General features: G+C 43.3%; 1 protein-coding gene across 1 annotated transcript; it reads left to right on the top strand.

The window, feature by feature from the left end:
* Positions 1-19,561: 19,561 nt before the first annotated feature.
* RCAN1 (regulator of calcineurin 1) lies at positions 19,562-72,544 on the top strand. Its single transcript, XM_084843678.1, has 4 exons — positions 19,562-19,980; positions 61,219-61,392; positions 65,419-65,578; positions 70,201-72,544. Exons 1-4 carry the CDS (start codon positions 19,714-19,716, stop codon positions 70,371-70,373), a joined length of 774 nt encoding a protein of 257 aa, XP_084699804.1. The 5' UTR covers positions 19,562-19,713; the 3' UTR covers positions 70,374-72,544.
* Positions 72,545-109,626: the final 37,082 nt, after the last annotated feature.

The raw sequence follows: 109,626 nt of genomic DNA, 5'->3' as shown, positions 1-109,626 counted from the left end.
CTGCTTACCTGGGAGTAAGCTTCATTGAACTCAGTGTGACTTATTTCTGAGTAGGTATGTATAGGATTGTATGGTTAGATACATGTTTCATCGCTATCACCAACCATAAGCAGAGGAACTTGGGTTCTGACATGCAAAAGAGTCCCATGCTTTGGCCTTTAATCACCACAACATCTCACCTTATGAACATGACAGACTATCCAAATACTTGGGCTGTACTTTGGGCAGTAAAGACTGTACTTAACCTTTGATGTGTTGATTTACAGCAGTTTGTGTTTAAGGGTTTACTGCCCCCACCCCACCCCACCCCACAGACAGACCAGAGAACTGAAATAAAGTTCACCTCTCAGAATATGAAGGTTTATCCAGTTTACAATGTGAGATACAATGAGGAACACAAACTCTGCAGTCAAGGCAAATGAATCATATATAAAAAGGGGGGGATTGTGCAGCTTCCCAGAGATTTAGTATATATCACTAAATCAGGTCATCCACTGTAGCTCTGGGATGTCAGACATGTTCTTAGAATGGGGACACACTTATTTCTACTCATCTTCCACAGTTTCTTATTGACCACACTTAATACTCCCTCTAGCTTTTCCCATCACTCTCCTCCCTCTCCTTTGCAAAACAAAGTAGAGTCCAGTGGCACCTTAAAGACTAACAGATTGAGGCTGTTCTTAGCCGAGAATAAGCTCTATTGAACTAAATGGGAGTTACTTCTAAGTATAATGCAAAGGAACATAGGAAGCCGCCTTATACTGAGTCAGACTGTTGGTCCATCTAGCCCAGTACTGTCGACACTGACTGGCAGTGGCTTTCCAGGGTTTCAGGCAGGAGGTTTTCCAGCCCCACCTAGAGATGCCAAGGATTGAACCTGAGACCTTCTGCATGCAAAGCGGGGGCTCTACCACTGAGCTATGCCACCACCACGCCTTCCCCCTCTGCCCCAGGATTGCACTGTTATTATGGCATAAGCGTTTGTGTCTATAGTTTGTTACATGGTGCAACAACTTCCACTGGATAGCAGCTGTTGCAGCTGCAGGAGTGCTGCTCTCCAGCTTTCCCTTCACGGGACCAAGCCAGAATGGCATCGCTGAGCAACTTGACATGGCAGAACAAAACCGAATTGTGCTGGCACAGTAATCATCCCACTCAATCCTTGCTGCTTTTCTATTAACAGTGACCTGTAAAACCAGGTTGTAAGGTATTTATGTGACTTTCATTGTTCTGTTATCCGAGTACCTCACAATAGGGTTGTCAATAACACTGATGAGGAACATGAAAGGCTGCAACCTTGAGTCCAGTGCCTTACCTGTGGCTCCAGTGATGTTAATGCAGGTGCTTAAATGCAAGTAATTCATGAGTGATCTAAATTAGCTGACATCACACACAACTTTGTTTAAAAAAAAAGTCTGCTCCTTACCTATATTTTTATGAAGACTGCAACTAACAAAGAAATAGGCACCAAAAGAGAGAGGGAATTTCAAGGACAAACACACACACAATCTTACATAGATTAGCAGTATTTGCTTATGAAAGTTCAGGAGTTTTTTTTATGAAACTAGATTAGCTTTACAAATACTTCTTAGAGTCAGGCAAAGTGATATTTGAAAGGAGTTTAAAAATTACCTTTGAACCAAAGGAAGGAATGTAGGACATTGATACAGACAACAGTTTTACAGAGAGGTCAGTTAATGACTTTTCACAGAGGTTATTTTGGTTTCATAATATATTAACAGGGTACAATCCAGCCAAAGTTAAGCTCATTTAAGACCCAGTTATTTAAAGAAGAGTTAAGCATGTGGATAACTATCTCCTATGGAAACTAGTGGGACTTCGAAGTGCTTAATGTTTGCTGGATGAGCCCAGATCTTTTGTAAATAATGTGATGTCCAGGTGTAATGATGCTGTAAAGAACAATATTGTTTAGGAACCTGGAATGTCAGATCAATGAATCAAGGTAAGCTGGAGGTGGTCAAACATGAGATGGCAAGATTGAACATCGACATCTTGGGAATCAGTGAACTAAAATGGACAGGCATGGGCGAATTTAATTCAGGTGACCATCATATCTACTATTGTGGGCAAGAATCCCTTAGAAGAAATGGAGTAGCACTCATAGTCAACAAAAGGGTGGGAAAAGCAGTACTGGGGTACAATCTGAAAAATGATAGAATGATCTCAGTACGAATCCAAGGCAAACCATTCAACATCACAGTAATTCAAGTCTATGCCCCAACCACTGAGGCTGAAGAAGCTGAGGTTGATCGGTTCTATGAAGACCTACAACACCTTCTAGAACTAACACCAAAAAAAGATGTCCTCTTCATCATAGGGGATTGGAATGCTAAAGTAGGAAGTCAAGAAATCACCGGGATAACAGGCAGGCATGGCCTTGGTGTACAAAATGAAGCAGGACAAAAGCTAATAGAGTTTTGCCAAGAGAACATGCTGATCATAGCAAACACTCTTTTCCAACAGCACAAGAGGCGACTCTACACATGGACGTCACCAGATGGTCAATATCGAAATCAGATTGATTATGTCCTTTGCAGCCAAAGATGGAGAAGCTCCATACAGTCAGTAAAAACAAGACCTGGAGCTGACTGTGGCTCAGATCATGAGCTGCTTCTTGCAAAATTTCGGCTTAAATTGAAGAACGTCGGGAAAACCACTAAACCGTTCAGGTATGACCTCAGTCATATCCCTTCTGAATATACAGTGGAGGTGAGGAATAGATTTCAGGGATTAGACCTGATAGACAGAGTGCCTGAGGAACTATGGATGGAGGTCCGTAACATTGTTCAGGAGGCAGCAACGAAATCCGTCCCAAAGAAAAAGAAATGCAAGAAAGCCAAGTGGCTGTCTGATGAGGCTTTACAAGTAGCTCACAAAAGAAGGGAAGCGAAAAGCAAGGGAGAAAGGGGAAGATATACCCAACTGAATGCAGAGTTCCAGAGAATAGCAAGGAGAGACAAGAAGGCCTTCTTAAATGAACAATGCAAAGAAATCGAGGAAAACAACAGAATGGGAAAGACTAGAGATCTCTTCAAGAAAATTGGAGATCTCAAGGGAACGTTTTGTGCAAAGACGGGCATGATAAAGGACAAAGAAGGCAGGGACCTCACAGAAGCAGATGAGATTAAGAAGAGGTGGAAAGAATACACAGAAGAACTATACAGGAAAGATCTGAATGTCCCCGATAGCCATGATAGTGCGGTCACTGAACTTGAGCCGGACATCCTCGAGAGTGAAGTCAAGTGGGCCTTAGGAAGCATTAGTAACAACAAAGCTAGCGGAGATGACAGTATTCCAGCCGAGCTATTTAAAATCCTAAAAGATGATGCTGTTAAAGTGCTGCATTCAATATGCCAACAAATCTGGAACACTCAACAGTGGCCACAAGACTGGAAAAGGTCAGTTTACATTCCAATTCCAAAGAAGGGCAACGCCAAAGAGTGTTCAAACTACCGCACCATTGCGCTCATTTCACATGCCAGCAAGGTGATGCTCAAAATCCTACAAGCTAGGCTTCAGCAGTATGCGAACCGAGAACTACCAGAAGTACAAGCTGGGTTTAGAAGAGGCAGAGGAACTAGAGATCAAATCGCCAACATTCGCTGCATCATGGAGAAAGCAAGAGAATTCCAGAAAAACGTCTATTTCTGCTTCATTGACTACGCTAAAGCCTTTGATTGTGTGGATCACAACAAACTGTGGCAAATTCTGAAAGTGATGGGAATACCAGACCACCTTACCCGTCTCCTGAGAAACCTGTATGAGGGTCAAGAAGCAACAGTAAGAACCAGACATGGAACAACCGATTGGTTCAAAATTGGGAAAGGAGTACGACAAGGCTGCATATTGTCACCCTGCTTATTTAACTTATATGCAGAGTACATCATGAGAAATGCCGGGTTGGATGAATCACAGGTCGGAATTAAGATTGCCGGGAGAATTATCAACAACCTCCGATATGCAGACGATACCACCCTAATGGCAGAAAGCGAAGAGGATCTAAAGAGCCTCTTGTTGAGGGTGAAAGAGGAGAGTGCAAAAGCTGGTTTGAAACTCAACATTAAAAAAACTAAGATCATGTCATCTGGCCCTATCACTTCCTGGCATATAGAAGGGGAAGAAATGGAAGCAGTGACAGATTTTACTTTCTTGGGCTCCAAGATCACCGCAGACGGTGACTGTAGCCATGAAATTAAAAGACGCTTGCTCCTTGGGAGGAAAGCTATGGCAAACCTAGACAGCATAGTAAGAAGCAGAGACATCACCTTGCTGACAAAGGTCCGTCTAATCAAAGCTATGGTTTTCCCAGTAGTAATGTATGGCTGTGAGAGCTGGACTATAAGGAAGGCTGAGCGCCGAAGAATTGATGCCTTCGAACTGTGGTGCTGGAGAAGACTCTTACGAGTCCCCTGGACTGCAAGGAGGTCAAATCAGTCCATCCTAAAGGAAATCAACCCTGAGTGCTCATTGGAAGGACAGATAATGAAGCTGAAGCTCCAATATTTTGGCCACCTAATGCGAAGAGAAAACTCCCTGGAAAAGACCCTGATGCTGGGAAAGACTGAAGGCAAAAGGAGAAGGGGACGGCAGAGGATGAGATGGCTAGATAGCATCACGGATGCAATGAATATGAACTTGAGCACGCTCCGGGAGAGAGCGCAGGACAGGAAGGCCTGGCGTGCTATGGTCCATGGGGTCACGAAGAGTCGGACACGACTGAACGACTGAACAACAACAACAACAATGTGGATCTAAGATCTTGTATAGAAGACATTTCATTTTTTGAGATCTGTCTGTTGCAAGAGATACGCATCTCTTCTCTCCGGATTAAGCTACTGTTACTGGGAACTCGGCACTCATATAGCAGTATGAAAATTAGGGGTGAAATGCAATTCTTCTAGCACCACTATTGCTATTGATGTGTTCAAGGGGAAGCCTGTAGCTTAGTGACAGAGCACATGTTTGACATGCAGGTCACAAGACTGGATCCCGCACAGTTCCTGAAGGACATCAGGTGAGGATTCATTCAGCCCTGTGTGCCACCCCCGCCACCCCAGATCTGACCAAAAGATAGAACTACAGGGAAACCAGTCAAACCAACAAAGAAGCATTTGATCAACAATAGGGCACAGCAGATCATGTAGTGTATCCTTATCCATATAAAAATGTTCAAGTCAGACTTACTCACTGGCCTGAGTCACATGAGGTTTCCACTGTGACAGGAGCATACTTAAAGGGTAAAGGCAAATACTGTGGGACAAGGCTGATCCTAGACATTTGCCTGAGGCAAAGGACGAGATGGCGTCCCCTTCCATGTCACATACAGAAGCCAACTGTACTGGCAGTTGAACTTTACTTCTACACTGGCAACAGGACAGGGCCCTCTAGCGCACCTGAGGGCAGCAGGCCAGCTTAGAAGGTGTAGATCAGTCTATCCCCCAAGAGAGTGGAATGGTTGGGAGGCTCAGCAAGAATGGCTGGGGATGATTCCTGCTGCCCCCCCCCCCAGCATCTGCCACCTGAGGTGGTTGCCTTACTCTGCCTAAAGATAGGGTTACTCTGCCTAAAGATAGGTGTAAAGATACAGCCCTGCTGTAAGACTTGCATGTATAAAAGTATTAGGACTGTTGCCTAAAATTTTAGTATTCTTTGATCAAAGAGGGCCATATTAATTGGTTTTGCTACCATTTCCTCTTCTTAGAGCACAACTAGCAAAATGAGAACAGGAAAAGAGTTCTAGGTTTAAAAAAAAACACAGCAAAAGGTCTTATGACACTTTAAAGTCTAATAAATTCATTGTGGCTTATGTTTTAATGGACCACTATAACAGATGAATGAAGCATTACAAATGCACGCGCGCACAGACACACACTAACAACGGGGTGAAAAGGCCACGAAATGCCTTTAGCTTTGCATCTTTGTGCAAAGCTAAAATGTATACAAGGGAAGCACAGTAACCATTCACAAAGCAGTAACTGGTGATAACACTATCTTCTTATCTTTGCTATGCTAATTTAACACCTGTAGTGGGACAACAACAAAAATTTGCTTCTGATTGAGCCCTAAACAAAATCAAACCTGCTGATCAATTCTGGTTGAGCTATTTCATGTTAAAGTATGCCTTTGAAGTTTTTTTGTTGAAGAATGTTGACTTTCAGGTCAATAGCAGAGTGTCCTAGGAGACTGAAATGTTTTCCCCCAGGCCTCCAAATGTTGTGCTTTTTTAACATCAGATTTTAGTCCATTCTTTTGCATAGAATCCTTTTATCTGTGTAAACAGCAAAACTATAAGTATTAGCTTAGCCTAACAAAGCTAGGAAGATTGTATTATCTCCAGTTGCTGTTTCTGTGAATGTCATTATGCTTATCTTACATAAAGTTTAGCTATGCATAAAATATCACAGATTGTATGTCTTGAATTTGAGGCCTTAATGAAGTGAGCTCTAACAATAAATCTGTTAGGGCACAATCCTATGCCCTAAAAAAAGGTCCTACAACTTCCAGCATGGCTGGCTGGGGAGTGCTAGGAGTCGTAGGACTTTTTTCTCTCTAAACATGCCTAAGATTGTGCCCTTACCCTTTCAGGTACCACAAAGTTCTTTGGAGTTTTTCCTGCAAAAGACTAACACAGCTTTCCTTCTGTAAGTTAAGAAAATAGCATAAATAGTCACAGTAAAAATATTTAGAAAGCTTGGAACTTAGGGAAGACATACTACCTTTTCTTCTGAGGTACAAATTATATGAATTACAGTAAATGCTATGAAAGAGTGACTTTGAACTATATTACTATGAGCTGTTTATATATATTTCCTTGGTCATGAGGGTGTTAGGTGGGAAAAGCAACACTGTCATACTATTCATGGGCAATCATTATGTAGTGTTTACTATGGGTTTGATCCAGTCCACTGCCATGCTATGGCCACAAATGAATGAACAGGGCATAATAGAGTGCATACAGGTAAGATGCAGACATCACACCAGACAGTTACAGGGAATGGGTGCCTGTGACCCTCTGTTCAGTTATGGAACATGAGTTTGGAGATTGCATTCCTTGAGTGACCTGAATAGGGCTTGACAGGGGATATTGGAGGCATGCACAGGGCTCCCACTTTGTATAATTGCCTGGCATACTGATTTTACCTGGACAGTGAGGAAGAAGGAAAACTGGGCTGTTATACCCTCTGGGCATGGAGGACTGGATCAAGCTTTATGTGCAAACCTTCATAGAATCATAGAATAGTCGGATTGGAAGGGGCCTATAAGACCATCGAGTCCAACCCCCTGCTCAATGCAGGAATCCAAGTCAAAGCATCCCTAACAGATGGCTGTCTAGCTTCATCTTGAATGCCTCCAGTGTGGGAGAGCCCACTACCTCCCCAGGTAATTGGTTCCATTGTCATATTGCTCTAACAGTCAGGACGTTTTTCCTATGTTCAGCCGGAATCTGGCATCCTGTAACTTGAGCCCATTATTCCGTGTCCTGCACTCTGGGATGATAGAGAAGAGATCCTGGCCTTCCTCTCTGTGACAACCTTTCAAGTACTTGAAGAGTGCTATCCTATCTCCCCTCAGTCTTCTCAGGGCTAAACATGTCCAGTTCTTTCAGTCTGTCTTCATAGGGCTTTGTTTCCAGTCCCCTGATCATCTTCGTTGCCCTCCTCTGAACCCTCTCCAGCTTCTCTGCATCCTTCTTAAAGTGTGGTGCCCAGAACTAGACACAGTACTCCAAATGAGGCCTAACCAGTGCTGAGTAGAGGGGAACTAACATTTCACGTGATTTGGAAGCTCTGCTTCTATTAATGCAGCCCAAAAGAGCATTTGCCTTTTTTGCAGCCACATCACATTGTTGGCTCATATTCAGCTTGTGATTGACAACAATTCCAAGATCCTTCTCGCTTGTAGTATTGTTGAGCCAAGTATTCCCCATCTTGTAACTGTGCATTTGGGGTTTTTTTCCCCTAGGTTCAGAACTTGGCATTTATCCCTATTAAATTTCATTCTGTTGTTTTCAGCCCAGCACTCCAGCCTATCAAGATCACTTTGAATTTTGTTTTTGTCTTCCAGAGTATTATCTATTCCACCCACTTTTGTGTCATCTGCAAATGTGATCAGCATTCCCTCCACCTCCTCCTCCAAGTCATTAATAGAAATGTTGAAGAGCACTGGGCCCAGGACTGAGCCCTGTGGTAGTCCGCTTGTTACCTCTCCCCAGTTTGAGAAGATCCCATTGATAAGCACTCTTTGAGTCCGATTCTGCAGTGAACTGTGGATCCACCTGATAGTTGTTTCATCTAGCCCACTTTTAGCTAGTTTGCTACTCAAGATATCATAGGGCACTTCGTCAAAAGTTTTGCTGAAGTTGAGGTATATGATGTCCACAGCATTCCCACAGTCCACAAGGGAGGTGACCTGATCCAAAAATGAGATCAGATTCGTCTGGCAGGATTTGTTCTTGACAAATCCATGTTGGCTTTGAGTCATCACTGCATTGTTTTCAAGGTGCTTACAAACTGATTACTTTATAATCTGCTCCAGAATTTTCCCAGGGATTGATGTCTGACTGACTGGTCTGTATTTCCCAGGTTCCTCCTTTATGCAAATAGGGACAACCTTAGCCCTCCTCCAGTCATCTAGCACTTATTTATTTGTATTTATTTATTTAAAATATTTGTATCCCGCCCTATATCATTAAGATCTCAGGGCAGCATACAGATAAAATCAATTTAAACAGTATAAAACAATAAATAATTTAAACAGCTAAAAACATATTAAACCATTAAACAAATTAATACCAATTAAAATCTAAAACAATAAAATAGTTAAAACAGTGTGCTATTTTAGGGAATGCATTTTTGCCCTCAAAGGCCTTGGTAAAAAGCCATGTTTTTACTTGGCGCTGAAATGAGAGCAATGTCTGTGCCAGTCGGGCCTCTAAGGGGAGGGCATTCCACAACCGGGGTGCTACAGCAGAAAAAGCTCTCTCCTACGTCCCACCATAATATATGTCTTGCACTGGTGGGACGTAGAGGAGGGCCCCTCCAACAAATCTCAGTCCTCAGGCAGGCATATATAGGGAGAGGCGCTCCCTCAAATATTGAGGTCCCAAGCCACTTAGGGCTTTAAATGTCATCACCAAAATCTTGAATTCCAACCAGAAATGTATTGGCAGCCTGTGAAATTCCTTTAAAACTGGTGTTATATGATTTCAATGAGGTGTTCCAGTCAGCAGTCTAGCTGCTGCATTTTACACTAGCTGCAACTTCCAAGTCGTCTTCAAGGGCAGCCCCATGTAAAGTGCATTGCAGTAGTCTAATCGGGAAGTTACCAGCGCATGTACTACTGTGGCTAGGTTATCCCTGTCCAGAAAAGGCCAAAGCTGGTGGATCAGCTGAAGCTGGCCCCAAGCACTCTGGGCAATGGAGTCTACCTGGGGCTCCAGTGACAGAGACAGATCTAGGAGTACTCCCAAGCTACGCACCTGCTCCTTCAGGGGGAGTGCAACCCTGTCCAGAACAGGTCACTTACCCAATTCCTGGACTCGGGAACCACCAATGCACAGAGCTTCCATCTTGTCAGGATTTAGCTTCTGTTTCTTGGCTCTCATCCAGCCCATTATAGCCTCCAGGCACTGGTCCAGCATCTTCATTGCCTCAGCTGACTCCGACGACAAGGAGAAATAGAGCTGAGTATCATCAGCGTACTGGTGACACCCCACCCCAAAACTCCTAATGACCTCACCCAACGGCTTGATATAGATGTTGAACAGCATGGGGGATAGAATAGAACCCTGTGGCACCCCACAGCTTAATAGGCATGGGGTAGAACTGGAATCCCCCAATACCACTCTCTGGAATCGGCCCTGCAGGTAGGAGCGGAACCACTGTAGCACAGTGCCCCCAATTCCTATCCCACAGAGCTGATCCATTAAGCTGCTGAGAGATCCAGGAAGATCAACAGGGTAGCTCTGCCCCCATCTTTCACCCTGAGTAGGTCATCAGTCAGAGCAGCCAGGGCCATTTCAGTGCCGTATCCAATGGGTCCAGATAATCAGTTTCCTCCAAGAACGCCTGAAGCTGCCCAGCCACCACGCGCTCAAGCACCTTGCCCCCAAAGGGGATATTAGCAATGGGATGATAGTTCTCACACCTCTGGGTCCAGGTAGGGCCTCTTCAGGAGAGGGTGCATCACAGCCTCTTTCAAGGCAGCAGGAACCACCCCCTGACAGTGAAGCATTTACCACCCGCTGGACCCACCCAATCAATCTACCCCTGCTAGATCATGTTAGCCAAGTTGGGCAAGGGTCAAGCTTACATGTGGTGGGACAGACTGATTCAAGCGTCTTGTCCACATTATCAGGCTGCAACAACTGAAACTGATCCCAGAAAACACAAACAGACAGAGCACTGGACACCTCATCAGACTCTGCGATAACTGTGGCATCAAGTTCTGAGCGAATATGAGCAACTTTCTCCTCAAAGTGTCTAGCAAATTTATTACAGAAGGTGACCAAGGATTCCAATCCCAATTTCTCTGAGCCTGAGCAAGATCCCAGCAAGCTCTTTACCACTTGGAACAATTCTGCTGGGCAACATTTTGAGGATGAAATAATAGATGTGAAATAAGATTTTTTTTACCGTCCTCACTGCCTCACAATAGGCACAACAAAGAGTCTTTGCTAATCGTCGATCATACTCGCTCCAAGACCTGCGCCACTTGCACTCTAGCCATTGTCCGGCCTGTTTCATTGCCCGTAGATCTTCTGTAAACCAAGGTGAATTTCAGGCTCCGCAGCACCATAGTGGCGCTTGGGAGCGATTGTATCGATGGCCCTTCCCATCTCACCATTCCATGGTGAGACCAAATCGCCAGCCCTCTCAGTCAGAGAATCCCCCACAGCATTCAGGAATCCATCGGATTCCATAAGTCTCCGGGGTGGACCATCTTCATTGGCTACTGCCAATCCAAACTTCACAAGGAAATGATCTGCCCATGACAACGGGGTTGTTGAACCCCCCTCCCCCAAACCAGATCATCCCCCATCTGCCCAACAGCAAAAACCGGGTCCAGGATATGTTCTGCCACATGTGTCGGGCCAGTGACGTACTGAGACAGCCCCATGGTTGTCATGGTTGCCATGAAGCCCCAAGCAGACCCTGTCAGGATAGCCTCGGTGTGGATGTTAAAGTCCCCCAGAACCACTGTCCTAGGGTTCTCCAGCACCATCTCTGAGGCCAGCTCAGCCAGCTGAGGCAGGGAGACTGCTGGGCAGCAGGGTGGGCTGTACACCAGCAGCATACCTGTTCTGTCTCTTTGGCCCAGCACAAGGTACAGCCCCTGAAAGCTGGTGCTAGGATGGATGGGTTTCCTCGTGAGGGAGATGGAATTCTTATGGATGTTGGCAACTCCTCCCCCCAACCCTCCAGTCAGGGTTGGTACTGCACTGAGTGCCAAGGTGGACAAAGCTGAGACAGATCCACCCCACCCAGTTCATCCACCCAGGTCTCAGTCATGAAAGGGTCAGCCCTTTCATCCACAATCAAGTCATAGTGATTGTTTTATTATGGACTGACCTGGCATTCAAAAGCAGCACCAATAGATCAGAGGGTGGGCTGATAGGGCAACCTAGATTTTGAGGTATGGGGGAAGGACTGAAAGATGGGACAGATTTCAAATATCTGTCCCGCCTTTCCATTACCTGACATATCCAACCCCCAACGCCACCCGTCCTCCATGATTGCTCAAAGATAATAGGCAGCAGTTCTGAGAGTTCTTCTGCCAGTTCCTTTATTACTCTAGGATGCAAATCATCTGGCCCTGGAGATTTGAACTCATTCAAAGTAATGAGGTGTTCCTTGACCATATGCCTATCGATCTTAAGCTGCAGTCCTGCCCTATCAGCCTGTACTTCGCCTTTGCCAGGGGGGTCAGAGACCCTCCTTCGGGAGAAGACTGAGCCAAAGTAGGAATTGAGTACTTCTGCCTTTTTTGTCATCTGTTATCATTTTGCCATCATCATTGAATAGTTGAACCAACATTTCTTTCCTCTGCCTTTTACTATGCATGTAGCTGAAGAAAGCTTTTTTGTTGCTTTTAGCATCCCTTGCTAACCTCAGCTCATTCCCAGCTTTAGCCATCCCGACACCATCCCGGCAATTCTGTGCTACCTGCCGGTACTCTTCCTTTGTTGCTTGGCTTTCCTTCCACTTCCTATATGTGTCCTTACATTTTTAGACTCTTTTAATGGTGCATTCCACCACATTGTTTAATTACTGGTCCAGTCTGGCCAAACAACTGGAGCTAGAATCTCCCTTATGAAAAAGCAGGTAGCAAGGCAAAAAAAGGGTGCCATCTGTGTATAATGTTCTCAGCTCCTGCTCAGTAAACTGATTAGGGGCAATCAACTCCATTCCCAGCTGCTTAAATTCATCCTGCCGAGAAGGAGTTTGCTTCATAAGATGGAAGAAAGCTATATGTATAAGCAGAAAGTGGAGGCAGGCTGGTGGAGAAGCATGAATGAAAATTAGCAGGTGCCACAACATTTCAAGCTCATTAGGTATTCTCTGCTTTTAACGTTATGCTCATTTAAACAGCTTTATGTTTACCAGCACAGTTGTAAAGCTTTCCATACCTAAGCAGAGGAAGCTGTCTCCTTCTGGTGAAAGGCTCTGAGAATACTCAACCAAGCTGCAGTGTTGTTTATTTGTTAAACGTGTACAAAATGGTGCTCAAAGTGGCTAACAGCAAAGTAAAAACAACAAAGAGTCTTGTGGCACCTCAAAGACTAACAAATGTATTTATTCTGGCATAATCTTTCATGGACACTGTGCACTTAATCAGATGAATGTCCACAAAAGCTTATGCCAGTATAAATGAATCTGTTAGTCTTTAAGATGCCACAAGACTCTTTGGCCATTTCCACACGAGGCGTTCATTGTGCGCTCGTGATTGGCCACTCATGGAAGTTTGCGATGCTGTTACATGATGTTGTCAACCTCCTGGATGTCTCCCATCCCTTACCCAGTAATCGTGCAACCCACCCGCCCCTGGAAATAAGCTGGAAGTAAAAAAAAAAAAACAGTTTTAAGCAGCCACTAGATGGTGCTGTTCCATTACAAATAATGAGAACCTATCCTATGATCCCTGGGAAATGGCATTTTCACTTCTGCCTTGTGAAAATAGCATACCCTCATCGCACTGAGTGAACAGAAGTAAAATGCCCCTGTACGGATGCAGAATTTCCTTTCATGTTGAGACTTCCTTTGTTGTTTATGCTTAGGACAGTCTTCCATAACCTGGTGCCCAGGCCCATAGCCATCCAAAAAGTTGCGGGTGGGCGGGAGTAAGTGGGAAGTTATCTGGGTTACAGGCCTTTTAAAGACAAAATTATGAACTGTTTGTTTGTAAAAACATTTAAGGGGCAGAGAATGTTGCAGTCCAGCACATCTGGAGGGCACCAGGCTGGAGAAGGCTGAAATATGACATGGGCAGAGGGAAAAAGGAAGTGAGACAAGCAGTGAGAATTATGGTTCAAAAAACAGGGAAAGAGGTGAAAAGTTCAGCAGGATATTGCAAGAGTAAGAAGATCAGGTGAAGAATGGTATGCAGGACATTGGGTGGGAGGTTTGATAACCCTCTCACTCAGTCTTTTATCTATCCTAAACAGTTATTTAGATGGGATTTTCCCCCATGTAACACAGTTAAGGTACTGGTCTGTGAGCAAAAACACAAAGGTTTCACTTGTGAGTTCCTCCGAGTCTTTGGTATGGGGAATCAAATACAAGCAAAGTGAATGAAACGTAGCGCAGATGCATTTATCCTATTGTATGTTGTTGCCTAAATACATTGTGTAGAAATAATGCTACTGAAATCAGTGTCATATTTTCATATAATTGCCCTGATACAGGAAATGTCATTTGCACATTGGAAGACTGGAATGGTATGCTATGCAAAATCCTGCTGCAAACCATTTCCATTTGTTTGTAGCCTTCACTATCAACCGCTAGGTGGTAGTGTTTGATCATCAATTTGAGATGCGAAGAAGAAGAAACGGTATAAAAAACAAAGGCAGCAGTGTTGTCCTAAGGTCCACCCCAGTTAACTCACAGGCCTAACAATGGGGACTTGACAGGCAGTCTTCTTTCTGGTTGGGTTAGACTTCCCACTTACTCTCCCACCCCCCGCACCCCGATCCCATTGCCAGTGCGGTAGAAAGATTCGACAGTCAGTCCAGCCAGCTTCTGTATAAGCAATGGGAACAGGACGCCATCTTGTCCTCTTGCCATCAGACAATGAGGAAGAGACCATGGGAGCTTGCACATCGCAAGGAAGAAGTAGAGGACACTTGCAAAAAACAAAACCAGGACATCCATTTTTTATGAAGAGTCGCTGCAGGGGTCAGGGATTGTTGTGTGGAGGGGAACAACATATATGTAATCCGGTTGTAGTTTTCATGCAACCAACGGTGTGCAGTGCTTAATCTTTAAAAAGGGAAGCCTGAGGCTTTAATCTGTGTGGGATATCACTATTAAGTATGTGGGGGGGGGGGAGGCTATAATTGCTCAGTGGTAAGAGAGAAGCATTCTGTATATGCTCAGAGCCACTCTTTATTTCACTGTTATTTTTGCTAACATTCATGAAATGTTATTCTAAATTTGCATAGCACATGCAAATTTGTGTCAGGGGCCTATGCCCCGGGTCTTTGAAGTACCTAGCCATGCCACAGTACTTCAGCAAACTTTGAGGTTCCCCTAAGTCTGCTGATGCCTTTCTCTTGTACATGGGTGCTGCTGTTTTGGCTACATAATGACAGATACTACCTCTGTGAAGTACTGAAATAGCGTGTAAGATTATGCCTTGCCGTACGATATTCAGCCTAGCACAACACAGTTCTGCAAATCCTTGTTTACTGACTTATTTTGCATGTCACTATATTGTATATGTATAACTTGCAGAGATCATATGCATTAAGATCAATAGAGAGCTGGGCCTCTAGAGTTACCGAAAACTGTAGACTGATTAATTAGAATTAGATTCATTCAATATATGACATGAAATATAGGCTGGGATACAAATGGCTGTTTAGGATTAGGAGTTTACACTTGGCGGATTTTTTAAAAATTAAATTGAACACTTAGCGCTCCCGCATGTTAGGCGAGAAACTTGTTTTGAAGCTCCTGTCAGTTTCAAAAGCAGTTTGGTATTTGGGCATGGGTGAGGCCTTAAAACTTCCTTGGGCTCGCAGAACTAGCCTCACAGTTATTTGATCTTGGCCATTATTTAATCTATTATGAATACAGGTACATGACATAATTCCTTTCTTCCCTGTCCTTCAGGACTAGAATGTTTAAAAAGAGTGGTTTTCCATGGCTGCAAAAGGCAGCGTGAGTAATACAACTTTGAGGGGATACTACTCCATTCCTCATCTTGTTGAAACATGGAATATGAGCATTCATCAAACTTTTCACTTTTTGCCTTTTATTTAAATTATCAGGAACAGAGGCAGTAACTGAATAAAAGGTGTGGTGCTATTACTTTTGCCATAAACACTGCAGATTCTTTAATACAATAACTTCTGAATACTACAGTCAGGAAGGGGTTTTTTGGCGGGGGGGAGATGTCTTCACAATACATTTCTGTGGTACAAGTTGTTAAACTAATGCCAAATCTGAGAGACAGAAAGACATAGCTCGCAAGTCAGTACTTTGAAAGCATTTTTAAAGAGGTAATGTGGCTTTGATTTTGAGATTTTTAAACTGTCTTGTATTTTTATATGCATAAGTACACAGAACATTTTGATCGATATGCATATGGTCAAGGAACACCTAATTACTTTGAATGAGTTCAAATCTCCAGGGCCAGATGAACTGCATCCTAGAGTAATAAAGGAACTGGCAGAAGAACTCTCAGAACCACTGTCTATTCTCTTTGAGAAATCATGGAGGACGGGGGAAATGCCAGATGACTGGAAGAGGGCTAACGTTGTCCCTATCTTCAAAAAGGGTAAAAAGGAGGAACCTGGGAACTACAGACCAGTCAGTCTGACATCAATCCCTGGGAAAATTCTGGAGCACATGATAAAGCAATCCATCTGGAAGCACCTTGACAAGAATGCCGTGATTACTCGAAGCCAACATGGATTTGTCAAAAACAAGTCCTGCCAGACAAATCTGATCTCATTTTTTGATCAAGTAACCTCCCTTGTAGACCGTGAGAATGCTGTAGACATCATATACCTCGACTTCAGCAAAGCTTTCGACAAAGTGCCCCATGATCTCCTGATTAGCAAACTAGCTCAAAGTGGGCTAGATGAAACAACAATCCGGTGGATCCACAGTTGGCTACGGAATCGGACTCAAAGAGTGCTTATCAATGGGATCTTCTCAAACTGGGGAGAGGTAACGAGTGGGGTACCGCAGGGCTCAGTCCTGGGCCCAGTGCTCTTCAACATTTTTATTAATGACTTGGAGGAGGAGGTGGAGGGAATGCTGATCACATTTGCAGATGACACAAAATTGGGCAGGATAGCTAATACTTTGGAAGACAGAAACAAAATTCAAAGTGATCTGGATAGACTGGAGCGCTGGGCAGAAAACAACAGAATGACATTTAATAGGGATAAATGCCAAGTTCTGCACCTAGGAAAAAGAAACCAAATGCACAGTTACAAGATGGGGGATACATGGGTCAACCACACTACAAGCGAGAAGGATCTTGGAATTGTTGTCGATCACAAGCTGAATATGAGCCAACAATGTGATGTGGCTGCAAAAAAGACAAATGCTCTTTTGGGCTGCATTAATAGAAGCATAGCTTCCAAATCCCGGGAAGTACTAGTTCCCCTCTACTCAGCACTGGTTAGGCCTCATCTGAGTACTGTGTCCAGTTCTGGGCACCACACTTTAAGAAGGATGCAGACAAACTGGATAGGGTTCAGAGGAGGGCAACAAAGATGATCAGAGGACTGGAAACAAAGCCCTATGAAGAGAGACTGAAAGAACTGGGCATGTTTAGCCTTGAGAAGAGAAGACTGAGGGGAGATATGATAGCACTCTTCAAGTACTTGAAAAGTTGTCACAGAGAGGAAGGCCAGGATCTCTTCTCTATCATCCCAGAGTGCAGGACACGGAATAATGGGCTAAAGTTACAGGAAGCCAGATTCTGGCTGAACATCAGGAAAAACTTCCTGACTGTAAGAGCAATACGACAATGGAACCAATTACCTGGGGAGGTGGTAGGCTCTCCCACACTGGAGGCCTTCAAGACGAGGCTGGACAGCCATTTGTCAGGGATGCTCTGACTTGGATTCCTGCATTGAGCAGGGGGTTGGACTCGATGGCCTTGTGGGCCCCTTCCAACCCTACTATTCTATGATTCTATGATCTATGTTTTTTGATGTGTAGAATGAGGCTTGAGCAGGGATTCTCAGTTACCTTGCAGGATTGTTGTGAAAATAAAACAAGAACCTCATGTACACCACACCACAATGACACAGATAGAATCAACTTGGATTCATTCTTTCATTCTGTCTGTATGCCAGAAACCATAATAACAATGTATAACCATATTTGTGCAAAAGCACAGAAGTCAGGCATCCATGATTTGTCTTGACCAGCCATCACACACATCTCTACGCATTCCTCCCTTTTGGAAAGGGGTCATATCGGTGACCTACGGCACAATATTATGTATGTTCATAAATCTCAACCTGTTCACTGGGACTTTCCCCCAGGTAAGTGTATACAGAATTGCAGCCTTAGTTTGGGAGGGCATACAGTACAATTGTTCCTGTTTACCAGAGACAGTCCCTGGCAAGTGGTAAAACACTACTCTTCTTTGATGAGGGGTGGGATGTTGTGTTAGGTCTTTATAACTTGTCTGAATGGGGAACAGATGCATCTAGGGTACGTTCATGTAAATTGGGGTGCACAACCTTTTCATCCCCATGGGCTGCATTGGGTGTCTGCCAGCATGCCAGAGGCTGCACACATGCACACACTGAGACACACATATACTTCACACTCTCCCACACTCATTCACATTCCCCCCCCTACACAGACACTCCCCCCCGACACACACTCCCCCCCCCCACGCTTTCCCTTGCTAGCACAAGCAAGGGAAACCTTTTCTTTATCTCCGATCTCTCTTGAGACCAGAGATGAGGGAAATCCCAGGCTTTCCCTAGCTAGTGCTAATGAGGGAAACTGGGCAACGTGTATGGATCACAGTGGAAGCAGCTGAGGACCACATGGAGGCCATGAGTTTTGCACACTGATGTAATGCACACACATATAGACATAAGAACATAAGAAGAGCTGTGCTGCCTCAGGTCAAAGGCCCAGCTAGTCCAGAATTCTGTTCACACAGTGGCCAAACAGCTACTTGTAGGAAGCCTGCAAGAAAGATATTAATACAACAGCACCCTCTTGCTCATGATCCCCAGCAACTGGTATGCAGAAGCATACTGCTCTGATACCGGAGGTGATATACAGTCATTATGACTAGTACCCATTGATAGCCTTAAGGGCACAATCCTATGCAGAGTTAGACAGAAAAAAGTCCCACAATGCCCAGCATGCTGGCTGGGGAATGCTGGGAGCTTTAGGAGTTTTTCCCATCTAAACCTGCATAGGGTTGTACTTTTACCCTCTGTGGATTTGTCTAATCCCCTTTTAAAGCCGTCATCACCGTCTGCCTCCCTCTCATATATTTGCCTACTCAGAGAGTAAATGTTACGGAACGTGCTTGGGGTTTCACCTACTCTAAAAGCTATCACTGTTGTGAGATATGCGGTGCTGTCTGTACTGGTTTACTTGGAATTAAGTCCCCCTGTGTTCATCGGGGGTTGAGTCCAGAGGAGTGTGTGTGATGAATGCAGCCTAAACATTCTATTCATCCCCATTACATTTTTTAAAAGGTAAAGTGTTATTGTAGGTTTAATATACAGCAGCCAGAGAACGAGGAGGATGGGGGCGCTTGCTCAGCAGTCATCCTTGCAGCGAGAACAGGGTTAGGGTATTACAAGAACCCAAGCGTCCCTGTCATCCGCCAGATATTTTTGAGGGTCTGTCTTGGCCAAATCTGGTTTGGAACCAGATCCATGACTTATGCGGATCCCCCAAAACCCAGCAGAGAATACAAATGCGGCCTACAGAGGTTGGCATCTCAGATATTGTTCTGACCCCTTGACAATATGAGCCTTTAAAAACGTTCCCCCCCTTTCCCTTGCGCCTCTTACTGAAAGCCCGAGAAACCCTTAATTGCTACTTTTCAAGCACAGGCACTGCGTAACGGGAACAATCCAGATCCTTAACAAAAGCGGACGGGCGTTCTGGGCTCATCCCGGGGCACGTTGCGGTGAGCGCCGCGGCGAGACGGGGCGCCAAGCGCGGGCGGCGGGCAGGGAGAGATCGTGCGGGCGCTGCCCGGAACCAAGATGGCTGCCGTGGAGCCGAGATACTTCAAGACGGGCCACCTGTTGAAGAGGGAGCGGAGGCGCCTGATTGGTTCGCGCCCGGCCCTCAGCCGTCACCCGTCGAGCCTCAGGGCCGAGGGGAAAGAGTTAACGCTGGAGCGCCGCTGACCGCTGCTGGCCCGGGCCGCCGCCTCGCTCAGCGCGGCCTCAGCCGGGCCGGAGCCAGGGCCGGCCGGGCGGGCGGGCCTTGTCCCCACCCCCGGCTCCTCCCTCAGCTCGGCATGGAGGACCGGGGGGGCGGCTGGAGGGAGCCGGGGCGGTCGTGCGAAGAAGAGGGCGAAGGCGAGGCGGCGGCGGCGGCCGTTGTCGGCCCGAAGCCCGAAGCCGGCAAGGAGGCTGAGCCGGAGCAAGGGACGGGGGCCCCTCCGGAGTTCGAGTCGGAGTGGAGCTTCGTCGACATGGAGACGGTGTCGCTGCACGACCTGCCCACCGGGCTCATCGCCTGCAACCTGCCCCTGGCCGTCTTCTTCGCCGACGGCCCGTGCAGGGTGGGTGAGCTGACGGGGCCGGCGGCCCGCGGGACGGAGCGGGGAGAGGCTGCCTGCTTCTCTGCCCGGGCGGGGGCGGTGGGCGGCCGGCCCGCTCGGGGGCGGCCGTGCGTCGGCGGGGAGAGCGAGCAGGGCGGCGGATCAGCCGGCGCCGAGACAGCGGGCAAGACGGAGCGCGGCCCCGGGGAAGCCAGGCCCCGCCCGCGCCCCTCAGCCATCCGCGGCCGCGCGTAGCGAGGGCTCCGCAGGAGGCAAACATGGCTAACGGTTGGCGAGCAAGGCGGCCGCTGCCGCTGCCGTCACAGTCGCCCGCCGGGAATCCTGTGGACTAGCGGCGTCGCGTTGTGAAACTAAGGGGCAGCGGCCGCGGTGTTCCTTGCGGCCACGGGTATTCTGTGAGGCGCGCGCCCCTTTTTAAAGCAATGTTTTAGTTACTTGAATACTTCTATGTAGCGTCAAAAGTACGCCGGATACCTTATTTGCACTTCTTTAAAGGCCGAGACAACAGGCTTGCTACCGGTAGAATGTGTCCGGGTGGCAACGGTCTTGGCTGGTTGTTGCGCCCTGCTCTGAGAGAAAGAAGACTTTCCTCCCGTTCCTGGGATACGTCTGTGCTCTTTGAGGGAAGACAGCTGGGCAGGATTGTGGGCCTACCTTGGCCCCATAATCATCCCTCTCCGCCAAATGGGCTGGATGGGGTCCAGAGGGGGCTGAAAATCCATCCCTCTTTGTAATATAGGATATCTTTCCCCAACCTGGCCCCCCCTCCCCCAAGGTTTTGGACTTCAGCTCTCATCAGCTCCAAACAGCATGGCCAGTGGTCAAGGCTGCTGTGAGCTGAAGTCCAAAACTTCTGGAGGGCACCAGATTGGGGAAGGCTACTCTAGGGACTGCATGGGCTGCCTTAAGTACCAGAGGTACTGTTTAGGGCTGGGCCACCAAAATGCATGTTTCTGTGTAGGCATACCCTAGCTGTAAGTTGTACTGATGCAGAGATAGCAAATTTTGCCAGGAATTGTATGGGACAGCTCTGAGCCATTCAATGTGTACTCTGCACAAAAGCACCACCACCACTTCAGAGATTTTAATGTAAACAAGTAGAGACCTGCCACAAAATGCTTTTGGGTATTTCTAGCCTGAGCACTGTAGCACTATGGAGCTCCTGTTTGGGGGCTAACCAGCAAGGCTGGAACAGTGTGTTGACATGCTATTGCACAACTGAGCTATCTATAACTGCAACCCCAAGCAGGAATACTATATTGTGCCGGTGTTACAAGGCTCCTGTTCTCAGTTCAGACCAGTCCCGCACATAAGCACTTTAGTGACACTGCTAAGCAGTGCTCTTGTGTGGGGCTAGCTCTTTTCCCCTTCCCAGGAAACATCTGCTGTTAGTGAGGGAAGGTAGCTGGGCAAGATTGTATGCCCAGTTGCCATGGCACCATGAGGGCACCATGCATGTGCAGCCCTTGGTCTACCTCAGAGATGGGGAATGCGTGGCCCTCCAGATGTTGTTGGACTGCAGCTCCCATCATCCTTCACCATTGGTTATGGTGGCAAGGGCTGATGGGAGCTGCAGTCCAACAACATATGGAGGACCACGTGTTCTCCATCCCTGATCTACCACTTCTTAGCATTCCTCCTTTGGGGGGGGGGTGATTTTTTTTTTGCATACCTGAGCATGCAGATGCTTCTCCCTTTTTCCTGCTCTGTTGGTCAGTATGGGACCAGCCACTTTGCTATTTATTTATGTATTTATTTTGTAGCAGCCATATCGGGGGTCAGACTAAGTAGCCTCATGCAGTCTCATGCTTCATGTTCTTGCTGAGCTCTTTCTCCCTTGAATATATTGTTGTAAGCTGACAAGACACAGGAATTCCTTATCTTGTCAAAGGTCATACAATTGTATATCTTGTTCTCTGCTGTTCTCTTCTGTTCTCTCCTTATCATGGCTATCCTATAACCCAGTTCTTGTATTATAAACAATGGTGCTAAGAGAAGAAATGTTGAGGACTGCAACCCCACGCGGGAGGGGGAGGAGGAGCCGTTTATATGTGTCACAATGTCTATAAAACCAATGTGCTGATGTATTTTGGGGCTTCTGGCTCTTTGGAAATGATTCCAGCCTTAAGCCCGTGCGTTAAATAAAGAATCTCTTTTTCCTTCACTCCGTGGTCTCTCTGACTCTGGGTTCTGCAACATAAATGGTGCCGTGACTCGGATGTGGCAGGCTCTGAGCCAGACAGGTGGCAGTTGCCTGCTCTTAATCGCCGCACCGGGAAGACGAGCTCGGTGCATGCCTCCCTTTCTTGGCGCCACCAACCTTTTTGTCGAGTGAATGGGAGAAAGCCTGCACCGGGATCGCCCAAACGGTAGCGAGCAGCAAGAGAACCTTGGGAAGCGGAGGAAGGAACTTGAGCCCTGCCTGTATCGCAGCTGCAATTGAGTTGAAACCCACATTGGAAGCCTTCAGGAGAAAGGCAAGTATATGGGAAAAAGAGGGCCCCGCCTTTAGGGAGAAAGGCCACTGGGCAGAAAAAAAGAGGGGCCCGCCTTATGAAGAAGGTCAGTGTTGGTGGTATACGTATACAAAAGAACCTACTCCTTGCGAGTAGAAGGGGGGCCTGATCACACCCCCGAGTGGGCGCCAGTACCCAGCACGCCAGTACTCAGTAGGAAGCTGGGGAAGCCACTTTCCGCTCTGGTGAAAAGTGGGTAGCAGGGACATATGGATGCAGTGGAGAGAATGATGATTGTGTGAGTGGCTACTGCGGTTTCTGAAGCATACCGTTGACCGTCTGGGTGCCCAGGCCAGTAGCAAAGTGCGTGGTGTGTAAAATCCTCTTGTGTCGGCCAGTGAGACCCCTTACTCACTGACCAATTCCCATTCCCTAATTGTGTCTGTCTTCAATTTAGGAGGGAGGCTATGGGTGGTGGGGGAAGCAAACCTTGCACCCCCTTGAAATGTATGTCAAACAAAGAAGGAAATAGGTTTTTTTTAAAAAAAGATTCAAAATAGAGAGAGAAAACAGCAAAAAGCGCAAGGTCGAGCTGAGAGGAAAAAAAAAAACAAGATCTGAGGCTGTTAATTAGAGAAATGTTGCAGGACAGTCTGGCTTTTAACAAAGCGTGGGAGCGTGAGAGTGTAAGGCCGAAGAAGTAGCTGTTAGCCTAGCGCGCCGAGAGAGGGGGGGCAGGAAAATTGCCTACAACGTTCTGAGTTGTGCAACATCATCACCTTGCCTAATTGAGATGAAATCCCTAAGAAATGGAAACTGAAAATGAAGACCCAGAAGATGAAGGCAAAATAGAAAATAAAGGTGAAGAATCAGCCCCCAGAGCACAGGCTAGACCCCTCTTCGAGTGAAAAGTGTGCCATAAGACTGTCCCAAAGCAGAATGAAGCGGAAAGACCATGTTGAAGATCTCTGTCAAGGTAACCGTGTTTAGCTTTGAACTGTGTTAAAATTGCATAGAGCCTGTAGCTACTGACCATCGGCTATATGATTTCTGAAGAGCGTAACCATTAAGCTTTTGCCGTGGGATTCCCTGCAATGAAGAAATCTCACTGATTTGAGTGTCCAGTGTTACACTGCCTAAATGTGTGTGCTGAAGAGACCGAGAAACCAGACAGCATGTTCCTGGCCAAGCCAAAATCACGCTACTACCATGCTCCTGAAAGCTGCAATAAACTGTGTAAGCTGGGAGACCCAACCTGATTGAGAAGAAAAGAAGATATTGGAGCAACTGTCTTAAAAAACAATGAGATCTGTGTAGCTGGCTGGCTGACGCTGTCAGTGATGTTACAACTTTAAATTAAGACTGTTTTCCTTAAGTTAAAGTTGTAACATCACTGACAGCGTCAGCCAGCCAGCTACACAGATCTCATTGTTTTTTAAGACAGTTGCTCCAATATCTTCTTTTCTTCTCAATCAGGTTGGGTCTCCCAGCTTACACAGTTTATTGCAGCTTTCAGGAGCATGGTAGTAGCGCAATTTTGGCTTGGCCAGGAACATGCTGTCTGGTTTCTCGGTCTCTTCAGCACACACATTTAGGCAGTGTAACACTGGACACTCAAATCTGTGAGATTTCTTCATTGCAGGGAAAGCAGCTAGAATTAAACCCTGTATACATTAGACACGAGTCAAGAGAGCGAGAGGGGGAAAGTAGACTGTAAACAGAAATCCTGAAATTTTTAAAGGATTTTCAGGATTTCTGTTTACAGTCTACTTTCCCCCTCTCGCTCTCTTGACTCGTGTCTAATGTATCCAGGGTTTAATTCTAGCTGCTTTCATAGCTGCGGGGGTGGAAAGTATGACAGTTTTCAGTCTTCTCCATCTGGGAGTCAAAGGGTTATTTTTCCCTCTTTAACTCATACTTTAACTCTTGGTTGGAAAGGATGAACTTCTGTGATGGGAATGGCTTATTTTCTAAGACAAAGCGACGCTGGGCTTGAAGAACTTTGTTCAGTGTTTGGACTTCTTGTTTAAGGCTAACGTTTGCTTGCTTTTGATGCTGCTCCAGTGTCAGTTATGAAGTCAATGTCACGGCCCCTCTCAAGCTGTCTCTCTTTTCGCCCATTCTGGCCCCTTTGGTTTTCTCTTTTGTGTATTTGATTTATTTTATTTGGGCATTCATGCCACTAATGTCTATCTTGTCCACACTGGGCACACTGGTTCTTTTTTAAGAATCTTCTGCCTCTGCCGGGTCTTCTTCTTTTTTTCTTTCGTTTACGTCTTCTTGGGCCTCTGGGTCGAGGGGGGTATACTGGCAATAGGCATTTGAAAGACGCTCCAAGCACGCTGTGGGGCCTCGGTGGCACCTTGCAGCACTTTAGACACTTTGGTCATATTAATTGACTTCTTCATACCTGCTTTTTAACAGCAGGGTTTGATACTGGGTGAGGCGCTCTAGCCCCACTTGTGTTTTGGGATTCCAGCGGGGGGGGGGGGTTACTTACAAGGAGACTTTATTGGGTAACTTACAGCACACAGGTGTACTTAATGGTTGGATCAGACAGCTTCTCTGAACCACGAGCTATTGGGCTAAATGGGTTTTTATACCATACATGTTACCCATGAGGCAGCACAACACTAGCAAGCATTTTCAGCATAGGCTAGAAGTGTTTGGTTCTCAGGCACAGCTTCCTGTAAACAGCTTCTCTTCCCAAAGTGCTTGATAACACTTTTATTTATTAGTATGGGAAGACAAATTTTTTTCTCTTTCTTTTGCTTTCTTTTTCTTTGCTGATCTGCCTGTATTGCAGATCATGTTTCAAACTTTTTACATAAAACTTTCTGCTCCATGCACCAGCCTTGTCTCTTTATTTGTCTTTTTTAAGTTAAGCTCACTTACTTAAACCTTTCTGCCTTACACTAGTCCCAATGACACACATTTGGGATAGGCTCTTCTTCTCCTTCTAGTTACATTTTCTTCATCTTAAAGAACTATTACATTATTGTGGCTACTTTACCCCAGGTAATAAGCTCCAGGCACAATCAGCTGCTTTTAATTTACCCTGGGGGCAAGTATGGCCACGCTTCTTTTTTACAAATGTTTTTTCTTTGCCTCTTGCCTTTTCTTTCTTTTTTTTTTCTCTCTTCTCTATCTGTCTACTACTTTCTCTATTCCTTCTTTTTTACTTGTTTTTGTCTTTCTTTCCTTGTCATCTATTGGGAACCACACTTAGTATTATTTGGAGTTGCAACTAACACTAATCTGCAAATATCACATATACTTTATGATATCTAAGAAATCATAAAATATATACAACAAACTTTTTATGCAATTTAACACAATGAATGGAAAGCACTTCTTGCATGGTAAGGCATGATGGAGCAGATCCAGCAATTATACTGCTCTTCTGGCTGAAAGCTCAGGGCCCATTAAAATCAAGGGACGGGCATACCCACACACGCAAAGAATTCTAGGTCACCATTTTTGCATCGGCAACTCTATGCTGCATGAGTTCTGGCAGAAGGAAATCTAAAAGTCATAGATCAAACTCAGCCTGCTGTACACTGAGCTGACTACAAACATAGACACATGGTCCACAGCGATGAGAGTTCAAGTTTATCCAAAGCTTCACAGCACTGTCCATGGCAAGTCTTTGACAATTTAAAATTTAGTTCATGTGCAGAGTGTCTCTAAAAAGCCCAGATGATGATGGAGGCAACCAGAGAAGGCTCTGGGCAAAGAAGATGCAATGTTTCCAGCAAAAGCTCTCCACTTTTGCATCAGTTTAAAAAGGGAAAGTGTGGCCCTACACCCCTTCTGACAGACAAGGGCCTATAACTTTTTAGCAAGGCCTCTGTCTAAACAGAGCGGCACAGCTCAGCTCTCTAGCCATGATGCTTTAACTTGGGCAACTCCTGTAAATTTTATTTTACTTCTGTCAGGTTCTTTCACAGACATTTTAAAAACTTACTCTTTTTTTTCTCTCTTCTAACCTGGTACACGAAAGCACTGAAACACTGAGTGCCGAAACTCAGGACGCTGGGGGGTGATGGGCATCGCCGTATACTTGCATTTTTCAGGCAGCCGTTAATCTTCGGGGAGGCGGTGGGGTGATTTGCAGGACTTCAAAGGCAAGCTTCTCAGTTTGTTTGTATTTGTAAATCCCAAGCTTAAAACAGGACAGGATGAGGTACAGGGCAACAAATAACTCTTTGCTTTGGCAGGGGCAACAAATAACTCAGGTCAGCTTTCTTCGCTGGGGTCTCAAACAGGAAAACTTTTTTTTTATAAATTTTTTTTCTAAAATTTATATCCTGCACTTTCAGTGCCAGTACTAAAGGTGATTATTGCAGGGCGTGATTATTGATTCCAATTATTTCTCATGATCCAGTAGTCTATTTACAATGCAGTTCTAGGTGTGATTACTCAGATGTAGGCTGTATTGATTTCACTGGGTCTTATCCCCAGTAGGTTTGTATAGTAGCCTTGGAAAGTATGATCACTATCTCCTGTGTGACCTACATTTCAATGTTTCCAAATAGATCGAAGGCACTGCCTGATGAAACGGCAAGTTGTCTTGCCACATTTGAAACACACAGATTGATTCTAACATCTTTAGGATCCAAGGAAACAAATTGTTATAACTATGACCAGCCCTAGCTGTGACATGTACAGTGAAGGTGCTATACAAATATTAATAACAACAAATATTGGGGTGAGGAGAGAGGAATGTAAAGCACCTACAGTCAGAAGCTTCCCAAAAAAACAGGAATCATGTGGCTGCGCTTCATCTATTCTCTCCCCACCCCCAATTAAAGAAAACTATTCTAGAATATCTACATCTTTGAGATGCAGTAGGAGGAAATATACTATTTCTGGCCATAAGATTTGTATCTGAGTTCTAGATTTATAGTTCTTTTAAACACAGTTAATAGTTCCCATAACTACAGGCCTCTTTGACAACTTTTTAGGCTTCTTAAATACAATTCAGAAATTCAGACTTATATTTTCAAGATACATTCTGTGCTATATCTTTTTTACTCCTTAGCAATGCTGTCTCTCCTGTGGCAAAGCTAAACTCTGAGGGAACGTGCCATCTGCTTAGTCTCTTCCTGTCACTGTCTCTCAGAATCAGTTTAAGAAGTGATGTTACCATGTCTGTGTCCCCCTGACAGAAACCTGGTGAAGCCAAAAGTAATGGCATATGTATACAATTTTAGCACAATTTTATGCATGCCTACTCAGAAGTAAGTCCCACTGAGTTCAGAGGGGCTTCCAGGTAAGTATTTTAGGATTGCAGCTAAACTGAACAATCCTAATTGTCGCATCCACTGGCTACAAGAGGCTGGGATGGGGTGGTGGTGCCTTTCTGCTGGGTGTGGGGACAGACATCTGTCTCAGAAGCCCCATTAACATCAGTGGAATGCTCTGTGGGCATAGATCTGTCACTGGCAGTTCTTCCACTGGTGATAGTGCCCCAAAATGGGGCATTTTGGCTGCAGGTTAGAGACAGCCTTGGATCCATGGGATCCAAAGCACTTTGTTTCCCAGGATTGGACCCCTGATCTAACCAAGCCTGGAACCATAGAAATCACTAGGGGAGTTTAAAAAAAAATAAAGAACTGCTTGGAGAAAAAGAAGAAAAAAACCTTGTCCTTCTGGCCAATGCGAGCTGACAGGGTGTTAGAAGCAGCAAAGTCTGCCACTTTTCTCCCCACCCCAGTTAGAATGGATTTCTCAGTTGGGAATCCCAGCTTTATATAAGCTCAAGAATTCAGAAAGACCATGAAATATCAATTTGCATATGTAATAGAGTATTTCTCTTGAGTATAGTGGATAAGAGTGTGAGCTGGGAAATCTTCAATTCAAATCTGACCTCAGCCAAACTCACTAGGCTGCCTTGGAAAAACCCACTGTCATATATAGGGATGCTGCTGCTCTACTTTTAAGGTACTATGGTAAAGATTACTGAGATAATGACTGGAATCCAAGGGTCAGTTGGGATCACAAAAAAGATTCGCTGTTGCGCAGAGGGAATTAGTTTTAATTTCAACAGCTGAACCCCATGCCTGCTTTTCAAACTGTTTGCCATGTAGCCCAGCAGGCTGCTATTTTGAGAATTGGTCTAAAATCCCTGTGAGCTCACAGAACTACTTTCATGATGCTTTGCTCCTTAACTAATGCATGGAAAGTACATGGAACCCTTTAAATGTGCTCTATGTGATATTCTTAGCAATCATATTATGTCCAAGATTTTGATAAGAAATCATGCCTGGAACAGCCACAAGGTGGTGACTTGGTACCATCCTTTCTCTGAAACAGACAGATCACCTTAGAACACAAGTTTTTGCCAAGCTTGAATGTCTTCGTAATTTGCCTATCAGATGTACTTGCGTAGCAAGAATAAATTGTACATCTGACTAGCCCCTCCTTGCAATTAACTCTACAAAAGTTTCTAGCCCTCAAAAATAATTACGAGTTATCTTGCTATGCATGCATATGTTAGACATATGTGGCTCTTTGGCCTGAAAGGAGGAAAAAGGGATACATTTTCTTTAGTTTTCAAAAATTCTGTTTATTAACCTGGAAATTATTATTACTTGTTCCTGACAAGTGGCTGTTTACAGGCCTAGACTAAGCTGCAAAGAGTTGTAAGAAATTATTTAGCAAATTAAAATATAGTATACTTAATATACAAAGGTTTGTATCCAGTTGAGTCCCTTTGCCGACAGAAGGCTCTTTGATCCAACAGAGGCTTCCATCAGCAGAACAAGGAGGGAAGCAGTTTTCACTGATTTCCCCTTCACCCTGCAGTTCCTTGCATCTCCCCTCACCCCCATTTGTACCAGAAGGTTGGGAGACCATTCAAAACAGCATGGGAGGTGGTGCAGGGAGGGGAGGGGGAATCAGCAAAAATTGCCTCTCTTCCTGTTCTATTGATTGAAGCCCCTTCTGTCACTGGAGGGACACCATTGGATACAACCCAGATTCCAGAGGGAATGCTGTATTAATCTGTTGCGGGGAGCATAGAAGTTGTCTTGTGGCATCTTAAAAGACTAAGGGACATATTGTGGCATATGATAAAACCCACTTCATTATATTGGATCCGATATGTGGCTGTAATTTGTGGAAGCACATGCCACAATAAACAAGTCTTGTAAGGTTCTTTAAGACTCGTCATTTTTAATGTGCAAAATGCTTTTGCTATCAGCAGAACTCTCTGTAGTAATATCATTTTACAAATGAAAAACTGATGTGATAAGAGCCCTTATGAATTCATGATCAAACAGGGATTTAAATCCACTGAGTATACGTAAAACATTTTATTCATCAAACTGCCACAGTGCTCAGTTTCAGCAGATATTTCAAAGATATCTGCTGAAATGACTTATCTTCATAATTTGTTTTGTGATCGTTAATATAATCAAAATCACTGCTAGGTATGTTTCAGAGTATAATATTGTTGCCACCTTTGTTTGGGACATGTGTCGCTATACGTGTCTGCAAATGACTTCTCCGTGTTCAGGGAATAAGCCCTTCCGGAAAACAAATGTGTCAGGAGAATTCAGATCACATACATTAGGGCACAGATGGAGAACCTCTGCCCTCTCAGGATATGCATTCCCCCGGGGTAACCTGTGGGTGGGTGGGCGGGTGGGTGGCTGAATACAAGCAGCAGGGAGGGCTGCAGCCAGAAGTGGGAGGGACCAGAGCCACCTCAGTCACACTCAAATATACACCCTGCTCTTTCTCTCATGCCCCCTCCTTTCTCTCCCCCCTCCCCAACTGCCATCCTTACCCCCTCTCCTCCATGCAGCAACTAGGCTTAGGAAAAAAATGCGTAGGTCCTTTTGTGTAAGCTCAGACTAGCCTTCTTAACTTCAAGAAATGTAGAAATGATTAACATTTTAGGAAAGTTGATATTCTGAGATTATATTTACATTATTAGATCAGATCAGTCTGTTTCCCGCCTCCCAGATGAGCAGAGCAGAGGAAGCTGCTCCAGCTGGTCTAGGGTCTACTGTAGCGAGCAAGCTCCCAGAGAGTGAGCTATCAGAGCGAGTGAACAGGGGGAGCAAACAGGAGTTGGCCAGGAGAGTTGCAGTGGAAGAGGAGACAAAGGCAAACAGTGGGCGGGTGAGTAGAGGACCAGGCACAGACCACTCTAGAACAATCAGAAAGCTAGACACAAAAATGGAATAGAGGCTATGGAAGGAAAAGACTCTCCAGTGGTGGTGACCTGCAACGTTTGGGCCATGTTTGTTTTTTTGCCTGAGAACAACATGGCCTACACGTGCAACAAGTGCAAGTTGATCACGCTGTTGGAAGAAAAAGTAAGAGCAGCGAGTGTTGGTCCTGCAGGGAATAAGAGAACATGAAGAGTTCTTGGAGAGAACGGTGGAACTACAGTAGGGATGTTTGAGAATTCCGCCACGGACTCCAGGGAGGCCAGATTCTTTAGAATCCGGCCCCCCGGAGTCCGTGGTGGAACGGCCACCACCCACTGAAATCCCCCCCGGAACGGACCTAACTGGCGGCGGATGCAGATGTGGCGGGGGCTCCGGCCCATCTTCCGGCCGCTGCTGGCTGCTGCGGCCGCAAATGGCGGCCATCGTAGCAGCCGCCATTTGCTTGCCTGCCTTTCGCCTTGACAGGCTACATAAATACTTACGTAGCCTATCATGGCCTAATGCAAGGACGCAAATGGAGGTCACTATGACGGCCGCCATTTGTGGCCGCAGCAGCCCGGCAGCAGCCGGAAGTCCGGCCCCAGCTGGCAGCTCCACGGCCTTGTTGCAGAGCAGAGCCAGCTGGGGAGGATTCCGGGGGGAGGGACGGAAGATCCCCTGGACTGGAAGAAGGTAAGGGATTCATACATCCCTAAACTATAGCAGCAAAGTGAAGAATAGAAGCTAGAAGAGCAACAGCAAGCTGAGGCAGAAGAGGGAAATGCTGAGGTGAATGAAGTAGAGCATACTCCTTGGAAAAGGGTGACAGGAGCAGAAGAACTAGAAGCCACTCTGCACCAGTGGAAGCAGTGGATCTATGGAACCGTTTCCAGGTACTTGAGGATGAGACTAGAGGACAGCCTGCAGAGGAAGAATTACAGGGGAACCTGCATGAGAGCAAGCAAGAGGCTGAAGGTCAGTCAAGCAGAGGTGATGAAACCAAGGCCTACAACAACAAGAAGAGAAGAGTAGTAGTGGTGGGAGACTCCTTGCTGCGTCTGATCGAAACACAAGTATGTCGCAAAGACCCATGGACTCGCCAGGGCTGTATCCCAGGAGGACGGATTAGAGATGTGACTGAACGGTTGCCTGCACTCATAAAGCCCACTGACAGGTATCCCTTTCTTCTCATCGATGTGGATATGATACCACCAAATGATACCACCAAGTGGATCACATCAGACTTTGAAGCTTTGGGAAGGAAACTCAAGAACTTTGGGGCCCAGATAGTTTTCTCATCCATCCTTCCAGTAGTTAGAAGAGGGATAGAAAGGGAAAGAAAAATTCTCCAGGTGAATGACTGGCTACAAAGGTAGTGCCAGCATGAGAGATTTGGATTCTGGGACCATGGGCTATACTTCTTGGAAGATAGACTCTTGGCAAGGTACAGGTTGCACCTCACAAAGGATGGGAAGAATGTGTTTGGCCACAGCATGAAGAACTTCATCAGGAGGGCTTTAAACTGAATCCTGTGGGGGAGGGAGATGGAAAGTTGGGGGTAACAATGGACGAAGGCTCATGTACCACAACGGAGAGAACAGCTGTAATAGCGCCCAATAATAGTCTTCAGAAACATGTAGAAAGAAAGCCAGACTATAAAGCACATGGTCTTCCATGTCTATACACTAATGCCCAGAGTATAGGAAACAAACAGAACGAACTTGAATTCTTAATACAGGAAGGAAATTATGACTTGATAGGTGTAACTGAAACTTGGTGGGATGACTCCCATGACTGGAATACAGCAGTTGAAGGATATAACTTGTTCAAAAAGAACAGGAGGAACAGAAAGGGAGGTGCAGTTGCACTGTATGTTAAAATTATATATCTCTACACAGAAATACAGGAGGATGAGCTTGGTAGCCCCATCAAGAGGATCTGAGTTAAAATAAATGGAGCAAAGAATAAAAGGAACATGGTGGTTGGAGTTACTACCAGCCACCCAATCAAGGAGAAGACAAGGATGAAACTTTTGAAAAGCAAGTAGCCAGTGTTTCAAGGAAGCATGGTGTAGTAGTAATGGGGGACTTCAATTTCCCCGATATTTGTTGGGAGACAAATTCTGCAAAACATGGCCCCTCCAGGAGATTCCTGACTTGTGTTGCTGATAATTTCCTCCTACAGAAAGTAGAGGAAGGAACTAGAGGATCGGCTATCTTTGACTTGATCCTAACCAACAGAGATGACTTAGTGGATAAAGTAGCAGTTACAGGAACTCTGGGGGAAAGTGACCATGTTATACTTGAGTTCATGGTTCTAAAGGAAGCAAAAGCCGAGTGTAGCCAAACACGTACCCTGGATTTTAGGAAAGCCAATTTTAATAAACTCAGAACAATGATGAGTAAGGTCCCATGGCAAGCGACTCTAACGAGAAAAGGAGTTCAAGATGGGTGGGAGTTCTTAAAAAAGGAAATTCTCAAGGCACAATTACAAACAATTCCAATATGAAAAAAAGGAGGAAGACAACAGAAGAAGCCAATGTGGCTTCGCAAAAAGCTTAGAGATGACCTGAAAACAAAAAAGGACACATATAGGAAGTGAAAGGAAGACCAAGCTACAAAGGAAGAGTACCGGCAGGTAGCACAGAATTGCAGGGATGGCGTCGGGAAGGCTAAAGCTGAGAACCAGCTGAGGTTAGCGAGGGATGCTAAAAGCAACAAAAAGGCTTTCTTCAGGTACGTGCATAGTAAAAGATAGAGGAAAGAAATGGTGGTTCAACTATTAAAAAAGGATGGCAAAATGATAACAGGTGACAAGGGAAAGTGCTCAATTCCTACTTTGGCTCAGTCTTCTCCCAAAAGAGGGTCTATGACCCCCCTGGCAAAGGCAATGTACAGGCTGAATGGGCAGGATTGCAGATTGAGATCGATAGGCATATGGTCATGGAACACCTAATTTCTTTGAGTGAGTTCAAATCTCCAGGGCCAGATGAACTGCATCCCAGAGTAATAAAGGAACTGACAGAAGAACTCTCAGAACCACTGTCTATTCTTTTTGAGAAATCATGGAGGATGGGTGAAGTGCCAGATGATTGGAAGAGGGCTAATGTTGTCCCTGCCTTCAAAAAGGGTAAAAAGGAGGAACCTGGGAACTACAGACCAATCAGTCTGACATCAATCCCTGGGAAAATTCTGGAGCAGATGATAAAGCAATCCATCTGTAAGCACCTTGAAAACAATGCGGTGATGACTCAAAACCAACATGGATTTGTCAAAAACAAGTCCTGCCAGACAAATCTGATCTCATTTTTTGATCAAGTAACCTCCCTTGTAGACCATGGGAATGCTGTAGACATCATATACTTCGACTTCAGCAAAGCTTTCAACAAAGTGCCCCATGATATCCTGATGAGCAAACTAGCTCAAAGTGGGCTAGATGAAACAACAATCCGGTGGATCCACAGTTGGCTACAGAATCGGACTCAAAGAGTGCTTATCAATGGGACCTTCTCAAACTGGGGAGAGGTAACGAGTGGGGTACCGCAGGGCTCAGTCCTGGGCCCAGTGCTCTTCAACATTTTTATGAATGACTTGGAGGAGGAGGTGCAGGGAATGCTGATCACATTTGCAGATGACACAAAATTGGGCAGGATAGCTAATACTTTGGAAGACAGAAACAAAATTCAAAGGGATCTGGATAGACTGGAGCGCTGGGCAGAAAACAGAATGACATTTAATAGGGACAAATGCCAAGTTCTGCACCTAGGAAAAAGAAACCAAATGCACAGTTACAAGATGGGGGACATGTGGCTCAACAACACTACAAGCGAGAAGGATCTTGGAATTGTTGTCGATCACAAGCTGAATACGAGCTAACAATGTGATGTGGCTGCAAAAAAGGCAAATGCTCTTTTGGGCTGCATTAATAGAAGCATAGCTTCCAAATCCCGAGAAGTACTAGTTCCCCTCTACTCAGCACTGGGTAGGCCTCATCTTGAGTATTGTGTCTAGTTCTGGGCACCACACTTTAAGAAAGATGCAGAGAAGCTGGAGAGGGTTCAGAGGAGGGCAACAAAGATGATCAGGGGACTGGAAACAAAGCCCTGTGAAGAGAGACTGAAAGAACTGGGCATGTTTAGCCTTGAGAAGAGAAGACTGAGGGGAGATAGGATAGCACTCTTCAAGTACTTGAAAGGTTGTCATAGAGAGGAAGGCCAGGATCTCTTCTCTATCATCCCAGAGTGCAGGACACGGAATAATGGGCTCAAGTTACAGGAAGCCAGATTCCAGCTGAACATCAGGAAAAACGTCCTGACTGTTAGAGCAATACGACAATGGAACCAATTGCCTAGGGAGGTAGTGGGCTCTCCCACACTGGAGGCATTCAAGATGAAGCTGGACAGCCATCTGTCAGGGATGTTTTGACTTAGATTCCTGCTTTGAGCAAGGGGTTGGACTTGATGGCCTTATGGGTCCCTTCCAACCTTACTATTCTATGATTCTGTCTTCCTTTTGATATGTAAAAAAAAAAAATGGGTGTGCAAATAAGTTTTTTGCCACCTTTCACCTCCCTACTAAATTATCTGTACCTTGGCAGTAGTAATACAGATCTATTTGAAAATTGTGAATGTCAGTTAAGAGAGAGCTTTCCATTCTTTTGGTTTCTATTAGTATCCATATTTTTTCTTACACTGTTGCTTTGGGGAGCAATAAAAGTGTTTCCTTGCCTATATGTTTGCAAGTGTTTGTTAAGCTACACTTGTAAATATGTCAAAAATATTTTTTAAAAACTCTGTCTGCTCTGCTTGTTTCTTCTGAGTAGGTCTCCCAATTAAAGGCGTATTTGAAGATACAACTTCTGCCAAGTGTCTGGGGAAAAATGTTTTCAGATTAAAATTAACAGCAGCTTGAGAGCACTGTAGAGAAGTAACAAGAGGAATGCATCAAAGTTTGTGATTCTTAAGTCAAATGCTTCATGAACAAGACCTCCCATAACTCCTTAATGTGTCCACCCAGAGATAGACCCGACCTCCAGCTGTTTTCATGTTCCTTGACCCTCTTAGTCATGTGAGGGGGAAAAGGGATAGATGATAGGAGATCTGAGGAAACTGACCCATGATGAATCATTAACATATCTTGGATTTTTTTTCTTTGCTTAAGGAAACCAATTATTTATAGCTTTGCATTTTGCATGATTCTAAGTTTCCATTTGATGCTTTAAGAAGATTATTCCACTTAATCCTTTGTTGCTGTGTACTTAGCCAGCTAGTTTGTAGCAGCCCTTCCTTGAGCTATCATATGACAACTAATGTTAAAGGTCATTGTGCATTTAGTTGTCTATTGGGAGGCTCTAATCTCAGGGGAGAAACTCCTTTAATAGCGCTTGTAGTATCAGACTTTTTTTTTTAACTGACAGTGCTTTGTGTGAAAGAATGAAGCTATAACCAGTTTTTCCAGTCTGGATTGGCAAATAGGACAGAAAATTTTAGGCCTCCAACAAGGGTCTTAAAAGTTCACAGATACAAATAATGTACTGAAAAATTATTGTAAGCACATTAAACTGTTTATATGGCTAAACTTTCACATTCACTTCCAGCTGCTAATGAAATAGTTCAAATATTGTACTTCAAATATTGTACTCTAGTACTTCTTGCACGGCCAGCCTGTACTTTAGGAAGGAAACAATATGATGTCCCCTCTCATTTCTTTCAAAGCCCTCCTCAAAACCCACCTTTTCCACAGCATGTTTGACACAACCCTGTAGTTTCCTTGCCTTTCTCAAGCCTAAGCACGTATAACTGAAACAACCACATATTCTTCTCTGTTTACATTTATTTATTTATTTATCAATCAATCAATCAATCACCCATCTGGCTGGTCACCCAGCCACTTTGGGCAATGTACAACAAGAACAATTTAAAACAATAAAATACTTCATTAAAAACATCACATTTCTAAAAATACCCTAACCCACCCCAAATGCCTGCCTGAACAACCATGTTTTCAGGCTCATTGGAAGGACAGATACTGAAGCTGAAGCTCAATTATTTTGGCCACCTAATGCAAAGAGAAAAGTCACTGGAAAAGACCCTGATGCTGGGAAAGATTGAAGGCAAAAGGAGAAGGGGACAGCAGAGGATGAGATGGCTAGATAGCATCACCGATGCAATGACTATAAACTTGAGCACACTCCGGGAGAGAGCGGAGGTCAGGAAGGCCTGGCATGCTATGGTCCATGGGGTCACGAAGAGTCGGACACGACTTAACGACTGAACAACAACAACAAATGGCAGAGTTCCCTGGGGAGGGAGTTCCACAGAGTGGGGGCCACCACAGAGAAGGCCCTCTCCCTCGTCCTCACCAGCCTAGCTGTCCCGGCTGATGGGACAGAGAGAAGGTCATCCGAGGCTGATCTTGTTGAATGGCCTGTCTGGTGTTGCTGGAGGTGCTCCTTAAGATAGGCTGGGCTGGAACCATATAGAGTTTTTAAGGTCAGAAGCAACACCTTGAATTTGGCCCGGAAAACAACTGGTAACCAGTGCAATCCCTTCAGCTTTGGAGTGATGTGATCTCGCCGGCAGCTGCCTTTAATCAGGCAGGCTGCCGCGTTCTGTACCAGCTGCAGCTTCCGAACCATGTTCAAGGTAATGCCACGTAGAGCGCATTACAGTAGTCTAGACGAGAGGCAACCGGGGCATGTACTACCGATGGGAACAGATGGTCGGGAAGGTAGGGGCACAGCCACCATATCAGATGGAGTTGGTACAGCGTTGTCCGGCTCACAGCTGACACCTGAGCCTCCATGGACAGCTGGGAGTCTAAAATTGCCTTGCCTTGACTTCCACTCTCCTTCCTCTGTTTTCCCTGTGTTGAAGTTTAGATTGTAAACTCCTCAGGGTGAGTACCTGTTCTCTTATATTCTGCTAAATGCTGTTCAATAATTAATACATTTTTTAAAATGCATCACTTCAAGTCAGTCACACCTCCAAATTACAGGACAGAAACTGACCTAGTTAATATGTAATGCTAAGACAAGATTTATTGTTACGTGAATGGGCAGGAATGTGCCTGCGCAAAGCACCAGGCTCAAGCACTCCCCCCTCCCCTCCCATGAGGCCAGGAGGGGAATAAACAAGAACTTTTGTTTATTCCTATAGTGAACTTGTTTCACTATAGCAGATTCCTGGCTTGTTATGCTGGAATTTTGGTTTAAAAGAAACTCTGATCAGTTGCTAAACAAACCTTGGGCCCTGGATTTTTTTTCTGGTTGGTTTTAACAAACTAGAGTTTCTTTTAAACCACAATTCCTGGCTCGCATGTAATGACAAACCAGGAATCTGCAAAAGCGAAACCAAATTCTGATTTATTCCTCCTGGTCATGTGGGAAGAAGAGAGGGGAATGGGAGGAGCATGCTGGTGTCATTCTTGTTTGTGCATGAAGTGGTAAATAAATTATGGTTTAGTATTACATGTGCACTGGCCCGTGCCTTTGATAATAGTTCCTGCTCAGTTCTCTACCTATCTTTGAGTTGACTGGAAAGGTTGCACTGTTTCCTTCTGTCTGGCCCTTTATGAAGTGGGTATTGTAGTTAATACAACTTTATTTACAAGTATCCATCAGTATTTACTTTAGAAATAAATATTATTCTAGTGTATAAACAAGATTAGGAGCTATAACAGAGGTAGAAGACAACTTCATGGCCTGGGAACAGCGTTGCTGTGGAAGGGCCACTTTGAGCACAAGATACACTGGATAATAATTGGTGCCAATTCTGGAAGTAATAATGCACGTTTCAACATTTGATCTCAATGTTGTAATTAAGAAATGATTGTTAATAGAGGTAGATGTTTGCCTTTCTCTCAAATACCTACCTGTTGCATAACTACTGGAAAAGGGAAGATAAGTGTTTCCAAAGCTAATAAATTAGATGGGCAGCCTTACTCAAATCATTTACTAATGATTCAGTTAACACATGTTGAAGCAGACTGTAGCATATGTATGTAGGTGATCCTGTGTTTCGTGAAACTAAACTATATAATGTCTTCTGGAAATCTAGTTTTTCTGCAGTGCAGCACATTTCAGTCTAAATGTTCCTTTCATAATAAGGAGTTCTGATGTTTTTAGTTGTCTGTAGTAATGTTTTGGAAGTTAGAAGCAGAAACTAGGGATTGTTTTTAAGAAAAACATTTTAATCTTGGAAATTACTTACTCTTTAGGTCCTTGCCCTATCTGGAGAGGATGGACGTTGCCTCAATTATTCATGCACTAGTGATATTCAGGCTGGACTACTGTAATGCACTGTACAGAGGGCTGCCTTTGAAGATAGTTCAGAAGCTTCAGCTGATGCAGAAAGCAGGCACCGAGTGTTAGTGGAGGCAAGCCGATTCAATCATATAACACCTATCCTGCACCAGCTGTGCTTGTTACCAGTGTGTTTCCAAGCCCAATTTAAACTGCTATTTTTGACCTTCAAAGCCATACATGTTTTGGGACGAAATTACTTGACCAAATTGCCTTCACCCATATCAGCTTCCCCGCACTTTAAGATCAGCAAGAGAGCCCCTTCACATTTGCCTAACAGTGAGAGCAGTTAGGTGGACATCCACATGAGAGAGGGGCCTTTCCACATGACTCCTCACCTCTGGAATAAGTTGGCATTGGGAGTCTGCTAGGCCCCATCACTGCAGGCTTTTAAGAAGGCCCTGAAAACATACTGTTTTACTCTGGCCTTCCCCAGATACGTTTGCTGTTGCTGCTGCTTTTATTGCATTCTTACTGTTTTTATTGCGTTTTTATCATTTTTAATACAACATTAATTTTCATTATGTGTTTCATTGTTGCACACCACCTTGGGAGGGCTGGCCTGAAAGGCAGCCAAGAAATACTTTAAATAAATAAAATATTAGATAAGTTCACTTATGCCCAAATATTCTGATGCTAGCAAATTATATTAAAATGTAGATCAGCAGTCACAAAAATATTTCACATACTGTGGTATCTCTTTTTGTTTACTAGTTTTCATTTCTAATTAAAAGAGGGCTATAGTAGAATTTATAGTGTATAACTTTAGTTTTCAGGAAACCACCATTTGTGTTAGGAATATTCCTAGCAATGTGAAGTAAATTTTCTATTAGGTTATTGAAGGAATGACATGAAAGAACAGTTTAAACAAGGAATATTGCTTTGGATGCAGAGCTGAACCAGGGAGAATGAAGAAAAAAGTAATTAAGCCATATAGAATGCAACTTACTACATTCATACATATTCTTACATTGGAAAAATGGGAGAAATTATCAATTCAGATTAAAACTCTGAAGTTTTGTGTGCTCCTAGGACTGCCAGTTACTTGAAAGCAGCCTTCCGAAACCTGGTGCCTGTAGATGTGTTGGACTGCAACTCTCATAATTCCAAGAATTATGCTAGTTGGGAATTATGGGAGCTGCAGCCTACCACATCTAAAAGGCACCAGATTAGAGACGCCTGCTTTAAACTATGGAAATGGTACTTTAAAGACTATTACCCAGTCCACCTTAGTTATGCTGTACATCATCTGTGGAATAAGTGAGTATAGTACAAGTTTACCACCTGACAATGCTGAGCTAGAGACTTTTACATTATCAGTAGCTGGACCTGTAAGAGCTATGTAGGAAACATTCAGGAAGCTGTGTAGGTGCCACCAGTAGTGTTAACACAGTTAAACATACATCGTTTTGAAGAGGGGCTAATATTCCTGCTAAGGCTTAAGAGCTTAATAAACATCTGGCAACTTAACATACTTGCTCTATCATGGTTACCATGTTGGATCATGCTGGCATCCTAGTTTACTTTCAGTCATTCTGGTTTGGACAAAAGATGGTTCAAATCCATACCGAGAGGACCTGGTTTGCAGAGAAAGGAACATTGTGATTTCAGGAAGCTTGTCCACCTTACCGAGATACTACCTTTATGTGTTCTTGTCAGATGTTTGTTTTTATAAGGAAAATTTTAATCAAGTGGTATTTATTTATTTATTTTTACCCCGCTCTTCAGCCAAAAAAGGCTCCCAGAGTGGCTTACAAAGGCTAATATTAAGACAGCCCCTGCCCTCAGGTTTACAATCTAATCTGGTAGACAAGGAAAACTCTTGTAGGTATGATGGGACTAGAAAATTACCCTGACATTGGCTTGGGTCCATACTGCAGTTGGTAGGCTAAATACAAAGCTCAATTGTTAAGTGTGTTTGTGCATGCGCACGTGTGTGTGTGTGTTTGTATGGAAAGATACAGTGTACATGCTGTTTAAGATGTACAGTCAATGCTAACATCTGGTCAACGTATAAGGAGTTTATGCTGGAATATAAATACCATCCATGTTTTAAAGTAAGTCACTGTATATGTGTTTTGGTGGTGTGTTTTTAAAACATTTGTTTAGATGTGTTTGGGGATTAGGGAATAAAATGGGGGAGAAGAGACAATGAAGCACTGTATACTAGATAGGTAAGAAAATAAAAATATAGTTTTAAAATGCATAGACTTTGACATACTATAAGGTAACTTTTCTCAGTAAATCAATGTTTCATCTCAATGCTGGTTGAAAGAGCGATATAAAAATGTAAATATAAATGGGGGGATTTATTTTAGTGAATATCTGTCTTTCTAGAAATGTGAGATGTTGAAACGTTGCATTCATAAATCAGTGAAGAATTGCAACTCTCGGTCACACTGAGCTTCAAGTGCGCATGAACCTGCAGGTTCACATCCAAAGGACAAAGGTGTCAGGTTGCTTCCTGGGTTTCTTTCCTCTCAGTGAGAGGATTCTACCAAGCAGACTTGTGGAAAAGGGATGGAACAATCCATCTGTCTACCATGTTTCCATATGGTCATGGAGGAAGAATTTTTTTCCTTCATAGCTCACCTGTGTGGAATTCCGTGAACTCGCCTACATGGAATTCACCTATGGCTACCAGGTGAGTTGTTAAAATAGAAGGATGAAATAAATAGTCACTAAGGGAAAGTGGGATGATAGCTGCCTTCACTTTCCCACCCCAGTCTTCACCCAAGCAGGAATGGCAGCTACAGGAACTGTCTTCTGCAGAGTCAGTTCTTAGAACTGCTGCCTGAGGAAGTGCTTTGTGAAGTGACCTGGTGGAGTGTGCTTGGCCTGCAGTGGAGTTACAAGTCCAGCATGGCTAGGCATTGCCACAGGACGTGAATTGGGAGGGCAAAGGAGCTGCAGCTGGCTGCTTTTCCTCACTTTACCAGCCTTATTTTTCAGGTATTTTCTACTATCAAAGGACAAACAGAGATCTATTAAGTGTATACATCTCAAGTGGAAACTTGCATCAACTTGCTCTAGGAGTTACCACTTGAACTGTATGTACATAAAATATCCAAATAAAAACAACTTAATTCCTTTCTTTTTTTTCTTGTGTATAAATGGCTATATAACCAGGCATGGCTGGTTGGCCAAGGCCAGTGTGGTTTAAAAAATGCTCATGCAGGACATAACATGGGAGTCACACCTACAAGAGTATAACTCCTCTTGTGATTTTTCCATTTGTGAAAGAGGACAGGTAATCTCAGAGTGCCAACATCACACAGCTTGCAGGAGTAGAACATTTATGTGAGTAGTGTTTGCAGTAATCTGCCTCCAAAGTATTGTCCGAACCAACTCTCAGTCTCCTGCATTTAACATACTAGGTACCAAGAAAGGGTTGAATGCTCAGAAACATCTAGATAAATTATATTAAAGATGTAAAAGAGGAGAGAGTTGTCTCAAACTTAAATACGAACCAAAATCTGTTTTGTGCTGAAAATGGCATAACATGCAAAGTCCTGCTATACATCAAGCTAGCAGATTTTCTGAAAAATACCAGAACTGGTTTCTGTCTGTCCTTGTAGGCTATTTTAGTCCTTACCTTGTTAATGCAATGCAAATTTGTATTGGATGAATAGGTACAGCCTATCTGCATAGACATTTGTTTTCATGCAATTTTAACTAATGGTATATGAAATACAGTTTGCTAAATAAATACTATTTGCACCCGGGATTTTTCACAGCAGTCTTGTCCACCCTGTCCTCTCCATCCATGTTTTTTGTTAGTGTAGAAGAATAAGGCCATAGAGCCAGTCCGGAGCCAGTAACTGGTGTCACTTTGGGGTGAGGATGGAATAGATTCAAGGATTTCTTTTAGTTTACACAGAGCTGGTTTGGATGTAACACTAAACCAGAGTTTACTGTTACAAGAATAAGCTGCAGCAAGCCTTGGGCTCACACATTCCCTCTTCCCCTCTGGTGCAGCCACAAGAAGGAATTCAGAAGCTTTTGCTTCCATTTTTGAAGCAAACGATGACTGGCCTCAGCTAACCATGATGTCGAAACCTGGATGAACAGGTTAATCTGAAATATAATTAGTTGATACAAGGCAGCTTCCAACCAGAGTTTATCAAACTGGCTTGTTTTGACTAACCCCCAAATTAACCACAATTTAAAGTTTGTGCCAGAGAGAGGAGGGGGAAGCACATGAACCTGAGGCTCATTCGCATCCAAACACAGTCACAATCAAATCAAGAAGATGATCTAAAACCTGTATCTTGTAGCAGTCTCTCAAAGAGGTCAGTTCTTTGGTAGTAAGGCTACATCTACAACTCAGCCAGTGTTTCCCATGGGAAAGGAAAATGGAGGTGGGCTTGCCCTAAGTTAGCTGTACATTGGTGGTTGTGTAGCTGAGATGAAATTTGAACCAGAATTTCCTGGTTAATTAGCATGTGGTGTGTTAATGTTTGTACTATTTTAGATTCACAGTAAGGATTATTAGCTTGTTCATCATAAAGAAAGTAGGAGCCAGGTGCCAAAGAATTAGGTATATGACTAGTCAAGTTGCTTCAGGGATCACCAGGGTATTAGTGCTGTACTTGTTGTTTTGGATCATCAATTTTGGGTTTTTTGCCAGTACTCGTCTAGAAAACGTAGCACAACTGGGATTGAGGGCAGATGGAATGCTTTCTTATTCCATTGGTACACTGCATCGTCATCCAAATATAATGCTTAATATCCAATTAATCTTTTTGAATTTAAATTTGGAAAAGAAAATGGAGGTAGGCTTGCTTAGTGTAGCAGTAGGGAAAATTGCTTATGCCAGTAGCTGGTTGTTATATCAAGTGACATAGATAGCATTTCTGCTAAAATGGTGAGGCTGTAAACTCCTGGTGAAATCTTGCCCCCTTTTTTTATACCTATTCCACAACTATGTTGGATGCTTCTGTGGCTAAGCCATTGCTGCCAGATTATTTTCTCGCACATGCAGTGTGGCATATGCTCTTTTACAGATGTGGAAGCATGTTGTGGTGTTTAGATCACTGTCTATGGTAATATTGGCTGCATTCAGACATCACAATAAATAATGGTTTATCATAACAGGAGCAAACCTAGATGAGCTTTGGTCTTGTGTACTCTCCTTCCCCTTTCCTTCTCCAGTGTAGCCATAAAGATGAGATCAGAAATTTCCACTTCTAGTTTCAGAGAACCACATTAGCATTATGTCCAAACCCTAAACTGTGGCCAGTCTTAACTATGGTTGAAACAAGCCAGCTTCATAACCCATGGTTTGAAGTTTGTTTATTTCAGATAAACCATAGTTAAGATAAATAAGGTTTAGACAACATAACAAGCTGCAGTTAATCAAAAACAAGCAAAAGTTCCCGAACTCCTCAAGGCTGCAACTGGACGAGAGGAGGAATGTGAGAGACTGAGTTTTAGCTAGGTTCCTTCATTTCATGATAAATCATGGTTTATTTTGACATTCAAATAAAGACACTTCTAGAATCCAAGACTATTTTTAGATTCTGCTAGTCTCCAGAAGCAGTGATTTGCTGGTTTGCACCATCAACCTGTAGTTAACAAACCATGGGTTGCTTGCAAGTGCACTGACTCGCGCCTACTTCCACCTTCTGAAACAACCCAGGAACACCCCGTTGGCTTTTGTGATATGTGAACCCAGCACTCTTTGTTGTTTGAGGTTATAAAACCCAGAATTTTAACCATGGGTGGTTGTTGGCTTAAAATGGCTTATTTGATGCTCTGACTTGGATTCCTGCACTGAGCAGGAGGTTGGACTCGATGGCCCTGTAGGCCCCTTCCAACCCTACTATTCTATGATTCTATAAAACTCTAGGTTGTTCAATTCTAAACAACTCAGAGTGCCAGGTTCACACATCATGACAACAATGCAGGAATAGGGCATTCCTGGCTTGTTTGAGAAAGCTGATTCAAAACGGAAGTGGCAAGCGGGTGGGAGGCAGTGGCCACACCAAATCCTGGGTTGTTTAAGCCAGGAATTGGCATTATATACAAACCAGGTTGCTGTGTCTGTGAAGGAGTTTACCAACAGGCTAATTTTGTAAGAGATGCTGTGATCTACTGACTTACTAGATTTGCTAGTAACTTCTTATTTATCTATAGCAGGAGTAGCTAACCTATTTCCATTTCTGAGAAGTTCTCAGGGGCCACATTCCAGTGGTGGGCAAGGACAAAGGCAAAAGCAGGTGGGAGCAAATACATGCACACTCACTAATATTCATTCTCTCTCTCTCTCTCTCTCTCTCTCTCTCTCTCTCTCTCTCTCTCTCACACACTCACACACACACACACACACACACTGCACAACACACCCTCCCTCCTCAAAGCGCCCACCTTCATGCTGCAATTAGGCTTTTAAAAAGCATCCATTAGCACCAATGAAAGCATTTTAAAAGCCTGATTGCAGTGGGTAAGGAGTGGTTTTTCAAGCACGGGGGGGCGGGGAGGTGTCACAGCATTGTGGAGAGTCAGCCCTTCCTCACACACACGCGCATGTGCGCACGAGCTCCCCCTCCCTCCATTGGTACCAATGGAAGCTTTTTAAAAGCCTAATTGCAGCACCAGGGTGGGCATTTTGAGGAGAGAGGGAGTGTGTGGGGCAGGGGGAAGGTGAGGAAATCCCTTATATCTCATCAGCTGCTGATTAGAGATAAACAGTTTTATTGGGGGGGAGATAGGGGCTGAGGGCTTGGGAGATGGTCAGGGGACTGGGAGAAAATCTCACAGGGCTGATGGGGAACCCCCTGTGCTGTATTTGGCCCACTGAACAAAGGTTTCCATCCCTGATCTATGGTATATAAACTCATGTGGAAGTCTGAGTTTGCCTGGAGCAATCTATACCTCCAAGATAGCTTTTTATTTCTTTTCTAATACGCTTATAATTACCCTGTTTTCTTGAATAATTTCTGATTTAACATACAGAATAAGAACTTGTGGCTCCTATGGACTCAAAGAAAACTGGGTAGGCAGTCTTACAACCTGTTCTCCTTTGTACATGGTAAGGGTAGACATTCTAAAAGGAGGAGGCTGTAAAAATCTAGTAAACCACTAGATTTATCTCAGTTTTCTGGGGCAGCAAGTCATAAAAAATGGCTGTGATGGTTGCAGTTATGCAGTGTCCATGTTGACTACTTTGGGGCGATTTGTGACTTGCGTTACCATCACAAGCTGCACCTCTAACAGATGTAATGTCTAACCTGACTGCACAAGAAAGGTTTCCTGTTTTTCCCGTAAAGACAGAGCAGTCTCTGAAAAGCTTTCCAGGATGTCTGGAAACTGGAAAAGAACAGTGAATCACCTATGGAAAATGCTATGTAGTGATTTTTTGTTATCAGGAAATGGTATGATTTTCCATAGTTTTATGATGTAATTCATAGGGCATAATAAGAAAGGGTTTCAGGCAGTTATTGGCAAACCTTTGAATTGGTTCATAATTTTCCAGCAAAGCACTGTTGGTTACAGCTTCCCATGCTTAATTCTTTCCTCACATGGGAAACTTTTGTGAATGTAAAGGAAAACACTTGCAGATTTTATTTAACCTAGGAAAATGATACACACTTTTTTAGCATAGGAAAATGATGTGCAAACTATTTTTAAGAAGGTGAAGGGAAAAAGACTTCTGAGGAAGTTTTATAAGCATCTAAAACAATGGATCTACTGTTCCACATCTTACTGTATAATGGAAGGCTCTTGGACTAACTTCTTTAAAAGTTTAAGTGCATGACTGTTAAAAATAGACATGCATTTTTAATGCTGTTTTTTTAAAAAGGCATAATTTTAATGTGGTGCTTTAATCTTTTTATTCTTTGACTGTTTTATCTTTTGTGTTCACGGCTCCAAAATCTGTTTTAGATATGGAGCATTATACAAATATTGTAAATTAAATTACATAAATAAATACTGGAGGAATACTGGAGAAATTGCATCCATCATTCCACTCTGGCTTGCAGCTAAAGCAGAAAAATATTCCTAAGATGTCACAATTGGGGAAAATAAATGAAGAACATATGGGTTTGTGCTGCAATCCTGCTCAAAGTAACCTGAAAGCAGGGGCATTGCTGGGCCTAGGTCCATGGGCCCCTAACTCCAAATCAATTTCCAAGACCCTAGGATCTGTTCCCCAGAATCCTAAGTGTCCATTGGTGCCAATGGAAGGGTGTGTTTTTTTCCCAAAATTGCAGGGAGGGCAATTATTAAAGAGGGTTGCAGCTGGGGAGGGAACTGTTACCCCTCTAGGAGAACCAACGGAGTCGTACTCCCTTCATCCATTCTCCAGTGTATCTCATCAACCAGGACATCTAAGGCTGTTTCCATCCCAAAAGCAGAATCCCAAAAGCAGGACTGAAACCAGATTGATCTAAATAAAAAGCAGCATCCAATACTGCCTTTGTTTATGCAAATCTTTGTCTGCACTATGGACTGGTGGACATTTTATTGCTGTTAAATAAGCTTGTTTGGAAGGGTTAAGATGGAGACATTCAGGTTGCTCCTTGCATATCCTATGGATTAAGTATCAAGATTTAATTTGTTCTTTTGTTACATTTGTATATTTTGGGCCAATTTTGTAAGTGTATCAGAAGCTCAAATATTTTGGCCACCTAATGCGAAGAGAAAACTCCCTGGAAAAGACCCTGATGCTGGGAAAGATTGAAGGCAAAAGGAGAAGGGGACGGCAGAGGATGAGATGGCTAGATAGCATCACCGATGCAATGAATATGAACTTGAGCACACTCCGGGAGAGAGTGCAGGACAGGAAGGCCTGGCATGCTCTGGTCCATGGGGTCACGAAGAGTCGGACACGACTGAACAACAACAATGAGGGGGAATGAAGAGGTTTTAGATACTGACTTCATAATCTCCCTGACCCCCCCCCCCAAAAAAAACTCCCTGTTTTACCCCGCAGTGCAGGTGGAACACCACCAGTGAGACGTAAATACTGCTGGAGCTTTCCATAGATGTACTAGCCAGGCATGTAGTGGCATAGGTATCTTCCTGCCAATTGATTTCCCTTTCCACTCGTGGAGGGGCACTTACACTGCTTCCTAAGCCCCTTCTGCTGACCTTTGACCAGCTATAGAATTACAGCTTTAGATATATCTAAAAATATTGTTTCCAATTTTCTAGGTTTAAGTGTAAACCCATAACACAGTTTCACCAGAAGATGAACATGCAACAAGGTCTATCCTCAACTTTGCTTCATTACAAGATTTCTGTGAATGCTAGGATTGTGAAGTCAGCTTGACTATCTGTTGTGACTTGTCAAAAGACAAGGCTTAGAGCTGGTCTGTTTCTGTTTTACTATCTGAAATGGTCTTGCAGATCTTGCCCACTTCAGGGAGCTTCAGGTGGGGAAACCAGGACATAAATAGGAAAAAGGTATTCTGACTAAGCAATAGTAAAAATAGTAACAATATAGTGAAATATTTCACTCTGTCAATTTTTAAAAGATAGTGGGCCAAGCATCTTGTATAACTTTCTGAGAAATCCACCTATATGATGCCCAGCTCTCCCTCCCCCAGATATCTTGCCCTCCATCCAAATCTGCATCTTCAACTGCCTCTCTTAAATTTGTGCTTGGATTATTCAACATTGCCTCCAGCTCAGTATGTCCAAGACTGAATGTCTCATCTTTCCTCCCACGCTCGCATCTCCTCGTTCACTCTCCTTATCCACTGATAGCACCACCAGCACCACTGTTGATCAGGCACAATGCCTTGATTTTTCCTTGACTCTTTCCTTTGCCCCCCAGATTCAGACTGTCACCAGATGATATTGCTTCTCCCTTTTACATTACAAAAATATGGTTCTCCTCTGTCCCTTCACCAAAATCTCTGTGGTCATCTCTTGCCTTGACTACTGCAATCTTCTCTTTTGTCTTCTGTTGCATCCCCTTCATCCACTCATATCCATCCAGTGGCATCCATCTAAAATTTTCCCCTCTCTTGTTCTGACCACATGACTCCACTCCTTAAATCCATTCACTGCACATTTTTTGGCTGGTGGGCACATTTGGAGTTTTGAGAGCATCATGGGTCCTCTCACAAAATGGCTGCCAGGGAAAGCTTGCCCATTCACAAAATGGCTGCCGTGGCTAATCACAAAACACCCCTTTCCCAGAAGGCAAACTTTTCTAAAAGAAAAGTAACTTGTCCAGAACCTAAGTACGTTGCAGAGGGGGGGCGGGGGAGGAGCTCCCAAACACAAAACACGTTTTTTGGACCCCATGCTTTTTGCTCCAACAGCCAAATCACAAAAGGCAGATTGATGAGGCTCAGGGATAAGTAACCTGGCCACACGAAAATGAGTTCAAGGCAGAGGTGGGACTGTGCCCCAAATGCAAAAGCCCTTTGTGGGGGCATATATTTGCCCCCACAAAGCCCAACATAATACTAATTTCACAGAAGGCAAACTGGTGATGCTCTGAGAAACATGAACACGAATCCACACACACCACACATATTCCCCAAACCAAGCAAAACACACAAACAGCACATGCAAAACATCCCCTCGCTCTCCCTCTAGTCCCGCAGGATGCACCGTGCACTCCTGGCTTACCTTTTTCTTTTTTCTGTGTGGCTGTAAACACTTCAAAACAAAGTGCTGGTCTGAAGCTGCCTGCTATGTCATTTTCTAACAGTTTCTCTCTGGGGCTCTTGTAGGGCTCCAGAGACATTCTTGGAAATAAAAAGGCGCAGGAGGATGGTGCTTCACTTTGCAGCATGCCAGCTTCCCAGTTAAAACATTTTTTTAATTAAGGAAGGACAGGGAGCCTGGTGGGCACCAAGAGAGCTGTCTGTGGGCACATTAGTGCCCATGGGCACCACATTGGAGACCCGGTTTCACTGACTTCCTGTCCCCTCCTGGATCCTGCATAAGCTAACTTATTATGGCTGATGACCACATGTTGTAGATTTTCAGCAGTTTATCCCTCCCCCAGTATCAGTGTAAGTCCAGAAACAGTGAGAATAATTAAATGTTCTCACTTATTGTAGGACCTCCAATGGGTTAGACAAGATTACTCAGCTAGATGCTATGAAAGTGCGAGTTAAGAACTGGTGATTACAATAGCTTGTGTTCTAACTCATAGCAGGTGAACTACTGTCACTTCTAGTCAGTTCTGTGCTTACCCTTTTTCCTCTGCCTCTGTCACTCCCTGATTTTGGGGCTAGTGGGTCTGAAAAAGTTTTGATTAAGAGGAAGACTGCATAACCCAAGGATTTCTAATGGAAAAACTTCACAGTATGAGCAGACCTTTATGTGTAACTGTACAACCCTTAGTATTTAAAATAGATGACCTTAATTCACTGGTTAAAGTGGAAATTTTCTATTCTTAAAAGAATTCTTAATTCTCCAAAACACCTTCCTTTTTTCAAAGGCCCATTGGTAAAGCTTCCTGTTCAGAAATGTTCTGAACATAAAGGAATTTTTGGTATGCAGTTTAAACGTTTTGCCTCTGCCCCACCTACATATTCCAGGAAGAGCTAGAGCAGAGCCTGTGCCACTTCAGCTCTGGTTCTGTCTTTGCTCGACATGCTGATGAGGAACAATTGTGTGGGTATAGTTTCTGCCTGTGGTCCTAGTTCTCACTGGGATAGTAAATCTATGCCTAAACTGTACTACTTTAGACTAAAGGTGGGGGCTCACACAATCAAATGACTCCTCCTTGAAATAAAAATCCATAAAGAAAGCTAGCATGTCGGGGAGAAGGGTTGTAGCGTAAGCTCATCACTGGCATCTAGTTTTCTAAATGTAAGGCAGCCTCCCCCAGTTATCTGCCCTCCAAATGTTTCCTGACCTTTGGCCATGCTGGCTGAGGCTGATGGGAATTGAACTCTAAAACTTTAGGAAGGCACCAGGTTGGGGAAGGCTGGTGTAAGGACCCCCCCCCCATTTGAAGAAGCAGTTATGTGAGCCCAGTTTTGTAGTCTGAAATAGTACAGCCCAGACCTGAATTTATCACCTCAGTGAGAATTAGGCCTACTTCTGCCAACATTATCCAACTACTTTGGGAAGCAAAGTCTTCCTATTCATGTCACCACCCTGACCTAATTTAGAGGGGAGCTGGTGCCAAAGGTGGAATGGTGAGGCCTTCGCTGTAATATTTATTTCATTTCTTCCTGTCTCTTATCCCTCTGCTTTATTTCCATATTTCTGATTTTATTTTAATTTATTCAGTTTATAACCTGCCTATATATGAATACTCTAGGCAATATTTCTAACTGGTCTAATCCTGACATATCCCCTCTAGATTGGTCAAAAAGGGCAGACGTGTGTGTCTTCAGGAGGTAATGGATTAGCCACTATAATGTCTTTAAAAAGGCTTGTATTTTGTTTATTTAGAACACATGTATGCTGCCCTTCATTTTAAATACTCTCCCAGACCAGTTTACAATACAGATTTTTTTTAAAAAAAAATCAAATATAAAAAGTACTAAAAACAGGGTGAGCTACATAATAAAGACTGATTATGCTTAAAAAGTGTGTAAGACTGACTATGCATAAAAGTATGTAAACAGCCTAGAAGAATAGGAAGGGTTTTGCCTGACACTTAAAATCTGAGATGCTTCTTTGAGGACAAGTTTTGTTACTGGGGTGCTAGTGCTGAAAAAAACCTCTCCCTGGTCAACATCCTGATGGTGGGGGGCTCTTAGTAAAAAGATACTTGCCCAGTAGCTTGTGGAGTAAAGGAATTGCTTCTAGGCAACTAAACACAGAAATGTTTGTGAATTGGAAAAGGTGGGGTGGGGTGGGGTGGGGTAGTTCTCTCAGGCTATCAATGTGCCTCAGATTACTTGGGGCTAAACTAAATGTGACAGTGATGTGGTTCGCCTGACACGATAGCCTTGTTGTTGTTGTTGTTCAGTCGTTCAGTTGTGTCCTACTCTTGGTGACCCCATGGACCATAGCACGCCAGGCCTTCCTGTCCTCCGCTCTACTGTGGCTTAATTTACCCGTGGGGGTTGTTGTGTCTTGCTAGGTGTCCGCAGGTGCCATTTTGCCATGGCTTGTTGTGTCGTTCGAACCCAGGCAGCACGGGTTGTTTGAAGGTTATACAACCCTCCAAAAAGCCATAACTCAATGTGACAGAGCACGTGCTTTGCATGCAGAAGGTCCCAGGTTCGATCCCCGGCTTCTTCAGGTAGGGCAGGGAAAGAATCCTCCTGAAACCCTTGAGAGCCGCTGCCAGTCAGTGTTGACAGTACTGGGCTAGATAGACCAATGGCCTGACTCGGTATAAGACAGCTTCCTATGTTCCTAAAGCCATGGTTTGTTTTAGTGTTATTTGAGGGTTGTCTAACCCTCAAACAACTCCTGCCTTCTGGGTTCGCACCAAACAGCAAGCCCAGCACAACGAAACTGCCCCCATGAGTAAATTAAACATGGTGGGCTGTCATGACATGTGAACAGCCCCAGTAATTACAGTGGGGCTGTTCAAAGTACAGTAATTACACGACCCTGGTGGTGTGTGCCTGTGTATGGATGTTAAACCTTGGACAAGAATATCTGGACAGGCATGCTTATAACTGCTCTGGGATAAACTTTGCTGTTGAATTTACAAGGCTGTTTTAACCCTCATCCCCTAGTCATTGAACTGGTATTTTTATTGCCCAAGGCTAGCTTAGAGATTAGTAGTAGCATTTAATCCAGATTTTCAAGGATTGATCTGAGCCATTTCAAGGGGATCCATTGTTAATCATATTCCCCAGAGCTTTTCCCAGAGCTGATGTTTCAGTTTAAGATGCAATCAAAGGTCAAACTGTTGGTTTTTTCCTGGTGCTCTAACCAGTGGGAAGAATGCTTCATGCTCTTCTTTTAATATAACTATATAGCAATAAATTAATCATAAATTAATCATACAAGTTATATAATATGTACTTGGGTATGTTGTAAATCTTGGAAAAAGCATAAACTCCTCTGTCATATTTTGGAAATATTAAGAAGTATTGGTTCAATATAATTTTACAGATCTGTTCTCTAGATACTCCTTGATACCATTATAGCTCAGTTAAAAAGAAATACAGCTAGTTGTCTGCTGCCAGTTTTTTTCTAATCTAGATGTGAGTATTAAAATTCAGCCTTCGCACCTGAAGCTCCTGTTCACCTCTGTGCTTTCCCTGACCCTAGCCCCCAGCCACCAAAGTTTCCCTTTTTGAGTTCAGACTTCTCCGCTGAAGACAATACCCCAGAACTCCCACTAGCTATCAGCTAGTGGCCTGTGCCTTTCTTTCCTTCAATCCACATGCTCCTCTTAGTCCCCTGCTTCTCAGAAGTAAGGGATGCTAAATGGCAGGGATCCTCGAGGTAGCTTTTTAATAAAGAGGGAATGAAACGCACAAATTCACATGATCTTGCCCTAAGCACCACCACAACTAGCTGGCTGTTGCGTTCTGGGGAGATTGTAGTGCAGTATGTATGTCTCTGCCTCCTAGCAGAGATGAAGAAGGAAGGCTTCTGGTTTGTTGCACAGTCATGCTGTGTGTGTTCTTCTCTTTAATAGTGTAGGGCTCCTCAGGACTTAATCCTGGGGTCTTTTTCAATACCAGGGCTTTAAATGAGTCCCAGAATATATGAACAAAAGTGCCACCGAGTACATGCAGAGTTTTTCTTCCCTCGCTACTGAATATCTGCGTTCATCACATACTTACTTACAGGATATAATGGTGTGATGTTGACACAGGCCTAAGCCCCAGAATCCCTCTTTGGAAATTAAACATAACCCTACCACCCGAACCTTTGCTAACATAGTCTACAGCGAGTGCAGTCAGTTGTCCTCCAACTAAATGCACTCCTAGTTCCCCCCTCTATCTTAGCAGCAGTTTACCAAAATGCATTTTTTCCAAGTCTTGTGCCCCTTCTTCCCCAGCTGTTTGCTCCGATCCAAGCCCACAACCTCTCTTATTTCCAGCTGCAGCTGCTGAGTTCTTTCTAAAAAAAAAGGGCAGACTTCTGAGAAAGGGCAGGAGCTGTTGGAGAGGAACTTTGGTCGCTTCCCCTGTTCTTCCTCAGTGACTGAAGTGGGAGGGAGTTTTTATCTTTGTGCCAAACAGGGGAACAGCTCTATACTAGTGGCCTAATTTTAAATATGCTGCCACTTTCCCTTCCCCCAGTTAGCTAACTAGAAGTCTGCATTTGAATTGGTATTGCTAATTCTAAAGCAGCCTTCCCCAACCTGGTGCCCTCCAGATGTTTTGGACTTCAACTCCCATCAGTCCCAGCCACTATAGCTAATGTTCAGGAATGCTTAGGGTTATAGTCCAAAACATCTGGGAGGTACCAGGTGGGAGAAGGTTGTTATAAAGATCTTTTTCCCAGCTTGTTGAGAAGATAAGACTCATGTGTCACACTTCAACACGGCAAAACTTCTTCCTTTTCAGGATATGCCTTGCAAGGCACAGGGACAGGCTGACAGAATTTGTATATAGGCAGTATGCGTTGGTGTCCAGTTAACCTTCAGAATAGTGGAACCCCACCCCCAGCAAGAGGCTTCAGTCAGGAGCTTCATGAAAATAGACACATACAGACTGGATTCGCATGACATGCCAACCCACGATGGGGTGTTTTCTGAAACAACCCACAAGGGTTTAGCATGTCATGTGAACCCGGACAGCTTTCTGTAGGGTGGGTTGTTTACTCAAACAAGCCACCCTGATAACCCATGGTCTGTTGTAGGCTCAATTTGGACATCAAGCCAAAAAGTGTCTTGCAGTAACCATCATTTATAACCCAAACGTTCATTTGAGCTTCAAGTGATAGAAAGAATAATATTGTTAATTAAAATTGGTTGATTTTCTCTTGCAGCTAAAAAAGTTTACTTTTAGAATGTAAAAGTGACGATCTCACTTTTGGGTGACGATCTTCTGGCATGGGCAGAAACATGTGAGAAGAGGTAGACCTCCAGCTGTAGCAATTCCCTTCTTCAGCACCTAAATCCAGTATTCTCCAAAGTGGATCAAAAGCCAGGTAGCCATGTTGGCCCACTAGAAGAAAATTCACAAGGTGTATAAAATAATTTAGTTGCTAGGGCCAACCAGTGTTCACAATGCGATGAATGAGTTTTCAGGTTACACAGAACTCTTGCTCAGGCTGGATATTGGGGCAGGGGGGATGAAATGGGAAAGCTGTTTTGACTAAAGATTGTAGTGTGTGTTTCAGTGTTAAAATGGTAATAGAGGAAGCCTATGCAGATTCTATACTGTAACCTCTACCTGTAGTATTGAGAAATTCCCATTTAATAAGGCTTCTTGTTCTCATAATCAGTGTACTGGATCAAGTGCACAATGAGATTGTGATCAGCTTTTCATAAAGAAGAGTTTGAGTAACACAAACAGGAATGGAAAATGTTATCTGAAAAACGTGGCATGTGATGGGAGTGTTTGGGTTTCAAGTGCAAGCTAAATGAAAGAAGTGAAGGAGGACAAAGGTAAATCATGAAATTTAGTTTTACTGCTTGTAAGATAAATACTTGATTTTGCCTTCTCCTCCATAACCTCATTTTAGTACTTCGCCGTTTTGCAGTACTTCAGGTTTGCACAAGTTAAGGTAATTTTATATTTGGGGGTGGGGATGATTTCAAGGGGCACTTCAAAAAAAAATCTAATACAAGTTTCTGCTTTGTCCTAACCTTCAAATACGATGTGTAGGCGTATCCACCTAAAGTGGATCTATTTGCCTCCAGGGTCAACAGGGAGACATGTTTTCTAACAGGCACAGGGATCGACTCACATTAGGAGTGGAGGCACTTAGAATTTCGGAGCAGCCTCTTGTATGCTTTCTCACCTCTACTGATCCTGGACAAGATAGTTTACAAAATCAAAGTGGAAGAGACTCAGGTCATGTTAATCATCCCATATTGGCCTAGTAGGATGTGGTTTCCCAAGCTTCTAGAGATGAAGGTTGTTGCTCCTTTACAGCTACAGGTGGCTGCAGATACTCTGCAATGAGGATCGGTAGTCCACTCCATGTGTAGTATGAGTGTGTAGTGATTGAGTGCAAGGGCCTTGGGTTCTGGAATAAAGTGGTGGCTGCACATGCAGCAGTGGATTGTCAGTCCATCATTGTTGCTCAAAGGACTGGCAAAACCAAGGTTTACTGCACTGCAGACTTGCGGTGAGATAGGCTGGATGAGAGCCTTAAACTAAATATTTTGAAGCCGCCTTCCTCAACCTGGTGCCCTCCAGATGTTTTGGACTTCAACCCCCATGAGCTCCAGCCAGCATGGCAAAAACATCTGGAGGGCACCAGGTTGGGGAAGGCTGGTCTGAAGGGACAGGTGGTAGCTTTGGCCAGATGCATCTCTTGTGGCCAATTAGAGTGGATCTCCACATAATCTTATTTATTATTTTGTTTAATAGGCAAACACTCCCAGATTGTCTACAGGTTTCTCCCCAGAACCCAAATTTTGAATTGAAAACTTTTAACCTGGACTTCATTAGAGATGGTGCAGTGTCATTCTGTTTCCTGTACCTTTTAAAGTAGCCTTTCTTGCAGTAATTATTGTGGCTGAGGGTTTGGGTGCCATGATAGTAATATGCTAGCAGCATAATTTAGTCTTAAAAATTACACAGACGTATATGATGGGATTTGGAAGCACGTGAAGCATACCACTTAGTTTACTACAATAACAAAAGGGCTTAGAACTGTAGTTCAAAACACAGCCGTTATAGGCTTCTTGTATCACTGTCATCCCTATTCTAAATACTTTTGGGGTGAAATCTAGACAAAGTCAGAGACATCTAAGTCTTATTGAAGTCAATGGGATACTAATGGTTCATTTTAACATTAGCCTATTCAGATTTATAACATTTAAACACACGAGGAGGGGGAGCACACTACACCCACACCTACCTTGCCAGATTTGATTAGGAGGCCACCCGCTTCAACTTGGGGACTAAACCAGAGTTGAGATTCGGAAAGCCAAGACTTCATGCTATAATTTTATTTTACCTTTGTCGAAACTGGATTATATTTGCAGGCATAGTAGCCCTATAGGAGGGGATTATGCCTGCCCAGTGTCAGAAAAATAGTATAGGTTTCTCTCTCTCTCTCCGTGTGTGTGTGTGTGTGAGAGAGAGAGAGAGAGAGAGAGAGAGAGAGAACAAACTGCTGATAGCTTTTTTATTTCTTGGCAGAATTGGATGAAAATTGCAGGGTTAATTGTCCCTTCTGAGGGGATTGACCCTCCCAAGTTTCAGAATGATCACAGCGGGGGGGGGGGGGGGAGTCCTGCAAGACCAGCCCTGAGATTTTGAGCGTATTGAAAACAGGATGTATTTACTCCCTGTGTTCCTTATGGGCCATTCTGAAAAGGACATACAGCCTAGAGATGTCCCTTAAGTAAGAAGCCTGTAAAGTTTCAGAAGGATAGGTGGACCGGTTTATGTGGAAGGGGAGTACTCAATTTTTTTGTGTGGGGGGGGAATGAGTCACTTTCCCTCTGCACAATTTTTTTTTTTTTTTTTTTTTGCAGGGGGGACACACAATTTTTATGAAAATGGCACACATCATAGAGGTGTCACCAGGCAAGAAACCTGCAAAGTTCGAGAATAATAGGTGTAGGGGGTAGGGAGTTACAATGATTGAAAACCAGTTCAAGCTTCTCCATACTGAATCCTGATGGCATTGAAAGAATGTATTTATTTCCGAAGTCCGCATCAATAATGAAGCCTCATTTAGGTCCAGGTTCGAATGTAGTTGCTTCGGAGGGAGATACACTTTGCCTCTTGGAAGCGTCAGAAACAGTCTGAAGGGCCACTATTCGGCTCTGGCATTGGCCAAATCCGATGCACATCCCTAGTTTGGACCATTTTATGTGAAGCAAGGAAACTTCAAATTAGATTTTCTCCAGCCTCTTTAAAAAAAAATAGTTCAGTTTTAGAAAAACACATTTAAGGCTGCAATCCTATGCAGTTTGGGGAGTAAGTCCCATTAAGACCAGTGGGACATATGTCTGAGTAAACATGGAAAGGATTGAGCTCCATGGTGGCTTTGTACTTAGTTTTCCAATGTCCTGAAATGTTTTCTGCCAGCTAATTACTGTTTATTGCACTCAACTTTGATCCTCAAACAGTAACTTTTTCCATCTTAAAGTGGGTTGTCCCATTCAAGTGAAGAGCATGTTGTCTGAGAGCTAAATGGAATTACTACCAATGGAAACTATGCTGCAAGAGGAGTTGATAAAGCAGCTGCTTGTGCAAACCTCAGCTGTTTTTTCCATCCTCCAAGCAAGCTTAATTAGCATAGGGAAACTGACTAATGTTCTTACGTCACCTCTTTCCAGTTGAAGCTTACATTTTGTCCCTGACTGCCTGAAAGCATGCGGCAGGACTTTGTTCAGGAATTTGCTGTCGCATACAGGATGCTCTGAAAACTTTTTTTGTTCTTGTTGAGGGGCTGGACTTGGTCCTCTTTATAAGCTCTCTCTACAGTACAAAACTGCTTCTTCAAAAAAGTATTTTTCTTGGTCTTGTGCTGAACTCTTAGGATTCTTTAAAGGAAGCACAAGATGCATTTTAGGAACTTCGATTACATTTTTGGTTCCTTAATTGCTTGTGTTGCAGACAACAAGATTTTCAGTCAACCCGAAACTAGGGTAAGGCTTGCGGGGGGGGGGTATTATTTTAGTAAGAGGAATATCTTTTAAATACTGGGAAATGTGGTTGTGTTCAAAAGACTGGATAGGTTAGATCTTGAAGCTAAATAGATACTGCAATGTCAAAATACTTCCAGACTGCAGAAGTTTATCTGTTGCAGTACACTTTATACATTCTTAGAATGTTGCAGGGTTGTAAGATCATCAGTATCATCCTTTAAAAATATTTTGTGTTGATTGTCTACAAATTCTCAAATATTTCTGACTGTAAAGTAAATTAGAAACTTTAAATGTTTGCATTGGATAGGCACAAAGAGCTTCTGACAGTATTGGGGATGTACTATATGTAGTTTTCATTGGCCAAGTAACTGGGATAGAAGCTGGAGTAAGTGCAATTACTTATTGGCAGTTTTGTGCAGCTCATGAAAGACTAACACTGCAATCCTATACATGTCTACTAAGACATAAGCTCCACTGAGTTCTGTCAGACCTACTCCCATATACGTGTGTAGGATTGCAGACTAAGGATAGTAGTACAGATTCTCTAAGCAATTTCAGAGGAATCATAACCTCCCAACTCTGGCAGGGATGGGTGTGTATCTGGTTACAAAAAAAAATGACTTCCACTTAAAATAGAAAGTATTCAGAATATTCGAGATCAGGGTTTTCTGAATTTAGCATTACTTTAGTAGTAATTTCTGCTGCTGCTTGTTTTTCAAATGTTTATACTGTGTTTTATTTTATTGTACTTGCTTTTAATTTATTTTAAAGTTTTACTATTTAATCCTGCCTTTTCATTGGTGAGAGTAGGGTAGGGGAGTGCTTGGGGAGGGAGCTAGCAAGGGATGGGAACTACAGTTGCAACTTCAAATAGTAATTATTCCTTTCACCTGTTTCTATGTTCCTTCGCTTGGGAAAGTATGAAGGTGGGTGGTGGGAACTTGGCTCATTGTAACTTGTTCAAAATTATCCATGCCTGATTAAAAAACGCACATACCAAACTAAAAAGCCCCCCCCCCCCCCGAGGTAGGCATAAGGCTAAGGAAACACAGCTTCACTTCTTTCTAAGATAGAAAGTTCAGTTTTTGGCTGACAACTTTGGATCTAAAAACTTCGTTTATATAGAATTTCCATATGTTTATACTTGCTTAAATAATGTTTAATTATATCCTCTATGGTAAATTTATTACTTATTGAATTCAGTACTTCATACCTCAGCTGTGCCAATCAAAGATGAAAAACAAGTTAAGCTTTCAGTGATCCCATACAAGTTCAGCTTCAACAAGATAATGAAAGTGCACCCAGAATTACAGTTAATGTCTTGAGCAATAGGAAATGCAAAAAAAAAAAAAAAACCCAAGAAGAAGAAGATCCAACTTGGATTAAGAACTGTTGTCTCCTCCTGAATCTCCACTACTAGTTTCACCATTGTAAATTTAAAATGGCAGCTGCCTATGTAAATAATGTAAAAATCAATTTGGGTTGGATAGTTGCCTGAATATTCCAGTAGCCCATATGCTAAACATGCAGTGTCTCAGTATAAGGTTGTCAGCTGTTGGGTGGACGTACCATGCATGAACTAATTAGCTACCCCACAGACCAATAAAGCTACATTATTTGGGCCCAGAAACAGTTGGGTTTATTCAAACTTTGGGGAAAAAAATGCAAAGTTCCAATCTGGCTATTGAGGCAAACCATATAGTACATATTAATTGGTATTGCTTCTCATCATACATAGCTAAGTTGCCTTTGTATATGATACAGTGCTACTTAGTTGCTTATGCCAATGTGCTTTGTTACCTCGATTCTACCTTTTGATTACGGTTATTTTCAAAATAACATCACTTGAAAAGATCATATAATGAACTCTGCATCCATACTAGATGGAATTTAATCTTCTGAAGTAATTTGTTCGGGGTTTTAAAAAAAATAGTTCTATCAGAGTATATGGTGCTTTACAAAGAACAGGATTGACAGATCCCTACTCCAAGGAGCTTACAATCTAAGAGATTTTAATTTAATGTTTCTTTTTTGGCTGTTCTATGGCTGCAGTCTAGTTATGGAATAAAACCATACAGTCTCTGCATATTAATGGCAAAAATAATTCGATGAATAACAGAGCATTTGCTTCCTGCCACCTATCCTAAATGCAATTTAGGAACTTTCATCAAACTCTTTGTTGATGGTCTTGGTTAAAAAAAATTCTGTCATTGTTTCAGATATTTGAATTTTTAAAATGGGGGCTTGTAAGGGGAGCAGTGGTGGTAAAAGGGAATCTTGTGTCACTGTAACACTAGCCCCAATCCTATAGCAACAGTGTAGACACCATTCATGTATAAATCAGTACAGACTTTTTCTGCAGGGAAGCTGTCCTTACCATGGAGGTGAAGGGAACATGTTTAGCCCTTGAATTCAGTTTGAGTACATGATTCCTTGCAAGACAGATGTGGCAAGAGCAGAAAAAATGATACCTGTATCCTCTAGAAATCAACGGTTGCAGCCAAGTGCACTTGTGTTTTGGTTTGGGACCTGTGGGTGTGTTTGGGGGGGGCGGGTGAGAGAATGAGAGAGAGTATAAGTACTTGTTTGTTACTATACTCATAGGTCTATAGGCCACTGAGTACGGGAATATTTTTTTCATGTTTAATGGATTCCAACATTTGATTATTATTTTTTTATGTTTGTGTTTCAGACCAGATTTGAAGCTCTCTTTAAAAAATATGACAAAGATGTCACCTTTCAGTATTTTAAGAGTTTTAAAAGAATAAGGATAAACTTCAGCAACCCTTTGTCAGCAGCTGATGTTAAAATCCGGTTACACAAAACAGAATTTCTTGGAAAGGAATTGAAACTGTATTTTGCTCAGGTAAGACAGAGAAACCTACTTGGCAAAAGTTTAATTGCTTTGTTATCTGTTTTATTTCCCATCCTCTACTAAACTCTTGAGTGTGGCATTTTGGCCACACAACAATCTTATGAGGTAAGTTAGGTTGAGTGATGGTGATCTCATAAGAACATAAGAACAGCCATGCTGGAACAGACCAAGGGTCCATCTAGTCCAGCATTCTGTTCACACAGTGGCCAACCAGCCACCAGTGGGAAATATAAAAGTAGCACCTTCCCGCTCATAGTCCCCAGCAACCAGTATACATAGGCATGCCGGCTCCGTTACTGCTGGTAGCATATAGCCATCATGAGTAGTAGTTGCTGATAGCCTTGTGTTCTGTGAATTTGTCTTATGAGCTTCACAGCTGAATGGACATTTGAACCTGGGTTACCAGTATTGAAACCCCAAACTACAATACCTTACAGAGGATTTGATCCAGACTTAGTTATACTTTAGAGTAGACCCAGTTGTCTTTTACATTCCTCCTATGCAGTCATTTGAGCAGTTGAGTTGTAAGACCTACTATTTCTGGAATCTGTTGAAAGAGCCACTTCAAACAATGATGTTGTTTGGTCCAGTTTCCCAAGAATACCAAGTATAAAAGCTCTAGTGATATTAGTAAGGACCTGCGTAAGTAGAGTTTTCTGACCACCACATCACAGCTGAGCTTGTGGAAGTCTGGCATTAGCTCTGCTACTTCAATGAAGCTGAAGTGGTGGTCTGAAATAAGATCCAGTCATTAGGGATTGCTTGGTTGATCATCTCACTAACAGACTCTGCATGCTCGCAGGAGATGAAATATGAAGAATTACTACATTTCATCTCTGACTTTCCAAATAATGTGTATTTCAGTAAGAAAAGCTTTTTATTTTCTGTCCTTTATGATTTGACAATGCACCATCGAAGTTTCCATTGAGATTTCTAAAGAGGATCATGAGAATTGAACTTGATTTCATCTGGGTGTCTGGTTCACCTCCACCCATTCCACCCCAACATCTAAAGCAGGACTCTGAATTCCTAAAGCATTTGTTTTATTTATTTACTATATGTATATAGCCTGCTCAATAACATATTTTTTCTGCACAGCTCACAAGAAAGAAAAAAATAAAATACAATATTAGACTACAAGAACAAAACAAATAAATACCAATGTAAAAAAAAATTAACCCACAAAGAAAGAGATAAACCAGTTTAGTCACATAATACATTGCACATAAAACAGCATGAGGTCAGATTTGAAGATCACAAATGATGTATAAGACCTGGGTCAATAAAAAGGTCTTCACATAGTGCCAAAAAGACCCTAAAGAAAGTGCTAAGCAAGCCCTGGGCTGGTGATGGGGTGGGGAGTTATTCTACAGCCAGGGTGCTACCACCTGTGTACTTTTTTCCAGATCACCCCCCCCCCCCCGGAGATCCTATAAGCTCCTTAGGCATCATTGAACTGCTTCTTAAAATATTTGTACTTCGATATGAGACAGAGTATTACATGAGTTATGAAATCATGACTTTTTCTATTTGCATATGCATGCAATCTGTAACTAAAAGACGATTGCATAGCCTTCCCCAGCCTGTTGCCCTCCAGTTGTTTTGAACTATAACCCCCAGAATCCCTACCCATTGGCCATGCTGGCTGGGGCTCATGGGATTGTAGACCGAAACATCTGGAGGATACCAGGTTGAGGAAGGCTGGTCTTGCAAGTATTTTGAAAGAAGGTAACCTGGTGTATTTACACATAAGCCTGTCATAAACAGACGTAATGACACATCTGTTTTGTACTCTATGCTCAAGTTCAAAATGTCTCGTTAGAAGCAGCCATTATCCTACTCTTGAATTGATCTAGTTAGGACAGTCTTGTCAATATTTATTTATTCATTCATTCATTCATTCATTTCATTTCTATACCGCCCAATAGCCGAAGCTCTCTAGGCGGTTCACAAAAATGAAAACCAAACGGCACACAATAAAACAATGTAAAATATATAGAACATTAAAACCACAATATAACAATACAACCACAATACATCCACCAAAGATACTAGGTTGTGCTGGCCCTCCTCTATGGCCAGCATGGAACTGCAGGGTACTAGCCTATTAACAGGCTAGTAAATAAATAAAAGTCTTTTTAGTGAGCAGGTTGGCAGGAAAGGGAGAGATCGCTCTGTCCTTCCTCTGCCAGCTTGCTGTGTTTGCATGCTGTCCATGCGGGAAGAGGCTTCCCTTCCTCTGCAGCCAGCATGGAAACCAAGCAGGCTGGCAGAGGAGGCGCAGAGCAGTCTGTTCCGCCCCGGCCAGCCCACCCACTTGCCTGCGTGGAATTCCTTGTCACCCATGGCAACCGGGCGGGTTGATAAATACGAGGCTTAGTTAGAAAACATTTTCTAAGATATCTGTGAGGAAGAGCTGTAGCTCAGCCGTGGAACACCTGCTTTGCATGCAGAAGGTCCCAGGTTCAAACCTGGCATCTCCAGGTAGAGCTGGGAAGCAATCCTGTCTGAACCCTTGAAGAATCTCTTCCATTCATTGTAGGCAATACTGAACTAGATGGCCAGTGGTCTGACTTCAGTGACCCAGGTCGCATGATCAAACAACCCATAGTTAAAAAAACAATGGGTTGTTTCTGAGCATGCAAGAGGGAGTGAGCATGCTAGTTCTCACATGCCCTCTTCCACTTCTCTAAGAATCCCAGGAGCACCCCATTCCTGGGTTGTTGCCATGATGTGTGAACCTTACACTCTGGGTTATTTAGAGTTAAACAATCCAGAGTTTTAACCCATGTTTTCTTGTTGGGTTAAAACTCTGAGTTGTTTAACTGTTAACCTAGAGTGTTGGGTTCGCACATCACAACAACCACAACCCAGGAATGGAGCATTCCTGGGCTGTTTAGCCAAGTGGGATGAGCCAAGTGGGCAGGAGATAGTGTGCTCACTTGCTTCAGCACAGCCATGGCTAACTATGGGTTGTTTAACTCACATTTCGCCATTACGTGCAAATCAGGTCAGTATATGGAAGCTCCCTATGTTCCTTGTTCTTTTGATATTTGGCTGCCACATGATGTGATGACCAGGAGCTTAAATCACTTTAAAATGTGATTAGACAATTTTATGGAGTACAAGTCTATCAGTAGGTATTAACCATGATGGCGGAAGAGAGTCTCATTTGATTCTTGATCTTACGAGTTTTTGTTCATTAGAATGTTCTATCATTGGGTGAAATCCAACATTGCATGAGTTGGCAACCTCTCGCAATGTATCTTTTTTTCCCCCCTTCCCCTTTACTCCCTCCTCAAAGCCTCAGAGGGTCATGGTGGGGTGGGGGCAACAAGTTGTGAAATGTGTCCTACAGGGTTGCCATGGGAGGGGGGAATTGCCTGAAATTAGGAAATGTGTGCAAAATCCCCCTGCCCTATTTTAGGGAAATCCCACCCCCCACAGCAGTGCAGTAACACACATTTCACAATGTTCTGTAGGGACCCCCCTCCATCGTTCTAGAGAGGCTGTTCAGGGGGCCACAGGAAGAGGAGGAGAAGGGGAATCTATTACACAAGCTGCCTTCCACTCACACAACACTGGATTTCAGCCACTACTGGTGCTTCTAGACAAGACCTTTAATGTGTCATCACCCTGTCTCACTCACGGAATTTTATGGGGAGTCCAGACATTGTTCTCCTGTATCAATCTCTTATGTTTTCCCACTGCTGTTTCCATCTTTTTCATTGCCACAGAAAATCTGTTATGACAGAAAAAGTAAGAAAAGTTGCACATTCTCTTCTAATTGGTAGTTTTAGGAGCCCTCTGCCTGGAAGCACCTTATGATTAAATCATTCCTGGTTTCATTAATGTTTTGTCGGTATTGACAGCACTCAGTTCTGTCTTGTTGAGTGCTATTCTATACTGCCCCTATGAGTACTACTGCAGTACTACATCCATGCCACCTTCAAATCCATATATGTGTGTTTAAAAATCAAAGTAACAATGCATATTTTCTTTCTTTAATCTCTCCAGTCTTTGCATATTGGAAGCCCACACTTAGCACCACCAGCTCCAGAAAAACAATTCCTGATCTCTCCTCCATCTTCTCCCCCTGTTGGTTGGACACAAGCAGATGATGCTACACCTGCCATTAATTATGATCTTTTATATGCGATCTCTAAACTAGGACCAGGTAAGAGGCTTCTGTGCCTGATCTCTCTTAGTTCGGGTTCATTTTCTTTTTACAATTGATTTGCTAATCGTTCCATTAATGTGGGGGTGGGGGTCGGGTGAGAATGCGTGAAGTAGAAGTGCCTGGATGAACAGGTTTTATCTCACTACAGGTATTAATTAGTTTACCAATGCCAGCATATTTGTTGTCATCAACAGGGCTTTATGAATGGTCAATGTACTTTATTTATATTTAAGTGTTACTGTAATTATCACAGTTTCTGTGTTGCATTTCATTTGCATCAGAACTCACTGCATACATTTTTTTTCTCTGCATCCATGCCTGTGTGTACATACACACACACAGGCTTATGCCATAATAAATCTGTTAGTCGTCTTGTTTTATGTACACACACAACAGAGCAAGGGTCTCTACAGGTAACCACAGAACAGACACAAGGCCCTAATTGTATGAAAATGTGGATACAGTCTGACTACAACTTATAATGAAATAAACAATTCAAAATGCATGAAAACAACTGAAATAATTCAAACACATATGAATTATGTACAACGCGTGTTGAAACAATACATAAGTGTATGGTGGTACAGTTGTAAGGAACATGTAACATTCATAATGCATATATCAATAACCAATTAATCTGACAAGAGTCCAAATAATACTTCACTCCAGAAACCACTGTATCAAGAACATATAGGCTCCAAAATGTTCTTTGCAACCACATATGTTTCTTCATCTAAGAAGAAGATCTTCTTCACTAATCATATGTTCCAGAAGGCAGCTGAATCCTGGGACCAGTTCTCAAATACATCGTAGGGTACTTTCCAGTCTCCAGTGTGCCTTTGAAACTTTACTTGAGTTCCCAAGCCAGTAACATGGAAAAGGAGTTGTAAGAAAGCACTGTCGAATTCCTGTATCACATTCAAGAAGCTAAGGGTTTCTTAATGTGTCCTAGATAAAAATACATATGATTATAACTCACAAATCTCATTCCAACTTGGAATAGCTCATAAGGGAAAAGATTTAAGACCTATTCAGACATGCTGAACCTGAATTGGTTAAACGCCCGAGGGGAGGGAGTGCTCCAGCCCCGCACCTCTCCCTCATTGCATTTTGTCTCTATCTACTTGTGGAGCACAGCAGTCTGGATCAGAGAGCTTCCTCTATCCAAGGGGACTGTCCACACAATCCAGAATACTGGTAGGTATAGGATTGCAGCCTTAAACCCATAAACACCAATCTCTACCAACCTGAAGCCACACTAACAAGCCAAAAGGTCTCGACTAAAACTTCTTCAGTCTGCTCATTTCTAAAAAAAAAAAAAAGCTTATATACTAACAAGAACCAGCTGCTTTCGAGGCTATTTTAAAGACATACTTATAGAATCATAGAATAGTAGGGTTGGAAGGGGCCTCAACGCCATCGAGTCCAACCCCCTGCTCAATGCAGGAATCCAAGTCAGAGCATCCCTGACAAATGGCTGTCCAGCCTCGTCTTGAAGGCCTCCAGTGTGGGAGAGCCCACCACCTCCCCAGGTAATTGGTTCCATTGTCGTATTGCTCTTACAGTCAGGAAGTTTTTCCTGATGTTCAGCCAGAATCTGGCTTCCTGTAACTTGAGCCCATTATTCCGTGTCCTGCACTCTGGGATGATCAAGAAGAGATCCTGGCCTTCTTCTCTGTGACAACCTTTCAAGTACTTGAAGAGTGCTATCATATCTCCCCTCAGTCTTCTCTTCTCAAGGCTAAACATGCCCAGTTCTTTCAGTCTCACTTCATAGGGCTTTGTTTCCAGTCCCCTCATCATCTTTGTTGCCCTCCTCTGAACCCTCTCCAGTTTGTCTGCATCCTTCTTAAAGTGTGGTGCCCAGAACTGGACACAGTACTCCAGATGAGGCCTAACCAGTGCTGAGTAGAGGGGAACTAGTACTTCCCAGGATTTGGAAGCGATGCTTCTATTAATGCAGCCCAAAAGAGCATTTGCCTTTTTTGCAGCCACATCACATTGTTGGCTCATATTCAGCTTGTGATCGACAACAATTCCAAGATCCTTCTCGCTTGTAGTGTTGTTGAGCCACATGTCCCCCATCTTATAACTGTGCATTTGGTTTCTTTTTCCTAGCTGCAGAACTTGGCATTTGTCCCTATTAAATGTCATTCTGTTTCCTGCCCAGCGCTCCAGTCTATCCAGATCACTTTGAATTTTGTTTCTGTCTTCCAAAGTATTAGCTATCCTGCCCAATTTTGTGTCATCTGCAAATGTGATCAGCATTCCCTGCACCTCCTCCTCCAAGTCATTCATAAAAATGTTGAAGAGCACTGGGCCCAGGACTGAGCCCTGCGGTACCCCACTCGTTACCTCTCCCCAGTTTGAGAAGGTCCCATTGATAAGCACTCTTTGAGTCCGATTCTGTAGCCAACTGTGGATCCACCGGATTGTTGTTTCATCTAGCCCACTTTGAGCTAGTTTGCTCATCAGGATATCATGGGGCACTTTGTTGAAAGCTTTGCTGAAGTCGAAGTATATGATATCTACAGCATTCCCATGGTCTACAAGGGAGGTTACTTGATCAAAAAATGAGATCAGATTTGTCTGGCAGGACTTGTTTTTGACAAATCCATGTTGGCTTCGAGTAATCATGGCATTCTTGTCAAGGTGCTTCCAGATGGATTGCTTTATCATGTGCTCCAGAATTTTCCCAGGGATTGATGTCAGACTGACTGGTCTGTAGTTCCCAGGTTCCTCCTTTTTACCCTTTTTGAAGATAGGGACAACGTTAGCCCTCCTCCAATCATCTGGCACTTCCCCCGTCCTCCATGATTTCTCAAAGAGAATAGACAGCGGTTCTGAGAGTTCTTCTGCCAGTTCCTTTATGACTCTAGGATGCAGTTCATCTGGCCCTGGAGATTTGAACTCATTCAAAGTAATGAGGTGTTCCTTGACCATTTGCCTGTCGATCTCAAGCTGCAATCCTGCCCCTTCAGCCTGTACTTCACCTTTGCCAGGGGGGTCATAGACCCTCTTTTGGGAGAAGACTGAGCCAAAGTAGGAATTGAGCACCTCTGCCTTTTCTTTGTCATCTGTTATCATTTTGCCATCCTTAATTAGTAGCTGAACCACCATTTCTTTCCTCTGCCTTTTACTATGCACGTAGCTGAAGAAAGACTTTTTGTTGTTTTTAACATCCCTTGCTAACCTCAGCTCATTCTCAGCTTTAGCCTTCCTGACGCCATCCCTGCAATTCTGTGCTATCTGCTTGTACTCTTCCTTTGTTACTTGGCCTTCTTTCCACTTCCTATATGTGTCCTTTTTTGTTTTCAGGTCATCCCTAAGCTTTTTGTGAAGCCACATTGGCTTCTTCTGTTGTCTTCCACCTTTTCTTCTTGTTGGAATTGGTTGTAATTGTGCCTTGAGAATTTCATTTTTTAAAAGCTCCCACCCATCTTGGACTCCTTTTCTCGCTAGCATCGCTTGCCATGGGACCTTACTCATCATTGTTCTGAGTTTATGAAAATCAGCTTTCCTAAAATCCAGGGTACGCGTTTGACTACACTCGGCTTTTGCTTCCCTTAGAACCAAGAACTCAAGTACAACATGGTCGCTTTCCCCCAGAGTTCCTGTAACTGCTACTTTATCCACTAAGTCATCTCTGTTGGTTAGGATCAAGTCAAGGATAGCTGATCCTCTAGTTCCTTCCTCTACTTTCTGTAGGAGGAAGTTATCCGCCACACAAGTCAGGAATTTCCTGGAGGGGCCATGTTTTGCAGAATTTGTCTCCCAACAAATATCGGGGAAATTGAAGTCCCCCATTACTACTACATCATGCTTCCTTAAAACATTGGCTATTTGCTTTTCAAAAGTTTCATCCTTGTCTTCTCCTTGATTGGGTGGCCGGTAGTAGACTCCGACCACCAGGTTCCTTTTATTCTTTGCTCCATTTATTTCAACCCAGATGCTCTCGATGGGACTACCAAGCTCCTCCTCCTGTATTTCTGTGCAGAGATATGTATTTTTCACATACAGTGCAACCCCACCTCCCTTTCTGTTCCTCCTGTTCTTTTTGAACAAGTTATATCCTTCAATTGCTGTATTCCAGTCATGAGAGTCATCCCACCAAGTCTCAGTTATACCTATCAGGTCATAATTTCCCTCTTGTATTAAGAGTTCAAGTTTGTTCTGTTTGTTTCCCATACTCTGGGCATTAGAATATAGACATCGAAGACCATGTGCTTCATAGTCTGGCTTTCTTCCTACATGTGTCTGAAGACTATTATTGGGCACTATCAGAGCTGTTCTCTCCGTTGCAGTGCATGCGCCTACATCCATTCTTACCCCCAACATTACATCTCCCTTCCCCGTAGGATTCAGTTTAAAGCCCTCCTGATGAAGTTCTTCATGCTGTGGCCAAACACATTCTTCCCATCCTTTGTGAGGTGCAACCGTCCCTAGCCAACAGCCCATCTTCCAGGAAGTATAGCCCGTGGTCCCAGAATCCAAATCTCTCTCGTCGGCACCACCTTCGTAGCCAGTCATTTACCCGGACCTTATTTATGTATGGAAAAAATGTACAAGTAATATTATATATACAATTGTCTGATCACTTATTTTAAAAAACATTTTAGGGGACCGGTATGAACTTCATGCTGCAACTGAAACTACTCCCAGTGTTGTTGTCCACGTGTGTGAAACTGATGAGGAACATGAGGAACTAGAAGGGGAAGAAGCCACCAAGAAACCAAAACCAAAAATTATTCAAACCAGGAGGCCAGACTATACTCCTGCCTATCAAAGTTGAACTACATAGAGCTTTCAAGCGTTCCAAACTGGCATGCTCAAGGGAGACGTCGATGAAATGACAGGTCACAGATTTGATGACATTACAGATGGAAGCAGAAATTCAAATGGAAAGATACTTTACGAAAGGGAATGTCTTCATTTGTTTGTCTTTCAGTGCTGCACATTGGCTCATGAGACAGATCCCAACATAAAGTTCCTGAATGGTTGTCTTGGAGAATAATCAAATTTGGTGGCACTGGGGCAAATATATATATACTGTTTGTGCTTAGGAATATTTCCAGATACTCTAGATTTCTGTTACAAAGCAGCTGGGGATACCTTCCCTGTTTATGTATATGCCCTATGGTAAATGTATCTAATTCATAGATTAGACAGTGTGGCTGCAATTCGAAAATACACTCATTGGTGAATACATCCTATTGGAATCAGCAGGGCAAACAAGTGGGTGTATTAGGATTGCAGCTTGTATATGGCATATGGTGATAAAGAGAGTTTTAAAGATGAAGTAAGAAATTGTTAATCATTTTTCATATTGTTTCTGCATGCATGTAGAACTTCAGAAGTAAGTTTATTTAACTTTGTACTTTCTAATTTTACATTGTTGAGAAAAATGATCTCAGATACTGATTTCTCGGCTTTCTTTCTGAATTATGTTTGTATTGGTTTCATTTTTCCAATGGGAACACATTTTTAGTAGAACACTTTTAAGTTTGGTGCAATATCCCATTTTAATGTTAACTGCCAATGTATGGTTTATCTAGAAAATCTATAAATTGTTCAGATTTTAAGTGAGTGGATGATTTTAAATTATTCTAAATGAAAGTATTTATATTGGTTTAAACCATCTTGACTTCTTTATTGTACTATCAGAAGTACAAGAAACCTGCAAATTACTATTGTTACAGTTCACAAGCAGTGAGAGAATATAAGCTGTATTTTCTTAGCCACAAATGTGTACATTTATAACTGTTGCTGTTAAATGTTGTTAATGGTGCTAGTGTGTAAACAAATGTGAAATGTGGCAGAAGGATGGAGTGCCTTTTTCTCATGAATTCTGGGGGGGAGGGGTGATGGTTGCACTAGCTGAAGGCTTATTTAGTTGTTTTTTCTTTTAATTGGCAGTGAATATTTGATAGAGCTGTGTTCTGCTTAAGCATGATCAACCAAGGTATAATTCTCAATATTTGATGCGAAGCCACAATGCATTTTTTCCACGCTTTGCTGTAGGAGCAGCATTCTGTAAGTTACTGCTAAAAGGCTAGTGACACACCCTGTTCAAGCTCTTTCTAAGTTTTACAAACAAAACTTAACTGCATAGTGACATCCCACTTCAAGTATCTCTAGGGATTTCCTTTTGGAAAGGACTCTTGAAATGAAATTAAGAGGCTTTTAAAAATAAACACACTTCACAATTTGTGATGACTAAGCAACAGTGTTTTTTCCTTTCTTTATGGTGGTAAGGGATTTCATGCCATTTGTAACTTTTTTGGAAATAAAAAGCCTGGTATTTTCTTAATATGTCAGTAGGGCTCTGTTTTAGGAGAACATGTTCTATTAGTTACAAAAGAGAAATTCAGTTAGAGGGGTTCCACTACAAAGGTCTACCGTCCTTTTTGGAACAGATGTAGCCACCACAGTATAAATAGCTATATAAAGTCAGCAGTACTGAAAGTATTATATTTGTAATAATCCTGCTTTTCCCAAGATGTGTGTTAAAAGCTATCAAGCCAATGCAATACAAAGACAAATGGAATAGCAGTCTGTATTTTGTTTTCTTTCAAAGCGCAGTAAAAAGTTCAATAGACCTAGAGTACTCCTTTTTGTACCAAATTAACACTAAACGATATACGGTCCTTGCCTTAGGGCTGTCCTCTGTACTTGTTCCTGCCTTGCTTTTTAAAACACAAATGCAGGATATCACACTGCAGATCTTGATTGTATTGATGTTTTCCCCCTGTACTGTATCAATTACTTCTGTATTGTCCATGTTTTAAAATGCCAATCTACAAACTAGTTTAGCTGGAGGACTATTTATTATTTATTTACAATATTTATATACCGCTCCATGTCTAAGCAGATTCTGGAGTGGTGGGAAAAAAAAATGGAATAAAGCACAGTATTAAAAGTTGTTTAAAGAACAGAATACCAATAAAAACTGTGGCTGGTCAATTGGGAAAGGCTTATTGAAATAAAAATGTATTCAGCAGATGAATATCAGCAGATGCTGGAAACAAAACAATGTTGGTGTCTGCCTGACATCCCGAGGCAGGAAGTTCCATAGTGAGGGAGCTACCACGCTGAAGGCTCTACTGCAGGTGGATTCCAGCTGGACCATAGCTTCATGCGGAATCACCAGGAGAGCCTCATCTGCTGACCTCAATGACTGTATATGTTGGTAAGGGACAAGGCGCTTCCTCAGGTATACTGGTCCCAAGTTGTAGGGCTTTATACACTAGTAGCAAAACCTTAAACCTGGCCTGGTAGTGAATAGGCAGCTAGTGCAGTTCCCTTAGCACAGAAGATACATGCTGAAAAGGGGCAGCTCGTCACTGCAGCTGAGCTGCTGCTGCATTCTGCACTAGCAGCAGCGTCTGGACCAGCTCACATAGTGTGTTGCAGTAGACCAGTCTTGAAGTTAGTTGCGCCTGTACCACTGTAGCCAAGCTATCTGGCTGAACACCAGGAAAAACTTCCTGACTGTCAGAGCAATTCGACAATGGAACCAATTACCTACGGAGGTGGTGGGCTCTCCCACACAGGGGTTCAAGATGAGGCTGGACAGCCATCTGTCAGGGATGCTCTGACTTGGATTCCTGCATGGAGCAGGAGGTTGGACTCTGTGGTCTTATAGGCCCCTTGCAATCCCACTATTCTATTATTATTATTATTATATTTATATCCCACCTTTTTCCCAATACTGGGAAACTATTCTATGATTCTATCCTTGTCCATGAGAGGCCATAGCTGGCATACCAGTCAAAGCTGGTGAAAGACACTCCAAGCCAGCAGGGCCACTTGGGCCTCCGGCGACAATGATGGACCTACGAGTACCCCAGACTACGTACCTGATCTTTCAAAGGGAGTGCAACCCCATCCAGAACAGGCAATAAATGTATCTTCTGGGCTCGGGAACCATTCACTATGCATGTACAGATTGTAAAATCTGTTACGTCTGTGGTTTGTGGATTTTCAGGCACCTCTCATTCCATCCTCCATTCATTGACAGAATCGGATTTTTTTTAGTTTACGAATTTGCACAAATCTGCAGTGCAAAAATGCACAAATTTCCCCCAAATATGCATTTCCACACCTTAGCCTATGGGGAAATGTAAATTTTTGGCCAGGGGAGTGTGTGTGTGCACGTATTTTTCTACGATGAAATTTGCACTAAATTCTCGCAGGTTAGAAAAATTGTCCACAAGTCTGCAGAATCCACCCAGCAGGGGAAATGCCAGGTCTCTGCAGAATCTGCAAGTTGGATTCATAAACATTCAAACTCATTTGGTTCCTTTGTGGATTTCTCCAACATCCCTACCATTCACCCACAGGACTTCTATCTCCACAGGCTGCAGCTTCAGTTTATTGGCCCTCATCTAGCCCATCACTGAGTCTAGGCACTGATCCGGGACTTTCACAGACTCGCCTGATTCAGATGTCATAGGGAGGTAAAGGTTTGTATCATCAGCATACTGATGGTACTTGGTTCCAAATCCCCTGACTACTCCCAGTGGCTTCATATAGATGATGAACAACATTGGGGACAAGGTGGTAGCCTACAGAACCCCATAGCTCACTTGCCAAGGGACTGAGGAATAGTCACTCAATGGTACTTTCTGAAATTGATCCTGCAGGTAATGCCCAACACATGGAGCTGATCCGGGAGGATACCATGGTATCAAAAGCTGATGAGATTGAGCAGAATTAACAAGGTTGCACTCCCCTGACCCTCTTTCAATAAAGGTTATCATCAGGGTAACCAAGGCTGATGTAGTCCCATAGCCAGGTCGAAACCCAGATTGGAATGGGTCTAGAGATGATCAGTATCCTCCAAAAGTGCCTGCAGTTGCTCTGCCATGACCCTCTCGGGTACCTTCTTTAAAAAGGGGGTATGCTGGGCTGTAGTTGTCAAATATTATTGGGTCCAGAGTGGATTTCTTCAAGAGTGGTTGCACTACTGCCTCCGTAAGGACAGCCGGAACCCACCCCTTCATGTAAGGATGCATTTACCACTCCCTGGACCACCCAGTCATACCTCCTTGGCTAGCTTTTATTAGCCACAAATGGCAAGGACCAAGTATTACATTTGCAAGCTTCCGCCATGCATTAAAAACGTGGTTGTTCAGGCAGGCATTTTGTTAGGGTATTTTTAGAAATATGATGTTTTAATGTGGAATTTTATTGTTTTAAACTGTTGTATTATTGTACATCAGCCAGAGTGGCCGGGTGACCGGCCAGATGGGCGATTAAGAAATTAAATAAGTGTCACTGGGGTAAATAGTACTTAATGTACAAATAACTATACTTGAGCTGCAATCCTGCAAACAGGGTTGCTTCAGGTCCATGGTTGTCAAAGATTTAGACTGCCTAACTATGTACAGAGAATTTCAACATTAGTCCCACACAAATGGGGCTAAGTCAGCTTAATGTTAGTATTCAACTGGACTGCTTTAGGGATTTTACCTACATTGACCAACTACTACTCGATTCTCATGTATTTAAGTACAGAATATAAGCAAGACAAGCATAATTTACTACTTATAAAACAGAAATATACCTTATGACACATTTGATGCATCCCTTGAAAAATATACTTCACTGCTCACAAGTAACAAGATAACATTTGTTATTGTTATTTATTTGATTTGTAGCCCACGTTTCTACCGAGAAAAAATGGCGCTCAAGGTGGCTACATTTGATAATTGCAGCAAGAGAGGAGTGGCATAATTGTTTTAACTGAGGCCTCATTTATCTTGTCCCATGTCACCACCTCATACAGCTGACATAGGGCTTGCTGCTAAAAGGTGTGGTTGGTTGCAGCCTTGCTAATTCTTGAGAGCCCAGAACAGACTGAGCCAACAGCTAAGCTGCTATGGTGCAGCCATGATCTAAGTATCTAGTGCCACCGTACTTGTGCGTGGCAAGGCTTTGAAGACTGTAGGATTGTTTGGCAGTGGGAGGGGGGAATCTTCTCTCTCATGTGCATGAGTACAGCTATTCTGCAAAACACTCCACTAATACTTTGGAGAAAGCAGTGCCCAATTGTATTCTAATTTGCTTCAACAGAAGCAAGAAAACAGACATGATTTCCAGTGTTATGTCTAAAATGCTGCATGAAGCAAATAGACATTCAAGGGCATGGTGAACTTAGGCAGACTAAAATGTTGTGCAATTTTAGCCAACCTGAGCATGAGCAGTGTTGAATGAAAGTGAACTTGACCTGGGGGGAAACTTGGAACCCCCCAAACCGCCAATCATAGCTGAAGCCTACTGTGTTCTGAATTTCTGTTTTGGTACTACTACATCTATTTAACATGAGTAGATAATTTATGAGAGCATTTAAAAATATTTTGTGGTTCAATAGCTCAGTATTTAATATCAAATCAATTACATTCAAACAAGGTACAAATTGGTTACAACTCACATAATGTATTAAATTTAACTGATATCAGAAGCCTTTAGTCATGCAAAATTTCAAATATCTGTAACTAAATTTATCAGTTCCCAAGTAACATATCCCCTTCATGGATCACTGCCTTGTTGTGGCGAAGGGGCTTGCGTAACTCAGTGAAGCCATAAGCTATGCCGTGCAGGGCCACCCAAGACGGACAGGTCATGGCGGAGAGTTCTGACAAAATGTGGTCCACTGGAGAAAGAAATGGCAACTCATTCCAGTATTCCTGCCAAGAAAACCCCATGGAACGTATCACAAGGCTAAAAGATACGATGCCGGAAGATGAGCCCCTCAGGTCGGAAGGTGTCCAATATACTACTGGGGAAGAGCAGAGGGAATTTCCAAGTAGCGCCAGAAAGAGTGAAGCGGCTGGGCCAAAGCTGAAAGGACACTCAGCTGTGGATGTGTCTGGTGGTGAAAAGAAAATCCAATGCTGTAAAGAACAATATTGTTTAGGAACCTGGAATGTAAGATCAATGAATCAAGGTAAGCTGGAGGTGGTCAAACATGAGATGGCAAGATTGAACATCGACATCTTGGGAATCAGCAACATAAAATGGACAAGCATGGGCAAATTTAATACAGGTGACCATCATATCTACTACTGTGGGCAAGAATCCCTTAGAATAAATGGAGTAGCACTCGTAGTCAACAAAAGGGTGGGAAAAGCAGTACTTGGGTACAATCTTAAAAACGACAGAATTATCTCAGTACGAAGCCAAGGCAAACCATTCAACATCACAGTAATTCAAGTCTATGCCCCAACCACTGAGGCTGAAGAAGCTGAGGTTGATGGGTTCTATGAAGACCTACAACACCTTCTAGAACTAACACCAAAAAAAGTTGTCCTCTTCATCATAGGGGATTGGAATGCTAAAGGAGGAAGTCAAGAAATAACCTGGATAACAGGCAAGCATGGCCTTGGTGTACAAAATGAAGCAGGACAAAGGCTAAAAGAGTTTTGCCAAGAGAACACGCTGATCATAGCAAACACTCTTTTCCAACAGCACAAGAGGCGACTTTACACATGGACATCATCAGATGGTCAATATCGAAATCAGATTGATTATGTCCTTTGGAGCCAAAGATGGAGAAGCTCTATACAGTCAGTAAAAACAAGACCTGGAGCTGACTGTGGCTCAGATCATGAGCTGCTTCTTGCTTAAATTGAAGAACGTAGGGAAAACCACTAAACTATTCAGGTATGACCTAAATCATATCCCTTATGAATATACAGTGGAGGTGAGGAATAGATTTCAGGGATTAGACCTGATAGACAGAGTGCCTGAGGAACTATGGACGGAAGTCCGTAACATTGTTCAGGAGGCAGCAACTCAATCCATCCCAAAGAAAAATAATGCAAGAAAGCCAAGTGGCTGTCTGATGAGGCTTTACAAGTAGCTGAAGAAAGAAGGGAAGCGAAAAGCAAGGGAGAAAGGGGGAGATATATCCAACTGAATGCAGAGTTCCAGAGAATAGCAAGGAGAGACAAGAAGGCCTTCTTAAATGACCAATGCAAAGAAATTGAGGAAACAATGGGAAAGACTAGAGATTTTCTTCAAGAAAATTGGAGATCTCAAGGGAACGTTTTGTGCAAAGTCAGGCATGATAAAGGACAAAGAAGGCAGGAACCTAACAGAAGCAGATGAGATTAAGAAGAGGTGGAAAGAATACACAGAAGAACTATACAGGATCTGAATGTCCCTGATAGCCACGATAGTCACATGCGGTCACTGAACTTGAGCCGGACATCCTAGAGAGTGAAGTCAAGTGGGCCTTAGGAAGCATTACTAACAACAAAGCTAGCGGAGATGACAGTATTCCAGCTGAGCTATTTACAATCCTCAAAGATGATGCTGTTAAAGTGCTGCACTCAATATGCCAACAAATTTGGAACACTCAACAGTGGCCACAAGACTGGAAAAGGTCAGTTTACATTCCAATTCCAAAGAAGGGCAACGCCAAAGAGTGTTCAATCTACTGTACAATTGCACTCATTTCACATGCCAGCAAGGTTATGCTCAAAATCCTACAAGCTAGGCTTCAGCAGCATGTGAACCGAGAACTACCGGAAGTACAAGCTGGGTTTCAAAGAGGCAGAGGAACTAGAGATCAAATCACCAACATTGCTGGATCACGGAGAAAGCAAGAGAATTCCAGAAAAACGTCTATTTCTGCTTCATTGACTATGCTAACGCCTTTGATTGTGTGGATCACAACGAACTGTGGCAAATTCTTAAAGAGATGGGAGTACCAGACCACCTTACCTGTCTCCTGAGAAACCTGTATGAGGGTCAAGAAGCAACAGTAAGAACCAGACATGGAACAACTGAGTGGTTCAAAATTGGGAAAGGAGTACGACAAGGCTGCATATTGTCGCCCTGCTTATTTAACTTATATGCAGAGTACATCATGAGAAACGCCGGGTTGGATGAATCACAGGTCGGAATTAAGATTGCCGGGAGAATTATCAACAACCTCAGATACGCAGATGATACCACCCTAATGGCAGAAAGTGAAGAGGATCTCAAGAGCCTCTTGTTGAGGGTGAAAGAGGAGAGTGCAAAAGCTGGTTTGAAACTCAACATTAAAAAAACGAAGATCATGGCATCTGGCCCCATCACTTCCTGGCATATGGAAGGGGAAGAAATGGAAGCAGTGACAGATTTTATTTTATTGGGCTCCAAGATCACCGCAGACGGTGATTGTAGCCATGAAATTAAAAGACACTTGCTCCTTGGGAGGAAAGCTATGGCAAACCTAGACAGCATACTAAGAAGCAGAGACATCACCTTGCTGACAAAGGTCCATCTAATCAAAGCTATGGTTTTCCCAGTAGTAACGTATGGCTGTGAGAGCTGGACTATAAGGAAGGCTGAGCGCCGAAGAACTGATGCTTTCGAACTGTGGTGCTGGAGAAGTCTCTCACGAGCCCCCTGGACTGCAAGGAGGTCAAATCAGTCAATCCTAAAGGAAATCAATCCTGACTGCTCATTGGAAGGACAGATACTGAAGCTGAAGCTCCAATATTTTGGCCACCTAATGTGAAGAGAAAACTCTCTGGAAAAGACCCTGATGCTGGGAAAGACTGAAGGCAAAAGGAGAAGGGGACGGCAGAGGATGAGATGGCTAGATAGCATCACTGATGCAATGAATATGGACTTGAGCACGCTCTGGGAGAGAGCGCAGGACAGGAAAGCCTGGCGTGCTATGGTCCATGGGGTCACGAAGAGTCGGACACGACTGAACGACTGAACAACAACAACAAGTAACATATTTCTAACGTTAGAAGAAAGGTCCTTTCATTAAACTGAAATGCTCCCCCTTTTTTTTTTTTTAGTTCAGGCCATTTCCTTGTTCATTCAATTTGCACGGATAAAAAAATTATGGAGGCCATGATCTGTTCCCCAAAATGTACACTTGGGGTGAGTATATGCTTTCCCAGATGTTTTGGTTGGTTGGCTTTTTTATAACAGTGGAGCAAAAGTTACAGCACTCACAAAAATAACCATATAAAATGCCAGCATGCATCGAAATCCAATCTACCAATTTCTTTTAATTGCTCCTATGTAAGAAATAGAAAACCTGCTTAACTTTAAGATATTAAATGTTTAGTGTGCCACTCAGCTGTTATTGGCATGTGTGCACAGAAAACTCATACTTTATATTATAAATTCTGCAGATATGTGTTTCCTGTTGTGTTAGTCAAATCTACAAACAGTAGACTTTAAAAAAAACAAAGAAAACCCCATCTCCTAGACCTTTAACCTGCCAAAACTCTGCTTAAAAATTATCCATGCTTACTATAATCTGAATATTTGTATATACCAATGGGATGGATTAGAGTTAACAGAAATACTTTCCTTGTCCTGCAGGGGGAGCTAAATATCCAACAATATAGCATTGGTTGCTATAAGCTAGAGGCTGTAGCCTCAGAATCTTTAAATGACAATAGTAACTAAGAAACCTGACAAAGAGCAGCTTGTTTCAGCAATACCCTTTAGGTGTATTCCCTCTATAGGAAATAAAAAAGCAGTAGTAGAAGTACAAATCAAACACCTACGTAGCCTTGCTTTTGTGGAAACGCAAATTCGATCCCACACCCCACCCTGCCCCGCCCCACCCGCTTGTAACTCCCAACATACATTGTTGTGACTGATGCAATATGTTGGAAACCTCAAGAGGAAAATGCTTGTGAATGCTTCAGAGGGTTCCAGTTCATGATATTTTGCCCTAGAAAACCTATAGTTGATGCAACACATGGCAAGTTCTAACATGTTTTATAAGGTTTTATGTTGTACTTTGTGGTTTAAATTTTTGTGAACTGCCCAGAGAGTTTCGGCTATTGGGCGGTATAGAAATGAAATGAATGCGTGCATGCATGAAGGTGGAGGGAGAGAGAATATTTTTTAAAACCTCAATGACTCTGCCTCAGTTCTCCATGAGAGCTGGCGCTGGGGATTTGGTCTTATATTTGTAGAGACTGACTTCAAATCTTTATTTACGCAAGTACTCCAATGTACATTTGTCAGAGGCAGGGTGCTGGCTGGGAAATGCTGGCAGTCGTAGGATTTTTTTCTGTCTAAACATGCATAGGATTGCGCCCTTATGATACAATCCCATGGACACACCGCTGGGAGTAAGTCCTTACGATACAATCCCATGGACACACAGCTGGGAGTAAGTCCCAGTTAACTCAGTGGGGCTTACATCTGAATAGACATATGTAGGATTGCACTGCACAAGGGCTACCGAGATGAGATGTGACTGATGAAATACAGTCCTGAAGAACTCCAGGGTACTTTATAAATCATAATTTGTTTCCCATTAAAAGGATCTCAGGGCTGGGAAAGCTTTCTGCCTGACAATACTACACTGAAAGATCTATGGTCTGATTCAGTTAAGGCAACTTGGTATGGTGAAAAGTAATAGTATTTTATTCTATGGAAGAGCAAATGCATGACTTGTCATACAGTAGGTGGAGAACATAAAGCCCGTCCTTTGAGAAAATTGGTTTTTTTCATATTCATATTATATATACGTGTGTGTGTACACACACACACACACACACAGATATACATATATACACACACTTCTCAGAGGACTTCTAATTTCTCCTACTACATTAGAGAAAACTGGAAATCCATTCCCAAATCTTGCATGCCATATGCCCAGCCACAACTACTAGTTGACTACTGAGACTTGCTCAGTGAAAATATTGACCAATTAAATAATCTGAAAGAAAAATGGGGAAAAATAACAGGTTGCAGCCCATAAGAGCTGGTAATGTGTATCCCACATCTTATTTTCCATCCACCTTCCCACGTCAGCACCCCATCCCCTCTTTTTGGGACAGAAAGAGCCAATCTACACTTTTCAACTCACATGTAGAGCCACTAAAAAAACTTATAGATAGCAGGTGCCTCAACAAAGGGCCTGTACAGCCACTTACCACATAGAATCTCCTCCATATTGCATGCCAAATCTCCATACTGGCCACCAGGGACACGTGGTGCTGATGTGGAAATTCTCTACATCAGCCAGCAGAAGCCATGAGAGGGTCATGCATCACACTGTGGTGGTAGCACAGAGAAGGTATTGGGGGAAGTCTGTTTCAAGCGGCCCTTGCATGATAAACCATACAGAGAGCTTTGGCTATTGGGCAATATAAAAATCAGACAGACAGACAGACATGTAGATTGCTGTCCTGGCTGTAATGTTTAAAAGTTATTGCCACACAGATTATTGTTACTATATTGACAACATATCCTTGACAGCTGGGGGCACAGCAAAACTTAATATGATTTAACCATTTTCTATAGCTTGCAGTGGATCTGTGAAACCCACTCACAAGACATTGCTCAGCAGCACTCATGGGCCAGATGTAACATGCATATTGGTTCTGAGACATAAAAGTTTGAAGGGAGTGGAACTGTGATCTCAGCTATGCACCCATACTCTTGAATTATCTTCTTTTGGAGGGAAACGGGGACATAAAATGTGTGAATGGTGTAGAAGGAAGGCATTCCTTTCTAAATAACTCATGCTTAGAAGCAGTTTGGGGCTGCTTTCAGATGGAGAGCTCCTATCGCTAACAATCCAAAACCACTGTGCAGCTATTGCATTTTTTCTTCCTTAGAGGATTTTTTTCTCTGGATAGAAAAGAGAGAAGTGGTGGGAAAATATAGGAGGGCAAGGGCTACAAATTTGTCTGGAGCCCCCCACCCTAAAATTCCATGAATGAGGCAGTGCAATTGCACAATAAAAGCTTCATCTGGAAGCACCTTTGACAGGGATGGTGGAGAAAAACACCTGCTGTGTTTTGGGGGGTGGGGAGGAAATTATTGCAAGAGAGATTGTGTATGTATATTACCATTCCAAAGGCAAGTCTTCATCACATTGTGATTTGTTATATGTTTGAATGCCTGTTCCATTTTGATATTGCAGACATCTGTATTGTTTATGAAGTGTAACATTGTGAAAAACATTCTAGATTGGAAGGAAGAAAAGTGCTGAGGGAAACAAATCTTTATTTTTGCAAATAAAAATACTCTTGAATTTAAGCCAGTATGTGTCTTCAATGCACTTCTACCGCATTGAAGACTCTCCTACTGAACAGTATGAATCAAGGTTACGGTTTCAAGGAAGTACTGAAACAGGGAAACGGAGTGAGGGTGAATAATCACATTTTAATGTGATTGAATTTCTACCGACTTCCTTGCGCTAGCGAGCACAATGTAGATCGGGCCCAAAAGTGGATACTGAGAGCCCTTACAGTTACAAAGAGACTTATATGTCAAGACTGGAAGGATAAACGCCCACCACCTATCATTCAGTGTACTGAAGAACTTACTGCTCTTGCTACATTTGTACATATCTCCTACAGCTGTCAGCCATGTATGGATGCTGATTTGGATATATGGGCTGCTAATATTAACATATATGTTTGAAATAGAAGTGTCAAATTCTTTTTCCCTCTTTTTATTTTCTTTTTTATTAAAGGTGATGTAAATGATTATTGTACAGGGGTAGGTTTTATTGTATGTCCTTATATATGGTTTTCCCCCTTCCTGCTCCTTTTTATTCTTTTGTGGCTCCCCACACACACACACACGTTTTTGTTTTTTGTTGCTGTTGTTATATTTCCAATTTTTTTAAAAAAAGAACTGCTTTGTCTGGATTCTACACAATTGACTAACATATACATACTCATCACAAACTTTTAGGACATTTCTATACCAGGCTAAAATCCTGCAACTTTACCGGGGTATTCTGCTTCCGGATTCTTTATAGGATTACGATGGGCTCCTTTACACGGCAGGCATGTAATTAGAACTGAAAACATCCTTTCTCAGCAACGTTCTATATTCAGAGCCATCTAGTGGCTGTATTTTAGTGAAATGCAGCCATTTCACACTGCCAATTTTTCACAATAACATCCCTGATTGCTTTATCTCTGATCCTTTTGAAAGCAGGGTAAAGCTCCAAAAGTGCAGGAGACACCTGGAGGTTGACAGCATCATGTAAGGTACCTGAAACTTCTGTTAGCAACCAATCTTGATTGCACAATATAAGCCCCATGTGGAGAGGTCCTTAGCATTTTGTTTATAAGTCACAGAGCCACTTTACGTACTTTTTGCTATGCGCAAGCAGCCCTTTCTTTCCCTTACCCATGCATGTTGCTCATGATCACATAGGGAAATGTTAGCATAAAGACTATATGCAGATACTGCCACAGATGTCACTCTAGTCACAGCAGGTGGGCAAAGTGCAGTTGCTTGTGTTGATGGGTACTCTGTGTAAAGCCCAATTCACCCTTGAGTTTCCCCATGCAATAGTGGTACTGTGCGTGCTTGTGTAAACCATGCTTCAGTTGTTGCTCCCACCATTATTAAAAGAATGATAAATCTCGCATGCCTGTGTTTGCTGGCACTGAGTGGGGTTATTACCCTCCCCACTCTCTTTCTAGAACCAACCATTGGAGCATGCTCAGTAAGGGCTTTTCTCGGTGGGCTGGCTTCTTTGAGGAGATTCCAGCAGTCCAGCCTTGCTCAAGAAGAGGTCGCTGCTCCAGAGGGAAGGTGCGCAGACTCTATGTTACTCACAGACCTGCTTTACTCGTTGTTAGGATGCAAGCAACTAAGAATGAAGATAATGATTCCTGCACAAGAAAACTGCAACAACTGTAAAAGGACTGTGAGCTCATTGTTTTTTTCTTCTGTGCACCCTGTTAGCAGCTGAAGGAAAGAAACTGTGACTTCTTTGCTGCTATGAAGCAATAGCAAACCAGACTCAATCATATCAAGAGTATTACTATCACACTTACCTGTTCTGCGTATCAATAAGAATTATTTATGTTATTTCAATATACTTTTAAGTTTAATTTCTGCTGTTGTTTCTTTTCTTTGTTATTGCAAATATGGATGGGACTCACACTGTCGGAAAAGACTGAACTGGCCTACTTCTATCTAATGCAGAGATACTGTGGGTTACACTTGCTTAAAGCATAAACTGGTTGTGTGAATCAGCCCATGGAGTTGAGTGATTATTAACAGGCAAAATGTATATGAGGCACCTGGAACATTTTAAGGAGCCATAGAATTTATTATTATTATTATTATTATTATTATTATTAATGAAGAAGTTATATTGGCCTATATGTCCCTGATGGATATTCTGAGAATTAGCAAATGTAAGTAGTACTTTTACACACTTGGCCATATAAATAACTGTCCGTAAACACTTCCAGTGTTTTGCTTCAGTAAATGATGTTTCTGTTCTGTTCCATATGTTGTTATATAATGTTCTCACCTTCTCTTCCTGCCAAATACCAGTAGCCAAAGAATGTAATAATTAAGCATACATGCCAAAGACCCACTACAAGTAAAGTGTGCCTTTTGCTTGGCAGAGGCTGTTTGTTCTTTTGCTTTTCTGGGCCAGCTGAGCTGCCAAGAATCAGACATGAAGAAGTTCTCGAATCTATTTAAACAAACCCAGCTCTGACTTCCTACTTGCTAACCTTGCAAGAAACCCGCTGACAACAAGGGGCTGCCTCAGAACCTGGCTTTGATTGGCACACCCATTTTATTTATTTCTGTATTTATTTGCGAAACTTGTATCCTGCCTCTTCACTCCCAATAGAGCACTAAAGGCAGTTCTTGGCTTTTTCTTTTCTTTTTTTATGTGCTGGTGTTGGGAGAGAGTAGCCCTCCCAAAATGGAAGAAGTAGTAATGGTAACAGCAGCAGCTGTCAGGGTACAAGAGAGAACCGTATTGGCCCTGAATGTCTGCATCAGTCCACAAGACATTTTCCGGGGGGCGGGCGGAGAGAAGGACTTCAGGACAACAGAATGAGAAGTGTGTTGGAGTATTATCCAGATTTTCATGGAATCAGCTTTGGTCTGTCAGGGACACACGAAGCAAGATAAGCTGAGTGTACCGTATCTTTAAAAGCCGGTTTTCAGGGGTCATACAGCTCTTGAAAGGAAAATACTTCCAGGTGGCGTGCGGGAAGTAGAAATGAACATCATTATTTTTATTTTTTATTTATTTAAAACATTTCTTGGATGCCTTTGCCTTTCGGGGCAAAGCCCCCACCCCCATGGCTTACAGCAATAAAATATAGAGCTGCCAAGGACTGAGCATCATTAAACTGGCAGGGGCTGCTCAACCAGTGAGAGATGCTTGTTTCCCAGCCCATATCCAGGCTCCCCCCTGCTACTGCACTGTTATGAATGGAGAGCAACTAATAAGCTCCCTATGAGAGCAATCCCCCCCCCGAATTTTGCCCTATTCCTCAATGTGTGCAATTTTGCCTTGAGAAGCCAAAATCCCTAGTTCTTGAGTGTAGCATCTGAAGGCTCCCCCTGACAGCAGCCCACCCCCAATTTCACCCCATTCCAGCAAACTGTTGACAAGTTATTGCTCCCACCCAACCTTTCTCCTTCTCTGGGCACTTTCTCCCTGCTTGCAGTGACAGGCTCTCAAGACCTCGCCAGATTGGAGAAGCGACTGTACATAACATCAAAGAAGGGACTTTACACAATATTGGAGATGCAATTTAACACAACAATGGAGAAGCAAATTAATGCAGACATCAGAGAAGTGCAACATCATGGAGGCTAATTACTGGCACAATGGGAGTGCAGGCCAATTCTGAAGGCTGGAGAGCCTCAGTGAGGTCACAGCCAGGTGAAAGACACACCCTTGGGCAGGGCTATCATGCCAAAGTAAATGCAGAGGATAGGGGCACAGAGTTCCAGAAGCGCAGAGAACCCAAATTAACAAAATAAAATGAAGAAAAGTAGTCTCAGAAAATCTGGTTTTTCTACCGGAAACCTCTGGTGTGGCTGCAGATTGGCCACAATGTCTTCTGCTGCCAGTGACCTCAAAATGCCCCCAATTCGCAGCAAATCCCCAGTGAGGACAGCCCCGTGGTCAAGCTCATCTCGCCACTTTTCGCCAAGAAAAGCTTTACCAGCTTAATTCCTATGTGTCAAAAAGCTGGTAAAAACACAGAAAAAGCATCTATATTAAAATATATTTTAAGATGGTTACCCTATTGGGAAAGAAGGTTGAAAGCGTGTCAAACAGTGGTATCACTCATGAGGCTTCTATAAGAGGTGATGTATTCTTCCCATGTTGATTCACAGAGTCTTACTAGTCAGTGCTTAACTGAGCTTTTGGCAAGTCATGACCTGAGCAAATTAGTTAGTTAGCTCCATGTCTTTACCTGTGAAGATTCTAGAGAGGCATAATAAAAGGGCAGCAGATCAAGAGCAAACATGCTAGGATCAATAAAACTGCAGGTTAAGCAAATTCACACAATATATAATTTTAAACAAAACTTAAATACAAAGACTGCCATAGCCCATGAAATTTGTGCTAACCAGCGAAAGCAATAAATGTGGATTACGCTTATCCAGAGCTAGAAAGGTCTCTTTGATCCCAGTCCAAGTGGCAAGTTTTAGGCTATGAAGGTATTAATACCATGTTTGCTGCTGATCCAGAAGTTACTTACAGTAATAATCTTGAACCAAACCCTCACTTTTGTTGATTGTAGGGGTTAGAAATCTAATGGTACTTTAGCTATACCCTTTGTCCACTATCTTGGGTCACTCTCTGGTCCTGGTGTTTTGCTCTACAGTGTAAACTTGCACCTATCTGAGGAACCGACTATGGTGGTGTTTACACAATTTGTTTTTTCAAGGTGAGACTGATAGAAAGGACCCCTTTGCTTAAGTTCTTGATTGCTTCAACGTTGACTTTTGTCTTTGCTTGTGCAAATAAATCCCACCTTGAAAGTTAAGGGCTAGTTTTAGTGAACCAAACAACAATAAAAACAATCTCTTACTGTGATAACCTGGGAGAGAAGTATCATATTTCCAACGGGCTCCATATCAGAAATTACAACAAATGGTGCAAATTCCAGCCTCGCTCTGTGCCCTATCTAAAGAATTTCATTTTCTGCTGATGCTCTAACCATGTGATAATTCCATTTGGCTAAGTTGAACTGGCACATAGTGCTATAACCACCTGTGGGTCTGTTATCGTGATATAGCTCTAGCCTTCAAGACCAGAGTAAGACTCAGTTAATTGAGAGTGAATGATCTCAGCTGTGTTCCTCTGGGAAGTGTCCCCCCCCTCCATTCCTTTACAGAGTATGGGAAGCAGCAATAGTCAACCTGTGATTGGCTCCTTGAAATCTTCTTTGAGTTGAGTAAGTTGAGTTAATCCTGGCAACCTTTTGTCCCTGCCTACACTGCTGGGAGTTAGAGCACCTCCCCCCTCTCTTCCTTCACTCAGTGTCACTCATCATTAACTGATCATAAATTTCATGGCTGACCTTTCTTCATTGCTTTTACCAGTATGGATTTTCATTCTGATTTCTGAATAGATTTTCAAAGAACTAACATAACTTTCTTGGTAGCAATCGAGAGCTTCCATTACTAATACTTCAATTATGGTTTTGCTTAAATTTGTTTTCTTGCTCTGTGGCTTCTGCTTTTTCAAAAACAATTATCTCAGCTTGAATTTCTAGTAGGGAATGTCACTTCTCCTACTCCAAAAAGCCCTGCCACTTACCCCAAATAATAACTCATGTTCTCCATACCATGCTTATGAAATCACCATACCAAATGCTATGGCTTTGGTTGACATATTCCAGGTGTCATCACTTAATAGTCATTGTCCAAAGGCCCATTATTTGCAATGTGTAGGTTGCTCACTGCCCCAAAATGGCTACCACACAAATCTTGAATGGGTCCTCCTTTCCCTATCATCGATACTGATGGAACTGCACCAACACAGCAAATCTTGCTTACTTTCTTTGGGGATATCTTCTTGAGCAAAGGACCATCATGACGCTAGCTTGAGGAGGTTGGTAAATCCAGCTGTTGTTGGCCCCTTTAAACCTGACTTAATTAACATTTATATGCCATTTTAACAACTATTCACAAAGTATTTTGCAGCTTAAAAACACAACCTATAACAACAAATAATAAAATCAGTCAAATCAGCTAGCTCAGTGAAACAGATCAAAACACAGCTGCAGACAGATCTTCAAATCTGAGTCTCAGTTAACGGAGACCTTGTCACTCACAGAAGCCCAGCAGAACAAAAATAATTTTGACTGCCTCCAATAGGAGGCAAGTGATGAAGCCAAATATTCACGCTTGTTAGCTCAGACATGCAATAATTGTGGCAGCAAATTCACTATCAGTTGATTGAAATGCTGGTCTGATTGCAAGAGTGGCACCTATATGCTGTAGTGGATTTGTCACTCATGTATTTGAGCTCATTTTAAGCTCATGTATTTGAATCTGAAAGGTATGAATAAACACACCCTATTTCATCTTATCTGTGATAACATCCTTACAAATTATAACTTTGGTCAATTAGCAGTGTCTGGAGGCAGTCCAGATATACTGTCTCCACCCCACCACACCCCACATCACCACTGCAGTAGTCCTGTCTCTGGGGAACAAAAATGAGGGGGGGGCAGGCTGAGGTCCCTGAGCAAATCCATTCCTCCCTTTTTCTCTCCACCCTAAGGATGAAGGTGAGTGGTTGTTTAGCTCCCATCTCACTTGAAACAAAGGTATGCTGGTGCTTCTCCTCTCCCTCTTGTTCTAGAAGGGGAGCTGGTCTTTAGCTGTAATTCTAATGTGTTCAGATAAGGCTGAGCTTATCCTCCCCTTCCTGCAATTTCCCCCCAGGTATCTCCTGATACAGCTGAGCCCCAAACTCCACCCTTTGGAAGTTTGCCCATCATCACTACCTTCTGTTTCCATCAATCAGTCCACAATCTTCCTGCATTGCTCTAGTGGGAATGCTTTGAATATGGAAACTTTGATGCAACTTTAATTATAGGCTGCAATTACAATAATACAGTTGCAGTATGTAGGTCAGTAAGAAATCTTCCTTCATAATTCTGTGGTCTCCTGTTGCTGTATACAGTAGCATGTGCAGAATGGCTATATCTGCTAGTTTTAATAGAATTCACTCCTTATTTTCAGGATAGATTTAAAAGGCTTTCCATATTGATACAATGCCTCCTTTATGCATATTGTGTTATATTAGATATTCACCCATCTGTACAAAGATAAAAAGTTCAAACTATATGGTACTAAGTAGGAGCTGTGAGTTGGATCCAAGACCTGCCCATCAATGGAAGGGCTCTGCTCACAGAATGTACCTCTGCCTGATTTGGGGAGATCCCCTGTGCACCACAGCTCACTCCACTCAGCAGGGTCCCCTGAACTTCAGTGTAGCATTTTCAGGGGGTAGAGGGACTCTCATGGGGAGGAGGGGACAGAGAAGTTCTGCCAGCCCGGTTGCATGGGCTTAAATCTGGATCCAAACTGGAATAATACTAATTATTATTCAGAAGTAGCTCAGTAAATCAAACTCCCAAACTCATCTACTGCCATTTGACCCAATTTGGTATTGTCATTTTTATGATGATCACCTCTTTCAAAGAATGGTCTCCTCTTGGGCTCCCTCCGGATTGTCACAATACAGAATAAATTAGTTTGTCAATCCATGGCCCCAGGTTGCACCTCTGAGAATGTTAGCTATGGTAATGAGGGAAGCAGGTGTGCCTCTTTCAACTGTTTGTTGGCTTCTTACTCACCCGAGCCATCTCAGCGCCATTCAGTATCTCGGCGGATGTGGGGGTTGCACATGGGAGTATTTAACAGAGGAAGAAGAGTCACTGAAGATAAAAGCTGCTCTTACTATGCAAATATAATCATCCCACACTAGGTAAACATGTGCTTTCCAAACATGCCAGCTCATGAACACTATTGTCTTGCTGAAGGAAGGAAGCCAAGGGCATTGGCACACACCAGGCAATCAAAGTCCATGGAATTACACAGCAGGAAAAGATGTCCTCATGCAATTGCTTGCCTTAAGGCAGGCAGGGTCCATCTTAGCTACTCCCTGACTAACTTGGATCATCTGCTATTGGGCACTTCATGATGTATATTTGCACTTTGCCCCTTGATAAACAGGAAACAGCTACTTGATGAACTCTAGCAAGTTGCTCCCCCAAAAATGTGGCTTAACTTGCCAGGACTGTTCCATATTTATCAAGGGGCAAGTGGTTTGGGGATGGCACGACTGCAAGCCAACCCAAGTGAACAGACTGTATCCAAGAATGAAAAACCCTTCTAGCTTTGAAGATTACTTTTTAAAGGGAGCTCTCCAGTAAAAGCCAAAGCATGAACTCTGAAAACATTGGGCAAACGCTGGCTGCAACCCTATGCACGCTAAGTCGGGAGTAAGTATGACTGAAGTAAATGGCATTTATTTCTGAGTAAACTTGCTTACTGTATTTCTGCACAAGTCTTTTAAGGATCACCCAATACTCAGAATAGTGTATTTTTTTTTAAAGGCACATATCTCTCTGGGATTTAGATGATACACGCACACTTCACCAGTGGCTCAGAACAGTGCTTTTCAAATTGTGCTGTGGGGAATCCTGGGGTTCATCAATGATAACACGATCAGTAATGGTGGACAACTTTCCCAGAAAGACAACTTTCCCACCACTACTGATCATCGCCTGTAATACATAGACATGATTTGGTTTAGAAAACGTCCTGATTCAGCTCAGACCACTTCAGAGGTCTCCAGCTTTGACTCTGGCCTGAATCAGAACCTCACTTTGGGGAAGCTAAGATTTATTGACGCCCACTGACCAACCATCTTTTGGAAATCAACAAATGCTTCTTTTCTTTTTCTTTTCAACAGAATTGGATGAAATTTGGAGGCATAGCTTGCATAGCAGCCTGAGGGGATGAAGCCTGCCAAATTTCAAATAGATGCAGGGGCTGTTGTGGAAGTTGTGCCTTTAATTTTTTTAATTGTTTTTAAGGGAACTATCAATAACTTTTATTTCTTGGCAGTATTGGATGATACTTACAGGCATAGTTGCTCCTTCTGAGGGAATGAAATCTGCCAAAAGCTCAGACAGATAAATGCAAGGGATTTTGTGCAAGAACAACCTTTACAGTTTGGGTGGGGGGTTTCAAAAAGAAATTTGCTTACACCCACCCATCGCCTGTGTTTTTTGAGGGGGTAATTTGTATGAAAATGACACTCATTGTAGTTAAGTAACATGAAAATTATAGAAGAATAGACCCAGAGGTTAGGGGCTTACAATGAATGAAAACCAGGACCTTTTGTTTTTTCTGCTCAATGAACAGTATCAGAATCACCAAAATGTTAAGTACTTCATCCTTGATGGAGTAGATGGATGACATTCATTGAGTGTTATGACATTCATAATGGGGGTGGGGGGATGTATGAATTTTAGCAGACACACTGTCTATATCTCTGTGTCCCTCTGAATCACTCCTGAAGTTTCAGGAGGACCCAAATTTGCTTTTGCACATCTGGACTAGGGATGCTGTAGAAATCTGCTGCAGACTCAAATAAAGCCAGATTCCCAAGAATCCGACCTCTAGGGTCCTCAGTGGACCGGCTCCTCTTACCTCCGCGCACACCAGCTTACAGGTTTTGAAAAGACACAGTCCGTGAATGGCGGCTGCCATTTGTGGACTTTGGGGAAAATCATTGCCAGAAATTGCATATTTTATGCCATTTGCAGCAATAAAGCACTTACATCTATGTAAATTGCAGCCGTAAAAGTACATAGATGTAAGTGCTTTATGGCCGCAAATGGCATAAACTATGCAATTTATGGCTGTAATTTCCCCAAAGTTCACGAATGGCATCCGACCTTGCCTTTTTAAAACTGGAAAAGCACTCTGTGAAATCTGGCATGCGCACCCAGGGCTCTGGAGAAATCCAGTGAGCCCAAACAGCCCAGATTTCCCCATGACCGTCCCCCAAGACCAGACTTCTGGGGGTTTGCCCATCCCTAATCAGTACCCTTGTTTCACTTTGGACAAATCCCAAATCTGTCCAAATCAGCCCAATCCATCTTGGGATTCATGATTTGTCCAAATCTGATGCACACACATGCATGTGCACACACACACACACACATGCACGCACACACACCCCTACTTCAGATCTTGGTCCCCTGCAATTTCAGAATTGATTTTCAGTAGAAAAGGCAAATAGTTATGCACCGCTCATGGAGCAACTGTACTCATTGACAAAGGCAGTGTTTCGGAGCAGACGACTTCTTGCATGCTCAGCAAGGCAGTTTAGCTAGTGCCGGAACTACAGTGCCTCTTGGCAGTTTGACATTACAGTGTCATCACAGCTTGGCTGACCTGGTTTCCTCCAAACAACTGCTGAGGTACTGCAGTGTACAGCACCACAAAAACAAAAAACCCTGCTTGCTCTCTGATTCTAATTCTCTTAGCAACAGAAAGCACACACCTTTGCATAATCAAAATGTTTTCTCTAACTTCCTCAACATGATGCTCCCCAGATGTTTTGAACTACAACTTCCATCAGCCCCCAGCCAGCATGGCCAATGATCAGGAATTTGGGGAGTTGTAGCCCAAAACATCTGGAGGGCATAAGATTGGAGGAAGCTCTTCTAGATGATCAGGTGTGGCCTTCCACAGCCATTCAATTTGGTAATACTTTGTCTGTGTTGATTGGACCAGGAAATGAACTGCCAACATTTAATGTTGGTTTGATGGTTCCAGGAAGCCAATGAGGCAGTCCTGACACTCCATTCTACCTTTTTTCAGACTTCCTATTATCCTGGGCTACCTACATTTGTGTTGTAAACAAAAGACTAGATATTCTCCTTGATTTAGGCAGACTCAAGGTACTATTGTTGGTGAACTTTTTTTTTTAGGGAAGGAAGTGACATTTCCTTTTTTAAAGGTGAAATTAAAATAGGTTCAAAAAGCTCATCTGTGGAAAGTACAATACACTCTATGAAAAGCCTATCACATTTTTCATGTGTGCATGGAAATGTTCAAATGAGCAGGAGTCCAGTTCGACCTGGAAAGGTCGCCATATTATTAAAGGGGCACAGAACTGCCCCTTTAGCTAAAGTGAATAGCCAAAATAAACAAATCTGCTATTATAAGCCTCAAACCTCTACTGCTAATAAAAATGACATCTATTGAGTTAATAACATGATGAGGTTTACAATTGTGCCAATATGCAAGCCAATCCAATAAAAATTGCCACAGTACAGCAAGTTCAGCAGTGCTAAAAATTGACACATTTACCCTTTTAATTCCAATTATTAAACAGGCATATCATATATTTATTTTTGTGAGAACTACTGATGTTTTTTAGATCCTCTTCACTTTCTGCCATTAGGGTGGTATCGTCTGCATATCGGAGGTTGTTGATAATTCTCCCGGCAATCTTAATTCCGACCTCTGATTCATCCAACCCTGTATGTATATGTACTCTGCATATAAGTTAAATAAGCAGGGTGACAATATGCAGCCTTGTCGTACTCCTTTCCCAATTTTGAACCACTCAGTTGTTCCATCTCTGGTTCTTACTGTTGCTTCTTGACCCTCGTACAGGTTTCTCAGGAGACAGGTAAGGTGGTCTGGTACTCCCATCACTTTAAGAATTTGCCACAGTTTGTTGTGATCCACACAATCAAAGGCTTTAGTGTAGTGAATGAAGCAGAAATAGATGTTTTTCTGGAACTCTCTTGCTTTCTCCATGATGCAGCGAATGTTGGAGATTTGATCTCTAGTTCCTCTGCCTCTTTGAAACCCAGCTTGTACTTCCGGTAGTTCTCGGTTCACATTTTATGTTGCTGATTCCCAAGATGTCGATGTTCAATCTTGCCATCTCATGTTTGACCACCTCCAGCTTACCTTGATTCATTGATCTTACATTACAGGTTCCTAAACAATATTGTTCTTTACAGCATTGGATTTTCTTTTCACCACCAGACACATCCACAGCTGAGTGTCCTTTCGGCTTTGGCCCAGCCGCTTCACTCTTTCTGGTGCTACTTGGAAATTCCCTCTGCTCTTCCCCAGTAGTATATTGGACACCTTCCGACCTGAGGGGCTCATCTTCCGGCGTCATATCTTTTAGCCTTGTGATACGTTCCATGGGGTTTTCTTGGCAAGAATACTGGAGTGGGTTGCCATTTCCTTCTCCAGTGGACCACATTTTGTCAGAACTCTCTGACATGACCTGTCCGTCTTGGGTGGCCCTGCACGGCATAGCTTATGGCTTCACTGAGTTACGCAAGCCCCTTCGCCACAACAAGGCAGTGATCCATGAAGGGGGGGTAAATTGTAAGCAAGCACAATTTGTGGGGGAGGGGGAATCAGTAGCGATCATCATTAGGGCATCAGACTTAGCTCCCAATCTCCTGACTTTATGAATCTGGAGCCAACATGAGACAGCTGTAAGCCTGGTCTACGTCTGACATTTCTCCCACAGTAGGCAGCAATTACAGTGCCATGAAGACACTGCTGGATATTGCATATGCATCCTCCCTTCCCCATGATGTGAATTCTGTCTTGCCTGACACTGAAAATTTGTCATAACTTAAGTAAAGGCTCATTGTCTCATTTCTCTAGTACTTCACTTGTCCAGAGGCAGAAGGTGCATCCAGATGGGCAGCCCCTAGCACTACCAATCAAAAGACGCTGTGCAGATCTTCTGTCTTTCCCCTCCTTAATGGTGAGAAAACACAGGAAGGTTACACATGGAAGATGACGACATCTGGGCACCCACCCACTCCTTAAAATTCCATGAACAAGGCAGGGCAATCGCACAATAAAAGCCTTGCCTGGACACACCAGAAATCTCTTCTATAAATAATACAAATGAAGTGTATGGATTCAGAGTTAGTGGGGGTGGGGAAAAAAAAATTTCTATTGAAAGCCCCATTCCCTCAGGGGTAATCTGTCAGGAGACAAAGCCAGTGTTGGGCAGCACAGAGCGAAAAGTGTGCTGGCCCACCCCCTTTACTCTCACTTTCTGCCACCCATTCTCTCTCTCCCTGTCCCTGTCTCTGTCTGTCTCCCACTGTCTCTCTCAATCTGACACCCCGTGGCATCTCTCCCTCCCTCCTCCTTTCCACCTAGCCAGCTTGCCCAAGATCTGAACTGATCACTTGCAGAGGGCTTTTGAAATTAGACTGAGGACTCCATGAAATTAGGTAGAGAGAGACCCTCAACATAGGGAAATCTGGTTTGAAACCTCCACTATGGCCATATGACTCACTGGGTGAGCTTGAGCCAAACACTATATCTCAGGCTAACCTATCTCACAAAGTGCTGGCAGGAGAAAATGGGGGACACTCACCACCCTGTGCACCATCCTGAGCTCCTTGGAAGAGAAGGGTGGGGTAAAACTGTGGGGGTTTCTCCACAACAATGGAAGGAGATGGAACGAGAAGCCAATTGTGGCTTACCCAGATTTTTCAAGGAGCTGGCTTTGCTCTGGGCAGAGCTCCATGAGTGAGAGTATCCCACCAGTAAAAGTTGCTTCACAGAACATACTTCCAGGTAGGGTAGGGGGGTTGAAGGGAACATCATCTGACTGGCAGGAGCTGCTCAACCAATAAGAGAGGCTCCCCCCACTTTCTTTCTCTTTTGAGAATAAGAGAGGCTTCGCTGCATTCAGGGGGACAAGCCTCATTGACCACAATGGGAGCTACTTCTGAGTAGACACTAATTGGTTTATGCTGGGAAACACAGGGACGGGAAACACCCCTTGACCGGGGTCACAATGAAAAGCGCACCCCTGGGCAGGGCTAGCATACCCGAGGTAAATGCCAGGGTTGGGGCACACAACAACTATACCGTGGAGAACCTGACTTAAGGAAAAGAATCAGACTTTAAGCAGTCCCAGGAAATCCGGTTTTTACCTGATAAGCTCTGGGGTGGCTGCTGGATGGCCACACGTCATGTATCCCTACTGACCTCCAAACACCGCCAGCTCAGAGTAAATCGCTCATGGAGACATCCCCTACATTACATATTCAGAAACAGTGCAATTGATTTATTGTCCTTGTGTGACCTGTTCCTGGGATTCCCACACATCTGGTTGGCCACTGTAGAAACAGGATGCTGGATCCTTTTGGTCTGATCTAGCCCAGGGCCCTTCATTTCCTTATGACTCTGTTTTGATGATATGATTCTAACGCAGACTTTCAGTATTTTTTTCTAAGGCAAATAGTTTACTTCTGTCAACATACCTAATTGATTTTCCCATAGGGGCATTATTAAGTTTTATAAAGAATGAGAAAAATATTTATGTGGTAAGAATCTAAGTTTCCAGAACTGCTAGAGTTCCTTTTAAAGTTAGAAGTGCACATGTTCCCTTTTTTCTTTTTCTTTATGTAAGGATGAATCTTTGGGAAGCAGTATAGAATAAACAGTTAAACTTAATGCCATTAAAACTATAAATGTCAGGATAGTGGCTTTGGTACAGTCTGTCTAGTAGTCAGTATGTTGGGTCAAAGTACATATCTGCAAACCTATGTGAATGTAGCTATATGGACCCTTTTCCAGGATTGTGCCCTTAATGGCTGAGTGGGAATTTGAACCTTTGTCTACTCTCTACTCTCTACAAGGGGCCGCGGTGGCTTAGTGGTTAAGACGCTGAACTGCAGACCGGAAGGTCGGCAGGACAGCAGTTCGAGACCCGAGTGCCGCGTGACGGGGTGAGCTCCCGTCTTCAGTCCCAGCTTCTGCCAACCTAGCAGTTCGAAAGCAAGAAATTGCAAGTAGATAAATAGGTACCGCTTCGGCGGGAAAGGTAACAGCGTTCCGTGCACCTCAGTGTTCAGTCATGCTGGCCACATGACCACGGAAGCGTCTTCGGACAGCGCTGGCTCTTCGGCTTAGAAACGGGGATGAGCACCGCACCCTAGAGTCGGACACGACTGGTTGGGGACACCTTTACCTTTTTTTTACTACTCTCTACACAACATCAGCTCATGCTCACTCTTTCTCTTCCCCCCACCCCCTTTCTTTCTTTCTTTTTCTCTTGATGTAACTGAATTTAATATGGAAACTAATGCAGCATGATGGCTAAGAGAACATGCTTTGAAGCAGGAAGTTCTTGGTTTAAATCTCACTTTTCTTATGATCTCATGAGCTCTTCTTAGACAGTCCTTCATCTCTTAGCCACAGTCCTGAGAACTAAGTAATATTGACCAGTACTAATGTGTATTTGCACATACAGGGCTCCTTCACACGGAGCTTTTATCCTGCTATTGAAATGGCTCAATCACAGAAGTTTGTGGGCTGTTTAGATGACACCATGAACCTCCAGGGCATCTCCTGCACTAAATGACCTTTGTTCCGTTTTTAAATAGATGGAAGATAACGAGCTATCAAATTACCCTGCTGTGTTCCGCTTCAGTTACCTTCGTGAAAAGAGTAAAAGTGGCAAGAAGAGAAGAGAGATCAATGAAAGATAATGGAAGACACAGATACGGGGAGAAGGAGGGAAGAAGGGGAGGGGGGAAAGGAAGCGCGTGTAAAGGGAGTTGTCGTGATCCTGCGTGTCAAACGGAAGCAGAAAGCCCCGTTTTAAATGCAGGATTTTAGGCTGGTGTAGAGATGCTCACAGAGTGAAGAATCCAGAATCAGATGTGATTTTTTTTAAAAATAGCAGATATAGGGCAAAGTAGCGAGTGGGTAACTGGGTTTATTTTTTAAACCATCAATAAATTCAGTCACTTGCCTGCTACCTTTCTGAAATAAACCATCCTGCTATATTTTAAAGAGTGTCTTGCACTGACTTTAAAGATTTCACCACATCATGTATTTTAGTTTTGTAACCAATGTCCACTTTCTGCATTTTCATCATTTTGAAATCTGGTCTTAACCCAAATGAAAGCTTAGTATACATTTCTATATACTAAGCTCAAAGGAAAGGTTTCCTGTTGGGTCTTGGCTGAGCAGTGATAACAGATGTTCTTGATTATTCTGACTTTTGCGGGTGAAGAATCCAGTTCAAATGCAGTAGTGTCTATGTAGAGACCACAGAAAAGCACTTTTCCATAGCAATGCTCCGTGCAGCAGCTGTAAGGTGGTTCAGGGCACAATCTATGTATGTTTAGACAGAAAAAATTCCTACTGCTGGCTGGGGCATGCTGGGAATTGTAGGACTTCTTTCTATCTAAACACACACAGGATCTAATTTTAGGGAGACTTTCTATGCCAGCATTGCTGGGTCCTGATGGCCATCAGAAACTGAGTTTTGTCAGCCATGGTACATGCAGTGATCCTTGCAGGGTAAGGCCATTAAACTGGAACAGCAATTAAATTAGCTATTAAATTACAGTACTATTAGAATGGAAAGAGACCCTTTTTCATTTATTTCTCCTTGAGAGGCCGCGGTGGCTTAGTGGTTAAGACGCTGAACTGCAGACTGGAAGGTCGGCAGGACAGCAGTTCGAGACCCGAGTGCTGCGTGACGGAGTGAGCTCCTGTCTTCAGTCCCAGCTTCTGCCAACCTAGCAGTTCGAAAGCAAGAAATTCTCCTTAGGTATATTTTAATATAAAATTCTACATTCCTCCATCAGTTAGGACAGCCTTTCCCAACCTAGTGCCCAACAGATGTATTGGATTACATGCTGGCTGGGGTTGATGGGAGTTGTAGTCCAACACATCTGGAGGGCACCAGGTTGGGGGAAAACTGAGTTAAGGAAACAAATGACTCTGAAATTCACACCTAAAAGGCCCAGATAAATTAATCTGCTCTCTTCCTGCCTTTATGATGGATGCTCTCTCACCCCACCCGCCATGTCCTGAGCATAACCCCCTGGTGTTCAATGAAGTGTCAGTAAGCACTCTTCACCCATTGTCAGTTTAGTTTCTTCTTCCTCAGGCATGGACAGTTTCTGGGGACGGTCCCTCCCCCTTATGTCCTCCTTCCAGTCAGGGCAAAGTCAGCATTGTTGGGCACTTGCCGAGGCCCATGTCCTGGCAGGGGGGGCCCTGGCCCTGCTCCTCCGCTTCCTTGCTGCCTGTTCATTTGTTATAACTGTGTTTCGTACAATGCCTAGTGAAAGTTATTTATGAGGCATTTAACAATTGAATAAAAAATAAATAAGGTAAGCAAGTGAGCAGTGACAGGAACAAGGAGAAAGAACAGCCTTCCCCACTCACCTTGCTCACTCTCGCTCTCTTTCTCTCCCTCAGTGGCTATATGGATTGGGCCCAAAGGGAGAGGGCAAGCAAATGAGCAGTGGTGACAGCAGCAAGACAGAGAAGGGGCCTGCAGAGGGCATCTTACCCAGGGGCCCCCAAAACCTGGAGCCCTCATTGTGTTAGGGCACTGAGCATCTCCAAGTGCCCATTCACTTAGAGGTCTAAAGATAACAGAAGAACAGGAGTGCTGATTGCTGGGAAAGCTGAGAGGCAAAGGAGGGCCTGAGGAGGTGAAGAGACTACAGCATCAGGTCCCAGGGTGTAAGATGCCTGAAGGAAGAAAGGAGGACAGAGAAGAAATGGACTGGGGGAGATGCAGGGATGGCCTACAATACGGCCGAGTGAGGCAGCCACCTCAGGCGACGAATGCTGGCGCAGGGGAAGCAGCATCGAGGTGTTACGAGGACACTGCTGCTTAGGCCAAGCAGAATGCCCTGTGCCTCCTAAGCTAGTCTGCTGCCCTCAGGAGGTTACTGTCCTGTTAGCAGCACTGACATTAGATTTAACTGCTGGACTGGTCTGACCAGCTTCTGTACATGGAACGTGAGGCACTATCTTGCCCTTTGCCTCAGGCAACAAAATGTCTTGGGCTGGCCCTGGGAACATGACACAAGGAAGAGCATAAGAGAAGGAGAAGGAGAGGTCAAAGAGGCAAAGAATGGATTCAGGAAAAAGAAGACCACAGACATCTCTTTAATGAAAAGAGATGCTGAAGACTGGTTAAATAGCACGAGGGCCTGGGAGCTGAACAATCAAGGATATAAGTCTCAAGTCTGTCTTCTTTTCAAATAAAGTATTATTGTCCCTCTTTTATAAGCTTTGAAGATCATGCCTCGATTAGGAAAAAAAAAAAACATTGCGGAGAAGCCCCGATTCTGCGAGGATAACGCCTGAATTTTTTAAAAAAACATCCAGAGCGGGGGATAGGAGGGGGAAAACTTAATCTCATTTGAAGGGATAGAACAAACCCCTGTCCGGGACCGACCCTGCTTAGCTTCCGAGATCAGACAAGCGTCCGCACATCCAGCCCTTTGCTTGTTGCTGACAAAATGGGCTGCTGAGGAAGCTGTGCGATCAGTAGCTGGAAGACGACATGGGGCCGTCGAGAGCTGTGATTGGACAGGAGGGAAATACAAACACCGCCGTGTATGGACAGGCGGGGGAGGGGACTACGACCGGATACGGTAGCGAAGGCGGAAAATCAGAGCACATTAAGGGGAAATACCGGGATGTCAGGGTATTGCAAGTGGGAGCACGGAAGTGGGAAGTTCCGGTTCCAATTCAAGGCAGCTACTGCATAGTGTGAAAGGCGGGCGGTGAAACCTCATTGGAAGCAAAAAAAGGCAGTAAGTGTAGATCCAGCCCTAGAGGCACTGCCACAAGACCAAGTAAAGAGAAAGAGAGAGGAAAGGAAGTCTGCTCCCCAGAACTCTGTTTGTGCTGCCAGGGCTGGCCCTATTATAAGGCACAGTGAGGCAGCTGCAGAGCTCTGTGTGCCACACAGCCTGCCCTGCAAACCTCCTAAACAAGTCTGCTGCCCTCAGGTGTGGTGGAGAATGCTGCCCCATTTCCAGTTTTGAACAACTGCTAATCTGGTTAGCTTGTGTACCTGGAATAGAGGGTGCCATCTTGTCCTTCGCCTCAGGCAGCAAAATGTCTTGGGCCAGCCCTGGGTGCTGCTAGTAGGTTGGCGGGTGGTATGCAACCTACCATCTTTGCACTCACCAATACATCCCTCCATTCATGCCCTTGTCTGAGACTTAGAATCCACACCAGAAACTTAGATTGGTGGGCACTAGAGATAGGGCCTATTCGCTGGTGGCCCTATGTTTCAGGAACTCCCACCCTAGGGCTCCTTTACACGGAGCACTTCTTAGACAGTCCTTCATCTCTTAGCCACAGTCCTGAGAACTAAGTAATAATGACCAATACTAATGTGTATTTGCACATACAGGGCTCCTTCACACGGAGCTTTTATCCTGCTTTTATCCTGCTATTGAGATGGCTCAATCACAGAAGTTTGTGGGCTCTTTAGATTACACCATGAACCTCCAAGGCATCTCCTGCACTAAATGCCCTTTGTTCCATTTTTAAATAGATTGCAGGTAATGAGTTACCAAATTACCCCGCTGTGTTCCGCTTCAGTTTCCTCCGTGAAAAGAGTGAAAGCGGCAAGAAGAGGAGTGAGATCAATGAAAGATATGGAAGACTCAGATACAGGGAGAAAGAGGAGGAAAGGGGAGTGGGGAAAGGAAGCGCATGAAAAAGGGAGTCGTCGTGATCCTGCATTTCAAACGGAAGCAGAAAGCCCTGTTTTAAATGCACGATTTTAGGCTGGTGTAGATATGCTCCTAGGCAGGTACTTATGGACCCTATACTGTTGGTTTTTAAATGAGCCTTGAAGGTGCTTTGGTTGCAGACTGCTTTTAATTGATATGTTAGTGCTCCATTCTAGTGCTGTTTTTAATATTTCTTATTTCTCCCCCCCCCCTTTTTTTTTTTGCTATATTATACTGTGGATATTGCATTAATTTCTGCTATGATAATATTTTTAGATTGTGGTTTTCTCATTGCAATTATGTTCTAATCAATTCTGCATTTTTAATATGTTGTGAGGTGCCTTGGGGAAAAATGCTGAAACAAAAACAAGCAAACTTCTATTATGCTGTCCATGTTAGTGTTGCATTGAACTATCCTATACTCTTATATATTTGCATATGAGAGTATGAAAGGTCACATACCTAAAATGAAATATTCTCAGACATTTATGTGAATTCTTGTATATGTGGCAGTATTTATTTATTTATTTATTTATAACTTGCCTTTCCTGGAAGGGACTTAAGGTGGCATGCATGGTTGTCTCCCTCATGCCAATTTTATGACAACAACCCTGTGAGGTAGCATAGTCTGAGACAGTGATTAGCCCAACTAAGATCACCCAGTGAGCTTCAGTGCTGCATGGGGATTTGAACCCATGTGTCCACAGGCGTTAACCATTATAGTGGTTAGAATGTCAGAATGTGTCTGACATTCTAACCACTATACCACAGGAGTCAACTAAGGAGTCAATATAACTTTCAGAAACCTTATCCTTTTTTTTCCTCATGAAATTTTATTTCATTTCGAGATAAGGTTAAACAAAATAAAGGCAACAAAAAGAAGAACATACATAATAATAAAGCAAAAACACTACACAAACCAAGGAATTCATTAATTATAAATCTTAGTCTATAACAGATACACTTATGGAACATCTACAGTAAAACAACCTAAGTAGGACCTCAATAGCTAACAAAAGTAAAAATACAAGTTCTACAACATATAAAAGGAGCATGCGTAAGTGTATGTCATTTTGTGTGTTTGTATGTATTAATCAGAAAAATACAGGCAACTGTACTTTGTTGGAACTTTATCAAAAGTCTGAAGTGCCTCAACATACTTGAAAGAAATGAATGGAAACCATGGTGCCATAATATCATTCTTCAAGTTAGGATTCCTTCCTCACTGCACTTGCTGAGTAAGCTTATACATACTCTCAGGACTTTACCACACAACGTTTTTTATCTAGCACCTTTACTGCACCTTCTTCTTCCGGATTCTTTCAGGATTTAAATCAGTTCTTTACACAGCCAGTTTTTCTTTTACTGCATAATGCAACCTGCCATTTATACTGGTGGGTGGAGACTGGCGGGATGTTATCAGATGTCAGCAGCATTGTATGCACTCTGTCCACGCCCTCCCCCTTTTGGGATGAACTTTTCCATTTCAACTTCCTTGCCTTTCCTTTTCATTTCCGCTGCCTCCGATCCTTACCTTGTCAACTTCTATATACAATCCACTGTACTTTTGCAACTTCAGAACTTTTCCCGTCCCACCCCCCCCCCATGTGCACAAGTCATTATTGTCCCTCCCTGTAAAAGCCAGCAGTAACACTTTTCTCATTTGAGTATACACTGGGAGAGGGGTTGAGTGGAAAGGGGTTGCATGTACTCATGTTTGCCTGTATCATGTAGAGGCCACTGCAACCACCCCTCTCCCCATGGCTGCCCATCTGCTTAGGTATCCCTGAGATGTGGAGCTTAGCACAGCTTGGCTCCATTTGCTCACTTGCTCCTGCCTTCCCGCCTTCCACCTCCACAGCTGATTCACCTGGAAGCAGCAACTGCAGAGTGGAGTGAAGCACCGGCTCCAATCCCACTGTAAAGCGCTGCTGGGGGCCCCAGGGGAAATTTTTGGGGAGGAGGCAGTGGGCATAGGTAGGCTAATCCGTGGTGGAGGTGGGAGCCAGCAAGAAGGAGAAATGGAGAGGAAGAGGAGGCAGCTGCAGCCAAAGTGCTGGATGGGGGAGGAGGAGGCAGGGGACAGCCAATCGTGGTGTCATTGTGCAACTGCAGAAAATACCGCATTTTCCCCATTCAGAAGTAACGCGGGGAAATGGGGGAAGACGCAGGACAGCAGCTGCAGGACAATGACGTTGTGTAAAGCATGTAAAAAATACCATGACTGAAGAACAACGATCGCAACCCCCCCAAAAAAAAACCAACCATGTGAAGAAGCCCATAGTCTCCCAAATTTTATTAATCCACTGCTCTTTAATTGGTTGCTTTGGGGACTTCCAGTTACACGTTCTACTTTGCAGCTGTATACAATTACTTAAGAAGGTCTTCATGCAGGAATCCAGGATCATTAGGTTCCAAAATTTGAAGCTGCATTGCTTTAGGAGTTACCAGTGGTCTAACATGAAGAAATTCCTGTCAGTAATCAGCAACCATGTTCCAAAACTCCCACACTGCAGAACATTCCCACCAAAGATGAAAGTATGAACCAATGTGACCGCACTCCTTCCAACAATATTGGCTATAATTTGGATGTATTCGGTGAAGCCTAGCAGGAATAATGAGCCACCTACTGAGAACTTTGTTTTGTGCTTCCTTTATATTAGTGTTGATCGATAAAGATGCAAAAGGGGAGACAAGAGGAGGTTGGGGAATGTTGACCTGGTGTTGAATGGGGTACATCTACCCTTGAAAGATCAGGTACGCAGCTTGGGGGTCATTTTAGACTCCCAGCTGTCCATGGAAGCTCAGGTGTCAGTTGTGATCCGGACAGCGCTATACCAACTCCATCTGATATGGCAGCTGCGCCCCTACCTTCCCAACCATCTGCTCCCATTGGTAGTACATGCCCTGGTCTCCTCTCATCTAGACTACTGTAATGTGCTGTACATGGTGTACATGTACCCTTGAAGACGGTTCAGAAGCTGCAGCTGGTGCAGAACACAGCGGCTCACCTGATTAAAGGCAGCTTAAATTTTCAAACCAATGTCTATCTCTTCTGAATAAAATGTGAAGATACTGTTTTAATTAAACTTGAACAAATATTGGCTTAGATAGAATTAAAAGGATTTGCTGTTCTCAGACTCTGGTTATAATATGGATTCAGTGTCCAGTTGTTTTTATATAAACTCTCACTTACCATTCAAATAAGCTCCACTTGTTTTTTTGCTTTACCAAAATTGTCACCATCCTGGTTGAAGATAGGAGTGGCCACTCACACGGCACCCAAAAAAAAGGAAATGCAGCACCCAAAAAGAGGACAAAAGGGGCGGGGGGGAGAGAGACAGACTTTCTTAAAATGTGCATATGCTACTTTATATAGATAGATGCAAATTTAGGAATGAAGACTATCATTTAAATAGAAATACAATACATCAGTCTCACAGGTCATCAGTCTGGTGACCTGTGTGCCTGAGGCTGCTGTCAAGGCCCCTGTTCTCTGTTCTTATGGTTCTTTATCTTTAAATTGGGCTTGGACTGGACAGCCCTGCAGACAGAAGATGGTCCTCTGTAAAGTACCTGAGAGAGCGCCTTCTTCTTTACCAACCTGCCCAGTCACTGAGGTCATCGGACAGCTTGCTCCTGGTGGTTCCACATAGTCCCATGATGTGGCTGGAGTCTACCAGGAAAAGACCCTTCGGTGTGGTGACCCCCTTCCTGTGGAAGTCCAAGTCCCTGCCTTCAGAGGTCAGGCCAGCACCAATGTTGTGTTGCTTTCGGCACCTCCTGAAGACACTGTTATTTAGAGAGGCCTTCCTTGAGTGACCAGCTGCGGTTTATTAAATTCAGAATTTTTTTTAAAATTGTTTTAACATTGTATTTTATTATTTTATCTTTGTTGTTCACCACGCCAATTCTTTTGATGTGGAACAGTATATAAATATTGTAAATAAATACATAAATAAAGCAGCACATATGGCCACCTTAGATCCAGTGCAAACAACAGCAACACCCCTGCTGTCCGGGTGATCAAATGTGCTTCCAGAGGCTATCCTTCAGATTTAGACCCAGGCAGCCTTCAGTTGTGGATGGCAAGTCTGGGATGACTGAATTTGCCTCTGTGACTTAATGCCACTGTTTGATGCACATTCAGCATTTCATGAACACACTGAAGGGAAATGTGATGTCTATTATCCTAAAGATTTATTTCCAGCACGTGTGAATCAGAGAGGCTTATATTACAAGCTGAAAAGAGCCTGGCAAATCCTGCTAAGGCCGTGCACCATCATATCTTACCTACTTCACACAAATAGTAACTTTGACCCATTGGTCTTCTGCAAGCCTCCTGTCCCGCTCCCATGTGATTTACAACCTGTGGCTAGAAGCCTATGTATTTTGGAGATTTCCCTTTCAGTTTTTATTAACGCATTTATTGAAATGCATAATAAATTTGTTTTCGATTGAACTAGCCAGACAAGCATTCCAGGAAGCATACTGTGTTTTCACCCTGCTGCAGTTCGTATCATGCCGTCTACTGAACAGACGACAAGTCTATAACTGCCTATGCCCATGATTCCACACCCGCATAGGAAGAAGGCTGTATCTTCAGTACTTTCAATATTATAACTGTTCATATTTACTTCCTTATTCTTTTTCAGGGAACTCTCACGTATGCCTTTTCCATTGGGACCTAAGAACATAAGAATTGGTTTGTGATGATCTGACCAAAGTCTAATCCACCTTTTATTTATTTTCCCCCAACTTGATAACATGCAGAGGGCTTTTGAAATTGGGCTGAGAGCTGCAGGTAGCCCACCCCTGCCCTATTGAGTTCAATGGGACTTACGCCCGGGTAAATGTTTATTACATCTTGTTTGGACTACTGTAACATGCTCTGTTTGGGGCTGCCTTGGAAGAGTGTTGGGAAAATTCAGCTGGTTCAGAAAGTTGCAGCCTGGCTATTGACTGGGAGATGCAGCCCCAGTGCAAGCGCTCTTGCCACCTGAGGTGGGAGAGAGCATGCGCCACCTCCACCCGCCCATCTTCTGTTTGCCTCATTGCGCGGACAGCCACATGGCTGGAAGAAGCAGCTGCGGAGGTCCCGTGAGAACTCACCTGCAGTGAGCTCTTGCAAGAGCTAGGCGAGCTCTTGTGAGACCCTCGCAGCTGCTTTTTTCCGTCGTCCAGCTGTCCACGCAGCGAAGCAAACAGAAGACAGATGGCTGCTTTAGAAAGACCCGTGAGCTGTTCTCCCGCTACAGCAAATGCCACCCAGAGCACCCACTCCTCCCGCTCCATTGCCTGAAGGGGGTGCCTCACTGTGCTTCATGGGAGGGCAGGCCCTGGGGAGGTGTGACCCCCACCCCGTCCCACCCCATGGTACAACCGTTTGACTAGCTACTGATCCATTTCTAGGCATAATCTGAAGTGCTGGGTTTGATCTGCAAAGCCCTACACAATTTGGACAAGGTTATCTGAAATACCACGTTCTCCCATAAGAGCCTGCCTGCGCCTTATTTGCCAATTTTGGCTTAAACTGGAAGAAGGGAGAGCAGGGCCTTGAAGCTGCTCATCGGCAGTTAGCAGCTGGACAACAGACTGAGCAGGCACACAACAAGTCACCTAGTCATAGACTTCACCCACTACGGTGAGACGCACTGTTTAAATTATAGTAATTATTTCTAAATTTGCATCTATATATAGAAATTAACATATGCAAATGGTATGCAAATCTTGTCCTCTTTTCTGGTATTGTGTAAGTGGCCACCCTCCTTCTCAGGAGCTTCATGAGAATTCTGGAACTCCTTCCAAGGGAGGCCCATCTAGCCTGTTTTCAGATGAGGTTCTGCTGGCACGCAAACGTATTTTTATTCAGACAGGCCTTTGGCCTAATGAGCTGACGTGCTATGAGCACTGGAAACCTTGCAATTAGCAAGTAACTCATTGTTTTTACGTATCTCCTTTTATGTTTTGATTGTTATTTTCTATTTAACTGCTACAGTTACCCCTGTTTTCATATTTTGGTGTCTTTGGGGTTGATATTTTAATCATTATTTTAATGTTGTTGATTGTTTGCTATTTTAAATGGCTGTGTGTGTAAGATGCCTTGAAATCTTTTTTTAATTATAAGGTGGGTGAGATTTTGAAAAATAAACAAACCATTTTAAAGGCCATCAAAGCAACAGTTAATTGCAAGATTGATATAAACTGGAAGAGGGAGTTAGCAGGGGAACACACCCAAACTTGTTTCATTTTATTTATTTGCTGAGTTTATAACCCATGTTTCCACCAAATGATGCTCTAAGTGGCCAACAAGAGTAAAATTCTGTTTTCAGAATTCACCAAGTTTTTGACTCAAGAATAAATAATCATTTAAAAATTTAAACTGGAAAATAATTTTAATTTTTCTTTAAAACTGCTTTTTTCAGTGCTATGCTTTTTTAAAATTAAAAGCAAGCATTTGCCATCAGACAGTTCTATGGGGCTTGCAGTGACAGAGGGCTATGAGCACTGAGTTACAGGTGCATTCCATGCACAATGAAGCAGCAGCTTGCTTGACTCAGGGAGATGGTGTCCTTCCAGTGTGCATGGAAGGACCCCAGGCCTAGAGAACAGAAGGGTGCACCACACCCAAATGTCACCATGACCAAGAGACATGCAACTGACTTTTCTGTACCTGTCTAGCTTCAAGCCCACTACATTTGATGGGCAAAGAGAGGAGGAAAGAGGGAGTTTGCTAGTACTTTTCCCAACCCCCACTTTTTTAGCACACGTACCTACGCACACACACACACTTCCACCCACCCATCACAGGATAGCCATGAGTCCCACTTTATAGAGGACAGGCCTCTATTTGAAAAACTGTCAGGGGACAGGCTTCTATCAGAAGGTGTCCTCAATTTGACGAGATTCAAAGGGAAAGAGATACAAGAAGGGAGAGCAGGGAGGTGCCTTGAGGTTGCCCATCAACAGTTAGCACCTGACCAGCAGGCTCAGCAGGCAGGCAAACAGTTCACCTGGTCACAGTCTTCCCCAGTATTGTGAAATATATTGACCCAGTTCACATGTAATGATCAACCATGGAATAACTGACTCATGGTTTGTCCAGACCATGCACAAGTGAACGCACAGCCTGCCACCTGCTTGCTGCTTCTGCTTTGCATCAGGCATAGTAAACAACCCAGGAATGTTCTTGGGTTGTCTGCTGCAACATGTGAACCCACCGGCACTCTGGGCTGTTGAGGGAGAAACAACCTAGACTTTTAACCCTATTTCTATTTAAGTGGATCTATACATACCAATTAGCATACACAAATTTTATGCAAATCTGTGTCCTCTTTTGGAGGTGATGCAGGTCCTCTCTTCCCCTGCTCCCCAAGTAGCTTGAAGTATCAAATCTGAAAGAGGAAAATTTATTTTTCATTTATATCCTGCCTTTTTTCCTCCAAGGAACTCAAGGCAGCATACATAATCCTCCTCCTTCTTCCATTTTATCCTCACAACAATAACCCTGTGAGGTAGGTTGGGCTGACAGTCTGTGACTGGCCCAAAGTCACCCAATGGGCTTCCATGGCTGAGTGGGGACTAGAACCCAGATCTCCCGACTCCCAGTCCAGCACTCCAGCCACTACACCACACTGGCTCTCTAAAAGAAGAAGAAATAGCCATGTTGACCCATAAGAAAAAAAAAAATCTATAGTAGGGCAATAC

This window comes from Heloderma suspectum, chromosome 3 (genome assembly GCF_057233095.1).
Source record: "Heloderma suspectum isolate Gila_16-S chromosome 3, 16-S_ref, whole genome shotgun sequence".
NCBI classification, from domain to species: Eukaryota; Metazoa; Chordata; class Lepidosauria; order Squamata; family Helodermatidae; genus Heloderma; species Heloderma suspectum.
The sequence above is the reverse complement of the archived record's forward strand: the minus strand, read 5'-3'. Positions and strand labels throughout refer to the sequence as shown.

Coding starts and splice junctions, on each gene's coding strand:
- RCAN1 (XM_084843678.1), top strand. CDS start 19,714: ATGGAGGACCGGGGGGGCGGCTGGAGGGAGCCGGGGCGGTCGTGCGAA. Junction 19,981..61,218: donor TCGCCGACGGCCCGTGCAGG/GTGGGTGAGCTG, acceptor TTTGTGTTTCAG/ACCAGATTTGAAGCTCTCTT. Junction 61,393..65,418: donor TGAAACTGTATTTTGCTCAG/GTAAGACAGAGA, acceptor TAATCTCTCCAG/TCTTTGCATATTGGAAGCCC.